Here is a 144,179-nt window from a genome sequence, read left to right on the forward strand (position 1 = left end):
TTTTATTGCTTTAAACGCGTTTTCAGCCCCTGATTGTACACTTATGGTGAAAATGTCAAAATCTTCAAAATGAGCATAAGGACAATGAAATTAATGCTGGAATCGTCTTCAGGATGCTAAAATACACTAAATAGAGCAAAAATTTTGAGTCTACAACGTTTAGTTTAGGTGTGAGAGCCAAAATGAACTTTTTATTGCTTTAAATGCGTTTTCAGCCTGATTGTGCACTTTAGGTGAAAATGTCAAAATCTTAAAAATGAGCATAAGCACAATGAAATTAATGCTGGAATCATCTTCAGGATGCTAGAATACACTAAATACAGCAAAAATTTTGAGTCTACAACGTTTAGTTTAGGTGTGAGAGCCAAAATGAACTTTTTACTGCTTTAAATGCGTTTTCAGCCTGATTGTGCACTTTAGGTGAAAATGTCAAAATCTTAAAAATGAGCATAAGCACAATGAAATTAATGCTGGAATCATCTTCAGGATGCTAGAATACACTAAATACAGCAAAAATTTTGAGTCTACAACGTTTAGTTTAGGTGTGAGAGGCAAAATGAACTTTTTATTTTTTTAAACGCGTTTTCAGCCCCTGATTGTACACTTAAGGTGAAAATGTCAAAATCTTCAAAATGAGCATAAGCACGATGAAATTAATGCTGGAATCATCTTCAGGATGCTAGAATACACTGAATACAGCAAAAATTTTGAGTCTACAACGTTTAGTTTAGGTGTGAGAGCCAAAATGAACTTTTTATTGCTTTAAACGCGTTTTCAGCCCCTGATTGTACACTTAAGGTGAAAATGTCAAAATCTTCAAAATGAGCATAAGCACAATGAAATTAATGCTGGAATCATCTTCAGGATTCTAGAATACACTAAATACAGCAAAAATTTTGAGTCTACAAAGTTTATTTTAGGTGTGTGAGCCAAAATGAACTTTTTATTGCTTTAAACGCGTTTTCAGCCCCTGATTGTACACTTATGGTGAAAATGTCAAAATCTTCAAAATGAGCATAAGGACAATGAAATTAATGCTGGAATCGTCTTCAGGATGCTAAAATACACTAAATACAGCAAAAATTTTGAGTCTACAACGTTTAGTTTAGGTGTGAGAGCCAAAATGAACTTTTTATTGCTTTAAATGCGTTTTCAGCCTGATTGTGCACTTTAGGTGAAAATGTCAAAATCTTAAAAATGAGCATAAGCACAATGAAATTAATGCTGGAATCATCTTCAGGATGCTAGAATACACTAAATACAGCAAAAATTTTGAGTCTACAACGTTTAGTTTAGGTGTGAGAGCCAAAATGAACTTTTTACTGCTTTAAATGCGTTTTCAGCCTGATTGTGCACTTTAGGTGAAAATGTCAAAATCTTAAAAATGAGCATAAGCACAATGAAATTAATGCTGGAATCATCTTCAGGATGCTAGAATACACTAAATACAGCAAAAATTTTAAGTCTACAACGTTTAGTTTAGGTGTGAGAGGCAAAATGAACTTTTTATTTTTTTAAACGCGTTTTCAGCCCCTGATTGTACACTTAAGGTGAAAATGTCAAAATCTTCAAAATGAGCATAAGCACAATGAAATTAATGCTGGAATCATCTTCAGGATGTTAAAATACACTAAATACAGCAAAAATTTTGAGTCTACAACGTTTAGTTTAGGTGTGAGAGCCAAAATGAACTTTTTATTGCTTTAAATGCGTTTTCAGCCTGATTGTGCACTTTAGGTGAAAATGTCAAAATCTTAAAAATGAGCATAAGCACAATGAAATTAATGCTGGAATCATCTTCAGGATGCTAGAATACACTGAATACAGCAAAAATTTTGAGTCTACAACGTTTAGTTTAGGTGTGAGAGCCAAAATTAACTTTTTATTGCTTTAAACGCGTTTTCAGCCCCTGATTGTACACTTAAGGTGAAAATGTCAAAATCTTCAAAATGAGCATAAGCACAATGAAATTAATGCTGGAATCATCTTCAGGATGCTAGAATACACTAAATACAGCAAAAATTTTGAGTCTACAACGTTTAGTTTAGGTGTGAGAGCCAAAATGAACTTTTTATTGCTTTAAATGCGTTTTCAGCCTGATTGTGCACTTTAGGTGAAAATGTCAAAATCTTAAAAATGAGCATAAGCACAATGAAATTAATGCTGGAATCATCTTCAGGATGCTAGAATACACTAAATACAGCAAAAATTTTGAGTCTACAACGTTTAGTTTAGGTGTGAGAGCCAAAATGAACTTTTTATTGCTTTAAACGCGTTTTCAGCCCCTGATTGTACACTTAAGGTGAAAATGTCAAAATCTTCAAAATGAGCATAAGCACAATGAAATTAATGCTGGAATCATCTTCAGGATGCTAAAATACACTAAATACAGCAAAAATTTTGAGTCTACAACGTTTAGTTTAGGTGTGAGAGCCAAAATGAACTTTTTATTGCTTTAAATGCGTTTTCAGCCTGATTGTGCACTTTAGGTGAAAATGTCAAAATCTTAAAAATGAGCATAAGCACAATGAAATTAATGCTGGAATCATCTTCAGGATGCTAGAATACACTAAATACAGCAAAAATTTTGAGTCTACAACGTTTAGTTTAGGTGTGAGAGCCAAAATGAACTTTTTATTGCTTTAAACGCATTTTCAGCCCCTGATTGTACACTTAAGGTGAAAATGTCAAAATCTTCAAAATGAGCATAAGCACAATGAAATTAATGCTGGAATCATCTTCAGGATGCTAGAATACACTGAATACAGCAAAAATTTTGAGTCTACAACGTTTAGTTTAGGTGTGAGAGCCAAAATAAACTTTTTATTGCTTTAAACGCGTTTTCAGCCCCTGATTGTACACTTAAGGTGAAAATGTCAAAATCTTCAAAATGAGCATAAGCACAATGAAATTAATGCTGGAATCATCTTCAGGATGCTAGAATACACTAAATACAGCAAAAATTTTGAGTCTACAACGTTTAGTTTAGGTGTGAGAGCCAAAATGAACTTTTTATTGCTTTAAATGCGTTTTCAGCCTGATTGTGCACTTTAGGTGAAAATGTCAAAATCTTAAAAATGAGCATAAGCACAATGAAATTAATGCTGGAATCATCTTCAGGATGCTAGAATACACTAAATACAGCAAAAATTTTGAGTCTACAACGTTTAGTTTAGGTGTGAGAGCCAAAATGAACTTTTTATTGCTTTAAACGCGTTTTCAGCCCCTGATTGTACACTTAAGGTGAAAATGTCAAAATCTTAAAAATGAGCATAAGCACAATGAAATTAATGCTGGAATCATCTTCAGGATGCTAGAATACACTGAATACAGCAAAAATTTTGAGTCTACAACGTTTAGTTTAGGTGTGAGAGCCAAAATGAACTTTTTATTGCTTTATACGCGTTTTCAGCCCCTGATTGTAAACTTAAGGTGAAAATGTCAAAATCTTAAAAATGAGCATAAGCACAATGAAATTAATGCTGGAATCATCTTCAGGATGCTAAAATACACTAAATACAGCAAAAATTTTGAGTCTACAACGTTTAGTTTAGGTGTGAGAGCCAAAATGAACTTTTTATTGCTTTAAATGCGTTTTCAGCCTGATTGTGCACTTTAGGTGAAAATGTCAAAATCTTAAAAATGAGCATAAGCACAATGAAATTAATGCTGGAATCATCTTCAGGATGCTAGAATACACTAAATACAGCAAAAATTTTGAGTCTACAACGTTTAGTTTAGGTGTGAGAGCCAAAATGAACTTTTTATTGCTTTAAACGCGTTTTCAGCCCCTGATTGTACACTTAAGGTGAAAATGTCAAAATCTTCAAAATGAGCATAAGCACAATGAAATTAATGCTGGAATCATCTTCAGGATGCTAGAATACACTGAATACAGCAAAAATTTTGAGTCTACAACGTTTATTTTAGGTGTGTGAGCCAAAATGAACTTTTTATTGCTTTAAATGCGTTTTCAGCCTGATAGTGCACTTAAGGTTAAAATGTCAAAATCTTCAAAATGAGCATAAGCACGATGAAATTAATGCTGGAATCATCTTCAGGATGCTAGAATACACTAAATACAGCAAAAATTTTGAGTCTACAACGTTTAGTTTAGGTGTGAGAGCCAAAATTAACTTTTTATTGCTTTAAACGCGTTTTCAGCCCCTGATTGTACACTTAAGGTGAAAATTTCAAAATCTTAAAAATGAGCATAAGCACAATGAAATTAATGCTGGAATCATCTTCAGGATGCTAGAATACACTGAATACAGCAAAAATTTTGAGTCTACAACGTTTAGTTTAGGTGTGAGAGCCAAAATGAACTTTTTATTGCTTTAAACGCGTTTTCAGCCCCTGATTGTACACTTAAGGTGAAAATGTCAAAATCTTAAAAATGAACATAAGCACAATGAAATTAATGCTGGAATCATCTTCAGGATGCTAAAATACACTAAATACAGCAAAATTTTTGAGTCTACAACATGTAGTTTAGGTGTGAGAGCCAAAATGAACTTTTTATTGCTTTAAATGCGTTTTCAGCCTGATTGTGCACTTTAGGTGAAAATGTCAAAATCTTAAAAATGAGCATAAGCACAATGAAATTAATGCTGGAATCATCTTCAGGATGCTAGAATACAATAAATACAGCAAAAATTTTGAGTCTACAACGTTTAGTTTAGGTGTGAGAGCCAAAATGAACTTTTATTGCTTTAAACGCGTTTTCAGCCCCTGACTGTACACTTAAGGTGAAAATGTCAAAATCTTCAAAATGAGCATAAGCACAATGAAATTAATGCTGGAATCATCTTCAGGATTCTAGAATACACTAAATACAGCAAAAATTTTGAGTCTACAAAGTTTATTTTAGGTGTGTGAGCCAAAATGAACTTTTTATTGCTTTAAATGCGTTTTCAGCCTGATTGTGCACTTTAGGTGAAAATGTCAAAATCTTAAAAATGAGCATAAGCACAATGAAATTAATGCTGGAATCATCTTCAGGATGCTAGAATACACTGAATACAGCAAAAATTTTGAGTCTACAACGTTTAGTTTAGGTGTGAGAGCCAAAATGAACTTTTTATTGCTTTAAACGCGTTTTCAGCCCCTGATTGTACACTTAAGGTGAAAATGTCAAAATCTTCAAAATGAGCATAAGCACAATGAAATTAATGCTGGAATCATCTTCAGGATGCTAGAATACACTAAATACAGCAAAAATTTTGAGTCTACAACGTTTATTTTAGGTGTGAGAGCCAAAAATGAACTTTTTATTGCTTTAAATGCGTTATCAGCCTGATTGTGCACTTTAGGTGAAAATATCAAAATCTTAAAAATGAGCATAAGCACAATGAAATTAATGCTGGAATCATCTTCAGGATGCTAGAATACACTAAATACAGCAAAAATTTTGAGTCTACAACGTTTAGTTTAGGTGTGAGAGTCAAAATGAACTTTTTATTGCTTTAAACGCGTTTTCAGCCCCTAATTGTACACTTAAGGTGAAAATGTCAAAATCTTAAAAATGAGCATAAGCACAATGAAATTAATGCTGGAATCATCTTCAGGATGCTAGAATACACTAAATACAGCAAAAATTTTGAGTCTACAAAGTTTAGTTTAGGTGTGTGAGCCAAAATGAACTTTTTATTGCTTTAAATGCGTTTTCAGCCTGATTGTGCACTTTAGGTGAAAATGTCAAAATCTTCAAAATGAGCATAAGCACGATGAAATTAATGCTGGAATCATCTTCAGGATGCTAGAATACACTGAATACAGCAAAAATTTTGAGTCTACAACGTTTAGTTTAGGTGTGAGAGCCAAAATGAACTTTTTATTGCTTTAAACGCGTTTTCAGCCCCTGATTGTACACTTAAGGTGAAAATGTCAAAATCTTCAAAATGAGCATAAGCACAATGAAATTAATGCTGGAATCATCTTCAGGATGCTAGAATACACTAAATACAGCAAAAATTTTGAGTCTACAACGTTTATTTTAGGTGTGTCAGCCAAAATAAACTTTTTATTGCTTTAAATGCGTTTTCAGCCTGATTGTGCACTTTAGGTGAAAATGTCAAAATCTTCAAAATGAGCATAAGCACGATGAAATTAATGCTTGAATCATCTTCAGGATGCTAGAATACACTGAATACAGCAAAAATTTTGAGTTTACAACGTTTAGTTTAGGTGTGAGAGCCAAAATGAACTTTTTATTGCTTTAAACGTGTTTTCAGCCCCTGATTGTACACTTAAGGTGAAAATGTCAAAATCTTAAAAATGAACATAAGCACAATGAAATTAATGCTGGAATCATCTTCAGGATGCTAAAATACACTAAATACAGCAAAAATTTTGAGTCTACAACGTGTAGTTTAGGTGTGAGAGCCAAAATGAACTTTTTATTGCTTTAAATGCGTTTTCAGCCTGATTGTGCACTTTAGGTGAAAATGTCAAAATCTTAAAAATGAGCATAAGCACAATGAAAATAATGCTGGAATCATCTTCAGGATGCTAGAATACAATAAATACAGCAAAAATTTTGAGTCTACAACGTTTAGTTTAGGTGTGAGAGCCAAAATGAACTTTTATTGCTTTAAACGCGTTTTCAGCCCCTGATTGTACACTTAAGGTGAAAATGTCAAAATCTTCAAAATGAGCATAAGCACAATGAAATTAATGCTGGAATCATCTTCAGGATTCTAGAATACACTAAATACAGCAAAAATTTTGAGTCTACAAAGTTTATTTTAGGTGTGTGAGCCAAAATGAACTTTTTATTGCTTTAAATGCGTTTTCAGCCTGATTGTGCACTTTAGGTGAAAATGTCAAAATCTTCAAAATGAGCATAAGCACGATGAAATTAATGCTGGAATCATCTTCAGGATGCTAGAATACACTGAATACAGCAAAAATTTTGAGTCTACAACGTTTAGTTTAGGTGTGAGAGCCAAAATGAACTTTTTATTGCTTTAAACGCGTTTTCAGCCCCTGATTGTACACTTATGGTGAAAATGTCAAAATCTTCAAAATGAGCATAAGGACAATGAAATTAATGCTGGAATCGTCTTCAGGATGCTAAAATACACTAAATAGAGCAAAAATTTTGAGTCTACAACGTTTAGTTTAGGTGTGAGAGCCAAAATGAACTTTTTATTGCTTTAAATGCGTTTTCAGCCTGATTGTGCACTTTAGGTGAAAATGTCAAAATCTTAAAAATGAGCATAAGCACAATGAAATTAATGCTGGAATCATCTTCAGGATGCTAGAATACACTAAATACAGCAAAAATTTTGAGTCTACAACGTTTAGTTTAGGTGTGAGAGCCAAAATGAACTTTTTACTGCTTTAAATGCGTTTTCAGCCTGATTGTGCACTTTAGGTGAAAATGTCAAAATCTTAAAAATGAGCATAAGCACAATGAAATTAATGCTGGAATCATCTTCAGGATGCTAGAATACACTAAATACAGCAAAAATTTTGAGTCTACAACGTTTAGTTTAGGTGTGAGAGGCAAAATGAACTTTTTATTTTTTTAAACGCGTTTTCAGCCCCTGATTGTACACTTAAGGTGAAAATGTCAAAATCTTCAAAATGAGCATAAGCACGATGAAATTAATGCTGGAATCATCTTCAGGATGCTAGAATACACTGAATACAGCAAAAATTTTGAGTCTACAACGTTTAGTTTAGGTGTGAGAGCCAAAATGAACTTTTTATTGCTTTAAACGCGTTTTCAGCCCCTGATTGTACACTTAAGGTGAAAATGTCAAAATCTTCAAAATGAGCATAAGCACAATGAAATTAATGCTGGAATCATCTTCAGGATTCTAGAATACACTAAATACAGCAAAAATTTTGAGTCTACAAAGTTTATTTTAGGTGTGTGAGCCAAAATGAACTTTTTATTGCTTTAAACGCGTTTTCAGCCCCTGATTGTACACTTATGGTGAAAATGTCAAAATCTTCAAAATGAGCATAAGGACAATGAAATTAATGCTGGAATCGTCTTCAGGATGCTAAAATACACTAAATACAGCAAAAATTTTGAGTCTACAACGTTTAGTTTAGGTGTGAGAGCCAAAATGAACTTTTTATTGCTTTAAATGCGTTTTCAGCCTGATTGTGCACTTTAGGTGAAAATGTCAAAATCTTAAAAATGAGCATAAGCACAATGAAATTAATGCTGGAATCATCTTCAGGATGCTAGAATACACTAAATACAGCAAAAATTTTGAGTCTACAACGTTTAGTTTAGGTGTGAGAGCCAAAATGAACTTTTTACTGCTTTAAATGCGTTTTCAGCCTGATTGTGCACTTTAGGTGAAAATGTCAAAATCTTAAAAATGAGCATAAGCACAATGAAATTAATGCTGGAATCATCTTCAGGATGCTAGAATACACTAAATACAGCAAAAATTTTAAGTCTACAACGTTTAGTTTAGGTGTGAGAGGCAAAATGAACTTTTTATTTTTTTAAACGCGTTTTCAGCCCCTGATTGTACACTTAAGGTGAAAATGTCAAAATCTTCAAAATGAGCATAAGCACAATGAAATTAATGCTGGAATCATCTTCAGGATGTTAAAATACACTAAATACAGCAAAAATTTTGAGTCTACAACGTTTAGTTTAGGTGTGAGAGCCAAAATGAACTTTTTATTGCTTTAAATGCGTTTTCAGCCTGATTGTGCACTTTAGGTGAAAATGTCAAAATCTTAAAAATGAGCATAAGCACAATGAAATTAATGCTGGAATCATCTTCAGGATGCTAGAATACACTGAATACAGCAAAAATTTTGAGTCTACAACGTTTAGTTTAGGTGTGAGAGCCAAAATTAACTTTTTATTGCTTTAAACGCGTTTTCAGCCCCTGATTGTACACTTAAGGTGAAAATGTCAAAATCTTCAAAATGAGCATAAGCACAATGAAATTAATGCTGGAATCATCTTCAGGATGCTAGAATACACTAAATACAGCAAAAATTTTGAGTCTACAACGTTTAGTTTAGGTGTGAGAGCCAAAATGAACTTTTTATTGCTTTAAATGCGTTTTCAGCCTGATTGTGCACTTTAGGTGAAAATGTCAAAATCTTAAAAATGAGCATAAGCACAATGAAATTAATGCTGGAATCATCTTCAGGATGCTAGAATACACTAAATACAGCAAAAATTTTGAGTCTACAACGTTTAGTTTAGGTGTGAGAGCCAAAATGAACTTTTTATTGCTTTAAACGCGTTTTCAGCCCCTGATTGTACACTTAAGGTGAAAATGTCAAAATCTTCAAAATGAGCATAAGCACAATGAAATTAATGCTGGAATCATCTTCAGGATGCTAAAATACACTAAATACAGCAAAAATTTTGAGTCTACAACGTTTAGTTTAGGTGTGAGAGCCAAAATGAACTTTTTATTGCTTTAAATGCGTTTTCAGCCTGATTGTGCACTTTAGGTGAAAATGTCAAAATCTTAAAAATGAGCATAAGCACAATGAAATTAATGCTGGAATCATCTTCAGGATGCTAGAATACACTAAATACAGCAAAAATTTTGAGTCTACAACGTTTAGTTTAGGTGTGAGAGCCAAAATGAACTTTTTATTGCTTTAAACGCATTTTCAGCCCCTGATTGTACACTTAAGGTGAAAATGTCAAAATCTTCAAAATGAGCATAAGCACAATGAAATTAATGCTGGAATCATCTTCAGGATGCTAGAATACACTGAATACAGCAAAAATTTTGAGTCTACAACGTTTAGTTTAGGTGTGAGAGCCAAAATAAACTTTTTATTGCTTTAAACGCGTTTTCAGCCCCTGATTGTACACTTAAGGTGAAAATGTCAAAATCTTCAAAATGAGCATAAGCACAATGAAATTAATGCTGGAATCATCTTCAGGATGCTAGAATACACTAAATACAGCAAAAATTTTGAGTCTACAACGTTTAGTTTAGGTGTGAGAGCCAAAATGAACTTTTTATTGCTTTAAATGCGTTTTCAGCCTGATTGTGCACTTTAGGTGAAAATGTCAAAATCTTAAAAATGAGCATAAGCACAATGAAATTAATGCTGGAATCATCTTCAGGATGCTAGAATACACTAAATACAGCAAAAATTTTGAGTCTACAACGTTTAGTTTAGGTGTGAGAGCCAAAATGAACTTTTTATTGCTTTAAACGCGTTTTCAGCCCCTGATTGTACACTTAAGGTGAAAATGTCAAAATCTTAAAAATGAGCATAAGCACAATGAAATTAATGCTGGAATCATCTTCAGGATGCTAGAATACACTGAATACAGCAAAAATTTTGAGTCTACAACGTTTAGTTTAGGTGTGAGAGCCAAAATGAACTTTTTATTGCTTTATACGCGTTTTCAGCCCCTGATTGTAAACTTAAGGTGAAAATGTCAAAATCTTAAAAATGAGCATAAGCACAATGAAATTAATGCTGGAATCATCTTCAGGATGCTAAAATACACTAAATACAGCAAAAATTTTGAGTCTACAACGTTTAGTTTAGATGTGAGAGCCAAAATGAACTTTTTATTGCTTTAAATGCGTTTTCAGCCTGATTGTGCACTTTAGGTGAAAATGTCAAAATCTTAAAAATGAGCATAAGCACAATGAAATTAATGCTGGAATCATCTTCAGGATGCTAGAATACACTAAATACAGCAAAAATTTTGAGTCTACAACGTTTAGTTTAGGTGTGAGAGCCAAAATGAACTTTTTATTGCTTTAAACGCGTTTTCAGCCCCTGATTGTACACTTAAGGTGAAAATGTCAAAATCTTCAAAATGAGCATAAGCACAATGAAATTAATGCTGGAATCATCTTCAGGATGCTAGAATACACTGAATACAGCAAAAATTTTGAGTCTACAACGTTTATTTTAGGTGTGTGAGCCAAAATGAACTTTTTATTGCTTTAAATGCGTTTTCAGCCTGATAGTGCACTTAAGGTTAAAATGTCAAAATCTTCAAAATGAGCATAAGCACGATGAAATTAATGCTGGAATCATCTTCAGGATGCTAGAATACACTAAATACAGCAAAAATTTTGAGTCTACAACGTTTAGTTTAGGTGTGAGAGCCAAAATTAACTTTTTATTGCTTTAAACGCGTTTTCAGCCCCTGATTGTACACTTAAGGTGAAAATTTCAAAATCTTAAAAATGAGCATAAGCACAATGAAATTAATGCTGGAATCATCTTCAGGATGCTAGAATACACTGAATACAGCAAAAATTTTGAGTCTACAACGTTTAGTTTAGGTGTGAGAGCCAAAATGAACTTTTTATTGCTTTAAACGCGTTTTCAGCCCCTGATTGTACACTTAAGGTGAAAATGTCAAAATCTTAAAAATGAACATAAGCACAATGAAATTAATGCTGGAATCATCTTCAGGATGCTAAAATACACTAAATACAGCAAAATTTTTGAGTCTACAACATGTAGTTTAGGTGTGAGAGCCAAAATGAACTTTTTATTGCTTTAAATGCGTTTTCAGCCTGATTGTGCACTTTAGGTGAAAATGTCAAAATCTTAAAAATGAGCATAAGCACAATGAAATTAATGCTGGAATCATCTTCAGGATGCTAGAATACAATAAATACAGCAAAAATTTTGAGTCTACAACGTTTAGTTTAGGTGTGAGAGCCAAAATGAACTTTTATTGCTTTAAACGCGTTTTCAGCCCCTGATTGTACACTTAAGGTGAAAATGTCAAAATCTTCAAAATGAGCATAAGCACAATGAAATTAATGCTGGAATCATCTTCAGGATTCTAGAATACACTAAATACAGAAAAAAATTTGAGTCTACAAAGTTTATTTTAGGTGTGTGAGCCAAAATGAACTTTTTATTGCTTTAAATGCGTTTTCAGCCTGATTGTGCACTTTAGGTGAAAATGTCAAAATCTTAAAAATGAGCATAAGCACAATGAAATTAATGCTGGAATCATCTTCAGGATGCTAGAATACACTGAATACAGCAAAAATTTTGAGTCTACAACGTTTAGTTTAGGTGTGAGAGCCAAAATGAACTTTTTATTGCTTTAAACGCGTTTTCAGCCCCTGATTGTACACTTAAGGTGAAAATGTCAAAATCTTCAAAATGAGCATAAGCACAATGAAATTAATGCTGGAATCATCTTCAGGATGCTAGAATACACTAAATACAGCAAAAATTTTGAGTCTACAACGTTTATTTTAGGTGTGAGAGCCAAAATGAACTTTTTATTGCTTTAAATGCGTTATCAGCCTGATTGTGCACTTTAGGTGAAAATGTCAAAATCTTAAAAATGAGCATAAGCACAATGAAATTAATGCTGGAATCATCTTCAGGATGCTAGAATACAATAAATACAGCAAAAATTTTGAGTCTACAACGTTTAGTTTAGGTGTGAGAGCCAAAATGAACTTTTATTGCTTTAAACGCGTTTTCAGCCCCTGACTGTACACTTAAGGTGAAAATGTCAAAATCTTCAAAATGAGCATAAGCACAATGAAATTAATGCTGGAATCATCTTCAGGATTCTAGAATACACTAAATACAGAAAAAATTTTGAGTCTACAAAGTTTATTTTAGGTGTGTGAGCCAAAATGAACTTTTTATTGCTTTAAATGCGTTTTCAGCCTGATTGTGCACTTTAGGTGAAAATGTCAAAATCTTAAAAATGAGCATAAGCACAATGAAATTAATGCTGGAATCATCTTCAGGATGCTAGAATACACTGAATACAGCAAAAATTTTGAGTCTACAACGTTTAGTTTAGGTGTGAGAGCCAAAATGAACTTTTTATTGCTTTAAACGCGTTTTCAGCCCCTGATTGTACACTTAAGGTGAAAATGTCAAAATCTTCAAAATGAGCATAAGCACAATGAAATTAATGCTGGAATCATCTTCAGGATGCTAGAATACACTAAATACAGCAAAAATTTTGAGTCTACAACGTTTATTTTAGGTGTGAGAGCCAAAATGAACTTTTTATTGCTTTAAATGCGTTATCAGCCTGATTGTGCACTTTAGGTGAAAATATCAAAATCTTAAAAATGAGCATAAGCACAATGAAATTAATGCTGGAATCATCTTCAGGATGCTAGAATACACTAAATACAGCAAAAATTTTGAGTCTACAACGTTTAGTTTAGGTGTGAGAGTCAAAATGAACTTTTTATTGCTTTAAACGCGTTTTCAGCCCCTGATTGTACACTTAAGGTGAAAATGTCAAAATCTTAAAAATGAGCATAAGCACAATGAAATTAATGCTGGAATCATCTTCAGGATGCTAGAATACACTAAATACAGCAAAAATTTTGAGTCTACAAAGTTTAGTTTAGGTGTGTGAGCCAAAATGAACTTTTTATTGCTTTAAATGCGTTTTCAGCCTGATTGTGCACTTTAGGTGAAAATGTCAAAATCTTCAAAATGAGCATAAGCACGATGAAATTAATGCTGGAATCATCTTCAGGATGCTAGAATACACTGAATACAGCAAAAATTTTGAGTCTACAACGTTTAGTTTAGGTGTGAGAGCCAAAATGAACTTTTTATTGCTTTAAACGCGTTTTCAGCCCCTGATTGTACACTTAAGGTGAAAATGTCAAAATCTTCAAAATGAGCATAAGCACAATGAAATTAATGCTGGAATCATCTTCAGGATGCTAGAATACACTAAATACAGCAAAAATTTTGAGTCTACAACGTTTATTTTAGGTGTGTCAGCCAAAATGAACTTTTTATTGCTTTAAATGCGTTTTCAGCCTGATTGTGCACTTTAGGTGAAAATGTCAAAATCTTCAAAATGAACATAAGCACGATGAAATTAATGCTTGAATCATCTTCAGGATGCTAGAATACACTGAATACAGCAAAAATTTTGAGTCTACAACGTTTAGTTTAGGTGTGAGAGCCAAAATGAACTTTTTATTGCTTTAAACGTGTTTTCAGCCCCTGATTGTACACTTAAGGTGAAAATGTCAAAATCTTAAAAATGAACATAAGCACAATGAAATGAATGCTGGAATCATCTTCAGGATGCTAAAATACACTAAATACAGCAAAAATTTTGAGTCTACAACGTGTAGTTTAGGTGTGAGAGCCAAAATGAACTTTTTATTGCTTTAAATGCGTTTTCAGCCTGATTGTGCACTTTAGGTGAAAATGTCAAAATCTTAAAAATGAGCATAAGCACAATGAAAATAATGCTGGAATCATCTTCAGGATGCTAGAATACAATAAATACAGCAAAAATTTTGAGTCTACAACGTTTAGTTTAGGTGTGAGAGCCAAAATGAACTTTTATTGCTTTAAACGCGTTTTCAGCCCCTGATTGTACACTTAAGGTGAAAATGTCAAAATCTTCAAAATGAGCATAAGCACAATGAAATTAATGCTGGAATCATCTTCAGGATGCTAGAATACACTAAATACAGCAAAAATTTTGAGTCTACAAAGTTTATTTTAGGTGTGTGAGCCAAAATGAACTTTTTATTGCTTTAAATGCGTTTTCAGCCTGATTGTGCACTTTAGGTGAAAATGTCAAAATCTTCAAAATGAGCATAAGCACGATGAAATTAATGCTGGAATCATCTTCAGGATGCTAGAATACACTGAATACAGCAAAAATTTTGAGTCTACAACGTTTAGTTTAGGTGTGAGAGCCAAAATGAACTTTTTATTGCTTTAAACGCGTTTTCAGCCCCTGATTGTACACTTATGGTGAAAATGTCAAAATCTTCAAAATGAGCATAAGGACAATGAAATTAATGCTGGAATCGTCTTCAGGATGCTAAAATACACTAAATACAGCAAAAATTTTGAGTCTACAACGTTTAGTTTAGGTGTGAGAGCCAAAATGAACTTTTTATTGCTTTAAATGCGTTTTCAGCCTGATTGTGCACTTTAGGTGAAAATGTCAAAATCTTAAAAATGAGCATAAGCACAATGAAATTAATGCTGGAATCATCTTCAGGATGCTAGAATACACTAAATACAGCAAAAATTTTGAGTCTACAACGTTTAGTTTAGGTGTGAGAGCCAAAATGAACTTTTTACTGCTTTAAATGCGTTTTCAGCCTGATTGTGCACTTTAGGTGAAAATGTCAAAATCTTAAAAATGAGCATAAGCACAATGAAATTAATGCTGGAATCATCTTCAGGATGCTAGAATACACTAAATACAGCAAAAATTTTGAGTCTACAACGTTTAGTTTAGGTGTGAGAGGCAAAATGAACTTTTTATTTTTTTAAACGCGTTTTCAGCCCCTGATTGTACACTTAAGGTGAAAATGTCAAAATCTTCAAAATGAGCATAAGCACGATGAAATTAATGCTGGAATCATCTTCAGGATGCTAGAATACACTGAATACAGCAAAAATTTTGAGTCTACAACGTTTAGTTTAGGTGTGAGAGCCAAAATGAACTTTTTATTGCTTTAAACGCGTTTTCAGCCCCTGATTGTACACTTAAGGTGAAAATGTCAAAATCTTAAAAATGAGCATAAGCACAATGAAATTAATGCTGGAATCATCTTCAGGATGTTAAAATACACTAAATACAGCAAAAATTTTGAGTCTACAACGTTTAGTTTAGGTGTGAGAGCCAAAATGAACTTTTTATTGCTTTAAATGCGTTTTCAGCCTGATTGTGCACTTTAGGTGAAAATGTCAAAATCTTAAAAATGAGCATAAGCACAATGAAATTAATGCTGGAATCATCTTCAGGATGCTAGAATACACTGAATACAGCAAAAATTTTGAGTCTACAACGTTTAGTTTAGGTGTGAGAGCCAAAATTAACTTTTTATTGCTTTAAACGCGTTTTCAGCCCCTGATTGTACACTTAAGGTGAAAATGTCAAAATCTTCAAAATGAGCATAAGCACAATGAAATTAATGCTGGAATCATCTTCAGGATGCTAGAATACACTAAATACAGCAAAAATTTTGAGTCTACAACGTTTAGTTTAGGTGTGAGAGCCAAAATGAACTTTTTATTGCTTTAAATGCGTTTTCAGCCTGATTGTGCACTTTAGGTGAAAATGTCAAAATCTTAAAAATGAGCATAAGCACAATGAAATTAATGCTGGAATCATCTTCAGGATGCTAGAATACACTAAATACAGCAAAAATTTTGAGTCTACAACGTTTAGTTTAGGTGTGAGAGCCAAAATGAACTTTTTATTGCTTTAAACGCGTTTTCAGCCCCTGATTGTACACTTAAGGTGAAAATGTCAAAATCTTCAAAATGAGCATAAGCACAATGAAATTAATGCTGGAATCATCTTCAGGATGCTAAAATACACTAAATACAGCAAAAATTTTGAGTCTACAACGTTTAGTTTAGGTGTGAGAGCCAAAATGAACTTTTTATTGCTTTAAATGCGTTTTCAGCCTGATTGTGCACTTTAGGTGAAAATGTCAAAATCTTAAAAATGAGCATAAGCACAATGAAATTAATGCTGGAATCATCTTCAGGATGCTAGAATACACTAAATACAGCAAAAATTTTGAGTCTACAACGTTTAGTTTAGGTGTGAGAGCCAAAATGAACTTTTTATTGCTTTAAACGCGTTTTCAGCCCCTGATTGTACACTTAAGGTGAAAATGTCAAAATCTTCAAAATGAGCATAAGCACAATGAAATTAATGCTGGAATCATCTTCAGGATGCTAGAATACACTGAATACAGCAAAAATTTTGAGTCTACAACGTTTATTTTAGGTGTGTGAGCCAAAATGAACTTTTTATTGCTTTAAACGCGTTTTCAGCCCCTGATTGTACACTTAAGGTGAAAATGTCAAAATCTTCAAAATGAGCATAAGCACAATGAAATTAATGCTGGAATCATCTTCAGGATGCTAGAATACACTAAATACAGCAAAAATTTTGAGTCTACAACGTTTATTTTAGGTGTGAGAGCCAAAATGAACTTTGTATTGCTTTAAATGCGTTTTCAGCCTGATTGTGCACTTTAGGTGAAAATGTCAAAATCTTAAAAATGAGCATAAGCACAATGAAATTAATGCTGGAATCATCTTCAGGATGCTAGAATACACTAAATACAGCAAAAATTTTGAGTCTACAACGTTTAGTTTAGGTGTGAGAGCCAAAATGAACTTTTTATTGCTTTAAACGCGTTTTCAGCCCCTGATTGTACACTTAAGGTGAAAATGTCAAAATCTTCAAAATGAGCATAAGCACGATGAAATTAATGCTGGAATCATCTTCAGGATGCTAGAATACACTAAATACAGCAAAAATTTTGAGTCTACAACGTTTAGTTTAGGTGTGAGAGCCAAAATGAACTTTTTATTGCTTTAAATGCGTTTTCAGCCTGATTGTGCACTTTAGGTGAAAATGTCAAAATCTTAAAAATGAGCATAAGCACAATGAAATTAATGCTGGAATCATCTTCAGGATGCTAGAATACACTAAATACAGCAAAATTTTTGAGTCTACAACGTTTAGTTTAGGTGTGAGAGCCAAAATGAACTTTTTATTGCTTTAAACGCGTTTTCAGCCCCTGATTGTACACTTAAGGTGAAAATGTCAAAATCTTAAAAATGAGCAAAAGCACAATGAAATTAATGCCGGAATCATCTTCAGGATGCTAGAATACACTGAATACAGCAAAAATTTTGAGTCTACAACGTTTAGTTTAGGTGTGAGAGCCAAAATGAACTTTTTATTGCTTTAAACGCGTTTTCAGCCCCTGATTGTACACTTAAGGTGAAAATGTCAAATTCTTCAAACTGAGCATAAGCACAATGAAATTAATGCTGGAATCATCTTCAGGATGCTAGAATACACTGAATACAGCAAAAATTTTGAGTCTACAACGTTTATTTTAGGTGTGTGAGCCAAAATGAACTTTTTATTGCTTTAAATGCGTTTTCAGCCTGATTGTGCACTTTAGGTGAAAATGTAAAAATCTTCAAAATGAGCATAAGCACGATGAAATTAATTCTGGAATCATCTTCAGGATGCTATAATACACTAAATACAGCAAAAAATTTGAGTCTACAACGTTTAGTTTAGGTGTGAGAGCCAAAATGAACTTTTTATTGCTTTAAACGCATTTTCAGCCCCTGATTGTACACTTAAGGTGAAAATGTCAAAATCTTCAAAATGAGCATAAGCACAATGAAATTAATGCTGGAATCATCTTCAGGATGCTAGAATACACTAAATACAGGAAAAATTTTGAGTCTACAACGTTTAGTTTAGGTGTGAGAGCCAAAATGAACTTTTTATTGCTTTAAACGCGTTTTCAGCCCCTGATTGTACACTTAGGGTGAAAATGTCAAAATCTTCAAAATGAGCATAAGCACAATGAAATTAAGGCTGGAATCATCTTCAGGATGCTAGAATACACTAAATACAGCAAAAATTTTGAGTCTAAAACGTATAGTTTAGGTGTGAGAGCCAAAATGAACTTTTTATTGCTTTAAATGCGTTTTCAGCCTGATTGTGCACTTTAGGTGAAAATGTCAAAATCTTAAAAATGAGCATAAGCACAATGAAATTAATGCTGGAATCATCTTCAGGATGCTAGAATACACTAAATACAGCAAAAATTTTGAGTCTACAACGTTTAGTTTAGGTGTGAGAGCCAAAATGAACTTTTTATTGCTTTAAACGCGTTTTCAGCCCCTGATTGTACACTTAAGGTGAAAATGTCAAAATCTTCAAAATGAGCATAAGCAAAATGAAATTAATGCTGGAATCATCTTCAGGATGCTAGAATACACTGAATACAGCAAAAATTTTGAGTCTACAACGTTTATTTTAGGTGTGTGAGCCAAAATGAACTTTTTATTGCTTTAAATGCATTTTCAGCCTGATTGTGCACTTTAGGTTAAAATGTCAAAATCTTCAAAATGAGCATAAGCACGATGAAATTAATGCTGGAATCATCTTCAGGATGCTAGAATACACTAAATACAGCAAAAATTTTGAGTCTACAACGTTTAGTTTAGGTGTGAGAGCCAAAATGAACTTTTTATTGCTTTAAACGCGTTTTCAGCCCCTGATTGTACACTTAAGGTGAAAATGTCAAAATCTTAAAAATGAGCATAAGCACAATGAAATTAATGCTGGAATCATCTTCAGGATGCTAAAATACACTAAATACAGCAAAAATTTTGAGTCTACAACGTTTAGTTTAGGTGTGAGAGCCAAAATGAACTTTTTATTGCTTTAAATGCGTTTTCAGCCTGATTGTGCACTTTAGGTGAAAATGTCAAAATCTTAAAAATGAGCATAAGCACAATGAAATTAATGCTGGAATCATCTTCAGGATGCTAGAATACACTAAATACAGCAAAAATTTTGAGTCTACAACGTTTAGTTTAGGTGTGAGAGCCAAAATGAACTTTTTATTGCTTTAAACGCGTTTTCAGCCCCTGATTGTACACTTAAGGTGAAAATGTCAAAATCTTCAAAATGAGCATAAGCACAATGAAATTAATGCTGGAATCATCTTCAGGATGCTTGAATACACTAAATACAGCAAAAATTTTGAGTCTACAACGTTTATTTTAGGTGTGAGAGCCAAAATGAACTTTTTATTGCTTTAAACGCGTTTTCAGCCCCTGATTGTACACTTAAGGTGAAAATGTCAAAATCTTCAAAATGAGCATAAGCACAATGAAATTAATGCTGGAATCATCTTCAGGATGCTAGAATACACTAAATACAGCAAAAATTTTGAGTCTACAACGTTTATTTTAGGTGTGAGAGCCAAAATGAACTTTTTATTGCTTTAAATGCGTTTTCAGCCTGATTGTGCACTTTAGGTGAAAATGTCAAAATCTTAAAAATGAGCATAAGCACAATGAAATTAATGCTGGAATCATCTTCAGGATGCTAGAATACACTAAATACAGCAAAAATTTTGAGTCTACAACGTTTAGTTTAGGTGTGAGAGCCAAAATGAACTTTTTATTGCTTTAAACGCGTTTTCAGCCCCTGATTGTACACTTAAGGTGAAAATGTCAAAATCTTCAAAATGAGCATAAGCACAATGAAATTAATTCTGGAATCATCTTCAGGATGCTAGAATACACTAAATACAGCAAAAATTTTGAGTCTACAACGTTTAGTTTAGGTGTGAGAGCCAAAATGAACTTTTTATTGCTTTAAACGCGTTTTCAGCCCCTGATTGTACACTTAAGGTGAAAATGTCAAAATCTTCAAAATGAGCATAAGCACAATGAAATTAATGCTGGAATCATCTTCAGGATGCTAGAATACACTGAATACAGCAAAAAATTTTGAGTCTACAACGTTTATTTTAGGTGTGTGAGCCAAAATGAACTTTTTATTGCTTTAAATGCGTTTTCAGCCTGATTGTGCACTTTAGGTTAAAATGTCAAAATCTTCAAAATGAGCATAAGCACGATGAAATTAATGCTGGAATCATCTTCAGGATGCTAGAATACACTAAATACAGCAAAAATTTTGAGTCTACAACGTTTAGTTTAGGTGTGAGAGCCAAAATGAACTTTTTATTGCTTTAAACGCGTTTTCAGCCCCTGATTGTACACTTAAGGTGAAAATGTCAAAATCTTAAAAATGAGCATAAGCACAATGAAATTAATGCTGGAATCATCTTCAGGATGCTAAAATACACTAAATACAGCAAAAATTTTGAGTCTACAACGTTTAGTTTAGGTGTGAGAGCCAAAATGAACTTTTTATTGCTTTAAATGCGTTTTCAGCCTGATTGTGCACTTTAGGTGAAAATGTCAAAATCTTAAAAATGAGCATAAGCACAATGAAATTAATGCTGGAATCATCTTCAGGATGCTAGAATACACTAAATACAGCAAAAATTTTGAGTCTACAACGTTTAGTTTAGGTGTGAGAGCCAAAATGAACTTTTTATTGCTTTAAACGCGTTTTCAGCCCCTGATTGTACACTTAAGGTGAAAATGTCAAAATCTTCAAAATGAGCATAAGCACAATGAAATTAATGCTGGAATCATCTTCAGGATGCTAGAATACACTAAATACAGCAAAAATTTTGAGTCTACAACGTTTATTTTAGGTGTGAGAGCCAAAATGAACTTTTTATTGCTTTAAACGCGTTTTCAGCCCCTGATTGTACACTTAAGGTGAAAATGTCAAAATCTTCAAAATGAGCATAAGCACAATGAAATTAATGCTGGAATCATCTTCAGGATGCTAGAATACACTAAATACAGCAAAAATTTTGAGTTTACAACGTTTATTTTAGGTGTGAGAGCCAAAATGAACTTTTTATTGCTTTAAATGCGTTTTCAGCCTGATTGTGCACTTTAGGTGAAAATGTCAAAATCTTAAAAATGAGCATAAGCACAATGAAATTAATGCTGGAATCATCTTCAGGATGCTAGAATACACTAAATACAGCAAAAATTTTGAGTCTACAACGTTTAGTTTAGGTGTGAGAGCCAAAATGAACTTTTTATTGCTTTAAACGCGTTTTCAGCCCCTGATTGTACACTTAAGGTGAAAATGTCAAAATCTTCAAAATGAGCATAAGCACAATGAAATTAATGCTGGAATCATCTTCAGGATGCTAGAATACACTAAATACAGCAAAAATTTTGAGTCTACAACGTTTATTTTAGGTGTGAGAGCCAAAATGAACTTTTTATTGCTTTAAATGCGTTATCAGCCTGATTGTGCACTTTAGGTGAAAATGTCAAAATCTTAAAAATGAGCATAAGCACAATGAAATTAATGCTGGAATCATCTTCAGGATGCTAGAATACAATAAATACAGCAAAAATTTTGAGTCTACAACGTTTAGTTTAGGTGTGAGAGCCAAAATGAACTTTTATTGCTTTAAACGCGTTTTCAGCCCCTGACTGTACACTTAAGGTGAAAATGTCAAAATCTTCAAAATGAGCATAAGCACAATGAAATTAATGCTGGAATCATCTTCAGGATTCTAGAATACACTAAATACAGAAAAAATTTTGAGTCTACAAAGTTTATTTTAGGTGTGTGAGCCAAAATGAACTTTTTATTGCTTTAAATGCGTTTTCAGCCTGATTGTGCACTTTAGGTGAAAATGTCAAAATCTTAAAAATGAGCATAAGCACAATGAAATTAATGCTGGAATCATCTTCAGGATGCTAGAATACACTGAATACAGCAAAAATTTTGAGTCTACAACGTTTAGTTTAGGTGTGAGAGCCAAAATGAACTTTTTATTGCTTTAAACGCGTTTTCAGCCCCTGATTGTACACTTAAGGTGAAAATGTCAAAATCTTCAAAATGAGCATAAGCACAATGAAATTAATGCTGGAATCATCTTCAGGATGCTAGAATACACTAAATACAGCAAAAATTTTGAGTCTACAACGTTTATTTTAGGTGTGAGAGCCAAAATGAACTTTTTATTGCTTTAAATGCGTTATCAGCCTGATTGTGCACTTTAGGTGAAAATATCAAAATCTTAAAAATGAGCATAAGCACAATGAAATTAATGCTGGAATCATCTTCAGGATGCTAGAATACACTAAATACAGCAAAAATTTTGAGTCTACAACGTTTAGTTTAGGTGTGAGAGTCAAAATGAACTTTTTATTGCTTTAAACGCGTTTTCAGCCCCTGATTGTACACTTAAGGTGAAAATGTCAAAATCTTAAAAATGAGCATAAGCACAATGAAATTAATGCTGGAATCATCTTCAGGATGCTAGAATACACTAAATACAGCAAAAATTTTGAGTCTACAAAGTTTAGTTTAGGTGTGTGAGCCAAAATGAACTTTTTATTGCTTTAAATGCGTTTTCAGCCTGATTGTGCACTTTAGGTGAAAATGTCAAAATCTTCAAAATGAGCATAAGCACGATGAAATTAATGCTGGAATCATCTTCAGGATGCTAGAATACACTGAATACAGCAAAAATTTTGAGTCTACAACGTTTAGTTTAGGTGTGAGAGCCAAAATGAACTTTTTATTGCTTTAAACGCGTTTTCAGCCCCTGATTGTACACTTAAGGTGAAAATGTCAAAATCTTCAAAATGAGCATAAGCACAATGAAATTAATGCTGGAATCATCTTCAGGATGCTAGAATACACTAAATACAGCAAAAATTTTGAGTCTACAACGTTTATTTTAGGTGTGTCAGCCAAAATGAACTTTTTATTGCTTTAAATGCGTTTTCAGCCTGATTGTGCACTTTAGGTGAAAATGTCAAAATCTTAAAAATGAGCATAAGCACAATGAAAATAATGCTGGAATCATCTTCAGGATGCTAGAATACAATAAATACAGCAAAAATTTTGAGTCTACAACGTTTATTTTAGGTGTGTGAGCCAAAATGAACTTTTTATTGCTTTAAATGCGTTTTCAGCCTGATTGTGCACTTTAGGTTAAAATGTCAAAATCTTCAAAATGAGCATAAGCACGATGAAATTAATGCTGGAATCATCTTCAGGATGCTAGAATACACTAAATACAGCAAAAATTTTGAGTCTACAACGTTTAGTTTAGGTGTGAGAGCCAAAATGAACTTTTTATTGCTTTAAACGCGTTTTCAGCCCCTGATTGTACACTTAAGGTGAAAATGTCAAAATCTTAAAAATGAGCATAAGCACAATGAAATTAATGCTGGAATCATCTTCAGGATGCTAAAATACACTAAATACAGCAAAAATTTTGAGTCTACAACGTTTAGTTTAGGTGTGAGAGCCAAAATGAACTTTTTATTGCTTTAAATGCGTTTTCAGCCTGATTGTGCACTTTAGGTGAAAATGTCAAAATCTTAAAAATGAGCATAAGCACAATGAAATTAATGCTGGAATCATCTTCAGGATGCTAGAATACACTAAATACAGCAAAAATTTTGAGTCTACAACGTTTAGTTTAGGTGTGAGAGCCAAAATGAACTTTTTATTGCTTTAAACGCGTTTTCAGCCCCTGATTGTACACTTAAGGTGAAAATGTCAAAATCTTCAAAATGAGCATAAGCACAATGAAATTAATGCTGGAATCATCTTCAGGATGCTAGAATACACTAAATACAGCAAAAATTTTGAGTCTACAACGTTTATTTTAGGTGTGAGAGCCAAAATGAACTTTTTATTGCTTTAAACGCGTTTTCAGCCCCTGATTGTACACTTAAGGTGAAAATGTCAAAATCTTCAAAATGAGCATAAGCACAATGAAATTAATGCTGGAATCATCTTCAGGATGCTAGAATACACTAAATACAGCAAAAATTTTGAGTTTACAACGTTTATTTTAGGTGTGAGAGCCAAAATGAACTTTTTATTGCTTTAAATGCGTTTTCAGCCTGATTGTGCACTTTAGGTGAAAATGTCAAAATCTTAAAAATGAGCATAAGCACAATGAAATTAATGCTGGAATCATCTTCAGGATGCTAGAATACACTAAATACAGCAAAAATTTTGAGTCTACAACGTTTAGTTTAGGTGTGAGAGCCAAAATGAACTTTTTATTGCTTTAAACGCGTTTTCAGCCCCTGATTGTACACTTAAGGTGAAAATGTCAAAATCTTCAAAATGAGCATAAGCACAATGAAATTAATGCTGGAATCATCTTCAGGATGCTAGAATACACTAAATACAGCAAAAATTTTGAGTCTACAACGTTTATTTTAGGTGTGAGAGCCAAAATGAACTTTTTATTGCTTTAAATGCGTTATCAGCCTGATTGTGCACTTTAGGTGAAAATGTCAAAATCTTAAAAATGAGCATAAGCACAATGAAATTAATGCTGGAATCATCTTCAGGATGCTAGAATACAATAAATACAGCAAAAATTTTGAGTCTACAACGTTTAGTTTAGGTGTGAGAGCCAAAATGAACTTTTATTGCTTTAAACGCGTTTTCAGCCCCTGACTGTACACTTAAGGTGAAAATGTCAAAATCTTCAAAATGAGCATAAGCACAATGAAATTAATGCTGGAATCATCTTCAGGATTCTAGAATACACTAAATACAGAAAAAATTTTGAGTCTACAAAGTTTATTTTAGGTGTGTGAGCCAAAATGAACTTTTTATTGCTTTAAATGCGTTTTCAGCCTGATTGTGCACTTTAGGTGAAAATGTCAAAATCTTAAAAATGAGCATAAGCACAATGAAATTAATGCTGGAATCATCTTCAGGATGCTAGAATACACTGAATACAGCAAAAATTTTGAGTCTACAACGTTTAGTTTAGGTGTGAGAGCCAAAATGAACTTTTTATTGCTTTAAACGCGTTTTCAGCCCCTGATTGTACACTTAAGGTGAAAATGTCAAAATCTTCAAAATGAGCATAAGCACAATGAAATTAATGCTGGAATCATCTTCAGGATGCTAGAATACACTAAATACAGCAAAAATTTTGAGTCTACAACGTTTATTTTAGGTGTGAGAGCCAAAATGAACTTTTTATTGCTTTAAATGCGTTATCAGCCTGATTGTGCACTTTAGGTGAAAATATCAAAATCTTAAAAATGAGCATAAGCACAATGAAATTAATGCTGGAATCATCTTCAGGATGCTAGAATACACTAAATACAGCAAAAATTTTGAGTCTACAACGTTTAGTTTAGGTGTGAGAGTCAAAATGAACTTTTTATTGCTTTAAACGCGTTTTCAGCCCCTGATTGTACACTTAAGGTGAAAATGTCAAAATCTTAAAAATGAGCATAAGCACAATGAAATTAATGCTGGAATCATCTTCAGGATGCTAGAATACACTAAATACAGCAAAAATTTTGAGTCTACAAAGTTTAGTTTAGGTGTGTGAGCCAAAATGAACTTTTTATTGCTTTAAATGCGTTTTCAGCCTGATTGTGCACTTTAGGTGAAAATGTCAAAATCTTCAAAATGAGCATAAGCACGATGAAATTAATGCTGGAATCATCTTCAGGATGCTAGAATACACTGAATACAGCAAAAATTTTGAGTCTACAACGTTTAGTTTAGGTGTGAGAGCCAAAATGAACTTTTTATTGCTTTAAACGCGTTTTCAGCCCCTGATTGTACACTTAAGGTGAAAATGTCAAAATCTTCAAAATGAGCATAAGCACAATGAAATTAATGCTGGAATCATCTTCAGGATGCTAGAATACACTAAATACAGCAAAAATTTTGAGTCTACAACGTTTATTTTAGGTGTGTCAGCCAAAATGAACTTTTTATTGCTTTAAATGCGTTTTCAGCCTGATTGTGCACTTTAGGTGAAAATGTCAAAATCTTCAAAATGAACATAAGCACGATGAAATTAATGCTTGAATCATCTTCAGGATGCTAGAATACACTGAATACAGCAAAAATTTTGAGTCTACAACGTTTAGTTTAGGTGTGAGAGCCAAAATGAACTTTTTATTGCTTTAAACGTGTTTTCAGCCCCTGATTGTACACTTAAGGTGAAAATGTCAAAATCTTAAAAATGAACATAAGCACAATGAAATGAATGCTGGAATCATCTTCAGGATGCTAAAATACACTAAATACAGCAAAAATTTTGAGTCTACAACGTGTAGTTTAGGTGTGAGAGCCAAAATGAACTTTTTATTGCTTTAAATGCGTTTTCAGCCTGATTGTGCACTTTAGGTGAAAATGTCAAAATCTTAAAAATGAGCATAAGCACAATGAAAATAATGCTGGAATCATCTTCAGGATGCTAGAATACAATAAATACAGCAAAAATTTTGAGTCTACAACGTTTAGTTTAGGTGTGAGAGCCAAAATGAACTTTTATTGCTTTAAACGCGTTTTCAGCCCCTGATTGTACACTTAAGGTGAAAATGTCAAAATCTTCAAAATGAGCATAAGCACAATGAAATTAATGCTGGAATCATCTTCAGGATTCTAGAATACACTAAATACAGCAAAAATTTTGAGTCTACAAAGTTTATTTTAGGTGTGTGAGCCAAAATGAACTTTTTATTGCTTTAAATGCGTTTTCAGCCTGATTGTGCACTTTAGGTGAAAATGTCAAAATCTTCAAAATGAGCATAAGCACGATGAAATTAATGCTGGAATCATCTTCAGGATGCTAGAATACACTGAATACAGCAAAAATTTTGAGTCTACAACGTTTAGTTTAGGTGTGAGAGCCAAAATGAACTTTTTATTGCTTTAAACGCGTTTTCAGCCCCTGATTGTACACTTATGGTGAAAATGTCAAAATCTTCAAAATGAGCATAAGGACAATGAAATTAATGCTGGAATCGTCTTCAGGATGCTAAAATACACTAAATACAGCAAAAATTTTGAGTCTACAACGTTTAGTTTAGGTGTGAGAGCCAAAATGAACTTTTTATTGCTTTAAATGCGTTTTCAGCCTGATTGTGCACTTTAGGTGAAAATGTCAAAATCTTAAAAATGAGCATAAGCACAATGAAATTAATGCTGGAATCATCTTCAGGATGCTAGAATACACTAAATACAGCAAAAATTTTGAGTCTACAACGTTTAGTTTAGGTGTGAGAGCCAAAATGAACTTTTTACTGCTTTAAATGCGTTTTCAGCCTGATTGTGCACTTTAGGTGAAAATGTCAAAATCTTAAAAATGAGCATAAGCACAATGAAATTAATGCTGGAATCATCTTCAGGATGCTAGAATACACTAAATACAGCAAAAATTTTGAGTCTACAACGTTTAGTTTAGGTGTGAGAGGCAAAATGAACTTTTTATTTTTTTAAACGCGTTTTCAGCCCCTGATTGTACACTTAAGGTGAAAATGTCAAAATCTTCAAAATGAGCATAAGCACGATGAAATTAATGCTGGAATCATCTTCAGGATGCTAGAATACACTGAATACAGCAAAAATTTTGAGTCTACAACGTTTAGTTTAGGTGTGAGAGCCAAAATGAACTTTTTATTGCTTTAAACGCGTTTTCAGCCCCTGATTGTACACTTAAGGTGAAAATGTCAAAATCTTAAAAATGAGCATAAGCACAATGAAATTAATGCTGGAATCATCTTCAGGATGTTAAAATACACTAAATACAGCAAAAATTTTGAGTCTACAACGTTTAGTTTAGGTGTGAGAGCCAAAATGAACTTTTTATTGCTTTAAATGCGTTTTCAGCCTGATTGTGCACTTTAGGTGAAAATGTCAAAATCTTAAAAATGAGCATAAGCACAATGAAATTAATGCTGGAATCATCTTCAGGATGCTAGAATACACTGAATACAGCAAAAATTTTGAGTCTACAACGTTTAGTTTAGGTGTGAGAGCCAAAATTAACTTTTTATTGCTTTAAACGCGTTTTCAGCCCCTGATTGTACACTTAAGGTGAAAATGTCAAAATCTTCAAAATGAGCATAAGCACAATGAAATTAATGCTGGAATCATCTTCAGGATGCTAGAATACACTAAATACAGCAAAAATTTTGAGTCTACAACGTTTAGTTTAGGTGTGAGAGCCAAAATGAACTTTTTATTGCTTTAAATGCGTTTTCAGCCTGATTGTGCACTTTAGGTGAAAATGTCAAAATCTTAAAAATGAGCATAAGCACAATGAAATTAATGCTGGAATCATCTTCAGGATGCTAGAATACACTAAATACAGCAAAAATTTTGAGTCTACAACGTTTAGTTTAGGTGTGAGAGCCAAAATGAACTTTTTATTGCTTTAAACGCGTTTTCAGCCCCTGATTGTACACTTAAGGTGAAAATGTCAAAATCTTCAAAATGAGCATAAGCACAATGAAATTAATGCTGGAATCATCTTCAGGATGCTAAAATACACTAAATACAGCAAAAATTTTGAGTCTACAACGTTTAGTTTAGGTGTGAGAGCCAAAATGAACTTTTTATTGCTTTAAATGCGTTTTCAGCCTGATTGTGCACTTTAGGTGAAAATGTCAAAATCTTAAAAATGAGCATAAGCACAATGAAATTAATGCTGGAATCATCTTCAGGATGCTAGAATACACTAAATACAGCAAAAATTTTGAGTCTACAACGTTTAGTTTAGGTGTGAGAGCCAAAATGAACTTTTTATTGCTTTAAACGCGTTTTCAGCCCCTGATTGTACACTTAAGGTGAAAATGTCAAAATCTTCAAAATGAGCATAAGCACAATGAAATTAATGCTGGAATCATCTTCAGGATGCTAGAATACACTGAATACAGCAAAAATTTTGAGTCTACAACGTTTATTTTAGGTGTGTGAGCCAAAATGAACTTTTTATTGCTTTAAACGCGTTTTCAGCCCCTGATTGTACACTTAAGGTGAAAATGTCAAAATCTTCAAAATGAGCATAAGCACAATGAAATTAATGCTGGAATCATCTTCAGGATGCTAGAATACACTAAATACAGCAAAAATTTTGAGTCTACAACGTTTATTTTAGGTGTGAGAGCCAAAATGAACTTTGTATTGCTTTAAATGCGTTTTCAGCCTGATTGTGCACTTTAGGTGAAAATGTCAAAATCTTAAAAATGAGCATAAGCACAATGAAATTAATGCTGGAATCATCTTCAGGATGCTAGAATACACTAAATACAGCAAAAATTTTGAGTCTACAACGTTTAGTTTAGGTGTGAGAGCCAAAATGAACTTTTTATTGCTTTAAACGCGTTTTCAGCCCCTGATTGTACACTTAAGGTGAAAATGTCAAAATCTTCAAAATGAGCATAAGCACGATGAAATTAATGCTGGAATCATCTTCAGGATGCTAGAATACACTAAATACAGCAAAAATTTTGAGTCTACAACGTTTAGTTTAGGTGTGAGAGCCAAAATGAACTTTTTATTGCTTTAAATGCGTTTTCAGCCTGATTGTGCACTTTAGGTGAAAATGTCAAAATCTTAAAAATGAGCATAAGCACAATGAAATTAATGCTGGAATCATCTTCAGGATGCTAGAATACACTAAATACAGCAAAATTTTTGAGTCTACAACGTTTAGTTTAGGTGTGAGAGCCAAAATGAACTTTTTATTGCTTTAAACGCGTTTTCAGCCCCTGATTGTACACTTAAGGTGAAAATGTCAAAATCTTAAAAATGAGCAAAAGCACAATGAAATTAATGCCGGAATCATCTTCAGGATGCTAGAATACACTGAATACAGCAAAAATTTTGAGTCTACAACGTTTAGTTTAGGTGTGAGAGCCAAAATGAACTTTTTATTGCTTTAAACGCGTTTTCAGCCCCTGATTGTACACTTAAGGTGAAAATGTCAAATTCTTCAAACTGAGCATAAGCACAATGAAATTAATGCTGGAATCATCTTCAGGATGCTAGAATACACTGAATACAGCAAAAATTTTGAGTCTACAACGTTTATTTTAGGTGTGTGAGCCAAAATGAACTTTTTATTGCTTTAAATGCGTTTTCAGCCTGATTGTGCACTTTAGGTGAAAATGTAAAAATCTTCAAAATGAGCATAAGCACGATGAAATTAATTCTGGAATCATCTTCAGGATGCTATAATACACTAAATACAGCAAAAAATTTGAGTCTACAACGTTTAGTTTAGGTGTGAGAGCCAAAATGAACTTTTTATTGCTTTAAACGCGTTTTCAGCCCCTGATTGTACACTTAAGGTGAAAATGTCAAAATCTTCAAAATGAGCATAAGCACAATGAAATTAATGCTGGAATCATCTTCAGGATGCTAGAATACACTAAATACAGGAAAAATTTTGAGTCTACAACGTTTAGTTTAGGTGTGAGAGCCAAAATGAACTTTTTATTGCTTTAAACGCGTTTTCAGCCCCTGATTGTACACTTAGGGTGAAAATGTCAAAATCTTCAAAATGAGCATAAGCACAATGAAATTAAGGCTGGAATCATCTTCAGGATGCTAGAATACACTAAATACAGCAAAAATTTTGAGTCTAAAACGTATAGTTTAGGTGTGAGAGCCAAAATGAACTTTTTATTGCTTTAAATGCGTTTTCAGCCTGATTGTGCACTTTAGGTGAAAATGTCAAAATCTTAAAAATGAGCATAAGCACAATGAAATTAATGCTGGAATCATCTTCAGGATGCTAGAATACACTAAATACAGCAAAAATTTTGAGTCTACAACGTTTAGTTTAGGTGTGAGAGCCAAAATGAACTTTTTATTGCTTTAAACGCGTTTTCAGCCCCTGATTGTACACTTAAGGTGAAAATGTCAAAATCTTCAAAATGAGCATAAGCAAAATGAAATTAATGCTGGAATCATCTTCAGGATGCTAGAATACACTGAATACAGCAAAAATTTTGAGTCTACAACGTTTATTTTAGGTGTGTGAGCCAAAATGAACTTTTTATTGCTTTAAATGCATTTTCAGCCTGATTGTGCACTTTAGGTTAAAATGTCAAAATCTTCAAAATGAGCATAAGCACGATGAAATTAATGCTGGAATCATCTTCAGGATGCTAGAATACACTAAATACAGCAAAAATTTTGAGTCTACAACGTTTAGTTTAGGTGTGAGAGCCAAAATGAACTTTTTATTGCTTTAAACGCGTTTTCAGCCCCTGATTGTACACTTAAGGTGAAAATGTCAAAATCTTAAAAATGAGCATAAGCACAATGAAATTAATGCTGGAATCATCTTCAGGATGCTAAAATACACTAAATACAGCAAAAATTTTGAGTCTACAACGTTTAGTTTAGGTGTGAGAGCCAAAATGAACTTTTTATTGCTTTAAATGCGTTTTCAGCCTGATTGTGCACTTTAGGTGAAAATGTCAAAATCTTAAAAATGAGCATAAGCACAATGAAATTAATGCTGGAATCATCTTCAGGATGCTAGAATACACTAAATACAGCAAAAATTTTGAGTCTACAACGTTTAGTTTAGGTGTGAGAGCCAAAATGAACTTTTTATTGCTTTAAACGCGTTTTCAGCCCCTGATTGTACACTTAAGGTGAAAATGTCAAAATCTTCAAAATGAGCATAAGCACAATGAAATTAATGCTGGAATCATCTTCAGGATGCTTGAATACACTAAATACAGCAAAAATTTTGAGTCTACAACGTTTATTTTAGGTGTGAGAGCCAAAATGAACTTTTTATTGCTTTAAACGCGTTTTCAGCCCCTGATTGTACACTTAAGGTGAAAATGTCAAAATCTTCAAAATGAGCATAAGCACAATGAAATTAATGCTGGAATCATCTTCAGGATGCTAGAATACACTAAATACAGCAAAAATTTTGAGTCTACAACGTTTATTTTAGGTGTGAGAGCCAAAATGAACTTTTTATTGCTTTAAATGCGTTTTCAGCCTGATTGTGCACTTTAGGTGAAAATGTCAAAATCTTAAAAATGAGCATAAGCACAATGAAATTAATGCTGGAATCATCTTCAGGATGCTAGAATACACTAAATACAGCAAAAATTTTGAGTCTACAACGTTTAGTTTAGGTGTGAGAGCCAAAATGAACTTTTTATTGCTTTAAACGCGTTTTCAGCCCCTGATTGTACACTTAAGGTGAAAATGTCAAAATCTTCAAAATGAGCATAAGCACAATGAAATTAATTCTGGAATCATCTTCAGGATGCTAGAATACACTAAATACAGCAAAAATTTTGAGTCTACAACGTTTAGTTTAGGTGTGAGAGCCAAAATGAACTTTTTATTGCTTTAAACGCGTTTTCAGCCCCTGATTGTACACTTAAGGTGAAAATGTCAAAATCTTCAAAATGAGCATAAGCACAATGAAATTAATGCTGGAATCATCTTCAGGATGCTAGAATACACTGAATACAGCAAAAAATTTTGAGTCTACAACGTTTATTTTAGGTGTGTGAGCCAAAATGAACTTTTTATTGCTTTAAATGCGTTTTCAGCCTGATTGTGCACTTTAGGTTAAAATGTCAAAATCTTCAAAATGAGCATAAGCACGATGAAATTAATGCTGGAATCATCTTCAGGATGCTAGAATACACTAAATACAGCAAAAATTTTGAGTCTACAACGTTTAGTTTAGGTGTGAGAGCCAAAATGAACTTTTTATTGCTTTAAACGCGTTTTCAGCCCCTGATTGTACACTTAAGGTGAAAATGTCAAAATCTTAAAAATGAGCATAAGCACAATGAAATTAATGCTGGAATCATCTTCAGGATGCTAAAATACACTAAATACAGCAAAAATTTTGAGTCTACAACGTTTAGTTTAGGTGTGAGAGCCAAAATGAACTTTTTATTGCTTTAAATGCGTTTTCAGCCTGATTGTGCACTTTAGGTGAAAATGTCAAAATCTTAAAAATGAGCATAAGCACAATGAAATTAATGCTGGAATCATCTTCAGGATGCTAGAATACACTAAATACAGCAAAAATTTTGAGTCTACAACGTTTAGTTTAGGTGTGAGAGCCAAAATGAACTTTTTATTGCTTTAAACGCGTTTTCAGCCCCTGATTGTACACTTAAGGTGAAAATGTCAAAATCTTCAAAATGAGCATAAGCACAATGAAATTAATGCTGGAATCATCTTCAGGATGCTAGAATACACTAAATACAGCAAAAATTTTGAGTCTACAACGTTTATTTTAGGTGTGAGAGCCAAAATGAACTTTTTATTGCTTTAAACGCGTTTTCAGCCCCTGATTGTACACTTAAGGTGAAAATGTCAAAATCTTCAAAATGAGCATAAGCACAATGAAATTAATGCTGGAATCATCTTCAGGATGCTAGAATACACTAAATACAGCAAAAATTTTGAGTTTACAACGTTTATTTTAGGTGTGAGAGCCAAAATGAACTTTTTATTGCTTTAAATGCGTTTTCAGCCTGATTGTGCACTTTAGGTGAAAATGTCAAAATCTTAAAAATGAGCATAAGCACAATGAAATTAATGCTGGAATCATCTTCAGGATGCTAGAATACACTAAATACAGCAAAAATTTTGAGTCTACAACGTTTAGTTTAGGTGTGAGAGCCAAAATGAACTTTTTATTGCTTTAAACGCGTTTTCAGCCCCTGATTGTACACTTAAGGTGAAAATGTCAAAATCTTCAAAATGAGCATAAGCACAATGAAATTAATTCTGGAATCATCTTCAGGATGCTAGAATACACTAAATACAGCAAAAATTTTGATTCTACAACGTATAGTTTAGGTGTGAGAGCCAAAATGAACTTTTTATTGCTTTAAATGCGTTTTCAGCCTGATTGTGCACTTTAGGTGAAAATGTCAAAATCTTAAAAATGAGCATAAGCACAATGAAATTAATGCTGGAATCATCTTCAGGATGCTAGAATACACTAAATACAGCAAAAATTTTGAGTCTACAACGTTTAGTTTAGGTGTGAGAGCCAAAATGAACTTTTTATTGCTTTAAACGCGTTTTCAGCCCCTGATTGTACACTTAAGGTGAAAATGTCAAAATCTTCAAAATGAGCATAAGCACAATGAAATTAATGCTGGAATCATCTTCAGGATGCTAGAATACACTGAATACAGCAAAAATTTTGAGTCTACAACGTTTATTTTAGGTGTGTGAGCCAAAATGAACTTTTTATTGCTTTAAATGCGTTTTCAGCCTGATTGTGCACTTTAGGTTAAAATGTCAAAATCTTCAAAATGAGCATAAGCACGATGAAATTAATGCTGGAATCATCTTCAGGATGCTAGAATACACTAAATACAGCAAAAATTTTGAGTCTACAACGTTTATTTTAGGTGTGTGAGCCAAAATGAACTTTTTATTGCTTTAAACGCGTTTTCAGCCCCTGATTGTACACTTAAGGTGAAAATGTCAAAATCTTCAAAATGAGCATAAGCACGATGAAATTAATGCTGGAATCATCTTCAGGATGCTAGAATACACTAAATACAGCAAAAATTTTGAATCTACAACGTTTAGTTTAGGTGTGAGAGCCAAAATGAACTTTTTATTGCTTTAAATGCGTTTTCAGCCTGATTGTGCACTTTAGGTGAAAATGTCAAAATCTTAAAAATGAGCATAAGCACAATGAAATTAATGCTGGAATCATCTTCAGGATGCTAGAATACACTAAATACAGCAAAAATGTTGAGTCTACAACGTTTAGTTTAGGTGTGAGAGCCAAAATGAACTTTTTATTGCTTTAAACGCGTTTTCAGCCCCTGATTGTACACTTAAGGTGAAAATGTCAAAATCTTCAAAATGAGCATAAGCACAATGAAATTAATGCTGGAATCATCTTCAGGATGCTAGAATACACTGAATACAGCAAAAATTTTGAGTCTACAACGTTTATTTTAGGTGTGTGAGCCAAAATGAACTTTTTATTGCTTTAAATGCGTTTTCAGCCTGATTGTGCACTTTAGGTTAAAATGTCAAAATCTTCAAAATGAGCATAAGCACGATGAAATTAATGCTGGAATCATCTTCAGGATGCTAGAATACACTAAATACAGCAAAAATTTTGAGTCTACAACGTTTAGTTTAGGTGTGAGAGCCAAAATGAACTTTTTATTGCTTTAAACGCGTTTTCAGCCCCTGATTGTACACTTAAGGTGAAAATGTCAAAATCTTAAAAATGAGCATAAGCACAATGAAATTAATGCTGGAATCATCTTCAGGATGCTAAAATACACTAAATACAGCAAAAATTTTGAGTCTACAACGTTTAGTTTAGGTGTGAGAGGCAAAATGAACTTTTTATTGCTTTAAATGCGTTTTCAGCCTGATTGTGCACTTTAGGTGAAAATGTCAAAATCTTAAAAATGAGCATAAGCACAATGAAATTAATGCTGGAATCATCTTCAGGATGCTAGAATACACTAAATACAGCAAAAATTTTGAGTCTACAACGTTTAGTTTAGGTGTGAGAGCCAAAATGAACTTTTTATTGCTTTAAACGCGTTTTCAGCCCCTGATTGTACACTTAAGGTGAAAATGTCAAAATCTTCAAAATGAGCATAAGCACAATGAAATTAATGCTGGAATCATCTTCAGGATGCTAGAATACACTAAATACAGCAAAAATTTTGAGTCTACAACGTTTATTTTAGGTGTGAGAGCCAAAATGAACTTTTTATTGCTTTAAACGCGTTTTCAGCCCCTGATTGTACACTTAAGGTGAAAATGTCAAAATCTTCAAAATGAGCATAAGCACAATGAAATTAATGCTGGAATCATCTTCAGGATGCTAGAATACACTAAATACAGCAAAAATTTTGAGTCTACAACGTTTATTTTAGGTGTGAGAGCCAAAATGAACTTTTTATTGCTTTAAATGCGTTTTCAGCCTGATTGTGCACTTTAGGTGAAAATGTCAAAATCTTAAAAATGAGCATAAGCACAATGAAATTAATGCTGGAATCATCTTCAGGATGCTAGAATACACTAAATACAGCAAAAATTTTGAGTCTACAACGTTTAGTTTAGGTGTGAGAGCCAAAATGAACTTTTTATTGCTTTAAACGCGTTTTCAGCCCCTGATTGTACACTTAAGGTGAAAATGTCAAAATCTTCAAAATGAGCATAAGCACAATGAAATTAATTCTGGAATCATCTTCAGGATGCTAGAATACACTAAATACAGCAAAAATTTTGAGTCTACAACGTTTAGTTTAGGTGTGAGAGCCAAAATGAACTTTTTATTGCTTTAAACGCGTTTTCAGCCCCTGATTGTACACTTAAGGTGAAAATGTCAAAATCTTCAAAATGAGCATAAGCACAATGAAATTAATGCTGGAATCATCTTCAGGATGCTAGAATACACTGAATACAGCAAAAATTTTGAGTCTACAACGTTTATTTTAGGTGTGTGAGCCAAAATGAACTTTTTATTGCTTTAAATGCGTTTTCAGCCTGATTGTGCACTTTAGGTTAAAATGTCAAAATCTTCAAAATGAGCATAAGCACGATGAAATTAATGCTGGAATCATCTTCAGGATGCTAGAATACACTAAATACAGCAAAAATTTTGAGTCTACAACGTTTAGTTTAGGTGTGAGAGCCAAAATGAACTTTTTATTGCTTTAAACGCGTTTTCAGCCCCTGATTGTACACTTAAGGTGAAAATGTCAAAATCTTAAAAATGAGCATAAGCACAATGAAATTAATGCTGGAATCATCTTCAGGATGCTAAAATACACTAAATACAGCAAAAATTTTGAGTCTACAACGTTTAGTTTAGGTGTGAGAGCCAAAATGAACTTTTTATTGCTTTAAATGCGTTTTCAGCCTGATTGTGCACTTTAGGTGAAAATGTCAAAATCTTAAAAATGAGCATAAGCACAATGAAATTAATGCTGGAATCATCTTCAGGATGCTAGAATACACTAAATACAGCAAAAATTTTGAGTCTACAACGTTTAGTTTAGGTGTGAGAGCCAAAATGAACTTTTTATTGCTTTAAACGCGTTTTCAGCCCCTGATTGTACACTTAAGGTGAAAATGTCAAAATCTTCAAAATGAGCATAAGCACAATGAAATTAATGCTGGAATCATCTTCAGGATGCTAGAATACACTAAATACAGCAAAAATTTTGAGTCTACAACGTTTATTTTAGGTGTGAGAGCCAAAATGAACTTTTTATTGCTTTAAACGCGTTTTCAGCCCCTGATTGTACACTTAAGGTGAAAATGTCAAAATCTTCAAAATGAGCATAAGCACAATGAAATTAATGCTGGAATCATCTTCAGGATGCTAGAATACACTAAATACAGCAAAAATTTTGAGTCTACAACGTTTATTTTAGGTGTGAGAGCCAAAATGAACTTTTTATTGCTTTAAATGCGTTTTCAGCCTGATTGTGCACTTTAGGTGAAAATGTCAAAATCTTAAAAATGAGCATAAGCACAATGAAATTAATGCTGGAATCATCTTCAGGATGCTAGAATACACTAAATACAGCAAAAATGTTGAGTCTACAACGTTTAGTTTAGGTGTGAGAGCCAAAATGAACTTTTTATTGCTTTAAACGCGTTTTCAGCCCCTGATTGTACACTTAAGGTGAAAATGTCAAAATCTTCAAAATGAGCATAAGCACAATGAAATTAATGCTGGAATCATCTTCAGGATGCTAGAATACACTGAATACAGCAAAAATTTTGAGTCTACAACGTTTATTTTAGGTGTGTGAGCCAAAATGAACTTTTTATTGCTTTAAATGCGTTTTCAGCCTGATTGTGCACTTTAGGTTAAAATGTCAAAATCTTCAAAATGAGCATAAGCACGATGAAATTAATGCTGGAATCATCTTCAGGATGCTAGAATACACTAAATACAGCAAAAATTTTGAGTCTACAACGTTTATTTTAGGTGTGTGAGCCAAAATGAACTTTTTATTGCTTTAAACGCGTTTTCAGCCCCTGATTGTACACTTAAGGTGAAAATGTCAAAATCTTCAAAATGAGCATAAGCACGATGAAATTAATGCTGGAATCATCTTCAGGATGCTAGAATACACTAAATACAGCAAAAATTTTGAATCTACAACGTTTAGTTTAGGTGTGAGAGCCAAAATGAACTTTTTATTGCTTTAAATGCGTTTTCAGCCTGATTGTGCACTTTAGGTGAAAATGTCAAAATCTTAAAAATGAGCATAAGCACAATGAAATTAATGCTGGAATCATCTTCAGGATGCTAGAATACACTAAATACAGCAAAAATTTTGAGTCTACAACGTTTAGTTTAGGTGTGAGAGCCAAAATGAACTTTTTATTGCTTTAAACGCGTTTTCAGCCCCTGATTGTACACTTAAGGTGAAAATGTCAAAATCTTCAAAATGAGCATAAGCACAATGAAATTAATGCTGGAATCATCTTCAGGATGCTAGAATACACTGAATACAGCAAAAATTTTGAGTCTACAACGTTTATTTTAGGTGTGTGAGCCAAAATGAACTTTTTATTGCTTTAAATGCGTTTTCAGCCTGATTGTGCACTTTAGGTTAAAATGTCAAAATCTTCAAAATGAGCATAAGCACGATGAAATTAATGCTGGAATCATCTTCAGGATGCTAGAATACACTAAATACAGCAAAAATTTTGAGTCTACAACGTTTAGTTTAGGTGTGAGAGCCAAAATGAACTTTTTATTGCTTTAAACGCGTTTTCAGCCCCTGATTGTACACTTAAGGTGAAAATGTCAAAATCTTAAAAATGAGCATAAGCACAATGAAATTAATGCTGGAATCATCTTCAGGATGCTAAAATACACTAAATACAGCAAAAATTTTGAGTTTACAACGTTTAGTTTAGGTGTGAGAGCCAAAATGAACTTTTTATTGCTTTAAATGCGTTTTCAGCCTGATTGTGCACTTTAGGTGAAAATGTCAAAATCTTAAAAATGAGCATAAGCACAATGAAATTAATGCTGGAATCATCTTCAGGATGCTAGAATACACTAAATACAGCAAAAATTTTGAGTCTACAACGTTTAGTTTAGGTGTGAGAGCCAAAATGAACTTTTTATTGCTTTAAACGCGTTTTCAGCCCCTGATTGTACACTTAAGGTGAAAATGTCAAAATCTTCAAAATGAGCATAAGCACAATGAAATTAATTCTGGAATCATCTTCAGGATGCTAGAATACACTAAATACAGCAAAAATTTTGATTCTACAACGTATAGTTTAGGTGTGAGAGCCAAAATGAACTTTTTATTGCTTTAAATGCGTTTTCAGCCTGATTGTGCACTTTAGGTGAAAATGTCAAAATCTTAAAAATGAGCATAAGCACAATGAAATTAATGCTGGAATCATCTTCAGGATGCTAGAATACACTAAATACAGCAAAAATTTTGAGTCTACAACGTTTAGTTTAGGTGTGAGAGCCAAAATGAACTTTTTATTGCTTTAAACGCGTTTTCAGCCCCTGATTGTACACTTAAGGTGAAAATGTCAAAATCTTCAAAATGAGCATAAGCACAATGAAATTAATGCTGGAATCATCTTCAGGATGCTAGAATACACTGAATACAGCAAAAATTTTGAGTCTACAACGTTTATTTTAGGTGTGTGAGCCAAAATGAACTTTTTATTGCTTTAAATGCGTTTTCAGCCTGATTGTGCACTTTAGGTTAAAATGTCAAAATCTTCAAAATGAGCATAAGCACGATGAAATTAATGCTGGAATCATCTTCAGGATGCTAGAATACACTAAATACAGCAAAAATTTTGAGTCTACAACGTTTATTTTAGGTGTGTGAGCCAAAATGAACTTTTTATTGCTTTAAACGCGTTTTCAGCCCCTGATTGTACACTTAAGGTGAAAATGTCAAAATCTTCAAAATGAGCATAAGCACGATGAAATTAATGCTGGAATCATCTTCAGGATGCTAGAATACACTAAATACAGCAAAAATTTTGAATCTACAACGTTTAGTTTAGGTGTGAGAGCCAAAATGAACTTTTTATTGCTTTAAATGCGTTTTCAGCCTGATTGTGCACTTTAGGTGAAAATGTCAAAATCTTAAAAATGAGCATAAGCACAATGAAATTAATGCTGGAATCATCTTCAGGATGCTAGAATACACTAAATACAGCAAAAATGTTGAGTCTACAACGTTTAGTTTAGGTGTGAGAGCCAAAATGAACTTTTTATTGCTTTAAACGCGTTTTCAGCCCCTGATTGTACACTTAAGGTGAAAATGTCAAAATCTTCAAAATGAGCATAAGCACAATGAAATTAATGCTGGAATCATCTTCAGGATGCTAGAATACACTGAATACAGCAAAAATTTTGAGTCTACAACGTTTATTTTAGGTGTGTGAGCCAAAATGAACTTTTTATTGCTTTAAATGCGTTTTCAGCCTGATTGTGCACTTTAGGTTAAAATGTCAAAATCTTCAAAATGAGCATAAGCACGATGAAATTAATGCTGGAATCATCTTCAGGATGCTAGAATACACTAAATACAGCAAAAATTTTGAGTCTACAACGTTTAGTTTAGGTGTGAGAGCCAAAATGAACTTTTTATTGCTTTAAACGCGTTTTCAGCCCCTGATTGTACACTTAAGGTGAAAATGTCAAAATCTTAAAAATGAGCATAAGCACAATGAAATTAATGCTGGAATCATCTTCAGGATGCTAAAATACACTAAATACAGCAAAAATTTTGAGTCTACAACGTTTAGTTTAGGTGTGAGAGGCAAAATGAACTTTTTATTGCTTTAAATGCGTTTTCAGCCTGATTGTGCACTTTAGGTGAAAATGTCAAAATCTTAAAAATGAGCATAAGCACAATGAAATTAATGCTGGAATCATCTTCAGGATGCTAGAATACACTAAATACAGCAAAAATTTTGAGTCTACAACGTTTAGTTTAGGTGTGAGAGCCAAAATGAACTTTTTATTGCTTTAAACGCGTTTTCAGCCCCTGATTGTACACTTAAGGTGAAAATGTCAAAATCTTCAAAATGAGCATAAGCACAATGAAATTAATGCTGGAATCATCTTCAGGATGCTAGAATACACTAAATACAGCAAAAATTTTGAGTCTACAACGTTTATTTTAGGTGTGAGAGCCAAAATGAACTTTTTATTGCTTTAAACGCGTTTTCAGCCCCTGATTGTACACTTAAGGTAAAAATGTCAAAATCTTCAAAATGAGCATAAGCACAATGAAATTAATGCTGGAATCATCTTCAGGATGCTAGAATACACTAAATACAGCAAAAATTTTGAGTCTACAACGTTTATTTTAGGTGTGAGAGCCAAAATGAACTTTTTATTGCTTTAAATGCGTTTTCAGCCTGATTGTGCACTTTAGGTGAAAATGTCAAAATCTTAAAAATGAGCATAAGCACAATGAAATTAATGCTGGAATCATCTTCAGGATGCTAGAATACACTAAATACAGCAAAAATTTTGAGTCTACAACGTTTAGTTTAGGTGTGAGAGCCAAAATGAACTTTTTATTGCTTTAAACGCGTTTTCAGCCCCTGATTGTACACTTAAGGTGAAAATGTCAAAATCTTCAAAATGAGCATAAGCACAATGAAATTAATTCTGGAATCATCTTCAGGATGCTAGAATACACTAAATACAGCAAAAATTTTGAGTCTACAACGTTTAGTTTAGGTGTGAGAGCCAAAATGAACTTTTTATTGCTTTAAACGCGTTTTCAGCCCCTGATTGTACACTTAAGGTGAAAATGTCAAAATCTTCAAAATGAGCATAAGCACAATGAAATTAATGCTGGAATCATCTTCAGGATGCTAGAATACACTGAATACAGCAAAAATTTTGAGTCTACAACGTTTATTTTAGGTGTGTGAGCCAAAATGAACTTTTTATTGCTTTAAATGCGTTTTCAGCCTGATTGTGCACTTTAGGTTAAAATGTCAAAATCTTCAAAATGAGCATAAGCACGATGAAATTAATGCTGGAATCATCTTCAGGATGCTAGAATACACTAAATACAGCAAAAATTTTGAGTCTACAACGTTTAGTTTAGGTGTGAGAGCCAAAATGAACTTTTTATTGCTTTAAACGCGTTTTCAGCCCCTGATTGTACACTTAAGGTGAAAATGTCAAAATCTTAAAAATGAGCATAAGCACAATGAAATTAATGCTGGAATCATCTTCAGGATGCTAAAATACACTAAATACAGCAAAAATTTTGAGTCTACAACGTTTAGTTTAGGTGTGAGAGCCAAAATGAACTTTTTATTGCTTTAAATGCGTTTTCAGCCTGATTGTGCACTTTAGGTGAAAATGTCAAAATCTTAAAAATGAGCATAAGCACAATGAAATTAATGCTGGAATCATCTTCAGGATGCTAGAATACACTAAATACAGCAAAAATTTTGAGTCTACAACGTTTAGTTTAGGTGTGAGAGCCAAAATGAACTTTTTATTGCTTTAAACGCGTTTTCAGCCCCTGATTGTACACTTAAGGTGAAAATGTCAAAATCTTCAAAATGAGCATAAGCACAATGAAATTAATGCTGGAATCATCTTCAGGATGCTAGAATACACTAAATACAGCAAAAATTTTGAGTCTACAACGTTTATTTTAGGTGTGAGAGCCAAAATGAACTTTTTATTGCTTTAAACGCGTTTTCAGCCCCTGATTGTACACTTAAGGTGAAAATGTCAAAATCTTCAAAATGAGCATAAGCACAATGAAATTAATGCTGGAATCATCTTCAGGATGCTAGAATACACTAAATACAGCAAAAATTTTGAGTCTACAACGTTTATTTTAGGTGTGAGAGCCAAAATGAACTTTTTATTGCTTTAAATGCGTTTTCAGCCTGATTGTGCACTTTAGGTGAAAATGTCAAAATCTTAAAAATGAGCATAAGCACAATGAAATTAATGCTGGAATCATCTTCAGGATGCTAGAATACACTAAATACAGCAAAAATTTTGAGTCTACAACGTTTAGTTTAGGTGTGAGAGCCAAAATGAACTTTTTATTGCTTTAAACGCGTTTTCAGCCCCTGATTGTACACTTAAGGTGAAAATGTCAAAATCTTCAAAATGAGCATAAGCACAATGAAATTAATTCTGGAATCATCTTCAGGATGCTAGAATACACTAAATACAGCAAAAATTTTGAGTCTACAACGTATAGTTTAGGTGTGAGAGCCAAAATGAACTTTTTATTGCTTTAAATGCGTTTTCAGCCTGATTGTGCACTTTAGGTGAAAATGTCAAAATCTTAAAAATGAGCATAAGCACAATGAAATTAATGCTGGAATCATCTTCAGGATGCTAGAATACACTAAATACAGCAAAAATTTTGAGTCTACAACGTTTAGTTTAGGTGTGAGAGCCAAAATGAACTTTTTATTGCTTTAAACGCGTTTTCAGCCCCTGATTGTACACTTAAGGTGAAAATGTCAAAATCTTCAAAATGAGCATAAGCACAATGAAATTAATGCTGGAATCATCTTCAGGATGCTAGAATACACTGAATACAGCAAAAATTTTGAGTCTACAACGTTTATTTTAGGTGTGTGAGCCAAAATGAACTTTTTATTGCTTTAAATGCGTTTTCAGCCTGATTGTGCACTTTAGGTTAAAATGTCAAAATCTTCAAAATGAGCATAAGCACGATGAAATTAATGCTGGAATCATCTTCAGGATGCTAGAATACACTAAATACAGCAAAAATTTTGAGTCTACAACGTTTATTTTAGGTGTGTGAGCCAAAATGAACTTTTTATTGCTTTAAACGCGTTTTCAGCCCCTGATTGTACACTTAAGGTGAAAATGTCAAAATCTTCAAAATGAGCATAAGCACGATGAAATTAATGCTGGAATCATCTTCAGGATGCTAGAATACACTAAATACAGCAAAAATTTTGAATCTACAACGTTTAGTTTAGGTGTGAGAGCCAAAATGAACTTTTTATTGCTTTAAATGCGTTTTCAGCCTGATTGTGCACTTTAGGTGAAAATGTCAAAATCTTAAAAATGAGCATAAGCACAATGAAATTAATGCTGGAATCATCTTCAGGATGCTAGAATACACTAAATACAGCAAAAATTTTGAGTCTACAACGTTTAGTTTAGGTGTGAGAGCCAAAATGAACTTTTTATTGCTTTAAACGCGTTTTCAGCCCCTGATTGTACACTTAAGGTGAAAATGTCAAAATCTTCAAAATGAGCATAAGCACAATGAAATTAATGCTGGAATCATCTTCAGGATGCTAGAATACACTGAATACAGCAAAAATTTTGAGTCTACAACGTTTATTTTAGGTGTGTGAGCCAAAATGAACTTTTTATTGCTTTAAATGCGTTTTCAGCCTGATTGTGCACTTTAGGTTAAAATGTCAAAATCTTCAAAATGAGCATAAGCACGATGAAATTAATGCTGGAATCATCTTCAGGATGCTAGAATACACTAAATACAGCAAAAATTTTGAGTCTACAACGTTTAGTTTAGGTGTGAGAGCCAAAATGAACTTTTTATTGCTTTAAACGCGTTTTCAGCCCCTGATTGTACACTTAAGGTGAAAATGTCAAAATCTTAAAAATGAGCATAAGCACAATGAAATTAATGCTGGAATCATCTTCAGGATGCTAAAATACACTAAATACAGCAAAAATTTTGAGTCTACAACGTTTAGTTTAGGTGTGAGAGCCAAAATGAACTTTTTATTGCTTTAAATGCGTTTTCAGCCTGATTGTGCACTTTAGGTGAAAATGTCAAAATCTTAAAAATGAGCATAAGCACAATGAAATTAATGCTGGAATCATCTTCAGGATGCTAGAATACACTAAATACAGCAAAAATTTTGAGTCTACAACGTTTAGTTTAGGTGTGAGAGCCAAAATGAACTTTTTATTGCTTTAAACGCGTTTTCAGCCCCTGATTGTACACTTAAGGTGAAAATGTCAAAATCTTCAAAATGAGCATAAGCACAATGAAATTAATGCTGGAATCATCTTCAGGATGCTAGAATACACTAAATACAGCAAAAATTTTGAGTCTACAACGTTTATTTTAGGTGTGAGAGCCAAAATGAACTTTTTATTGCTTTAAATGCGTTTTCAGCCTGATTGTGCACTTTAGGTGAAAATGTCAAAATCTTAAAAATGAGCATAAGCACAATGAAATTAATGCTGGAATCATCTTCAGGATGCTAGAATACACTAAATACAGCAAAAATTTTGAGTCTACAACGTTTAGTTTAGGTGTGAGAGCCAAAATGAACTTTTTATTGCTTTAAACGCGTTTTCAGCCCCTGATTGTACACTTAAGGTGAAAATGTCAAAATCTTCAAAATGAGCATAAGCACAATGAAATTAATTCTGGAATCATCTTCAGGATGCTAGAATACACTAAATACAGCAAAAATTTTGATTCTACAACGTATAGTTTAGGTGTGAGAGCCAAAATGAACTTTTTATTGCTTTAAATGCGTTTTCAGCCTGATTGTGCACTTTAGGTGAAAATGTCAAAATCTTAAAAATGAGCATAAGCACAATGAAATTAATGCTGGAATCATCTTCAGGATGCTAGAATACACTAAATACAGCAAAAATTTTGAGTCTACAACGTTTAGTTTAGGTGTGAGAGCCAAAATGAACTTTTTATTGCTTTAAACGCGTTTTCAGCCCCTGATTGTACACTTAAGGTGAAAATGTCAAAATCTTCAAAATGAGCATAAGCACAATGAAATTAATGCTGGAATCATCTTCAGGATGCTAGAATACACTGAATACAGCAAAAATTTTGAGTCTACAACGTTTATTTTAGGTGTGTGAGCCAAAATGAACTTTTTATTGCTTTAAATGCGTTTTCAGCCTGATTGTGCACTTTAGGTTAAAATGTCAAAATCTTCAAAATGAGCATAAGCACGATGAAATTAATGCTGGAATCATCTTCAGGATGCTAGAATACACTAAATACAGCAAAAATTTTGAGTCTACAACGTTTATTTTAGGTGTGTGAGCCAAAATGAACTTTTTATTGCTTTAAACGCGTTTTCAGCCCCTGATTGTACACTTAAGGTGAAAATGTCAAAATCTTCAAAATGAGCATAAGCACGATGAAATTAATGCTGGAATCATCTTCAGGATGCTAGAATACACTAAATACAGCAAAAATTTTGAATCTACAACGTTTAGTTTAGGTGTGAGAGCCAAAATGAACTTTTTATTGCTTTAAATGCGTTTTCAGCCTGATTGTGCACTTTAGGTGAAAATGTCAAAATCTTAAAAATGAGCATAAGCACAATGAAATTAATGCTGGAATCATCTTCAGGATGCTAGAATACACTAAATACAGCAAAAATGTTGAGTCTACAACGTTTAGTTTAGGTGTGAGAGCCAAAATGAACTTTTTATTGCTTTAAACGCGTTTTCAGCCCCTGATTGTACACTTAAGGTGAAAATGTCAAAATCTTCAAAATGAGCATAAGCACAATGAAATTAATGCTGGAATCATCTTCAGGATGCTAGAATACACTGAATACAGCAAAAATTTTGAGTCTACAACGTTTATTTTAGGTGTGTGAGCCAAAATGAACTTTTTATTGCTTTAAATGCGTTTTCAGCCTGATTGTGCACTTTAGGTTAAAATGTCAAAATCTTCAAAATGAGCATAAGCACGATGAAATTAATGCTGGAATCATCTTCAGGATGCTAGAATACACTAAATACAGCAAAAATTTTGAGTCTACAACGTTTAGTTTAGGTGTGAGAGCCAAAATGAACTTTTTATTGCTTTAAACGCGTTTTCAGCCCCTGATTGTACACTTAAGGTGAAAATGTCAAAATCTTAAAAATGAGCATAAGCACAATGAAATTAATGCTGGAATCATCTTCAGGATGCTAAAATACACTAAATACAGCAAAAATTTTGAGTCTACAACGTTTAGTTTAGGTGTGAGAGGCAAAATGAACTTTTTATTGCTTTAAATGCGTTTTCAGCCTGATTGTGCACTTTAGGTGAAAATGTCAAAATCTTAAAAATGAGCATAAGCACAATGAAATTAATGCTGGAATCATCTTCAGGATGCTAGAATACACTAAATACAGCAAAAATTTTGAGTCTACAACGTTTAGTTTAGGTGTGAGAGCCAAAATGAACTTTTTATTGCTTTAAACGCGTTTTCAGCCCCTGATTGTACACTTAAGGTGAAAATGTCAAAATCTTCAAAATGAGCATAAGCACAATGAAATTAATGCTGGAATCATCTTCAGGATGCTAAAATACACTAAATACAGCAAAAATTTTGAGTCTACAACGTTTAGTTTAGGTTTGAGAGGCAAAATGAACTTTTTATTGCTTTAAATGCGTTTTCAGCCTGATTGTGCACTTTAGGTGAAAATGTCAAAATCTTAAAAATGAGCATAAGCACAATGAAATTAATGCTGGAATCATCTTCAGGATGCTAGAATACACTAAATACAGCAAAAATTTTGAGTCTACAACGTTTAGTTTAGGTGTGAGAGCCAAAATGAACTTTTTATTGCTTTAAACGCGTTTTCAGCCCCTGATTGTACACTTAAGGTGAAAATGTCAAAATCTTCAAAATGAGCATAAGCACAATGAAATTAATGCTGGAATCATCTTCAGGATGCTAGAATACACTAAATACAGCAAAAATTTTGAGTCTACAACGTTTATTTTAGGTGTGAGAGCCAAAATGAACTTTTTATTGCTTTAAACGCGTTTTCAGCCCCTGATTGTACACTTAAGGTGAAAATGTCAAAATCTTCAAAATGAGCATAAGCACAATGAAATTAATGCTGGAATCATCTTCAGGATGCTAAAATACACTAAATACAGCAAAAATTTTGAGTCTACAACGTTTAGTTTAGGTGTGAGAGGCAAAATGAACTTTTTATTGCTTTAAATGCGTTTTCAGCCTGATTGTGCACTTTAGGTGAAAATGTCAAAATCTTAAAAATGAGCATAAGCACAATGAAATTAATGCTGGAATCATCTTCAGGATGCTAGAATACACTAAATACAGCAAAAATTTTGAGTCTACAACGTTTAGTTTAGGTGTGAGAGCCAAAATGAACTTTTTATTGCTTTAAACGCGTTTTCAGCCCCTGATTGTACACTTAAGGTGAAAATGTCAAAATCTTCAAAATGAGCATAAGCACAATGAAATTAATGCTGGAATCATCTTCAGGATGCTAGAATACACTAAATACAGCAAAAATTTTGAGTCTACAACGTTTATTTTAGGTGTGAGAGCCAAAATGAACTTTTTATTGCTTTAAACGCGTTTTCAGCCCCTGATTGTACACTTAAGGTGAAAATGTCAAAATCTTCAAAATGAGCATAAGCACAATGAAATTAATGCTGGAATCATCTTCAGGATGCTAGAATACACTAAATACAGCAAAAATTTTGAGTCTACAACGTTTATTTTAGGTGTGAGAGCCAAAATGAACTTTTTATTGCTTTAAATGCGTTTTCAGCCTGATTGTGCACTTTAGGTGAAAATGTCAAAATCTTAAAAATGAGCATAAGCACAATGAAATTAATGCTGGAATCATCTTCAGGATGCTAGAATACACTAAATACAGCAAAAATTTTGAGTCTACAACGTTTAGTTTAGGTGTGAGAGCCAAAATGAACTTTTTATTGCTTTAAACGCGTTTTCAGCCCCTGATTGTACACTTAAGGTGAAAATGTCAAAATCTTCAAAATGAGCATAAGCACAATGAAATTAATTCTGGAATCATCTTCAGGATGCTAGAATACACTAAATACAGCAAAAATTTTGAGTCTACAACGTATAGTTTAGGTGTGAGAGCCAAAATGAACTTTTTATTGCTTTAAATGCGTTTTCAGCCTGATTGTGCACTTTAGGTGAAAATGTCAAAATCTTAAAAATGAGCATAAGCACAATGAAATTAATGCTGGAATCATCTTCAGGATGCTAGAATACACTAAATACAGCAAAAATTTTGAGTCTACAACGTTTAGTTTAGGTGTGAGAGCCAAAATGAACTTTTTATTGCTTTAAACGCGTTTTCAGCCCCTGATTGTACACTTAAGGTGAAAATGTCAAAATCTTCAAAATGAGCATAAGCACAATGAAATTAATGCTGGAATCATCTTCAGGATGCTAGAATACACTGAATACAGCAAAAATTTTGAGTCTACAATGTTTATTTTAGGTGTGTGAGCCAAAATGAACTTTTTATTGCTTTAAATGCGTTTTCAGCCTGATTGTGCACTTAAGGTTAAAATGTCAAAATCTTCAAAATGAGCATAAGCACGATGAAATTAATGCTGGAATCATCTTCAGGATGCTAGAATACACTAAATACAGCAAAAATTTTGAGTCTACAACGTTTATTTTAGGTGTGTGAGCCAAAATGAACTTTTTATTGCTTTAAACGCGTTTTCAGCCCCTGATTGTACACTTAAGGTGAAAATGTCAAAATCTTCAAAATGAGCATAAGCACGATGAAATTAATGCTGGAATCATCTTCAGGATGCTAGAATACACTAAATACAGCAAAAATTTTGAGTCTACAACGTTTAGTTTAGGTGTGAGAGCCAAAATGAACTTTTAATTGCTTTAAATGCGTTTTCAGCCTGATTGTGCACTTTAGGTGAAAATGTCAAAATCTTAAAAATGAGCATAAGCACAATGAAATTAATGCTGGAATCATCTTCAGGATGCTAGAATACACTAAATACAGCAAAAATTTTGAGTCTACAACGTTTTGTTTAGGTGTGAGAGCCAAAATGAACTTTTTATGGCTTTAAATGCGTTTTCAGCCTGATTGTGCACTTTAGGTGAAAATGTCAAAATCTTCAAAATGAGCATAAGCACAATGAAATTAATGCTGGAATCATCTTCAGGATGCTAGAATACACTGAATACAGCAAAAATTTTGAGTCTACAACGTTTATTTTAGGTGTGTGAGCCAAAATGAACTTTTTATTGCTTTAAATGCGTTTTCAGCCTGATTGTGCACTTTAGGTTAAAATGTCAAAATCTTCAAAATGAGCATAAGCACGATGAAATTAATGCTGGAATCATCTTCAGGATGCTAGAATACACTAAATACAGCAAAAATTTTGAGTCTACAACGTTTAGTTTAGGTGTGAGAGCCAAAATGAACTTTTTATTGCTTTAAACGCGTTTTCAGCCCCTGATTGTACACTTAAGGTGAAAATGTCAAAATCTTAAAAATGAGCATAAGCACAATGAAATTAATGCTGGAATCATCTTCAGGATGCTAAAATACACTAAATACAGCAAAAATTTTGAGTCTACAACGTTTAGTTTAGGTGTGAGAGGCAAAATGAACTTTTTATTGCTTTAAATGCGTTTTCAGCCTGATTGTGCACTTTAGGTGAAAATGTCAAAATCTTAAAAATGAGCATAAGCACAATGAAATTAATGCTGGAATCATCTTCAGGATGCTAGAATACACTAAATACAGCAAAAATTTTGAGTCTACAACGTTTAGTTTAGGTGTGAGAGCCAAAATGAACTTTTTATTGCTTTAAACGCGTTTTCAGCCCCTGATTGTACACTTAAGGTGAAAATGTCAAAATCTTCAAAATGAGCATAAGCACAATGAAATTAATGCTGGAATCATCTTCAGGATGCTAGAATACACTAAATACAGCAAAAATTTTGAGTCTACAACGTTTATTTTAGGTGTGAGAGCCAAAATGAACTTTTTATTGCTTTAAACGCGTTTTCAGCCCCTGATTGTACACTTAAGGTGAAAATGTCAAAATCTTCAAAATGAGCATAAGCACAATGAAATTAATGCTGGAATCATCTTCAGGATGCTAGAATACACTAAATACAGCAAAAATTTTGAGTCTACAACGTTTATTTTAGGTGTGAGAGCCAAAATGAACTTTTTATTGCTTTAAATGCGTTTTCAGCCTGATTGTGCACTTTAGGTGAAAATGTCAAAATCTTAAAAATGAGCATAAGCACAATGAAATTAATGCTGGAATCATCTTCAGGATGCTAGAATACACTAAATACAGCAAAAATTTTGAGTCTACAACGTTTAGTTTAGGTGTGAGAGCCAAAATGAACTTTTTATTGCTTTAAACGCGTTTTCAGCCCCTGATTGTACACTTAAGGTGAAAATGTCAAAATCTTCAAAATGAGCATAAGCACAATGAAATTAATTCTGGAATCATCTTCAGGATGCTAGAATACACTAAATACAGCAAAAATTTTGAGTCTACAACGTATAGTTTAGGTGTGAGAGCCAAAATGAACTTTTTATTGCTTTAAATGCGTTTTCAGCCTGATTGTGCACTTTAGGTGAAAATGTCAAAATCTTAAAAATGAGCATAAGCACAATGAAATTAATGCTGGAATCATCTTCAGGATGCTAGAATACACTAAATACAGCAAAAATTTTGAGTCTACAACGTTTAGTTTAGGTGTGAGAGCCAAAATGAACTTTTTATTGCTTTAAACGCGTTTTCAGCCCCTGATTGTACACTTAAGGTGAAAATGTCAAAATCTTCAAAATGAGCATAAGCACAATGAAATTAATGCTGGAATCATCTTCAGGATGCTAGAATACACTGAATACAGCAAAAATTTTGAGTCTACAACGTTTATTTTAGGTGTGTGAGCCAAAATGAACTTTTTATTGCTTTAAATGCGTTTTCAGCCTGATTGTGCACTTAAGGTTAAAATGTCAAAATCTTCAAAATGAGCATAAGCACGATGAAATTAATGCTGGAATCATCTTCAGGATGCTAGAATACACTAAATACAGCAAAAATTTTGAGTCTACAACGTTTATTTTAGGTGTGTGAGCCAAAATGAACTTTTTATTGCTTTAAACGCGTTTTCAGCCCCTGATTGTACACTTAAGGTGAAAATGTCAAAATCTTCAAAATGAGCATAAGCACGATGAAATTAATGCTGGAATCATCTTCAGGATGCTAGAATACACTAAATACAGCAAAAATTTTGAGTCTACAACGTTTAGTTTAGGTGTGAGAGCCAAAATGAACTTTTAATTGCTTTAAATGCGTTTTCAGCCTGATTGTGCACTTTAGGTGAAAATGTCAAAATCTTAAAAATGAGCATAAGCACAATGAAATTAATGCTGGAATCATCTTCAGGATGCTAGAATACACTAAATACAGCAAAAATTTTGAGTCTACAACGTTTAGTTTAGGTGTGAGAGCCAAAATGAACTTTTTATTGCTTTAAACGCGTTTTCAGCCCCTGATTGTACACTTAAGGTGAAAATGTCAAAATCTTCAAAATGAGCATAAGCACAATGAAATTAATGCTGGAATCATCTTCAGGATGCTAGAATACACTGAATACAGCAAAAATTTTGAGTCTACAACGTTTATTTTAGGTGTGTGAGCCAAAATGAACTTTTTATTGCTTTAAATGCGTTTTCAGCCTGATTGTGCACTTTAGGTTAAAATGTCAAAATCTTCAAAATGAGCATAAGCACGATGAAATTAATGCTGGAATCATCTTCAGGATGCTAGAATACACTAAATACAGCAAAAATTTTGAGTCTACAACGTTTAGTTTAGGTGTGAGAGCCAAAATGAACTTTTTATTGCTTTAAACGCGTTTTCAGCCCCTGATTGTACACTTAAGGTGAAAATGTCAAAATCTTAAAAATGAGCATAAGCACAATGAAATTAATGCTGGAATCATCTTCAGGATGCTAAAATACACTAAATACAGCAAAAATTTTGAGTCTACAACGTTTAGTTTAGGTGTGAGAGCCAAAATGAACTTTTTATTGCTTTAAATGCGTTTTCAGCCTGATTGTGCACTTTAGGTGAAAATGTCAAAATCTTAAAAATGAGCATAAGCACAATGAAATTAATGCTGGAATCATCTTCAGGATGCTAGAATACACTAAATACAGCAAAAATTTTGAGTCTACAACGTTTAGTTTAGGTGTGAGAGCCAAAATGAACTTTTTATTGCTTTAAACGCGTTTTCAGCCCCTGATTGTACACTTAAGGTGAAAATGTCAAAATCTTAAAAATGAGCATAAGCACAATGAAATTAATGCTGGAATCATCTTCAGGATGCTAAAATACACTAAATACAGCAAAAATTTTGAGTCTACAACGTTTATTTTAGGTGTGTGAGCCAAAATGAACTTTTTATTGCTTTAAATGCGTTTTCAGCCTGATTGTGCACTTTAGGTTAAAATGTCAAAATCTTCAAAATGAGCATAAGCACGATGAAATTAATGCTGGAATCATCTTCAGGATGCTAGAATACACTAAATACAGCAAAAATTTTGAGTCTACAACGTTTAGTTTAGGTGTGAGAGCCAAAATGAACTTTTTATTGCTTTAAACGCGTTTTCAGCCCCTGATTGTACACTTAAGGTGAAAATGTCAAAATCTTAAAAATGAGCATAAGCACAATGAAATTAATGCTGGAATCATCTTCAGGATGCTAAAATACACTAAATACAGCAAAAAATTTGAGTCTACAACGTTTAGTTTAGGTGTGAGAGCCAAAATGAACTTTTTATTGCTTTAAATGCGTTTTCAGCCTGATTGTGCACTTTAGGTGAAAATGTCAAAATCTTAAAAATGAGCATAAGCACAATGAAATTAATGCTGGAATCATCTTCAGGATGCTAGAATACACTAAATACAGCAAAAATTTTGAGTCTACAACGTTTAGTTTAGGTGTGAGAGCCAAAATGAACTTTTTATTGCTTTAAACGCGTTTTCAGCCCCTGATTGTACACTTAAGGTGAAAATGTCAAAATCTTCAAAATGAGCATAAGCACAATGAAATTAATGCTGGAATCATCTTCAGGATGCTAGAATACACTAAATACAGCAAAAATTTTGAGTCTACAACGTTTATTTTAGGTGTGAGAGCCAAAATGAACTTTTTATTGCTTTAAACGCGTTTTCAGCCCCTGATTGTACACTTAAGGTGAAAATGTCAAAATCTTCAAAATGAGCATAAGCACAATGAAATTAATGCTGGAATCATCTTCAGGATGCTAGAATACACTAAATACAGCAAAAATTTTGAGTCTACAACGTTTATTTTAGGTGTGAGAGCCAAAATGAACTTTTTATTGCTTTAAATGCGTTTTCAGCCTGATTGTGCACTTTAGGTGAAAATGTCAAAATCTTAAAAATGAGCATAAGCACAATGAAATTAATGCTGGAATCATCTTCAGGATGCTAGAATACACTAAATACAGCAAAAATTTTGAGTCTACAACGTTTAGTTTAGGTGTGAGAGCCAAAATGAACTTTTTATTGCTTTAAACGCGTTTTCAGCCCCTGATTGTACACTTAAGGTGAAAATGTCAAAATCTTCAAAATGAGCATAAGCACAATGAAATTAATGCTGGAATCATCTTCAGGATGCTAGAATACACTGAATACAGCAAAAATTTTGAGTCTACAACGTTTATTTTAGGTGTGTGAGCCAAAATGAACTTTTTATTGCTTTAAATGCGTTTTCAGCCTGATTGTGCACTTAAGGTTAAAATGTCAAAATCTTCAAAATGAGCATAAGCACGATGAAATTAATGCTGGAATCATCTTCAGGATGCTAGAATACACTAAATACAGCAAAAATTTTGAGTCTACAACGTTTATTTTAGGTGTGTGAGCCAAAATGAACTTTTTATTGCTTTAAACGCGTTTTCAGCCCCTGATTGTACACTTAAGGTGAAAATGTCAAAATCTTCAAAATGAGCATAAGCACGATGAAATTAATGCTGGAATCATCTTCAGGATGCTAGAATACACTAAGTACAGCAAAAATTTTGAGTCTACAACGTTTAGTTTAGTTGTGAGAGACAAAATGAACTTTTAATTGCTTTAAATGCGTTTTCAGCCTGATTGTGCACTTTAGGTGAAAATGTCAAAATCTTAAAAATGAGCATAAGCACAATGAAATTAATGCTGGAATCATCTTCAGGATGCTAGAATACACTAAATACAGCAAAAATTTTGAGTCTACAACGTTTTGTTTAGGTGTGAGAGCCAAAATGAACTTTTTATGGCTTTAAATGCGTTTTCAGCCTGATTGTGCACTTTAGGTGAAAATGTCAAAATCTTCAAAATGAGCATAAGCACAATGAAATTAATGCTGGAATCATCTTCAGGATGCTAGAATACACTGAATACAGCAAAAATTTTGAGTCTACAACGTTTATTTTAGGTGTGTGAGCCAAAATGAACTTTTTATTGCTTTAAATGCGTTTTCAGCCTGATTGTGCACTTTAGGTTAAAATGTCAAAATCTTCAAAATGAGCATAAGCACGATGAAATTAATGCTGGAATCATCTTCAGGATGCTAGAATACACTAAATACAGCAAAAATTTTGAGTCTACAACGTTTAGTTTAGGTGTGAGAGCCAAAATGAACTTTTTATTGCTTTAAACGCGTTTTCAGCCCCTGATTGTACACTTAAGGTGAAAATGTCAAAATCTTAAAAATGAGCATAAGCACAATGAAATTAATGCTGGAATCATCTTCAGGATGCTAAAATACACTAAATACAGCAAAAATTTTGAGTCTACAACGTTTAGTTTAGGTGTGAGAGGCAAAATGAACTTTTTATTGCTTTAAATGCGTTTTCAGCCTGATTGTGCACTTTAGGTGAAAATGTCAAAATCTTAAAAATGAGCATAAGCACAATGAAATTAATGCTGGAATCATCTTCAGGATGCTAGAATACACTAAATACAGCAAAAATTTTGAGTCTACAACGTTTAGTTTAGGTGTGAGAGCCAAAATGAACTTTTTATTGCTTTAAACGCGTTTTCAGCCCCTGATTGTACACTTAAGGTGAAAATGTCAAAATCTTCAAAATGAGCATAAGCACAATGAAATTAATGCTGGAATCATCTTCAGGATGCTAGAATACACTAAATACAGCAAAAATTTTGAGTCTACAACGTTTATTTTAGGTGTGAGAGCCAAAATGAACTTTTTATTGCTTTAAACGCGTTTTCAGCCCCTGATTGTACACTTAAGGTGAAAATGTCAAAATCTTCAAAATGAGCATAAGCACAATGAAATTAATGCTGGAATCATCTTCAGGATGCTAGAATACACTAAATACAGCAAAAATTTTGAGTCTACAACGTTTATTTTAGGTGTGAGAGCCAAAATGAACTTTTTATTGCTTTAAATGCGTTTTCAGCCTGATTGTGCACTTTAGGTGAAAATGTCAAAATCTTAAAAATGAGCATAAGCACAATGAAATTAATGCTGGAATCATCTTCAGGATGCTAGAATACACTAAATACAGCAAAAATTTTGAGTCTACAACGTTTAGTTTAGGTGTGAGAGCCAAAATGAACTTTTTATTGCTTTAAACGCGTTTTCAGCCCCTGATTGTACACTTAAGGTGAAAATGTCAAAATCTTCAAAATGAGCATAAGCACAATGAAATTAATTCTGGAATCATCTTCAGGATGCTAGAATACACTAAATACAGCAAAAATTTTGAGTCTACAACGTATAGTTTAGGTGTGAGAGCCAAAATGAACTTTTTATTGCTTTAAATGCGTTTTCAGCCTGATTGTGCACTTTAGGTGAAAATGTCAAAATCTTAAAAATGAGCATAAGCACAATGAAATTAATGCTGGAATCATCTTCAGGATGCTAGAATACACTAAATACAGCAAAAATTTTGAGTCTACAACGTTTAGTTTAGGTGTGAGAGCCAAAATGAACTTTTTATTGCTTTAAACGCGTTTTCAGCCCCTGATTGTACACTTAAGGTGAAAATGTCAAAATCTTCAAAATGAGCATAAGCACAATGAAATTAATGCTGGAATCATCTTCAGGATGCTAGAATACACTGAATACAGCAAAAATTTTGAGTCTACAACGTTTATTTTAGGTGTGTGAGCCAAAATGAACTTTTTATTGCTTTAAATGCGTTTTCAGCCTGATTGTGCACTTAAGGTTAAAATGTCAAAATCTTCAAAATGAGCATAAGCACGATGAAATTAATGCTGGAATCATCTTCAGGATGCTAGAATACACTAAATACAGCAAAAATTTTGAGTCTACAACGTTTATTTTAGGTGTGTGAGCCAAAATGAACTTTTTATTGCTTTAAACGCGTTTTCAGCCCCTGATTGTACACTTAAGGTGAAAATGTCAAAATCTTCAAAATGAGCATAAGCACGATGAAATTAATGCTGGAATCATCTTCAGGATGCTAGAATACACTAAATACAGCAAAAATTTTGAGTCTACAACGTTTAGTTTAGGTGTGAGAGCCAAAATGAACTTTTAATTGCTTTAAATGCGTTTTCAGCCTGATTGTGCACTTTAGGTGAAAATGTCAAAATCTTAAAAATGAGCATAAGCACAATGAAATTAATGCTGGAATCATCTTCAGGATGCTAGAATACACTAAATACAGCAAAAATTTTGAGTCTACAACGTTTAGTTTAGGTGTGAGAGCCAAAATGAACTTTTTATTGCTTTAAACGCGTTTTCAGCCCCTGATTGTACACTTAAGGTGAAAATGTCAAAATCTTCAAAATGAGCATAAGCACAATGAAATTAATGCTGGAATCATCTTCAGGATGCTAGAATACACTGAATACAGCAAAAATTTTGAGTCTACAACGTTTATTTTAGGTGTGTGAGCCAAAATGAACTTTTTATTGCTTTAAATGCGTTTTCAGCCTGATTGTGCACTTTAGGTTAAAATGTCAAAATCTTCAAAATGAGCATAAGCACGATGAAATTAATGCTGGAATCATCTTCAGGATGCTAGAATACACTAAATACAGCAAAAATTTTGAGTCTACAACGTTTAGTTTAGGTGTGAGAGCCAAAATGAACTTTTTATTGCTTTAAACGCGTTTTCAGCCCCTGATTGTACACTTAAGGTGAAAATGTCAAAATCTTAAAAATGAGCATAAGCACAATGAAATTAATGCTGGAATCATCTTCAGGATGCTAAAATACACTAAATACAGCAAAAATTTTGAGTCTACAACGTTTAGTTTAGGTGTGAGAGCCAAAATGAACTTTTTATTGCTTTAAATGCGTTTTCAGCCTGATTGTGCACTTTAGGTGAAAATGTCAAAATCTTAAAAATGAGCATAAGCACAATGAAATTAATGCTGGAATCATCTTCAGGATGCTAGAATACACTAAATACAGCAAAAATTTTGAGTCTACAACGTTTAGTTTAGGTGTGAGAGCCAAAATGAACTTTTTATTGCTTTAAACGCGTTTTCAGCCCCTGATTGTACACTTAAGGTGAAAATGTCAAAATCTTAAAAATGAGCATAAGCACAATGAAATTAATGCTGGAATCATCTTCAGGATGCTAAAATACACTAAATACAGCAAAAATTTTGAGTCTACAACGTTTATTTTAGGTGTGTGAGCCAAAATGAACTTTTTATTGCTTTAAATGCGTTTTCAGCCTGATTGTGCACTTTAGGTTAAAATGTCAAAATCTTCAAAATGAGCATAAGCACGATGAAATTAATGCTGGAATCATCTTCAGGATGCTAGAATACACTAAATACAGCAAAAATTTTGAGTCTACAACGTTTAGTTTAGGTGTGAGAGCCAAAATGAACTTTTTATTGCTTTAAACGCGTTTTCAGCCCCTGATTGTACACTTAAGGTGAAAATGTCAAAATCTTCAAAATGAGCATAAGCACAATGAAATTAATGCTGGAATCATCTTCAGGATGCTAGAATACACTAAATACAGCAAAAATTTTGAGTCTACAACGTTTATTTTAGGTGTGAGAGCCAAAATGAACTTTTTATTGCTTTAAACGCGTTTTCAGCCCCTGATTGTACACTTAAGGTGAAAATGTCAAAATCTTCAAAATGAGCATAAGCACAATGAAATTAATGCTGGAATCATCTTCAGGATGCTAGAATACACTAAATACAGCAAAAATTTTGAGTCTACAACGTTTATTTTAGGTGTGAGAGCCAAAATGAACTTTTTATTGCTTTAAATGCGTTTTCAGCCTGATTGTGCACTTTAGGTGAAAATGTCAAAATCTTAAAAATGAGCATAAGCACAATGAAATTAATGCTGGAATCATCTTCAGGATGCTAGAATACACTAAATACAGCAAAAATTTTGAGTCTACAACGTTTAGTTTAGGTGTGAGAGCCAAAATGAACTTTTTATTGCTTTAAACGCGTTTTCAGCCCCTGATTGTACACTTAAGGTGAAAATGTCAAAATCTTCAAAATGAGCATAAGCACAATGAAATTAATGCTGGAATCATCTTCAGGATGCTAGAATACACTGAATACAGCAAAAATTTTGAGTCTACAACGTTTATTTTAGGTGTGTGAGCCAAAATGAACTTTTTATTGCTTTAAATGCGTTTTCAGCCTGATTGTGCACTTAAGGTTAAAATGTCAAAATCTTCAAAATGAGCATAAGCACGATGAAATTAATGCTGGAATCATCTTCAGGATGCTAGAATACACTAAATACAGCAAAAATTTTGAGTCTACAACGTTTATTTTAGGTGTGTGAGCCAAAATGAACTTTTTATTGCTTTAAACGCGTTTTCAGCCCCTGATTGTACACTTAAGGTGAAAATGTCAAAATCTTCAAAATGAGCATAAGCACGATGAAATTAATGCTGGAATCATCTTCAGGATGCTAGAATACACTAAATACAGCAAAAATTTTGAGTCTACAACGTTTAGTTTAGTTGTGAGAGACAAAATGAACTTTTAATTGCTTTAAATGCGTTTTCAGCCTGATTGTGCACTTTAGGTGAAAATGTCAAAATCTTAAAAATGAGCATAAGCACAATGAAATTAATGCTGGAATCATCTTCAGGATGCTAGAATACACTAAATACAGCAAAAATTTTGAGTCTACAACGTTTTGTTTAGGTGTGAGAGCCAAAATGAACTTTTTATGGCTTTAAATGCGTTTTCAGCCTGATTGTGCACTTTAGGTGAAAATGTCAAAATCTTCAAAATGAGCATAAGCACAATGAAATTAATGCTGGAATCATCTTCAGGATGCTAGAATACACTGAATACAGCAAAAATTTTGAGTCTACAACGTTTATTTTAGGTGTGTGAGCCAAAATGAACTTTTTATTGCTTTAAATGCGTTTTCAGCCTGATTGTGCACTTTAGGTTAAAATGTCAAAATCTTCAAAATGAGCATAAGCACGATGAAATTAATGCTGGAATCATCTTCAGGATGCTAGAATACACTAAATACAGCAAAAATTTTGAGTCTACAACGTTTAGTTTAGGTGTGAGAGCCAAAATGAACTTTTTATTGCTTTAAACGCGTTTTCAGCCCCTGATTGTACACTTAAGGTGAAAATGTCAAAATCTTAAAAATGAGCATAAGCACAATGAAATTAATGCTGGAATCATCTTCAGGATGCTAAAATACACTAAATACAGCAAAAATTTTGAGTCTACAACGTTTAGTTTAGGTGTGAGAGGCAAAATGAACTTTTTATTGCTTTAAATGCGTTTTCAGCCTGATTGTGCACTTTAGGTGAAAATGTCAAAATCTTAAAAATGAGCATAAGCACAATGAAATTAATGCTGGAATCATCTTCAGGATGCTAGAATACACTAAATACAGCAAAAATTTTGAGTCTACAACGTTTAGTTTAGGTGTGAGAGCCAAAATGAACTTTTTATTGCTTTAAACGCGTTTTCAGCCCCTGATTGTACACTTAAGGTGAAAATGTCAAAATCTTCAAAATGAGCATAAGCACAATGAAATTAATGCTGGAATCATCTTCAGGATGCTAGAATACACTAAATACAGCAAAAATTTTGAGTCTACAACGTTTAGTTTAGGTGTGAGAGCCAAAATGAACTTTTTATTGCTTTAAACGCGTTTTCAGCCCCTGATTGTACACTTAAGGTGAAAATGTCAAAATCTTCAAAATGAGCATAAGCACAATGAAATTAATGCTGGAATCATCTTCAGGATGCTAGAATACACTAAATACAGCAAAAATTTTGAGTCTACAACGTTTATTTTAGGTGTGAGAGCCAAAATGAACTTTTTATTGCTTTAAACGCGTTTTCAGCCCCTGATTGTACACTTAAGGTGAAAATGTCAAAATCTTCAAAATGAGCATAAGCACAATGAAATTAATGCTGGAATCATCTTCAGGATGCTAGAATACACTAAATACAGCAAAAATTTTGAGTCTACAACGTTTATTTTAGGTGTGAGAGCCAAAATGAACTTTTTATTGCTTTAAATGCGTTTTCAGCCTGATTGTGCACTTTAGGTGAAAATGTCAAAATCTTAAAAATGAGCATAAGCACAATGAAATTAATGCTGGAATCATCTTCAGGATGCTAGAATACACTAAATACAGCAAAAATTTTGAGTCTACAACGTTTAGTTTAGGTGTGAGAGCCAAAATGAACTTTTTATTGCTTTAAACGCGTTTTCAGCCCCTGATTGTACACTTAAGGTGAAAATGTCAAAATCTTCAAAATGAGCATAAGCACAATGAAATTAATTCTGGAATCATCTTCAGGATGCTAGAATACACTAAATACAGCAAAAATTTTGAGTCTACAACGTATAGTTTAGGTGTGAGAGCCAAAATGAACTTTTTATTGCTTTAAATGCGTTTTCAGCCTGATTGTGCACTTTAGGTGAAAATGTCAAAATCTTAAAAATGAGCATAAGCACAATGAAATTAATGCTGGAATCATCTTCAGGATGCTAGAATACACTAAATACAGCAAAAATTTTGAGTCTACAACGTTTAGTTTAGGTGTGAGAGCCAAAATGAACTTTTTATTGCTTTAAACGCGTTTTCAGCCCCTGATTGTACACTTAAGGTGAAAATGTCAAAATCTTCAAAATGAGCATAAGCACAATGAAATTAATGCTGGAATCATCTTCAGGATGCTAGAATACACTGAATACAGCAAAAATTTTGAGTCTACAACGTTTATTTTAGGTGTGTGAGCCAAAATGAACTTTTTATTGCTTTAAATGCGTTTTCAGCCTGATTGTGCACTTAAGGTTAAAATGTCAAAATCTTCAAAATGAGCATAAGCACGATGAAATTAATGCTGGAATCATCTTCAGGATGCTAGAATACACTAAATACAGCAAAAATTTTGAGTCTACAACGTTTATTTTAGGTGTGTGAGCCAAAATGAACTTTTTATTGCTTTAAACGCGTTTTCAGCCCCTGATTGTACACTTAAGGTGAAAATGTCAAAATCTTCAAAATGAGCATAAGCACGATGAAATTAATGCTGGAATCATCTTCAGGATGCTAGAATACACTAAATACAGCAAAAATTTTGAGTCTACAACGTTTAGTTTAGGTGTGAGAGCCAAAATGAACTTTTAATTGCTTTAAATGCGTTTTCAGCCTGATTGTGCACTTTAGGTGAAAATGTCAAAATCTTAAAAATGAGCATAAGCACAATGAAATTAATGCTGGAATCATCTTCAGGATGCTAGAATACACTAAATACAGCAAAAATTTTGAGTCTACAACGTTTAGTTTAGGTGTGAGAGCCAAAATGAACTTTTTATTGCTTTAAACGCGTTTTCAGCCCCTGATTGTACACTTAAGGTGAAAATGTCAAAATCTTCAAAATGAGCATAAGCACAATGAAATTAATGCTGGAATCATCTTCAGGATGCTAGAATACACTGAATACAGCAAAAATTTTTAGTCTACAACGTTTATTTTAGGTGTGTGAGCCAAAATGAACTTTTTATTGCTTTAAATGCGTTTTCAGCCTGATTGTGCACTTTAGGTTAAAATGTCAAAATCTTCAAAATGAGCATAAGCACGATGAAATTAATGCTGGAATCATCTTCAGGATGCTAGAATACACTAAATACAGCAAAAATTTTGAGTCTACAACGTTTAGTTTAGGTGTGAGAGCCAAAATGAACTTTTTATTGCTTTAAACGCGTTTTCAGCCCCTGATTGTACACTTAAGGTGAAAATGTCAAAATCTTAAAAATGAGCATAAGCACAATGAAATTAATGCTGGAATCATCTTCAGGATGCTAAAATACACTAAATACAGCAAAAATTTTGAGTCTACAACGTTTAGTTTAGGTGTGAGAGCCAAAATGAACTTTTTATTGCTTTAAATGCGTTTTCAGCCTGATTGTGCACTTTAGGTGAAAATGTCAAAATCTTAAAAATGAGCATAAGCACAATGAAATTAATGCTGGAATCATCTTCAGGATGCTAGAATACACTAAATACAGCAAAAATTTTGAGTCTACAACGTTTAGTTTAGGTGTGAGAGCCAAAATGAACTTTTTATTGCTTTAAACGCGTTTTCAGCCCCTGATTGTACACTTAAGGTGAAAATGTCAAAATCTTAAAAATGAGCATAAGCACAATGAAATTAATGCTGGAATCATCTTCAGGATGCTAAAATACACTAAATACAGCAAAAATTTTGAGTCTACAACGTTTATTTTAGGTGTGTGAGCCAAAATGAACTTTTTATTGCTTTAAATGCGTTTTCAGCCTGATTGTGCACTTTAGGTTAAAATGTCAAAATCTTCAAAATGAGCATAAGCACGATGAAATTAATGCTGGAATCATCTTCAGGATGCTAGAATACACTAAATACAGCAAAAATTTTGAGTCTACAACGTTTAGTTTAGGTGTGAGAGCCAAAATGAACTTTTTATTGCTTTAAACGCGTTTTCAGCCCCTGATTGTACACTTAAGGTGAAAATGTCAAAATCTTCAAAATGAGCATAAGCACAATGAAATTAATGCTGGAATCATCTTCAGGATGCTAGAATACACTAAATACAGCAAAAATTTTGAGTCTACAACGTTTATTTTAGGTGTGAGAGCCAAAATGAACTTTTTATTGCTTTAAACGCGTTTTCAGCCCCTGATTGTACACTTAAGGTGAAAATGTCAAAATCTTCAAAATGAGCATAAGCACAATGAAATTAATGCTGGAATCATCTTCAGGATGCTAGAATACACTAAATACAGCAAAAATTTTGAGTCTACAACGTTTATTTTAGGTGTGAGAGCCAAAATGAACTTTTTATTGCTTTAAATGCGTTTTCAGCCTGATTGTGCACTTTAGGTGAAAATGTCAAAATCTTAAAAATGAGCATAAGCACAATGAAATTAATGCTGGAATCATCTTCAGGATGCTAGAATACACTAAATACAGCAAAAATTTTGAGTCTACAACGTTTAGTTTAGGTGTGAGAGCCAAAATGAACTTTTTATTGCTTTAAACGCGTTTTCAGCCCCTGATTGTACACTTAAGGTGAAAATGTCAAAATCTTCAAAATGAGCATAAGCACAATGAAATTAATGCTGGAATCATCTTCAGGATGCTAGAATACACTGAATACAGCAAAAATTTTGAGTCTACAACGTTTATTTTAGGTGTGTGAGCCAAAATGAACTTTTTATTGCTTTAAATGCGTTTTCAGCCTGATTGTGCACTTAAGGTTAAAATGTCAAAATCTTCAAAATGAGCATAAGCACGATGAAATTAATGCTGGAATCATCTTCAGGATGCTAGAATACACTAAATACAGCAAAAATTTTGAGTCTACAACGTTTATTTTAGGTGTGTGAGCCAAAATGAACTTTTTATTGCTTTAAACGCGTTTTCAGCCCCTGATTGTACACTTAAGGTGAAAATGTCAAAATCTTCAAAATGAGCATAAGCACGATGAAATTAATGCTGGAATCATCTTCAGGATGCTAGAATACACTAAATACAGCAAAAATTTTGAGTCTACAACGTTTAGTTTAGTTGTGAGAGACAAAATGAACTTTTAATTGCTTTAAATGCGTTTTCAGCCTGATTGTGCACTTTAGGTGAAAATGTCAAAATCTTAAAAATGAGCATAAGCACAATGAAATTAATGCTGGAATCATCTTCAGGATGCTAGAATACACTAAATACAGCAAAAATTTTGAGTCTACAACGTTTTGTTTAGGTGTGAGAGCCAAAATGAACTTTTTATGGCTTTAAATGCGTTTTCAGCCTGATTGTGCACTTTAGGTGAAAATGTCAAAATCTTCAAAATGAGCATAAGCACAATGAAATTAATGCTGGAATCATCTTCAGGATGCTAGAATACACTGAATACAGCAAAAATTTTGAGTCTACAACGTTTATTTTAGGTGTGTGAGCCAAAATGAACTTTTTATTGCTTTAAATGCGTTTTCAGCCTGATTGTGCACTTTAGGTTAAAATGTCAAAATCTTCAAAATGAGCATAAGCACGATGAAATTAATGCTGGAATCATCTTCAGGATGCTAGAATACACTAAATACAGCAAAAATTTTGAGTCTACAACGTTTAGTTTAGGTGTGAGAGCCAAAATGAACTTTTTATTGCTTTAAACGCGTTTTCAGCCCCTGATTGTACACTTAAGGTGAAAATGTCAAAATCTTAAAAATGAGCATAAGCACAATGAAATTAATGCTGGAATCATCTTCAGGATGCTAAAATACACTAAATACAGCAAAAATTTTGAGTCTACAACGTTTAGTTTAGGTGTGAGAGGCAAAATGAACTTTTTATTGCTTTAAATGCGTTTTCAGCCTGATTGTGCACTTTAGGTGAAAATGTCAAAATCTTAAAAATGAGCATAAGCACAATGAAATTAATGCTGGAATCATCTTCAGGATGCTAGAATACACTAAATACAGCAAAAATTTTGAGTCTACAACGTTTAGTTTAGGTGTGAGAGCCAAAATGAACTTTTTATTGCTTTAAACGCGTTTTCAGCCCCTGATTGTACACTTAAGGTGAAAATGTCAAAATCTTCAAAATGAGCATAAGCACAATGAAATTAATGCTGGAATCATCTTCAGGATGCTAGAATACACTAAATACAGCAAAAATTTTGAGTCTACAACGTTTATTTTAGGTGTGAGAGCCAAAATGAACTTTTTATTGCTTTAAACGCGTTTTCAGCCCCTGATTGTACACTTAAGGTGAAAATGTCAAAATCTTCAAAATGAGCATAAGCACAATGAAATTAATGCTGGAATCATCTTCAGGATGCTAGAATACACTAAATACAGCAAAAATTTTGAGTCTACAACGTTTATTTTAGGTGTGAGAGCCAAAATGAACTTTTTATTGCTTTAAATGCGTTTTCAGCCTGATTGTGCACTTTAGGTGAAAATGTCAAAATCTTAAAAATGAGCATAAGCACAATGAAATTAATGCTGGAATCATCTTCAGGATGCTAGAATACACTAAATACAGCAAAAATTTTGAGTCTACAACGTTTAGTTTAGGTGTGAGAGCCAAAATGAACTTTTTATTGCTTTAAACGCGTTTTCAGCCCCTGATTGTACACTTAAGGTGAAAATGTCAAAATCTTCAAAATGAGCATAAGCACAATGAAATTAATTCTGGAATCATCTTCAGGATGCTAGAATACACTAAATACAGCAAAAATTTTGAGTCTACAACGTATAGTTTAGGTGTGAGAGCCAAAATGAACTTTTTATTGCTTTAAATGCGTTTTCAGCCTGATTGTGCACTTTAGGTGAAAATGTCAAAATCTTAAAAATGAGCATAAGCACAATGAAATTAATGCTGGAATCATCTTCAGGATGCTAGAATACACTAAATACAGCAAAAATTTTGAGTCTACAACGTTTAGTTTAGGTGTGAGAGCCAAAATGAACTTTTTATTGCTTTAAACGCGTTTTCAGCCCCTGATTGTACACTTAAGGTGAAAATGTCAAAATCTTCAAAATGAGCATAAGCACAATGAAATTAATGCTGGAATCATCTTCAGGATGCTAGAATACACTGAATACAGCAAAAATTTTGAGTCTACAACGTTTATTTTAGGTGTGTGAGCCAAAATGAACTTTTTATTGCTTTAAATGCGTTTTCAGCCTGATTGTGCACTTAAGGTTAAAATGTCAAAATCTTCAAAATGAGCATAAGCACGATGAAATTAATGCTGGAATCATCTTCAGGATGCTAGAATACACTAAATACAGCAAAAATTTTGAGTCTACAACGTTTATTTTAGGTGTGTGAGCCAAAATGAACTTTTTATTGCTTTAAACGCGTTTTCAGCCCCTGATTGTACACTTAAGGTGAAAATGTCAAAATCTTCAAAATGAGCATAAGCACGATGAAATTAATGCTGGAATCATCTTCAGGATGCTAGAATACACTAAATACAGCAAAAATTTTGAGTCTACAACGTTTAGTTTAGGTGTGAGAGCCAAAATGAACTTTTAATTGCTTTAAATGCGTTTTCAGCCTGATTGTGCACTTTAGGTGAAAATGTCAAAATCTTAAAAATGAGCATAAGCACAATGAAATTAATGCTGGAATCATCTTCAGGATGCTAGAATACACTAAATACAGCAAAAATTTTGAGTCTACAACGTTTAGTTTAGGTGTGAGAGCCAAAATGAACTTTTTATTGCTTTAAACGCGTTTTCAGCCCCTGATTGTACACTTAAGGTGAAAATGTCAAAATCTTCAAAATGAGCATAAGCACAATGAAATTAATGCTGGAATCATCTTCAGGATGCTAGAATACACTGAATACAGCAAAAATTTTGAGTCTACAACGTTTATTTTAGGTGTGTGAGCCAAAATGAACTTTTTATTGCTTTAAATGCGTTTTCAGCCTGATTGTGCACTTTAGGTTAAAATGTCAAAATCTTCAAAATGAGCATAAGCACGATGAAATTAATGCTGGAATCATCTTCAGGATGCTAGAATACACTAAATACAGCAAAAATTTTGAGTCTACAACGTTTAGTTTAGGTGTGAGAGCCAAAATGAACTTTTTATTGCTTTAAACGCGTTTTCAGCCCCTGATTGTACACTTAAGGTGAAAATGTCAAAATCTTAAAAATGAGCATAAGCACAATGAAATTAATGCTGGAATCATCTTCAGGATGCTAAAATACACTAAATACAGCAAAAATTTTGAGTCTACAACGTTTAGTTTAGGTGTGAGAGCCAAAATGAACTTTTTATTGCTTTAAATGCGTTTTCAGCCTGATTGTGCACTTTAGGTGAAAATGTCAAAATCTTAAAAATGAGCATAAGCACAATGAAATTAATGCTGGAATCATCTTCAGGATGCTAGAATACACTAAATACAGCAAAAATTTTGAGTCTACAACGTTTAGTTTAGGTGTGAGAGCCAAAATGAACTTTTTATTGCTTTAAACGCGTTTTCAGCCCCTGATTGTACACTTAAGGTGAAAATGTCAAAATCTTAAAAATGAGCATAAGCACAATGAAATTAATGCTGGAATCATCTTCAGGATGCTAAAATACACTAAATACAGCAAAAATTTTGAGTCTACAACGTTTATTTTAGGTGTGTGAGCCAAAATGAACTTTTTATTGCTTTAAATGCGTTTTCAGCCTGATTGTGCACTTTAGGTTAAAATGTCAAAATCTTCAAAATGAGCATAAGCACGATGAAATTAATGCTGGAATCATCTTCAGGATGCTAGAATACACTAAATACAGCAAAAATTTTGAGTCTACAACGTTTAGTTTAGGTGTGAGAGCCAAAATGAACTTTTTATTGCTTTAAACGCGTTTTCAGCCCCTGATTGTACACTTAAGGTGAAAATGTCAAAATCTTAAAAATGAGCATAAGCACAATGAAATTAATGCTGGAATCATCTTCAGGATGCTAAAATACACTAAATACAGCAAAAAATTTGAGTCTACAACGTTTAGTTTAGGTGTGAGAGCCAAAATGAACTTTTTATTGCTTTAAATGCGTTTTCAGCCTGATTGTGCACTTTAGGGGAAAATGTCAAAATCTTAAAAATGAGCATAAGCACAATGAAATTAATGCTGGAATCATCTTCAGGATGCTAGAATACACTAAATACAGCAAAAATTTTGAGTCTACAACGTTTAGTTTAGGTGTGAGAGCCAAAATGAACTTTTTATTGCTTTAAACGCGTTTTCAGCCCCTGATTGTACACTTAAGGTGAAAATGTCAAAATCTTCAAAATGAGCATAAGCACAATGAAATTAATGCTGGAATCATCTTCAGGATGCTAGAATACACTAAATACAGCAAAAATTTTGAGTCTACAACGTTTATTTTAGGTGTGAGAGCCAAAATGAACTTTTTATTGCTTTAAACGCGTTTTCAGCCCCTGATTGTACACTTAAGGTGAAAATGTCAAAATCTTCAAAATGAGCATAAGCACAATGAAATTAATGCTGGAATCATCTTCAGGATGCTAGAATACACTAAATACAGCAAAAATTTTGAGTCTACAACGTTTATTTTAGGTGTGAGAGCCAAAATGAACTTTTTATTGCTTTAAATGCGTTTTCAGCCTGATTGTGCACTTTAGGTGAAAATGTCAAAATCTTAAAAATGAGCATAAGCACAATGAAATTAATGCTGGAATCATCTTCAGGATGCTAGAATACACTAAATACAGCAAAAATTTTGAGTCTACAACGTTTAGTTTAGGTGTGAGAGCCAAAATGAACTTTTTATTGCTTTAAACGCGTTTTCAGCCCCTGATTGTACACTTAAGGTGAAAATGTCAAAATCTTCAAAATGAGCATAAGCACAATGAAATTAATTCTGGAATCATCTTCAGGATGCTAGAATACACTAAATACAGCAAAAATTTTGAGTCTACAACGTATAGTTTAGGTGTGAGAGCCAAAATGAACTTTTTATTGCTTTAAATGCGTTTTCAGCCTGATTGTGCACTTTAGGTGAAAATGTCAAAATCTTAAAAATGAGCATAAGCACAATGAAATTAATGCTGGAATCATCTTCAGGATGCTAGAATACACTAAATACAGCAAAAATTTTGAGTCTACAACGTTTAGTTTAGGTGTGAGAGCCAAAATGAACTTTTTATTGCTTTAAACGCGTTTTCAGCCCCTGATTGTACACTTAAGGTGAAAATGTCAAAATCTTCAAAATGAGCATAAGCACAATGAAATTAATGCTGGAATCATCTTCAGGATGCTAGAATACACTGAATACAGCAAAAATTTTGAGTCTACAACGTTTATTTTAGGTGTGTGAGCCAAAATGAACTTTTTATTGCTTTAAATGCGTTTTCAGCCTGATTGTGCACTTAAGGTTAAAATGTCAAAATCTTCAAAATGAGCATAAGCACGATGAAATTAATGCTGGAATCATCTTCAGGATGCTAGAATACACTAAATACAGCAAAAATTTTGAGTCTACAACGTTTATTTTAGGTGTGTGAGCCAAAATGAACTTTTTATTGCTTTAAACGCGTTTTCAGCCCCTGATTGTACACTTAAGGTGAAAATGTCAAAATCTTCAAAATGAGCATAAGCACGATGAAATTAATGCTGGAATCATCTTCAGGATGCTAGAATACACTAAATACAGCAAAAATTTTGAGTCTACAACGTTTAGTTTAGGTGTGAGAGCCAAAATGAACTTTTAATTGCTTTAAATGCGTTTTCAGCCTGATTGTGCACTTTAGGTGAAAATGTCAAAATCTTAAAAATGAGCATAAGCACAATGAAATTAATGCTGGAATCATCTTCAGGATGCTAGAATACACTAAATACAGCAAAAATTTTGAGTCTACAACGTTTTGTTTAGGTGTGAGAGCCAAAATGAACTTTTTATGGCTTTAAATGCGTTTTCAGCCTGATTGTGCACTTTAGGTGAAAATGTCAAAATCTTCAAAATGAGCATAAGCACAATGAAATTAATGCTGGAATCATCTTCAGGATGCTAGAATACACTGAATACAGCAAAAATTTTGAGTCTACAACGTTTATTTTAGGTGTGTGAGCCAAAATGAACTTTTTATTGCTTTAAATGCGTTTTCAGCCTGATTGTGCACTTTAGGTTAAAATGTCAAAATCTTCAAAATGAGCATAAGCACGATGAAATTAATGCTGGAATCATCTTCAGGATGCTAGAATACACTAAATACAGCAAAAATTTTGAGTCTACAACGTTTAGTTTAGGTGTGAGAGCCAAAATGAACTTTTTATTGCTTTAAACGCGTTTTCAGCCCCTGATTGTACACTTAAGGTGAAAATGTCAAAATCTTAAAAATGAGCATAAGCACAATGAAATTAATGCTGGAATCATCTTCAGGATGCTAAAATACACTAAATACAGCAAAAATTTTGAGTCTACAACGTTTAGTTTAGGTGTGAGAGGCAAAATGAACTTTTTATTGCTTTAAATGCGTTTTCAGCCTGATTGTGCACTTTAGGTGAAAATGTCAAAATCTTAAAAATGAGCATAAGCACAATGAAATTAATGCTGGAATCATCTTCAGGATGCTAGAATACACTAAATACAGCAAAAATTTTGAGTCTACAACGTTTAGTTTAGGTGTGAGAGCCAAAATGAACTTTTTATTGCTTTAAACGCGTTTTCAGCCCCTGATTGTACACTTAAGGTGAAAATGTCAAAATCTTCAAAATGAGCATAAGCACAATGAAATTAATGCTGGAATCATCTTCAGGATGCTAGAATACACTAAATACAGCAAAAATTTTGAGTCTACAACGTTTATTTTAGGTGTGAGAGCCAAAATGAACTTTTTATTGCTTTAAACGCGTTTTCAGCCCCTGATTGTACACTTAAGGTGAAAATGTCAAAATCTTCAAAATGAGCATAAGCACAATGAAATTAATGCTGGAATCATCTTCAGGATGCTAGAATACACTAAATACAGCAAAAATTTTGAGTCTACAACGTTTATTTTAGGTGTGAGAGCCAAAATGAACTTTTTATTGCTTTAAATGCGTTTTCAGCCTGATTGTGCACTTTAGGTGAAAATGTCAAAATCTTAAAAATGAGCATAAGCACAATGAAATTAATGCTGGAATCATCTTCAGGATGCTAGAATACACTAAATACAGCAAAAATTTTGAGTCTACAACGTTTAGTTTAGGTGTGAGAGCCAAAATGAACTTTTTATTGCTTTAAACGCGTTTTCAGCCCCTGATTGTACACTTAAGGTGAAAATGTCAAAATCTTCAAAATGAGCATAAGCACAATGAAATTAATTCTGGAATCATCTTCAGGATGCTAGAATACACTAAATACAGCAAAAATTTTGAGTCTACAACGTATAGTTTAGGTGTGAGAGCCAAAATGAACTTTTTATTGCTTTAAATGCGTTTTCAGCCTGATTGTGCACTTTAGGTGAAAATGTCAAAATCTTAAAAATGAGCATAAGCACAATGAAATTAATGCTGGAATCATCTTCAGGATGCTAGAATACACTAAATACAGCAAAAATTTTGAGTCTACAACGTTTAGTTTAGGTGTGAGAGCCAAAATGAACTTTTTATTGCTTTAAACGCGTTTTCAGCCCCTGATTGTACACTTAAGGTGAAAATGTCAAAATCTTCAAAATGAGCATAAGCACAATGAAATTAATGCTGGAATCATCTTCAGGATGCTAGAATACACTGAATACAGCAAAAATTTTGAGTCTACAACGTTTATTTTAGGTGTGTGAGCCAAAATGAACTTTTTATTGCTTTAAATGCGTTTTCAGCCTGATTGTGCACTTAAGGTTAAAATGTCAAAATCTTCAAAATGAGCATAAGCACGATGAAATTAATGCTGGAATCATCTTCAGGATGCTAGAATACACTAAATACAGCAAAAATTTTGAGTCTACAACGTTTATTTTAGGTGTGTGAGCCAAAATGAACTTTTTATTGCTTTAAACGCGTTTTCAGCCCCTGATTGTACACTTAAGGTGAAAATGTCAAAATCTTCAAAATGAGCATAAGCACGATGAAATTAATGCTGGAATCATCTTCAGGATGCTAGAATACACTAAATACAGCAAAAATTTTGAGTCTACAACGTTTAGTTTAGGTGTGAGAGCCAAAATGAACTTTTAATTGCTTTAAATGCGTTTTCAGCCTGATTGTGCACTTTAGGTGAAAATGTCAAAATCTTAAAAATGAGCATAAGCACAATGAAATTAATGCTGGAATCATCTTCAGGATGCTAGAATACACTAAATACAGCAAAAATTTTGAGTCTACAACGTTTAGTTTAGGTGTGAGAGCCAAAATGAACTTTTTATTGCTTTAAACGCGTTTTCAGCCCCTGATTGTACACTTAAGGTGAAAATGTCAAAATCTTCAAAATGAGCATAAGCACAATGAAATTAATGCTGGAATCATCTTCAGGATGCTAGAATACACTGAATACAGCAAAAATTTTGAGTCTACAACGTTTATTTTAGGTGTGTGAGCCAAAATGAACTTTTTATTGCTTTAAATGCGTTTTCAGCCTGATTGTGCACTTTAGGTTAAAATGTCAAAATCTTCAAAATGAGCATAAGCACGATGAAATTAATGCTGGAATCATCTTCAGGATGCTAGAATACACTAAATACAGCAAAAATTTTGAGTCTACAACGTTTAGTTTAGGTGTGAGAGCCAAAATGAACTTTTTATTGCTTTAAACGCGTTTTCAGCCCCTGATTGTACACTTAAGGTGAAAATGTCAAAATCTTAAAAATGAGCATAAGCACAATGAAATTAATGCTGGAATCATCTTCAGGATGCTAAAATACACTAAATACAGCAAAAATTTTGAGTCTACAACGTTTAGTTTAGGTGTGAGAGCCAAAATGAACTTTTTATTGCTTTAAATGCGTTTTCAGCCTGATTGTGCACTTTAGGTGAAAATGTCAAAATCTTAAAAATGAGCATAAGCACAATGAAATTAATGCTGGAATCATCTTCAGGATGCTAGAATACACTAAATACAGCAAAAATTTTGAGTCTACAACGTTTAGTTTAGGTGTGAGAGCCAAAATGAACTTTTTATTGCTTTAAACGCGTTTTCAGCCCCTGATTGTACACTTAAGGTGAAAATGTCAAAATCTTAAAAATGAGCATAAGCACAATGAAATTAATGCTGGAATCATCTTCAGGATGCTAAAATACACTAAATACAGCAAAAATTTTGAGTCTACAACGTTTATTTTAGGTGTGTGAGCCAAAATGAACTTTTTATTGCTTTAAATGCGTTTTCAGCCTGATTGTGCACTTTAGGTTAAAATGTCAAAATCTTCAAAATGAGCATAAGCACGATGAAATTAATGCTGGAATCATCTTCAGGATGCTAGAATACACTAAATACAGCAAAAATTTTGAGTCTACAACGTTTAGTTTAGGTGTGAGAGCCAAAATGAACTTTTTATTGCTTTAAACGCGTTTTCAGCCCCTGATTGTACACTTAAGGTGAAAATGTCAAAATCTTAAAAATGAGCATAAGCACAATGAAATTAATGCTGGAATCATCTTCAGGATGCTAAAATACACTAAATACAGCAAAAAATTTGAGTCTACAACGTTTAGTTTAGGTGTGAGAGCCAAAATGAACTTTTTATTGCTTTAAATGCGTTTTCAGCCTGATTGTGCACTTTAGGTGAAAATGTCAAAATCTTAAAAATGAGCATAAGCACAATGAAATTAATGCTGGAATCATCTTCAGGATGCTAGAATACACTAAATACAGCAAAAATTTTGAGTCTACAACGTTTAGTTTAGGTGTGAGAGCCAAAATGAACTTTTTATTGCTTTAAACGCGTTTTCAGCCCCTGATTGTACACTTAAGGTGAAAATGTCAAAATCTTCAAAATGAGCATAAGCACAATGAAATTAATGCTGGAATCATCTTCAGGATGCTAGAATACACTAAATACAGCAAAAATTTTGAGTCTACAACGTTTATTTTAGGTGTGAGAGCCAAAATGAACTTTTTATTGCTTTAAACGCGTTTTCAGCCCCTGATTGTACACTTAAGGTGAAAATGTCAAAATCTTCAAAATGAGCATAAGCACAATGAAATTAATGCTGGAATCATCTTCAGGATGCTAGAATACACTAAATACAGCAAAAATTTTGAGTCTACAACGTTTATTTTAGGTGTGAGAGCCAAAATGAACTTTTTATTGCTTTAAATGCGTTTTCAGCCTGATTGTGCACTTTAGGTGAAAATGTCAAAATCTTAAAAATGAGCATAAGCACAATGAAATTAATGCTGGAATCATCTTCAGGATGCTAGAATACACTAAATACAGCAAAAATTTTGAGTCTACAACGTTTAGTTTAGGTGTGAGAGCCAAAATGAACTTTTTATTGCTTTAAACGCGTTTTCAGCCCCTGATTGTACACTTAAGGTGAAAATGTCAAAATCTTCAAAATGAGCATAAGCACAATGAAATTAATTCTGGAATCATCTTCAGGATGCTAGAATACACTAAATACAGCAAAAATTTTGATTCTACAACGTATAGTTTAGGTGTGAGAGCCAAAATGAACTTTTTATTGCTTTAAATGCGTTTTCAGCCTGATTGTGCACTTTAGGTGAAAATGTCAAAATCTTAAAAATGAGCATAAGCACAATGAAATTAATGCTGGAATCATCTTCAGGATGCTAGAATACACCAAATACAGCAAAAATTTTGAGTCTACAACGTTTAGTTTAGGTGTGAGAGCCAAAATGAACTTTTTATTGCTTTAAACGCGTTTTCAGCCCCTGATTGTACACTTAAGGTGAAAATGTCAAAATCTTCAAAATGAGCATAAGCACAATGAAATTAATGCTGGAATCATCTTCAGGATGCTAGAATACACTGAATACAGCAAAAATTTTGAGTCTACAACGTTTATTTTAGGTGTGTGAGCCAAAATGAACTTTTTATTGCTTTAAATGCGTTTTCAGCCTGATTGTGCACTTAAGGTTAAAATGTCAAAATCTTCAAAATGAGCATAAGCACGATGAAATTAATGCTGGAATCATCTTCAGGATGCTAGAATACACTAAATACAGCAAAAATTTTGAGTCTACAACGTTTATTTTAGGTGTGTGAGCCAAAATGAACTTTTTATTGCTTTAAACGCGTTTTCAGCCCCTGATTGTACACTTAAGGTGAAAATGTCAAAATCTTCAAAATGAGCATAAGCACGATGAAATTAATGCTGGAATCATCTTCAGGATGCTAGAATACACTAAATACAGCAAAAATTTTGAGTCTACAACGTTTAGTTTAGGTGTGAGAGCCAAAATGAACTTTTAATTGCTTTAAATGCGTTTTCAGCCTGATTGTGCACTTTAGGTGAAAATGTCAAAATCTTAAAAATGAGCATAAGCACAATGAAATTAATGCTGGAATCATCTTCAGGATGCTAGAATACACTAAATACAGCAAAAATTTTGAGTCTACAACGTTTAGTTTAGGTGTGAGAGCCAAAATGAACTTTTTATTGCTTTAAACGCGTTTTCAGCCCCTGATTGTACACTTAAGGTGAAAATGTCAAAATCTTCAAAATGAGCATAAGCACAATGAAATTAATGCTGGAATCATCTTCAGGATGCTAGAATACACTGAATACAGCAAAAATTTTGAGTCTACAACGTTTATTTTAGGTGTGTGAGCCAAAATGAACTTTTTATTGCTTTAAACGCGTTTTCAGCCTGATTGTGCACTTTAGGTTAAAATGTCAAAATCTTCAAAATGAGCATAAGCACGATGAAATTAATGCTGGAATCATCTTCAGGATGCTAGAATACACTAAATACAGCAAAAATTTTGAGTCTACAACGTTTAGTTTAGGTGTGAGAGCCAAAATGAACTTTTTATTGCTTTAAACGCGTTTTCAGCCCCTGATTGTACACTTAAGGTGAAAATGTCAAAATCTTAAAAATGAGCATAAGCACAATGAAATTAATGCTGGAATCATCTTCAGGATGCTAAAATACACTAAATACAGCAAAAATTTTGAGTCTACAACGTTTAGTTTAGGTGTGAGAGCCAAAATGAACTTTTTATTGCTTTAAATGCGTTTTCAGCCTGATTGTGCACTTTAGGTGAAAATGTCAAAATCTTAAAAATGAGCATAAGCACAATGAAATTAATGCTGGAATCATCTTCAGGATGCTAGAATACACTAAATACAGCAAAAATTTTGAGTCTACAACGTTTAGTTTAGGTGTGAGAGCCAAAATGAACTTTTTATTGCTTTAAACGCGTTTTCAGCCCCTGATTGTACACTTAAGGTGAAAATGTCAAAATCTTCAAAATGAGCATAAGCACAATGAAATTAATGCTGGAATCATCTTCAGGATGCTAGAATACACTAAATACAGCAAAAATTTTGAGTCTACAACGTTTATTTTAGGTGTGAGAGCCAAAATGAACTTTTTATTGCTTTAAACGCGTTTTCAGCCCCTGATTGTACACTTAAGGTGAAAATGTCAAAATCTTCAAAATGAGCATAAGCACAATGAAATTAATGCTGGAATCATCTTCAGGATGCTAGAATACACTAAATACAGCAAAAATTTTGAGTCTACAACGTTTAGTTTAGGTGTGAGAGCCAAAATGAACTTTTTATTGCTTTAAATGCGTTTTCAGCCTGATTGTGCACTTTAGGTGAAAATGTCAAAATCTTAAAAATGAGCATAAGCACAATGAAATTAATGCTGGAATCATCTTCAGGATGCTAGAATACACTAAATACAGCAAAAATTTTGAGTCTACAACGTTTAGTTTAGGTGTGAGAGCCAAAATGAACTTTTTATTGCTTTAAATGCGTTTTCAGCCTGATTGTGCACTTTAGGTGAAAATGTCAAAATCTTAAAAATGAGCATAAGCACAATGAAATTAATGCTGGAATCATCTTCAGGATGCTAGAATACACTAAATACAGCAAAATTTTTGAGTCTACAACGTTTAGTTTAGGTGTGAGAGCCAAAATGAACTTTTTATTGCTTTAAACGCGTTTTCAGCCCCTGATTGTACACTTAAGGTGAAAATGTCAAAATCTTAAAAATGAGCAAAAGCACAATGAAATTAATGCCGGAATCATCTTCAGGATGCTAGAATACACTGAATACAGCAAAAATTTTGAGTCTACAACGTTTAGTTTAGGTGTGAGAGCCAAAATGAACTTTTTATTGCTTTAAACGCGTTTTCAGCCCCTGATTGTACACTTAAGGTGAAAATGTCAAATTCTTCAAACTGAGCATAAGCACAATGAAATTAATGCTGGAATCATCTTCAGGATGCTAGAATACACTGAATACAGCAAAAATTTTGAGTCTACAACGTTTATTTTAGGTGTGTGAGCCAAAATGAACTTTTTATTGCTTTAAATGCGTTTTCAGCCTGATTGTGCACTTTAGGTGAAAATGTAAAAATCTTCAAAATGAGCATAAGCACGATGAAATTAATGCTGGAATCATCTTCAGGATGCTAGAATACACTAAATACAGCAAAAAATTTGAGTCTACAACGTTTAGTTTAGGTGTGAGAGCCAAAATGAACTTTTTATTGCTTTAAACGCGTTTTCAGCCCCTGATTGTACACTTAAGGTGAAAATGTCAAAATCTTCAAAATGAGCATAAGCACAATGAAATTAATGCTGGAATCATCTTCAGGATGCTAGAATACACTAAATACAGGAAAAATTTTGAGTCTACAACGTTTAGTTTAGGTGTGAGAGCCAAAATGAACTTTTTATTGCTTTAAACGCGTTTTCAGCCCCTGATTGTACACTTAAGGTGAAAATGTCAAAATCTTCAAAATGAGCATAAGCACAATGAAATTAATGCTGGAATCATCTTCAGGATGCTAGAATACACTAAATACAGCAAAAATTTTGAGTCTACAACGTATAGTTTAGGTGTGAGAGCCAAAATGAACTTTTTATTGCTTTAAATGCGTTTTCAGCCTGATTGTGCACTTTAGGTGAAAATGTCAAAATCTTAAAAATGAGCATAAGCACAATGAAATTAATGCTGGAATCATCTTCAGGATGCTAGAATACACTAAATACAGCAAAAATTTTGAGTCTACAACGTTTAGTTTAGGTGTGAGAGCCAAAATGAACTTTTTATTGCTTTAAACGCGTTTTCAGCCCCTGATTGTACACTTAAGGTGAAAATGTCAAAATCTTCTAAATGAGCATAAGCACAATGAAATTAATGCTGGAATCATCTTCAGGATGCTAGAATACACTGAATACAGCAAAAATTTTGAGTCTACAACGTTTATTTTAGGTGTGTGAGCCAAAATGAACTTTTTATTGCTTTAAATTCGTTTTCAGCCTGATTGTGCACTTTAGGTTAAAATGTCAAAATCTTCAAAATGAGCATAAGCACGATGAAATTAATGCTGGAATCATCTTCAGGATGCTAGAATACACTAAATACAGCAAAAATTTTGAGTCTACAACGTTTAGTTTAGGTGTGAGAGCCAAAATGAACTTTTTATTGCTTTAAACGCGTTTTCAGCCCCTGATTGTACACTTAAGGTGAAAATGTCAAAATCTTAAAAATGAGCATAAGCACAATGAAATTAATGCTGGAATCATCTTCAGGATGCTAAAATACACTAAATACAGCAAAAATTTTGAGTCTACAACGTTTAGTTTAGGTGTGAGAGCCAAAATGAACTTTTTATTGCTTTAAATGCGTTTTCAGCCTGATTGTGCACTTAAGGTGAAAATGTCAAAATCTTAAAAATGAGCAAAAGCACAATGAAATTAATGCCGGAATCATCTTCAGGATGCTAGAATACACTGAATACAGCAAAAATTTTGAGTCTACAACGTTTAGTTTAGGTGTGAGAGCCAAAATGAACTTTTTATTGCTTTAAACGCGTTTTCAGCCCCTGATTGTACACTTAAGGTGAAAATGTCAAATTCTTCAAACTGAGCATAAGCACAATGAAATTAATGCTGGAATCATCTTCAGGATGCTAGAATACACTGAATACAGCAAAAATTTTGAGTCTACAACGTTTATTTTAGGTGTGTGAGCCAAAATGAACTTTTTATTGCTTTAAATGCGTTTTCAGCCTGATTGTGCACTTTAGGTGAAAATGTAAAAATCTTCAAAATGAGCATAAGCACGATGAAATTAATGCTGGAATCATCTTCAGGATGCTAGAATACACTAAATACAGCAAAAAATTTGAGTCTACAACGTTTAGTTTAGGTGTGAGAGCCAAAATGAACTTTTTATTGCTTTAAACGCGTTTTCAGCCCCTGATTGTACACTTAAGGTGAAAATGTCAAAATCTTCAAAATGAGCATAAGCACAATGAAATTAATGCTGGAATCATCTTCAGGATGCTAGAATACACTAAATACAGGAAAAATGTTGAGTCTACAACGTTTAGTTTAGGTGTGAGAGCCAAAATGAACTTTTTATTGCTTTAAACGCGTTTTCAGCCCCTGATTGTACACTTAAGGTGAAAATGTCAAAATCTTCAAAATGAGCATAAGCACAATGAAATTAATGCTGGAATCATCTTCAGGATGCTAGAATACACTAAATACAGCAAAAATTTTGAGTCTACAACGTATAGTTTAGGTGTGAGAGCCAAAATGAACTTTTTATTGCTTTAAATGCGTTTTCAGCCTGATTGTGCACTTTAGGTGAAAATGTCAAAATCTTAAAAATGAGCATAAGCACAATGAAATTAATGCTGGAATCATCTTCAGGATGCTAGAATACACTAAATACAGCAAAAATTTTGAGTCTACAACGTTTAGTTTAGGTGTGAGAGCCAAAATGAACTTTTTATTGCTTTAAACGCGTTTTCAGCCCCTGATTGTACACTTAAGGTGAAAATGTCAAAATCTTCTAAATGAGCATAAGCACAATGAAATTAATGCTGGAATCATCTTCAGGATGCTAGAATACACTGAATACAGCAAAAATTTTGAGTCTACAACGTTTATTTTAGGTGTGTGAGCCAAAATGAACTTTTTATTGCTTTAAATTCGTTTTCAGCCTGATTGTGCACTTTAGGTTAAAATGTCAAAATCTTCAAAATGAGCATAAGCACGATGAAATTAATGCTGGAATCATCTTCAGGATGCTAGAATACACTAAATACAGCAAAAATTTTGAGTCTACAACGTTTAGTTTAGGTGTGAGAGCCAAAATGAACTTTTTATTGCTTTAAACGCGTTTTCAGCCCCTGATTGTACACTTAAGGTGAAAATGTCAAAATCTTAAAAATGAGCATAAGCACAATGAAATTAATGCTGGAATCATCTTCAGGATGCTAAAATACACTAAATACAGCAAAAATTTTGAGTCTACAACGTTTAGTTTAGGTGTGAGAGCCAAAATGAACTTTTTATTGCTTTAAATGCGTTTTCAGCCTGATTGTGCACTTTAGGTGAAAATGTCAAAATCTTAAAAATGAGCATAAGCACAATGAAATTAATGCTGGAATCATCTTCAGGATGCTAGAATACACTAAATACAGCAAAAATTTTGAGTGTACAACGTTTAGTTTAGGTGTGAGAGCCAAAATGAACTTTTTATTGCTTTAAACGCGTTTTCAGCCCCTGATTGTACACTTAAGGTGAAAATGTCAAAATCTTCAAAATGAGCATAAGCACAATGAAATTAATGCTGGAATCATCTTCAGGATGCTAGAATACACTAAATACAGCAAAAATTTTGAGTCTACAACGTTTATTTTAGGTGTGAGAGCCAAAATGAACTTTTTATTGCTTTAAACGCGTTTTCAGCCCCTGATTGTACACTTAAGGTGAAAATGTCAAAATCTTCAAAATGAGCATAAGCACAATGAAATTAATGCTGGAATCATCTTCAGGATGCTAGAATACACTAAATACAGCAAAAATTTTGAGTCTACAACGTTTATTTTAGGTGTGAGAGCCAAAATGAACTTTTTATTGCTTTAAATGCGTTTTCAGCCTGATTGTGCACTTTAGGTGAAAATGTCAAAATCTTAAAAATGAGCATAAGCACAATGAAATTAATGCTGGAATTATCTTCAGGATGCTAGAATACACTAAATACAGCAAAAATTTTGAGTCTACAACGTTTAGTTTAGGTGTGAGAGACAAAATGAACTTTTTATTTCTTTAAATGCGTTTTCAGCTTGATTGTGCACTTTAGGTGAAAATGTCAAAATCTTAAAAATGAGCATAAGCACAATGAAATTAATGCTGGAATCATCTTCAGGATGCTAGAATACACTAAATACAGCAAAATTTTTGAGTCTACAACGTTTAGTTTAGGTGTGAGAGCCAAAATGAACTTTTTATTGCTTTAAACGCGTTTTCAGCCCCTGATTGTACACTTAAGGTGAAAATGTCAAAATCTTAAAAATGAGCAAAAGCACAATGAAATTAATGCTGGAATCATCTTCAGGATGCTAGAATACACTAAATACAGCAAAAATTTTGAGTCTACAACGTTTAGTTTAGGTGTGAGAGCCAAAATGAACTTTTTATTGCTTTAAACGCGTTTTCAGCCCCTGATTGTACACTTAAGGTGAAAATGTCAAAATCTTCAAAATGAGCATAAGCACAATGAAATTAATGCTGGAATCATCTTCAGGATGCTAGAATACACTAAATACAGCAAAAATTTTGAGTCTACAACGTTTATTTTAGGTGTGAGAGCCAAAATGAACTTTTTATTGCTTTAAATGCGTTTTCAGCCTGATTGTGCACTTTAGGTGAAAATGTCAAAATCTTAAAAATGAGCATAAGCACAATGAAATTAATGCTGGAATCATCTTCAGGATGCTAGAATACACTAAATACAGCAAAAATTTTGAGTCTACAACGTTTAGTTTAGGTGTGAGAGCCAAAATGAACTTTTTATTGCTTTAAACGCGTTTTCAGCCCCTGATTGTACACTTAAGGTGAAAATGTCAAAATCTTCAAAATGAGCATAAGCACAATGAAATTAATTCTGGAATCATCTTCAGGATGCTAGAATACACTAAATACAGCAAAAATTTTGATTCTACAACGTATAGTTTAGGTGTGAGAGCCAAAATGAACTTTTTATTGCTTTAAATGCGTTTTCAGCCTGATTGTGCACTTTAGGTGAAAATGTCAAAATCTTAAAAATGAGCATAAGCACAATGAAATTAATGCTGGAATCATCTTCAGGATGCTAGAATACACTAAATACAGCAAAAATTTTGAGTCTACAACGTTTAGTTTAGGTGTGAGAGCCAAAATGAACTTTTTATTGCTTTAAACGCGTTTTCAGCCCCTGATTGTACACTTAAGGTGAAAATGTCAAAATCTTCAAAATGAGCATAAGCACAATGAAATTAATGCTGGAATCATCTTCAGGATGCTAGAATACACTGAATACAGCAAAAATTTTGAGTCTACAACGTTTATTTTAGGTGTGTGAGCCAAAATGAACTTTTTATTGCTTTAAATGCGTTTTCAGCCTGATTGTGCACTTTAGGTTAAAATGTCAAAATCTTCAAAATGAGCATAAGCACGATGAAATTAATGCTGGAATCATCTTCAGGATGCTAGAATACACTAAATACAGCAAAAATTTTGAGTCTACAACGTTTATTTTAGGTGTGTGAGCCAAAATGAACTTTTTATTGCTTTAAACGCGTTTTCAGCCCCTGATTGTACACTTAAGGTGAAAATGTCAAAATCTTCAAAATGAGCATAAGCACGATGAAATTAATGCTGGAATCATCTTCAGGATGCTAGAATACACTAAATACAGCAAAAATTTTGAATCTACAACGTTTAGTTTAGGTGTGAGAGCCAAAATGAACTTTTTATTGCTTTAAATGCGTTTTCAGCCTGATTGTGCACTTTAGGTGAAAATGTCAAAATCTTAAAAATGAGCATAAGCACAATGAAATTAATGCTGGAATCATCTTCAGGATGCTAGAATACACTAAATACAGCAAAAATGTTGAGTCTACAACGTTTAGTTTAGGTGTGAGAGCCAAAATGAACTTTTTATTGCTTTAAACGCGTTTTCAGCCCCTGATTGTACACTTAAGGTGAAAATGTCAAAATCTTCAAAATGAGCATAAGCACAATGAAATTAATGCTGGAATCATCTTCAGGATGCTAGAATACACTGAATACAGCAAAAATTTTGAGTCTACAACGTTTATTTTAGGTGTGTGAGCCAAAATGAACTTTTTATTGCTTTAAATGCGTTTTCAGCCTGATTGTGCACTTTAGGTTAAAATGTCAAAATCTTCAAAATGAGCATAAGCACGATGAAATTAATGCTGGAATCATCTTCAGGATGCTAGAATACACTAAATACAGCAAAAATTTTGAGTCTACAACGTTTAGTTTAGGTGTGAGAGCCAAAATGAACTTTTTATTGCTTTAAACGCGTTTTCAGCCCCTGATTGTACACTTAAGGTGAAAATGTCAAAATCTTAAAAATGAGCATAAGCACAATGAAATTAATGCTGGAATCATCTTCAGGATGCTAAAATACACTAAATACAGCAAAAATTTTGAGTCTACAACGTTTAGTTTAGGTGTGAGAGGCAAAATGAACTTTTTATTGCTTTAAATGCGTTTTCAGCCTGATTGTGCACTTTAGGTGAAAATGTCAAAATCTTAAAAATGAGCATAAGCACAATGAAATTAATGCTGGAATCATCTTCAGGATGCTAGAATACACTAAATACAGCAAAAATTTTGAGTCTACAACGTTTAGTTTAGGTGTGAGAGCCAAAATGAACTTTTTATTGCTTTAAACGCGTTTTCAGCCCCTGATTGTACACTTAAGGTGAAAATGTCAAAATCTTCAAAATGAGCATAAGCACAATGAAATTAATGCTGGAATCATCTTCAGGATGCTAGAATACACTAAATACAGCAAAAATTTTGAGTCTACAACGTTTATTTTAGGTGTGAGAGCCAAAATGAACTTTTTATTGCTTTAAACGCGTTTTCAGCCCCTGATTGTACACTTAAGGTGAAAATGTCAAAATCTTCAAAATGAGCATAAGCACAATGAAATTAATGCTGGAATCATCTTCAGGATGCTAGAATACACTAAATACAGCAAAAATTTTGAGTCTACAACGTTTATTTTAGGTGTGAGAGCCAAAATGAACTTTTTATTGCTTTAAATGCGTTTTCAGCCTGATTGTGCACTTTAGGTGAAAATGTCAAAATCTTAAAAATGAGCATAAGCACAATGAAATTAATGCTGGAATCATCTTCAGGATGCTAGAATACACTAAATACAGCAAAAATTTTGAGTCTACAACGTTTAGTTTAGGTGTGAGAGCCAAAATGAACTTTTTATTGCTTTAAACGCGTTTTCAGCCCCTGATTGTACACTTAAGGTGAAAATGTCAAAATCTTCAAAATGAGCATAAGCACAATGAAATTAATTCTGGAATCATCTTCAGGATGCTAGAATACACTAAATACAGCAAAAATTTTGAGTCTACAACGTATAGTTTAGGTGTGAGAGCCAAAATGAACTTTTTATTGCTTTAAATGCGTTTTCAGCCTGATTGTGCACTTTAGGTGAAAATGTCAAAATCTTAAAAATGAGCATAAGCACAATGAAATTAATGCTGGAATCATCTTCAGGATGCTAGAATACACTAAATACAGCAAAAATTTTGAGTCTACAACGTTTAGTTTAGGTGTGAGAGCCAAAATGAACTTTTTATTGCTTTAAACGCGTTTTCAGCCCCTGATTGTACACTTAAGGTGAAAATGTCAAAATCTTCAAAATGAGCATAAGCACAATGAAATTAATGCTGGAATCATCTTCAGGATGCTAGAATACACTGAATACAGCAAAAATTTTGAGTCTACAACGTTTATTTTAGGTGTGTGAGCCAAAATGAACTTTTTATTGCTTTAAATGCGTTTTCAGCCTGATTGTGCACTTAAGGTTAAAATGTCAAAATCTTCAAAATGAGCATAAGCACGATGAAATTAATGCTGGAATCATCTTCAGGATGCTAGAATACACTAAATACAGCAAAAATTTTGAGTCTACAACGTTTATTTTAGGTGTGTGAGCCAAAATGAACTTTTTATTGCTTTAAACGCGTTTTCAGCCCCTGATTGTACACTTAAGGTGAAAATGTCAAAATCTTCAAAATGAGCATAAGCACGATGAAATTAATGCTGGAATCATCTTCAGGATGCTAGAATACACTAAATACAGCAAAAATTTTGAGTCTACAACGTTTAGTTTAGGTGTGAGAGCCAAAATGAACTTTTAATTGCTTTAAATGCGTTTTCAGCCTGATTGTGCACTTTAGGTGAAAATGTCAAAATCTTAAAAATGAGCATAAGCACAATGAAATTAATGCTGGAATCATCTTCAGGATGCTAGAATACACTAAATACAGCAAAAATTTTGAGTCTACAACGTTTAGTTTAGGTGTGAGAGCCAAAATGAACTTTTTATTGCTTTAAACGCGTTTTCAGCCCCTGATTGTACACTTAAGGTGAAAATGTCAAAATCTTCAAAATGAGCATAAGCACAATGAAATTAATGCTGGAATCATCTTCAGGATGCTAGAATACACTGAATACAGCAAAAATTTTGAGTCTACAACGTTTATTTTAGGTGTGTGAGCCAAAATGAACTTTTTATTGCTTTAAATGCGTTTTCAGCCTGATTGTGCACTTTAGGTTAAAATGTCAAAATCTTCAAAATGAGCATAAGCACGATGAAATTAATGCTGGAATCATCTTCAGGATGCTAGAATACACTAAATACAGCAAAAATTTTGAGTCTACAACGTTTAGTTTAGGTGTGAGAGCCAAAATGAACTTTTTATTGCTTTAAACGCGTTTTCAGCCCCTGATTGTACACTTAAGGTGAAAATGTCAAAATCTTAAAAATGAGCATAAGCACAATGAAATTAATACTGGAATCATCTTCAGGATGCTAAAATACACTAAATACAGCAAAAATTTTGAGTCTACAACGTTTAGTTTAGGTGTGAGAGCCAAAATGAACTTTTTATTGCTTTAAATGCGTTTTCAGCCTGATTGTGCACTTTAGGTGAAAATGTCAAAATCTTAAAAATGAGCATAAGCACAATGAAATTAATGCTGGAATCATCTTCAGGATGCTAGAATACACTAAATACAGCAAAAATTTTGAGTCTACAACGTTTAGTTTAGGTGTGAGAGCCAAAATGAACTTTTTATTGCTTTAAACGCGTTTTCAGCCCCTGATTGTACACTTAAGGTGAAAATGTCAAAATCTTAAAAATGAGCATAAGCACAATGAAATTAATGCTGGAATCATCTTCAGGATGCTAAAATACACTAAATACAGCAAAAATTTTGAGTCTACAACGTTTATTTTAGGTGTGTGAGCCAAAATGAACTTTTTATTGCTTTAAATGCGTTTTCAGCCTGATTGTGCACTTTAGGTTAAAATGTCAAAATCTTCAAAATGAGCATAAGCACGATGAAATTAATGCTGGAATCATCTTCAGGATGCTAGAATACACTAAATACAGCAAAAATTTTGAGTCTACAACGTTTAGTTTAGGTGTGAGAGCCAAAATGAACTTTTTATTGCTTTAAACGCGTTTTCAGCCCCTGATTGTACACTTAAGGTGAAAATGTCAAAATCTTAAAAATGAGCATAAGCACAATGAAATTAATGCTGGAATCATCTTCAGGATGCTAAAATACACTAAATACAGCAAAAAATTTGAGTCTACAACGTTTAGTTTAGGTGTGAGAGCCAAAATGAACTTTTTATTGCTTTAAATGCGTTTTCAGCCTGATTGTGCACTTTAGGTGAAAATGTCAAAATCTTAAAAATGAGCATAAGCACAATGAAATTAATGCTGGAATCATCTTCAGGATGCTAGAATACACTAAATACAGCAAAAATTTTGAGTCTACAACGTTTAGTTTAGGTGTGAGAGCCAAAATGAACTTTTTATTGCTTTAAACGCGTTTTCAGCCCCTGATTGTACACTTAAGGTGAAAATGTCAAAATCTTCAAAATGAGCATAAGCACAATGAAATTAATGCTGGAATCATCTTCAGGATGCTAGAATACACTAAATACAGCAAAAATTTTGAGTCTACAACGTTTATTTTAGGTGTGAGAGCCAAAATGAACTTTTTATTGCTTTAAACGCGTTTTCAGCCCCTGATTGTACACTTAAGGTGAAAATGTCAAAATCTTCAAAATGAGCATAAGCACAATGAAATTAATGCTGGAATCATCTTCAGGATGCTAGAATACACTAAATACAGCAAAAATTTTGAGTCTACAACGTTTATTTTAGGTGTGAGAGCCAAAATGAACTTTTTATTGCTTTAAATGCGTTTTCAGCCTGATTGTGCACTTTAGGTGAAAATGTCAAAATCTTAAAAATGAGCATAAGCACAATGAAATTAATGCTGGAATCATCTTCAGGATGCTAGAATACACTAAATACAGCAAAAATTTTGAGTCTACAACGTTTAGTTTAGGTGTGAGAGCCAAAATGAACTTTTTATTGCTTTAAACGCGTTTTCAGCCCCTGATTGTACACTTAAGGTGAAAATGTCAAAATCTTCAAAATGAGCATAAGCACAATGAAATTAATGCTGGAATCATCTTCAGGATGCTAGAATACACTGAATACAGCAAAAATTTTGAGTCTACAACGTTTATTTTAGGTGTGTGAGCCAAAATGAACTTTTTATTGCTTTAAATGCGTTTTCAGCCTGATTGTGCACTTTAGGTTAAAATGTCAAAATCTTCAAAATGAGCATAAGCACGATGAAATTAATGCTGGAATCATCTTCAGGATGCTAGAATACACTAAATACAGCAAAAATTTTGAGTCTACAACGTTTATTTTAGGTGTGTGAGCCAAAATGAACTTTTTATTGCTTTAAACGCGTTTTCAGCCCCTGATTGTACACTTAAGGTGAAAATGTCAAAATCTTCAAAATGAGCATAAGCACGATGAAATTAATGCTGGAATCATCTTCAGGATGCTAGAATACACTAAATACAGCAAAATTTTTGAATCTACAACGTTTAGTTTAGGTGTGAGAGCCAAAATGAACTTTTTATTGCTTTAAATGCGTTTTCAGCCTGATTGTGCACTTTAGGTGAAAATGTCAAAATCTTAAAAATGAGCATAAGCACAATGAAATTAACGCTGGAATCATCTTCAGGATGCTAGAATACACTAAATACAGCAAAAATGTTGAGTCTACAACGTTTAGTTTAGGTGTGAGAGCCAAAATGAACTTTTTATTGCTTTAAACGCGTTTTCAGCCCCTGATTGTACACTTAAGGTGAAAATGTCAAAATCTTCAAAATGAGCATAAGCACAATGAAATTAATGCTGGAATCATCTTCAGGATGCTAGAATACACTGAATACAGCAAAAATTTTGAGTCTACAACGTTTATTTTAGGTGTGTGAGCCAAAATGAACTTTTTATTGCTTTAAATGCGTTTTCAGCCTGATTGTGCACTTTAGGTTAAAATGTCAAAATCTTCAAAATGAGCATAAGCACGATGAAATTAATGCTGGAATCATCTTCAGGATGCTAGAATACACTAAATACAGCAAAAATTTTGAGTCTACAACGTTTAGTTTAGGTGTGAGAGCCAAAATGAACTTTTTATTGCTTTAAACGCGTTTTCAGCCCCTGATTGTACACTTAAGGTGAAAATGTCAAAATCTTAAAAATGAGCATAAGCACAATGAAATTAATGCTGGAATCATCTTCAGGATGCTAAAATACACTAAATACAGCAAAAATTTTGAGTCTACAACGTTTAGTTTAGGTGTGAGAGGCAAAATGAACTTTTTATTGCTTTAAATGCGTTTTCAGCCTGATTGTGCACTTTAGGTGAAAATGTCAAAATCTTAAAAATGAGCATAAGCACAATGAAATTAATGCTGGAATCATCTTCAGGATGCTAGAATACACTAAATACAGCAAAAATTTTGAGTCTACAACGTTTAGTTTAGGTGTGAGAGCCAAAATGAACTTTTTATTGCTTTAAACGCGTTTTCAGCCCCTGATTGTACACTTAAGGTGAAAATGTCAAAATCTTCAAAATGAGCATAAGCACAATGAAATTAATGCTGGAATCATCTTCAGGATGCTAGAATACACTAAATACAGCAAAAATTTTGAGTCTACAACGTTTATTTTAGGTGTGAGAGCCAAAATGAACTTTTTATTGCTTTAAACGCGTTTTCAGCCCCTGATTGTACACTTAAGGTGAAAATGTCAAAATCTTCAAAATGAGCATAAGCACAATGAAATTAATGCTGGAATCATCTTCAGGATGCTAGAATACACTAAATACAGCAAAAATTTTGAGTCTACAACGTTTATTTTAGGTGTGAGAGCCAAAATGAACTTTTTATTGCTTTAAATGCGTTTTCAGCCTGATTGTGCACTTTAGGTGAAAATGTCAAAATCTTAAAAATGAGCATAAGCACAATGAAATTAATGCTGGAATCATCTTCAGGATGCTAGAATACACTAAATACAGCAAAAATTTTGAGTCTACAACGTTTAGTTTAGGTGTGAGAGCCAAAATGAACTTTTTATTGCTTTAAACGCGTTTTCAGCCCCTGATTGTACACTTAAGGTGAAAATGTCAAAATCTTCAAAATGAGCATAAGCACAATGAAATTAATTCTGGAATCATCTTCAGGATGCTAGAATACACTAAATACAGCAAAAATTTTGAGTCTACAACGTATAGTTTAGGTGTGAGAGCCAAAATGAACTTTTTATTGCTTTAAATGCGTTTTCAGCCTGATTGTGCACTTTAGGTGAAAATGTCAAAATCTTCAAAATGAGCATAAGCACGATGAAATTAATGCTGGAATCATCTTCAGGATGCTAGAATACACTAAATACAGCAAAATTTTTGAATCTACAACGTTTAGTTTAGGTGTGAGAGCCAAAATGAACTTTTTATTGCTTTAAATGCGTTTTCAGCCTGATTGTGCACTTTAGGTGAAAATGTCAAAATCTTAAAAATGAGCATAAGCACAATGAAATTAACGCTGGAATCATCTTCAGGATGCTAGAATACACTAAATACAGCAAAAATGTTGAGTCTACAACGTTTAGTTTAGGTGTGAGAGCCAAAATGAACTTTTTATTGCTTTAAACGCGTTTTCAGCCCCTGATTGTACACTTAAGGTGAAAATGTCAAAATCTTCAAAATGAGCATAAGCACAATGAAATTAATGCTGGAATCATCTTCAGGATGCTAGAATACACTGAATACAGCAAAAATTTTGAGTCTACAACGTTTATTTTAGGTTGTGAGCCAAAATGAACTTTTTATTGCTTTAAATGCGTTTTCAGCCTGATTGTGCACTTTAGGTTAAAATGTCAAAATCTTCAAAATGAGCATAAGCACGATGAAATTAATGCTGGAATCATCTTCAGGATGCTAGAATACACTAAATACAGCAAAAATTTTGAGTCTACAACGTTTATTTTAGGTGTGTGAGCCAAAATGAACTTTTTATTGCTTTAAACGCGTTTTCAGCCCCTGATTGTACACTTAAGGTGAAAATGTCAAAATCTTCAAAATGAGCATAAGCACGATGAAATTAATGCTGGAATCATCTTCAGGATGCTAGAATACACTAAATACAGCAAAATTTTTGAATCTACAACGTTTAGTTTAGGTGTGAGAGCCAAAATGAACTTTTTATTGCTTTAAATGCGTTTTCAGCCTGATTGTGCACTTTAGGTGAAAATGTCAAAATCTTAAAAATGAGCATAAGCACAATGAAATTAACGCTGGAATCATCTTCAGGATGCTAGAATACACTAAATACAGCAAAAATGTTGAGTCTACAACGTTTAGTTTAGGTGTGAGAGCCAAAATGAACTTTTTATTGCTTTAAACGCGTTTTCAGCCCCTGATTGTACACTTAAGGTGAAAATGTCAAAATCTTCAAAATGAGCATAAGCACAATGAAATTAATGCTGGAATCATCTTCAGGATGCTAGAATACACTGAATACAGCAAAAATTTTGAGTCTACAACGTTTATTTTAGGTGTGTGAGCCAAAATGAACTTTTTATTGCTTTAAATGCGTTTTCAGCCTGATTGTGCACTTTAGGTTAAAATGTCAAAATCTTCAAAATGAGCATAAGCACGATGAAATTAATGCTGGAATCATCTTCAGGATGCTAGAATACACTAAATACAGCAAAAATTTTGAGTCTACAACGTTTAGTTTAGGTGTGAGAGCCAAAATGAACTTTTTATTGCTTTAAACGCGTTTTCAGCCCCTGATTGTACACTTAAGGTGAAAATGTCAAAATCTTAAAAATGAGCATAAGCACAATGAAATTAATGCTGGAATCATCTTCAGGATGCTAAAATACACTAAATACAGCAAAAATTTTGAGTCTACAACGTTTAGTTTAGGTGTGAGAGGCAAAATGAACTTTTTATTGCTTTAAATGCGTTTTCAGCCTGATTGTGCACTTTAGGTGAAAATGTCAAAATCTTAAAAATGAGCATAAGCACAATGAAATTAATGCTGGAATCATCTTCAGGATGCTAGAATACACTAAATACAGCAAAAATTTTGAGTCTACAACGTTTAGTTTAGGTGTGAGAGCCAAAATGAACTTTTTATTGCTTTAAACGCGTTTTCAGCCCCTGATTGTACACTTAAGGTGAAAATGTCAAAATCTTCAAAATGAGCATAAGCACAATGAAATTAATGCTGGAATCATCTTCAGGATGCTAGAATACACTAAATACAGCAAAAATTTTGAGTCTACAACGTTTATTTTAGGTGTGAGAGCCAAAATGAACTTTTTATTGCTTTAAACGCGTTTTCAGCCCCTGATTGTACACTTAAGGTGAAAATGTCAAAATCTTCAAAATGAGCATAAGCACAATGAAATTAATGCTGGAATCATCTTCAGGATGCTAGAATACACTAAATACAGCAAAAATTTTGAGTCTACAACGTTTATTTTAGGTGTGAGAGCCAAAATGAACTTTTTATTGCTTTAAATGCGTTTTCAGCCTGATTGTGCACTTTAGGTGAAAATGTCAAAATCTTAAAAATGAGCATAAGCACAATGAAATTAATGCTGGAATCATCTTCAGGATGCTAGAATACACTAAATACAGCAAAAATTTTGAGTCTACAACGTTTAGTTTAGGTGTGAGAGCCAAAATGAACTTTTTATTGCTTTAAACGCGTTTTCAGCCCCTGATTGTACACTTAAGGTGAAAATGTCAAAATCTTCAAAATGAGCATAAGCACAATGAAATTAATTCTGGAATCATCTTCAGGATGCTAGAATACACTAAATACAGCAAAAATTTTGAGTCTACAACGTATAGTTTAGGTGTGAGAGCCAAAATGAACTTTTTATTGCTTTAAATGCGTTTTCAGCCTGATTGTGCACTTTAGGTGAAAATGTCAAAATCTTCAAAATGAGCATAAGCACGATGAAATTAATGCTGGAATCATCTTCAGGATGCTAGAATACACTAAATACAGCAAAATTTTTGAATCTACAACGTTTAGTTTAGGTGTGAGAGCCAAAATGAACTTTTTATTGCTTTAAATGCGTTTTCAGCCTGATTGTGCACTTTAGGTGAAAATGTCAAAATCTTAAAAATGAGCATAAGCACAATGAAATTAACGCTGGAATCATCTTCAGGATGCTAGAATACACTAAATACAGCAAAAATGTTGAGTCTACAACGTTTAGTTTAGGTGTGAGAGCCAAAATGAACTTTTTATTGCTTTAAACGCGTTTTCAGCCCCTGATTGTACACTTAAGGTGAAAATGTCAAAATCTTCAAAATGAGCATAAGCACAATGAAATTAATGCTGGAATCATCTTCAGGATGCTAGAATACACTGAATACAGCAAAAATTTTGAGTCTACAACGTTTATTTTAGGTGTGTGAGCCAAAATGAACTTTTTATTGCTTTAAATGCGTTTTCAGCCTGATTGTGCACTTTAGGTTAAAATGTCAAAATCTTCAAAATGAGCATAAGCACGATGAAATTAATGCTGGAATCATCTTCAGGATGCTAGAATACACTAAATACAGCAAAAATTTTGAGTCTACAACGTTTAGTTTAGGTGTGAGAGCCAAAATGAACTTTTTATTGCTTTAAACGCGTTTTCAGCCCCTGATTGTACACTTAAGGTGAAAATGTCAAAATCTTAAAAATGAGCATAAGCACAATGAAATTAATGCTGGAATCATCTTCAGGATGCTAAAATACACTAAATACAGCAAAAATTTTGAGTCTACAACGTTTAGTTTAGGTGTGAGAGGCAAAATGAACTTTTTATTGCTTTAAATGCGTTTTCAGCCTGATTGTGCACTTTAGGTGAAAATGTCAAAATCTTAAAAATGAGCATAAGCACAATGAAATTAATGCTGGAATCATCTTCAGGATGCTAGAATACACTAAATACAGCAAAAATTTTGAGTCTACAACGTTTAGTTTAGGTGTGAGAGCCAAAATGAACTTTTTATTGCTTTAAACGCGTTTTCAGCCCCTGATTGTACACTTAAGGTGAAAATGTCAAAATCTTCAAAATGAGCATAAGCACAATGAAATTAATGCTGGAATCATCTTCAGGATGCTAGAATACACTAAATACAGCAAAAATTTTGAGTCTACAACGTTTATTTTAGGTGTGAGAGCCAAAATGAACTTTTTATTGCTTTAAATGCGTTTTCAGCCTGATTGTGCACTTTAGGTGAAAATGTCAAAATCTTAAAAATGAGCATAAGCACAATGAAATTAATGCTGGAATCATCTTCAGGATGCTAGAATACACTAAATACAGCAAAAATTTTGAGTCTACAACGTTTAGTTTAGGTGTGAGAGCCAAAATGAACTTTTTATTGCTTTAAACGCGTTTTCAGCCCCTGATTGTACACTTAAGGTGAAAATGTCAAAATCTTCAAAATGAGCATAAGCACAATGAAATTAATTCTGGAATCATCTTCAGGATGCTAGAATACACTAAATACAGCAAAAATTTTGAGTCTACAACGTATAGTTTAGGTGTGAGAGCCAAAATGAACTTTTTATTGCTTTAAATGCGTTTTCAGCCTGATTGTGCACTTTAGGTGAAAATGTCAAAATCTTAAAAATGAGCATAAGCACAATGAAATTAATGCTGGAATCATCTTCAGGATGCTAGAATACACTAAATACAGCAAAAATTTTGAGTCTACAACGTTTAGTTTAGGTGTGAGAGCCAAAATGAACTTTTTATTGCTTTAAACGCGTTTTCAGCCCCTGATTGTACACTTAAGGTGAAAATGTCAAAATCTTCAAAATGAGCATAAGCACAATGAAATTAATGCTGGAATCATCTTCAGGATGCTAGAATACACTGAATACAGCAAAAATTTTGAGTCTACAACGTTTATTTTAGGTGTGTGAGCCAAAATGAACTTTTTATTGCTTTAAATGCGTTTTCAGCCTGATTGTGCACTTAAGGTTAAAATGTCAAAATCTTCAAAATGAGCATAAGCACGATGAAATTAATGCTGGAATCATCTTCAGGATGCTAGAATACACTAAATACAGCAAAAATTTTGAGTCTACAACGTTTATTTTAGGTGTGTGAGCCAAAATGAACTTTTTATTGCTTTAAACGCGTTTTCAGCCCCTGATTGTACACTTAAGGTGAAAATGTCAAAATCTTCAAAATGAGCATAAGCACGATGAAATTAATGCTGGAATCATCTTCAGGATGCTAGAATACACTAAATACAGCAAAAATTTTGAGTCTACAACGTTTAGTTTAGGTGTGAGAGCCAAAATGAACTTTTAATTGCTTTAAATGCGTTTTCAGCCTGATTGTGCACTTTAGGTGAAAATGTCAAAATCTTAAAAATGAGCATAAGCACAATGAAATTAATGCTGGAATCATCTTCAGGATGCTAGAATACACTAAATACAGCAAAAATTTTGAGTCTACAACGTTTAGTTTAGGTGTGAGAGCCAAAATGAACTTTTTATTGCTTTAAACGCGTTTTCAGCCCCTGATTGTACACTTAAGGTGAAAATGTCAAAATCTTCAAAATGAGCATAAGCACAATGAAATTAATGCTGGAATCATCTTCAGGATGCTAGAATACACTGAATACAGCAAAAATTTTGAGTCTACAACGTTTATTTTAGGTGTGTGAGCCAAAATGAACTTTTTATTGCTTTAAACGCGTTTTCAGCCTGATTGTGCACTTTAGGTTAAAATGTCAAAATCTTCAAAATGAGCATAAGCACGATGAAATTAATGCTGGAATCATCTTCAGGATGCTAGAATACACTAAATACAGCAAAAATTTTGAGTCTACAACGTTTAGTTTAGGTGTGAGAGCCAAAATGAACTTTTTATTGCTTTAAACGCGTTTTCAGCCCCTGATTGTACACTTAAGGTGAAAATGTCAAAATCTTAAAAATGAGCATAAGCACAATGAAATTAATGCTGGAATCATCTTCAGGATGCTAAAATACACTAAATACAGCAAAAATTTTGAGTCTACAACGTTTAGTTTAGGTGTGAGAGCCAAAATGAACTTTTTATTGCTTTAAATGCGTTTTCAGCCTGATTGTGCACTTTAGGTGAAAATGTCAAAATCTTAAAAATGAGCATAAGCACAATGAAATTAATGCTGGAATCATCTTCAGGATGCTAGAATACACTAAATACAGCAAAAATTTTGAGTCTACAACGTTTAGTTTAGGTGTGAGAGCCAAAATGAACTTTTTATTGTTTTAAACGCGTTTTCAGCCCCTGATTGTACACTTAAGGTGAAAATGTCAAAATCTTCTAAATGAGCATAAGCACAATGAAATTAATGCTGGAATCATCTTCAGGATGCTAGAATACACTGAATACAGCAAAAATTTTGAGTCTACAACGTTTATTTTAGGTGTGTGAGCCAAAATGAACTTTTTATTGCTTTAAATTAGTTTTCAGCCTGATTGTGCACTTTAGGTTAAAATGTCAAAATCTTCAAAATGAGCATAAGCACGATGAAATTAATGCTGGAATCATCTTCAGGATGCTAGAATACACTAAATACAGCAAAAATTTTGAGTCTACAACGTTTAGTTTAGGTGTGAGAGCCAAAATGAACTTTTTATTGCTTTAAACGCGTTTTCAGCCCCTGATTGTACACTTAAGGTGAAAATGTCAAAATCTTAAAAATGAGCATAAGCACAATGAAATTAATGCTGGAATCATCTTCAGGATGCTAAAATACACTAAATACAGCAAAAATTTTGAGTCTACAACGTTTAGTTTAGGTGTGAGAGCCAAAATGAACTTTTTATTGCTTTAAATGCGTTTTCAGCCTGATTGTGCACTTAAGGTGAAAATGTCAAAATCTTAAAAATGAGCAAAAGCACAATGAAATTAATGCCGGAATCATCTTCAGGATGCTAGAATACACTGAATACAGCAAAAATTTTGAGTCTACAACGTTTAGTTTAGGTGTGAGAGCCAAAATGAACTTTTTATTGCTTTAAACGCGTTTTCAGCCCCTGATTGTACACTTAAGGTGAAAATGTCAAATTCTTCAAACTGAGCATAAGCACAATGAAATTAATGCTGGAATCATCTTCAGGATGCTAGAATACACTGAATACAGCAAAAATTTTGAGTCTACAACGTTTATTTTAGGTGTGTGAGCCAAAATGAACTTTTTATTGCTTTAAATGCGTTTTCAGCCTGATTGTGCACTTTAGGTGAAAATGTAAAAATCTTCAAAATGAGCATAAGCACGATGAAATTAATGCTGGAATCATCTTCAGGATGCTAGAATACACTAAATACAGCAAAAAATTTGAGTCTACAACGTTTAGTTTAGGTGTGAGAGCCAAAATGAACTTTTTATTGCTTTAAACGCGTTTTCAGCCCCTGATTGTACACTTAAGGTGAAAATGTCAAAATCTTCAAAATGAGCATAAGCACAATGAAATTAATGCTGGAATCATCTTCAGGATGCTAGAATACACTAAATACAGGAAAAATGTTGAGTCTACAACGTTTAGTTTAGGTGTGAGAGCCAAAATGAACTTTTTATTGCTTTAAACGCGTTTTCAGCCCCTGATTGTACACTTAAGGTGAAAATGTCAAAATCTTCAAAATGAGCATAAGCACAATGAAATTAATGCTGGAATCATCTTCAGGATGCTAGAATACACTAAATACAGCAAAAATTTTGAGTCTACAACGTATAGTTTAGGTGTGAGAGCCAAAATGAACTTTTTATTGCTTTAAATGCGTTTTCAGCCTGATTGTGCACTTTAGGTGAAAATGTCAAAATCTTAAAAATGAGCATAAGCACAATGAAATTAATGCTGGAATCATCTTCAGGATGCTAGAATACACTAAATACAGCAAAAATTTTGAGTCTACAACGTTTAGTTTAGGTGTGAGAGCCAAAATGAACTTTTTATTGCTTTAAACGCGTTTTCAGCCCCTGATTGTACACTTAAGGTGAAAATGTCAAAATCTTCTAAATGAGCATAAGCACAATGAAATTAATGCTGGAATCATCTTCAGGATGCTAGAATACACTGAATACAGCAAAAATTTTGAGTCTACAACGTTTATTTTAGGTGTGTGAGCCAAAATGAACTTTTTATTGCTTTAAATGCGTTTTCAGCCTGATTGTGCACTTAAGGTGAAAATGTCAAAATCTTAAAAATGAGCAAAAGCACAATGAAATTAATGCCGGAATCATCTTCAGGATGCTAGAATACACTGAATACAGCAAAAATTTTGAGTCTACAACGTTTAGTTTAGGTGTGAGAGCCAAAATGAACTTTTTATTGCTTTAAACGCGTTTTCAGCCCCTGATTGTACACTTAAGGTGAAAATGTCAAATTCTTCAAACTGAGCATAAGCACAATGAAATTAATGCTGGAATCATCTTCAGGATGCTAGAATACACTGAATACAGCAAAAATTTTGAGTCTACAACGTTTATTTTAGGTGTGTGAGCCAAAATGAACTTTTTATTGCTTTAAATGCGTTTTCAGCCTGATTGTGCACTTTAGGTTAAAATGTCAAAATCTTCAAAATGAGCATAAGCGCGATGAAATTAATGCTGGAATCATCTTCAGGATGCTAGAATACACTAAATACAGCAAAAAATTTGAGTCTACAACGTTTAGTTTAGGTGTGAGAGCCAAAATGAACTTTTTATTGCTTTAAACGCGTTTTCAGCCCCTGATTGTACACTTAAGGTGAAAATGTCAAAATCTTCAAAATGAGCATAAGCACAATGAAATTAATGCTGGAATCATCTTCAGGATGCTAGAATACACTAAATACAGCAAAAATTTTGAGTCTACAACGTTTAGTTTAGGTGTGAGAGCCAAAATGAACTTTTTATTGCTTTAAACGCGTTTTCAGCCCCTGATTGTACACTTAAGGTGAAAATGTCAAAATCTTCAAAATGAGCATAAGCACAATGAAATTAATGCTGGAATCATCTTCAGGATGCTAGAATACACTAAATACAGCAAAAATTTTGAGTCTACAACGTATAGTTTAGGTGTGAGAGCCAAAATGAACTTTTTATTGCTTTAAATGCGTTTTCAGCCTGATTGTGCACTTTAGGTGAAAATGTCAAAATCTTAAAAATGAGCATAAGCACAATGAAATTAATGCTGGAATCATCTTCAGGATGCTAGAATACACTAAATACAGCAAAAATTTTGAGTCTACAACGTTTAGTTTAGGTGTGAGAGCCAAAATGAACTTTTTATTGCTTTAAACGCGTTTTCAGCCCCTGATTGTACACTTAAGGTGAAAATGTCAAAATCTTCTAAATGAGCATAAGCACAATGAAATTAATGCTGGAATCATCTTCAGGATGCTAGAATACACTGAATACAGCAAAAATTTTGAGTCTACAACGTTTATTTTAGGTGTGTGAGCCAAAATGAACTTTTTATTGCTTTAAATGCGTTTTCAGCCTGATTGTGCACTTTAGGTTAAAATGTCAAAATCTTCAAAATGAGCATAAGCACGATGAAATTAATGCTGGAATCATCTTCAGGATGCTAGAATACACTAAATACAGCAAAAATTTTCAGTCTATCACGTTTCGTTTAGGTGTGAGAGCCAAAATGAACTTTTTATTGCTTTAAACGCGTTTTCAGCCCCCGATTGTACACTTAAGGTGAAAATGTCAAAATCTTAAAAATGAGCATAAGCACAATGAAATTAATGCTGGAATCATCTTCAGGATGCTAAAATACACTAAATACAGCAAAATTTTTGAGTCTACAACGTTTAGTTTAGGTGTGAGAGCCAAAATGAACTTTTTATTGCTTTAAATGCGTTTTCAGCCTGATTGTGCACTTTAGGTGAAAATGTCAAAATCTTAAAAATGAGCATAAGCACAATGAAATTAATGCTGGAATCATCTTCAGGATGCTAGAATACACTAAATACAGCAAAAATTTTGAGTCTACAACGTTTAGTTTAGGTGTGAGAGCCAAAATGAACTTTTTATTGCTTTAAACGCGTTTTCAGCCCCTGATTGTACACTTAAGGTGAAAATGTCAAAATCTTCAAAATGAGCATAAGCACAATGAAATTAATGCTGGAATCATCTTCAGGATGCTAGAATACACTAAATACAGCAAAAATTTTGAGTCTACAACGTTTAGTTTAGGTGTGAGAGCCAAAATGAACTTTTTATTGCTTTAAACGCGTTTTCAGCCCCTGATTGTACACTTAAGGTGAAAATGTCAAAATCTTCAAAATGAGCATAAGCACAATGAAATTAATGCTGGAATCATCTTCAGGATGCTAGAATACACTGAATACAGCAAAAATTTTGAGTCTACAACGTTTATTTTAGGTGTGTGAGCCAAAATGAACTTTTTATTGCTTTAAATGCGTTTTCAGCCTGATTGTGCACTTTAGGTTAAAATGTCAAAATCTTCAAAATGAGCATAAGCACGATGAAATTAATGCTGGAATCATCTTCAGGATGCTAGAATACACTAAATACAGCAAAAATTTTGAGTCTACAACGTTTAGTTTAGGTGTGAGAGCCAAAATGAACTTTTTATTGCTTTAAACGCGTTTTCAGCCCCTGATTGTACACTTAAGGTGAAAATGTCAAAATCTTCAAAATGAGCATAAGCACAATGAAATTAATGCTGGAATCATCTTCAGGATGCTAGAATACACTAAATACAGGAAAAATGTTGAGTCTACAACGTTTAGTTTAGGTGTGAGAGCCAAAATGAACTTTTTATTGCTTTAAACGCGTTTTCAGCCCCTGATTGTACACTTAAGGTGAAAATGTCAAAATCTTCAAAATGAGCATAAGCACAATGAAATTAATGCTGGAATCATCTTCAGGATGCTAGAATACACTAAATACAGCAAAAATTTTGAGTCTACAACGTATAGTTTAGGTGTGAGAGCCAAAATGAACTTTTTATTGCTTTAAATGCGTTTTCAGCCTGATTGTGCACTTTAGGTGAAAATGTCAAAATCTTAAAAATGAGCATAAGCACAATGAAATTAATGCTGGAATCATCTTCAGGATGCTAGAATACACTAAATACAGCAAAAATTTTGAGTCTACAACGTTTAGTTTAGGTGTGAGAGCCAAAATGAACTTTTTATTGCTTTAAACGCGTTTTCAGCCCCTGATTGTACACTTAAGGTGAAAATGTCAAAATCTTCTAAATGAGCATAAGCACAATGAAATTAATGCTGGAATCATCTTCAGGATGCTAGAATACACTGAATACAGCAAAAATTTTGAGTCTACAACGTTTATTTTAGGTGTGTGAGCCAAAATGAACTTTTTATTGCTTTAAATGCGTTTTCAGCCTGATTGTGCACTTAAGGTGAAAATGTCAAAATCTTAAAAATGAGCAAAAGCACAATGAAATTAATGCCGGAATCATCTTCAGGATGCTAGAATACACTGAATACAGCAAAAATTTTGAGTCTACAACGTTTAGTTTAGGTGTGAGAGCCAAAATGAACTTTTTATTGCTTTAAACGCGTTTTCAGCCCCTGATTGTACACTTAAGGTGAAAATGTCAAATTCTTCAAACTGAGCATAAGCACAATGAAATTAATGCTGGAATCATCTTCAGGATGCTAGAATACACTGAATACAGCAAAAATTTTGAGTCTACAACGTTTATTTTAGGTGTGTGAGCCAAAATGAACTTTTTATTGCTTTAAATGCGTTTTCAGCCTGATTGTGCACTTTAGGTTAAAATGTCAAAATCTTCAAAATGAGCATAAGCGCGATGAAATTAATGCTGGAATCATCTTCAGGATGCTAGAATACACTAAATACAGCAAAAATTTTGAGTCTACAACGTTTAGTTTAGGTGTGAGAGCCAAAATGAACTTTTTATTGCTTTAAACGCGTTTTCAGCCCCTGATTGTACACTTAAGGTGAAAATGTCAAAATCTTCAAAATGAGCATAAGCACAATGAAATTAATGCTGGAATCATCTTCAGGATGCTAGAATACACTAAATACAGCAAAAATTTTGAGTCTACAACGTTTAGTTTAGGTGTGAGAGCCAAAATGAACTTTTTATTGCTTTAAACGCGTTTTCAGCCCCTGATTGTACACTTAAGGTGAAAATGTCAAAATCTTCAAAATGAGCATAAGCACAATGAAATTAATGCTGGAATCATCTTCAGGATGCTAGAATACACTAAATACAGCAAAAATTTTGAGTCTACAACGTATAGTTTAGGTGTGAGAGCCAAAATGAACTTTTTATTGCTTTAAATGCGTTTTCAGCCTGATTGTGCACTTTAGGTGAAAATGTCAAAATCTTAAAAATGAGCATAAGCACAATGAAATTAATGCTGGAATCATCTTCAGGATGCTAGAATACACTAAATACAGCAAAAATTTTGAGTCTACAACGTTTAGTTTAGGTGTGAGAGCCAAAATGAACTTTTTATTGCTTTAAACGCGTTTTCAGCCCCTGATTGTACACTTAAGGTGAAAATGTCAAAATCTTCTAAATGAGCATAAGCACAATGAAATTAATGCTGGAATCATCTTCAGGATGCTAGAATACACTGAATACAGCAAAAATTTTGAGTCTACAACGTTTATTTTAGGTGTGTGAGCCAAAATGAACTTTTTATTGCTTTAAATGCGTTTTCAGCCTGATTGTGCACTTTAGGTTAAAATGTCAAAATCTTCAAAATGAGCATAAGCACGATGAAATTAATGCTGGAATCATCTTCAGGATGCTAGAATACACTAAATACAGCAAAAATTTTCAGTCTATCACGTTTCGTTTAGGTGTGAGAGCCAAAATGAACTTTTTATTGCTTTAAACGCGTTTTCAGCCCCCGATTGTACACTTAAGGTGAAAATGTCAAAATCTTAAAAATGAGCATAAGCACAATGAAATTAATGCTGGAATCATCTTCAGGATGCTAAAATACACTAAATACAGCAAAATTTTTGAGTCTACAACGTTTAGTTTAGGTGTGAGAGCCAAAATGAACTTTTTATTGCTTTAAATGCGTTTTCAGCCTGATTGTGCACTTTAGGTGAAAATGTCAAAATCTTAAAAATGAGCATAAGCACAATGAAATTAATGCTGGAATCATCTTCAGGATGCTAGAATACACTAAATACAGCAAAAATTTTGAGTCTACAACGTTTAGTTTAGGTGTGAGAGCCAAAATGAACTTTTTATTGCTTTAAACGCGTTTTCAGCCCCTGATTGTACACTTAAGGTGAAAATGTCAAAATCTTCAAAATGAGCATAAGCACAATGAAATTAATGCTGGAATCATCTTCAGGATGCTAGAATACACTAAATACAGCAAAAATTTTGAGTCTACAACGTTTAGTTTAGGTGTGAGAGCCAAAATGAACTTTTTATTGCTTTAAACGCGTTTTCAGCCCCTGATTGTACACTTAAGGTGAAAATGTCAAAATCTTCAAAATGAGCATAAGCACAATGAAATTAATGCTGGAATCATCTTCAGGATGCTAGAATACACTGAATACAGCAAAAATTTTGAGTCTACAACGTTTATTTTAGGTGTGTGAGCCAAAATGAACTTTGTATTGCTTTAAATGCGTTTTCAGCCTGATTGTGCACTTTAGGTTAAAATGTCAAAATCTTCAAAATGAGCATAAGCGCGATGAAATTAATGCTGGAATCATCTTCAGGATGCTAGAATACACTAAATACAGCAAAAATTTTGAGTCTACAACGTTTAGTTTAGGTGTGAGAGCCAAAATGAACTTTTTATTGCTTTAAACGCGTTTTCAGCCCCTGATTGTACACTTAAGGTGAAAATGTCAAAATCTTAAAAATGAGCATAAGCACAATGAAATTAATGCTGGAATCATCTTCAGGATGCTAGAATACACTAAATACAGCAAAAATTTTGAGTCTACAACGTTTAGTTTAGGTGTGAGAGCCAAAATGAACTTTTTATTGCTTTAAACGCGTTTTCAGCCCCTGATTGTACACTTAAGGTGAAAATGTCAAAATCTTCAAAATGAGCATAAGCACAATGAAATTAATGCTGGAATCATCTTCAGGATGCTAGAATACACTAAATACAGCAAAAATTTTGAGTCTACAACGTTTAGTTTAGGTGTGAGAGCCAAAATGAACTTTTTATTGCTTTAAATGCGTTTTCAGCCTGATTGTGCACTTTAGGTGAAAATGTCAAAATCTTAAAAATGAGCATAAGCACAATGAAATTAATGCTGGAATCATCTTCAGGATGCTAGAATACACTAAATACAGCAAAAATTTTGAGTCTACAACGTTTAGTTTAGGTGTGAGAGCCAAAATGAACTTTTTATTGCTTTAAACGCGTTTTCAGCCCCTGATTGTACAATTAAGGTGAAAATGTCAAAATCTTCAAAATGAGCATAAGCACAATGAAATTAATGCTGGAATCATCTTCAGGATGCTAGAATACACTGAATACAGCAAAAATTTTGAGTCTACAACGTTTATTTTAGGTGTGTGAGCCAAAATGAACTTTTTATTGCTTTAAACGCGTTTTCAGCCCCTGATTGTACACTTAAGGTGAAAATGTCAAAATCTTCAAAATGAGCATAAGCACAATGAAATTAATGCTGGAATCATCTTCAGGATGCTAGAATACACTAAATACAGCAAAAATTTTGAGTCTACAACGTTTATTTTAGGTGTGAGAGCCAAAATGAACTTTTTATTGCTTTAAATGCGTTTTCAGCCTGATTGTGCACTTTAGGTGAAAATGTCAAAATCCTAAAAATGAGCATAAGCACAATGAAATTAATGCTGGAATCATCTTCAGGATGCTAGAATACACTAAATACAGCAAAAATTTTGAGTCTACAACGTTTAGTTTAGGTGTGAGAGCCAAAATGAACTTTTTATTGCTTTAAACGCGTTTTCAGCCCCTGATTGTACACTTAAGGTGAAAATGTCAAAATCTTCAAAATGAGCATAAGCACAATGAAATTAATTCTGGAATCATCTTCAGGATGCTAGAATACACTAAATACAGCAAAAATTTTGAGTCTACAACGTATAGTTTAGGTGTGAGAGCCAAAATGAACTTTGTATTGCTTTAAATGCGTTTTCAGCCTGATTGTGCACTTTAGGTGAAAATGTCAAAATCTTCAAAATGAGCATAAGCACAATGAAATTAATGCTGGAATCATCTTCAGGATGCTAGAATACACTGAATACAGCAAAAATTTTGAGTCTACAACGTTTATTTTAGGTGTGTGAGCCAAAATGAACTTTTTATTGCTTTAAATGCATTTTCAGCCTGATTGTGCACTTTAGGTTAAAATGTCAAAATCTTCAAAATGAGCATAAGCACGATGAAATTAATGCTGGAATCATCTTCAGGATGCTAGAATACACTAAATACAGCAAAAATTTTGAGTCTACAACGTTTAGTTTAGGTGTGAGAGCCAAAATGAACTTTTTATTGCTTTAAATGCGTTTTCAGCCTGATTGTGCACTTTAGGTGAAAATGTCAAAATCTTAAAAATGAGCATAAGCACAATGAAATTAATGCTGGAATCATCTTCAGGATGATAGAATACACTAAATACAGCAAAATTTTTGAGTCTACAACGTTTAGTTTAGGTGTGAGAGCCAAAATGAACTTTTTATTGCTTTAAACGCGTTTTCAGCCCCTGATTGTACACTTAAGGTGAAAATGTCAAAATCTTAAAAATGAGCAAAAGCACAATGAAATTAATGCCGGAATCATCTTCAGGATGCTAGAATACACTGAATACAGCAAAAATTTTGAGTCTACAACGTTTAGTTTAGGTGTGAGAGCCAAAATGAACTTTTTATTGCTTTAAACGCGTTTTCAGCCCCTGATTGTACACTTAAGGTGAAAATGTCAAATTCTTCAAACTGAGCATAAGCACAATGAAATTAATGCTGGAATCATCTTCAGGATGCTAGAATACACTGAATACAGCAAAAATTTTGAGTCTACAACGTTTATTTTAGGTGTGTGAGCCAAAATGAACTTTTTATTGCTTTAAATGCGTTTTCAGCCTGATTGTGCACTTTAGGTGAAAATGTAAAAATCTTCAAAATGAGCATAAGCACGATGAAATTAATGCTGGAATCATCTTCAGGATGCTAGAATACACTAAATACAGCAAAAAATTTGAGTCTACAACGTTTAGTTTAGGTGTGAGAGCCAAAATGAACTTTTTATTGCTTTAAACGCGTTTTCAGCCCCTGATTGTACACTTAAGGTGAAAATGTCAAAATCTTCAAAATGAGCATAAGCACAATGAAATTAATGCTGGAATCATCTTCAGGATGATAGAATACACTAAATACAGCAAAAATTTTGAGTCTACAACGTATAGTTTAGGTGTGAGAGCCAAAATGAACTTTTTATTGCTTTAAATGCGTTTTCAGCCTGATTGTGCACTTTAGGTGAAAATGTCAAAATCTTAAAAATGAGCATAAGCACAATGAAATTAATGCTGGAATCATCTTCAGGATGCTAGAATACACTAAATACAGCAAAAATTTTGAGTCTACAACGTTTAGTTTAGGTGTGAGAGCCAAAATGAACTTTTTATTGCTTTAAACGCGTTTTCAGCCCCTGATTGTACACTTAAGGTGAAAATGTCAAAATCTTCAAAATGAGCATAAGCACAATGAAATTAATGCTGGAATCATCTTCAGGATGCTAGAATACACTGAATACAGCAAAAATTTTGAGTCTACAACGTTTATTTTAGGTGTGTGAGCCAAAATGAACTTTTTATTGCTTTAAATGCGTTTTCAGCCTGATTGTGCACTTTAGGTTAAAATGTCAAAATCTTCAAAATGAGCATAAGCACGATGAAATTAATGCTGGAATCATCTTCAGGATGCTAGAATACACTAAATACAGCAAAAATTTTGAGTCTACAACGTTTAGTTTAGGTGTGAGAGCCAAAATGAACTTTTTATTGCTTTAAACGCGTTTTCAGCCCCTGATTGTACACTTAAGGTGAAAATGTCAAAATCTTAAAAATGAGCATAAGCACAATGAAATTAATGCTGGAATCATCTTCAGGATGCTAAAATACACTAAATACAGCAAAAATTTTGAGTCTACAACGTTTAGTTTAGGTGTGAGAGCCAAAATGAACTTTTTATTGCTTTAAATGCGTTTTCAGCCTGATTGTGCACTTTAGGTGAAAATGTCAAAATCTTAAAAATGAGCATAAGCACAATGAAATTAATGCTGGAATCATCTTCAGGATGCTAGAATACACTAAATACAGCAAAAATTTTGAGTCTACAACGTTTATTTTAGGTGTGAGAGCCAAAATGAACTTTTTATTGCTTTAAATGCGTTTTCAGCCTGATTGTGCACTTTAGGTGAAAATGTCAAAATCTTAAAAATGAGCATAAGCACAATGAAATTAATGCTGGAATCATCTTCAGGATGCTAGAATACACTAAATACAGCAAAAATTTTGAGTCTACAACGTTTAGTTTAGGTGTTAGAGCCAAAATGAACTTTTTATTGCTTTAAACGCGTTTTCAGCCCCTGATTGTACACTTAAGGTGAAAATGTCAAAATCTTCAAAATGAGCATAAGCACAATGAAATTAATTCTGGAATCATCTTCAGGATGCTAGAATACACTAAATACAGCAAAAATTTTGAGTCTACAACGTTTAGTTTAGGTGTGAGAGCCAAAATGAACTTTTTATTGCTTTAAACGCGTTTTCAGCCCCTGATTGTACACTTAAGGTGAAAATGTCAAAATCTTCAAAATGAGCATAAGCACAATGAAATTAATGCTGGAATCATCTTCAGGATGCTAGAATACACTGAATACAGCAAAAATTTTGAGTCTACAACGTTTATTTTAGGTGTGTGAGCCAAAATGAACTTTTTATTGCTTTAAATGCGTTTTCAGCCTGATTGTGCACTTTAGGTTAAAATGTCAAAATCTTCAAAATGAGCATAAGCACGATGAAATTAATGCTGGAATCATCTTCAGGATGCTAGAATACACTAAATACAGCAAAAATTTTGAGTCTACAACGTTTAGTTTAGGTGTGAGAGCCAAAATGAACTTTTTATTGCTTTAAACGCGTTTTCAGCCCCTGATTGTACACTTAAGGTGAAAATGTCAAAATCTTAAAAATGAGCATAAGCACAATGAAATTAATGCTGGAATCATCTTCAGGATGCTAAAATACACTAAATACAGCAAAAATTTTGAGTCTACAACGTTTAGTTTAGGTGTGAGAGCCAAAATGAACTTTTTATTGCTTTAAATGCGTTTTCAGCCTGATTGTGCACTTTAGGTGAAAATGTCAAAATCTTAAAAATGAGCATAAGCACAATGAAATTAATGCTGGAATCATCTTCAGGATGCTAGAATACACTAAATACAGCAAAAATTTTGAGTCTACAACGTTTAGTTTAGGTGTGAGAGCCAAAATGAACTTTTTATTGCTTTAAACGCGTTTTCAGCCCCTGATTGTACACTTAAGGTGAAAATGTCAAAATCTTCAAAATGAGCATAAGCACAATGAAATTAATGCTGGAATCATCTTCAGGATGCTAGAATACACTAAATACAGCAAAAATTTTGAGTCTACAACGTTTATTTTAGGTGTGAGAGCCAAAATGAACTTTTTATTGCTTTAAACGCGTTTTCAGCCCCTGATTGTACACTTAAGGTGAAAATGTCAAAATCTTCAAAATGAGCATAAGCACAATGAAATTAATGCTGGAATCATCTTCAGGATGCTAGAATACACTAAATACAGCAAAAATTTTGAGTCTACAACGTTTAGTTTAGGTGTTAGATCCAAAATGAACTTTTTATTGCTTTAAACGCGTTTTCAGCCCCTGATTGTACACTTAAGGTGAAAATGTCAAAATCTTCAAAATGAGCATAAGCACAATGAAATTAATTCTGGAATCATCTTCAGGATGCTAGAATACACTAAATACAGCAAAAATTTTGAGTCTACAACGTTTAGTTTAGGTGTGAGAGCCAAAATGAACTTTTTATTGCTTTAAACGCGTTTTCAGCCCCTGATTGTACACTTAAGGTGAAAATGTCAAAATCTTCAAAATGAGCATAAGCACAATGAAATTAATGCTGGAATCATCTTCAGGATGCTAGAATACACTGAATACAGCAAAAATTTTGAGTCTACAACGTTTATTTTAGGTGTGTGAGCCAAAATGAACTTTTTATTGCTTTAAATGCGTTTTCAGCCTGATTGTGCACTTTAGGTTAAAATGTCAAAATCTTCAAAATGAGCATAAGCACGATGAAATTAATGCTGGAATCATCTTCAGGATGCTAGAATACACTAAATACAGCAAAAATTTTGAGTCTACAACGTTTAGTTTAGGTGTGAGAGCCAAAATGAACTTTTTATTGCTTTAAACGCGTTTTCAGCCCCTGATTGTACACTTAAGGTGAAAATGTCAAAATCTTAAAAATGAGCATAAGCACAATGAAATTAATGCTGGAATCATCTTCAGGATGCTAAAATACACTAAATACAGCAAAAATTTTGAGTCTACAACGTTTAGTTTAGGTGTGAGAGCCAAAATGAACTTTTTATTGCTTTAAATGCGTTTTCAGCCTGATTGTGCACTTTAGGTGAAAATGTCAAAATCTTAAAAATGAGCATAAGCACAATGAAATTAATGCTGGAATCATCTTCAGGATGCTAGAATACACTAAATACAGCAAAAATTTTGAGTCTACAACGTTTAGTTTAGGTGTGAGAGCCAAAATGAACTTTTTATTGCTTTAAACGCGTTTTCAGCCCCTGATTGTACACTTAAGGTGAAAATGTCAAAATCTTCAAAATGAGCATAAGCACAATGAAATTAATGCTGGAATCATCTTCAGGATGCTAGAATACACTAAATACAGCAAAAATTTTGAGTCTACAACGTTTATTTTAGGTGTGAGAGCCAAAATGAACTTTTTATTGCTTTAAACGCGTTTTCAGCCCCTGATTGTACACTTAAGGTGAAAATGTCAAAATCTTCAAAATGAGCATAAGCACAATGAAATTAATGCTGGAATCATCTTCAGGATGCTAGAATACACTAAATACAGCAAAAATTTTGAGTCTACAACGTTTATTTTAGGTGTGAGAGCCAAAATGAACTTTTTATTGCTTTAAATGCGTTTTCAGCCTGATTGTGCACTTTAGGTGAAAATGTCAAAATCTTAAAAATGAGCATAAGCACAATGAAATTAATGCTGGAATCATCTTCAGGATGCTAGAATACACTAAATACAGCAAAAATTTTGAGTCTACAACGTTTAGTTTAGGTGTTAGAGCCAAAATGAACTTTTTATTGCTTTAAATGCGTTTTCAGCCCCTGATTGTACACTTAAGGTGAAAATGTCAAAATCTTCAAAATGAGCATAAGCACAATGAAATTAATTCTGGAATCATCTTCAGGATGCTAGAATACACTAAATACAGCAAAAAATTTGAGTCTACAACGTTTAGTTTAGGTGTGAGAGCCAAAATGAACTTTTTATTGCTTTAAACGCGTTTTCAGCCCCTGATTGTACACTTAAGGTGAAAATGTCAAAATCTTCAAAATGAGCATAAGCACAATGAAATTAATGCTGGAATCATCTTCAGGATGCTAGAATACACTGAATACAGCAAAAATTTTGAGTCTACAACGTTTATTTTAGGTGTGTGAGCCAAAATGAACTTTTTATTGCTTTAAATGCGTTTTCAGCCTGATTGTGCACTTTAGGTGAAAATGTCAAAATCTTAAAAATGAGCATAAGCACAATGAAATTAATGCTGGAATCATCTTCAGGATGCTAGAATACACTAAATACAGCAAAAATTTTGAGTCTACAACGTTTATTTTAGGTGTGAGAGCCAAAATGAACTTTTTATTGCTTTAAACGCGTTTTCAGCCCCTGATTGTACACTTAAGGTGAAAATGTCAAAATCTTCAAAATGAGCATAAGCACAATGAAATTAATTCTGGAATCATCTTCAGGATGCTAGAATACACTAAATACAGCAAAAATTTTGAGTCTACAACGTATAGTTTAGGTGTGAGAGCCAAAATGAACTTTTTATTGCTTTAAATGCGTTTTCAGCCTGATTGTGCACTTTAGGTGAAAATGTCAAAATCTTAAAAATGAGCATAAGCACAATGAAATTAATGCTGGAATCATCTTCAGGATGCTAGAATACACTAAATACAGCAAAAATTTTGAGTCTACAACGTTTATTTTAGGTGTGTGAGCCAAAATGAACTTTTTATTGCTTTAAATGCGTTTTCAGCCTGATTGTGCACTTTAGGTTAAAATGTAAAAATCTTCAAAATGAGCATAAGCACGATGAAATTAATGCTGGAATCATCTTCAGGATGCTAGAATACACTAAATACAGCAAAAAATTTGAGTCTACAACGTTTAGTTTAGGTGTGAGAGCCAAAAGGAACTTTTTATTGCTTTAAACGCGTTTTCAGCCCCTGATTGTACACTTAAGGTGAAAATGTCAAAATCTTCAAAATGAGCATAAGCACAATGAAATTAATGCTGGAATCATCTTCAGGATGCTAGAATACACTGAATACAGCAAAAATTTTGAGTCTACAACGTTTATTTTAGGTGTGTGAGCCAAAATGAACTTTTTATTGCTTTAAATGCGTTTTCAGCCTGATTGTGCACTTTAGGTGAAAATGTCAAAATCTTAAAAATGAGCATAAGCACAATGAAATTAATGCTGGAATCATCTTCAGGATGCTAGAATACACTAAATACAGCAACATTTTTGAGTCTACAACGTTTAGTTTAGGTGTGAGAGCCAAAATGAACTTTTTATTGCTTTAAACGCGTTTTCAGCCCCTGATTGTACACTTAAGGTGAAAATGTCAAAATCTTAAAAATGAGCAAAAGCACAATGAAATTAATGCCGGAATCATCTTCAGGATGCTAGAATACACTGAATACAGCAAAAATTTTGAGTCTACAACGTTTAGTTTAGGTGTGAGAGCCAAAATGAACTTTTTATTGCTTTAAACGCGTTTTCAGCCCCTGATTGTACACTTAAGGTGAAAATGTCAAAATCTTAAAACTGAGCATAAGCACAATGAAATTAATGCTGGAATCATCTTCAGGATGCTAGAATACACTGAATACAGCAAAAATTTTGAGTCTACAACGTTTATTTTAGGTGTGTGAGCCAAAATGAACTTTTTATTGCTTTAAATGCGTTTTCAGCCTGATTGTGCACTTTAGGTGAAAATGTCAAAATCTTAAAAATGAGCATAAGCACAATGAAATTAATGCTGGAATCATCTTCAGGATGCTAGAATACACTAAATACAGCAAAAATTTTGAGTCTACAACGTTTAGTTTAGGTGTTAGAGCCAAAATGAACTTTTTATTGCTTTAAACGCGTTTTCAGCCCCTGATTGTACACTTAAGGTGAAAATGTCAAAATCTTCAAAATGAGCATAAGCACAATGAAATTAATTCTGGAATCATCTTCAGGATGCTAGAATACACTAAATACAGCAAAAATTTTGAGTCTACAACGTTTAGTTTAGGTGTGAGAGCCAAAATGAACTTTTTATTGCTTTAAACGCGTTTTCAGCCCCTGATTGTACACTTAAGGTGAAAATGTCAAAATCTTCAAAATGAGCATAAGCACAATGAAATTAATGCTGGAATCATCTTCAGGATGCTAGAATACACTGAATACAGCAAAAATTTTGAGTCTACAACGTTTATTTTAGGTGTGTGAGCCAAAATGAACTTTTTATTGCTTTAAATGCGTTTTCAGCCTGATTGTGCACTTTAGGTTAAAATGTCAAAATCTTCAAAATGAGCATAAGCACGATGAAATTAATGCTGGAATCATCTTCAGGATGCTAGAATACACTAAATACAGCAAAAATTTTGAGTCTACAACGTTTAGTTTAGGTGTGAGAGCCAAAATGAACTTTTTATTGCTTTAAACGCGTTTTCAGCCCCTGATTGTACACTTAAGGTGAAAATGTCAAAATCTTAAAAATGAGCATAAGCACAATGAAATTAATGCTGGAATCATCTTCAGGATGCTAAAATACACTAAATACAGCAAAAATTTTGAGTCTACAACGTTTAGTTTAGGTGTGAGAGCCAAAATGAACTTTTTATTGCTTTAAATGCGTTTTCAGCCTGATTGTGCACTTTAGGTGAAAATGTCAAAATCTTAAAAATGAGCATAAGCACAATGAAATTAATGCTGGAATCATCTTCAGGATGCTAGAATACACTAAATACAGCAAAAATTTTGAGTCTACAACGTTTAGTTTAGGTGTGAGAGCCAAAATGAACTTTTTATTGCTTTAAACGCGTTTTCAGCCCCTGATTGTACACTTAAGGTGAAAATGTCAAAATCTTCAAAATGAGCATAAGCACAATGAAATTAATGCTGGAATCATCTTCAGGATGCTAGAATACACTAAATACAGCAAAAATTTTGAGTCTACAACGTTTATTTTAGGTGTGAGAGCCAAAATGAACTTTTTATTGCTTTAAACGCGTTTTCAGCCCCTGATTGTACACTTAAGGTGAAAATGTCAAAATCTTCAAAATGAGCATAAGCACAATGAAATTAATGCTGGAATCATCTTCAGGATGCTAGAATACACTAAATACAGCAAAAATTTTGAGTCTACAACGTTTATTTTAGGTGTGAGAGCCAAAATGAACTTTTTATTGCTTTAAATGCGTTTTCAGCCTGATTGTGCACTTTAGGTGAAAATGTCAAAATCTTAAAAATGAGCATAAGCACAATGAAATTAATGCTGGAATCATCTTCAGGATGCTAGAATACACTAAATACAGCAAAAATTTTGAGTCTACAACGTTTAGTTTAGGTGTTAGATCCAAAATGAACTTTTTATTGCTTTAAACGCGTTTTCAGCCCCTGATTGTACACTTAAGGTGAAAATGTCAAAATCTTCAAAATGAGCATAAGCACAATGAAATTAATTCTGGAATCATCTTCAGGATGCTAGAATACACTAAATACAGCAAAAATTTTGAGTCTACAACGTTTAGTTTAGGTGTGAGAGCCAAAATGAACTTTTTATTGCTTTAAACGCGTTTTCAGCCCCTGATTGTACACTTAAGGTGAAAATGTCAAAATCTTCAAAATGAGCATAAGCACAATGAAATTAATGCTGGAATCATCTTCAGGATGCTAGAATACACTGAATACAGCAAAAATTTTGAGTCTACAACGTTTATTTTAGGTGTGTGAGCCAAAATGAACTTTTTATTGCTTTAAATGCGTTTTCAGCCTGATTGTGCACTTTAGGTTAAAATGTCAAAATCTTCAAAATGAGCATAAGCACGATGAAATTAATGCTGGAATCATCTTCAGGATGCTAGAATACACTAAATACAGCAAAAATTTTGAGTCTACAACGTTTAGTTTAGGTGTGAGAGCCAAAATGAACTTTTTATTGCTTTAAACGCGTTTTCAGCCCCTGATTGTACACTTAAGGTGAAAATGTCAAAATCTTAAAAATGAGCATAAGCACAATGAAATTAATGCTGGAATCATCTTCAGGATGCTAAAATACACTAAATACAGCAAAAATTTTGAGTCTACAACGTTTAGTTTAGGTGTGAGAGCCAAAATGAACTTTTTATTGCTTTAAATGCGTTTTCAGCCTGATTGTGCACTTAAGGTGAAAATGTCAAAATCTTAAAAATGAGCATAAGCACAATGAAATTAATGCTGGAATCATCTTCAGGATGCTAGAATACACTAAATACAGCAAAAATTTTGAGTCTACAACGTTTAGTTTAGGTGTGAGAGCCAAAATGAACTTTTTATTGCTTTAAACGCGTTTTCAGCCCCTGATTGTACACTTAAGGTGAAAATGTCAAAATCTTCAAAATGAGCATAAGCACAATGAAATTAATGCTGGAATCATCTTCAGGATGCTAGAATACACTAAATACAGCAAAAATTTTGAGTCTACAACGTTTATTTTAGGTGTGAGAGCCAAAATGAACTTTTTATTGCTTTAAACGCGTTTTCAGCCCCTGATTGTACACTTAAGGTGAAAATGTCAAAATCTTCAAAATGAGCATAAGCACAATGAAATTAATGCTGGAATCATCTTCAGGATGCTAGAATACACTAAATACAGCAAAAATTTTGAGTCTACAACGTTTATTTTAGGTGTGAGAGCCAAAATGAACTTTTTATTGCTTTAAATGCGTTTTCAGCCTGATTGTGCACTTTAGGTGAAAATGTCAAAATCTTAAAAATGAGCATAAGCACAATGAAATTAATGCTGGAATCATCTTCAGGATGCTAGAATACACTAAATACAGCAAAAATTTTGAGTCTACAACGTTTAGTTTAGGTGTTAGAGCCAAAATGAACTTTTTATTGCTTTAAACGCGTTTTCAGCCCCTGATTGTACACTTAAGGTGAAAATGTCAAAATCTTCAAAATGAGCATAAGCACAATGAAATTAATTCTGGAATCATCTTCAGGATGCTAGAATACACTAAATACAGCAAAAAATTTGAGTCTACAACGTTTAGTTTAGGTGTGAGAGCCAAAATGAACTTTTTATTGCTTTAAACGCGTTTTCAGCCCCTGATTGTACACTTAAGGTGAAAATGTCAAAATCTTCAAAATGAGCATAAGCACAATGAAATTAATGCTGGAATCATCTTCAGGATGCTAGAATACACTGAATACAGCAAAAATTTTGAGTCTACAACGTTTATTTTAGGTGTGTGAGCCAAAATGAACTTTTTATTGCTTTAAATGCGTTTTCAGCCTGATTGTGCACTTTAGGTGAAAATGTCAAAATCTTAAAAATGAGCATAAGCACAATGAAATTAATGCTGGAATCATCTTCAGGATGCTAGAATACACTAAATACAGCAAAAATTTTGAGTCTACAACGTTTATTTTAGGTGTGAGAGCCAAAATGAACTTTTTATTGCTTTAAACGCGTTTTCAGCCCCTGATTGTACACTTAAGGTGAAAATGTCAAAATCTTCAAAATGAGCATAAGCACAATGAAATTAATTCTGGAATCATCTTCAGGATGCTAGAATACACTAAATACAGCAAAAATTTTGAGTCTACAACGTATAGTTTAGGTGTGAGAGCCAAAATGAACTTTTTATTGCTTTAAATGCGTTTTCAGCCTGATTGTGCACTTTAGGTGAAAATGTCAAAATCTTAAAAATGAGCATAAGCACAATGAAATTAATGCTGGAATCATCTTCAGGATGCTAGAATACACTAAATACAGCAAAAATTTTGAGTCTACAACGTTTATTTTAGGTGTGTGAGCCAAAATGAACTTTTTATTGCTTTAAATGCGTTTTCAGCCTGATTGTGCACTTTAGGTTAAAATGTAAAAATCTTCAAAATGAGCATAAGCACGATGAAATTAATGCTGGAATCATCTTCAGGATGCTAGAATACACTAAATACAGCAAAAAATTTGAGTCTACAACGTTTAGTTTAGGTGTGAGAGCCAAAAGGAACTTTTTATTGCTTTAAACGCGTTTTCAGCCCCTGATTGTACACTTAAGGTGAAAATGTCAAAATCTTCAAAATGAGCATAAGCACAATGAAATTAATGCTGGAATCATCTTCAGGATGCTAGAATACACTGAATACAGCAAAAATTTTGAGTCTACAACGTTTATTTTAGGTGTGTGAGCCAAAATGAACTTTTTATTGCTTTAAATGCGTTTTCAGCCTGATTGTGCACTTTAGGTGAAAATGTCAAAATCTTAAAAATGAGCATAAGCACAATGAAATTAATGCTGGAATCATCTTCAGGATGCTAGAATACACTAAATACAGCAAAATTTTTGAGTCTACAACGTTTAGTTTAGGTGTGAGAGCCAAAATGAACTTTTTATTGCTTTAAACGCGTTTTCAGCCCCTGATTGTACACTTAAGGTGAAAATGTCAAAATCTTAAAAATGAGCAAAAGCACAATGAAATTAATGCCGGAATCATCTTCAGGATGCTAGAATACACTGAATACAGCAAAAATTTTGAGTCTACAACGTTTAGTTTAGGTGTGAGAGCCAAAATGAACTTTTTATTGCTTTAAACGCGTTTTCAGCCCCTGATTGTACACTTAAGGTGAAAATGTCAAAATCTTAAAACTGAGCATAAGCACAATGAAATTAATGCTGGAATCATCTTCAGGATGCTAGAATACACTGAATACAGCAAAAATTTTGAGTCTACAACGTTTATTTTAGGTGTGTGAGCCAAAATGAACTTTTTATTGCTTTAAATGCGTTTTCAGCCTGATTGTGCACTTTAGGTGAAAATGTAAAAATCTTCAAAATGAGCATAAGCACGATGAAATTAATGCTGGAATCATCTTCAGGATGCTAGAATACACTAAATACAGCAAAAAATTTGAGTCTACAACGTTTAGTTTAGGTGTGAGAGCCAAAAGGAACTTTTTATTGCTTTAAACGCGTTTTCAGCCCCTGATTGTACACTTAAGGTGAAAATGTCAAAATCTTCAAAATGAGCATAAGCACAATGAAATTAATGCTGGAATCATCTTCAGGATGCTAGAATACACTAAATACAGGAAAAATTTTGATTCTACAACGTTTAGTTTAGGTGTGAGAGCCAAAATGAACTTTTTATTGCTTTAAACGCGTTTTCAGCCCCTGATTGTACACTTAAGGTGAAAATGTCAAAATCTTCAAAATGAGCATAAGCACAATGAAATTAATGCTGGAATCATCTTCAGGATGCTAGAATACACTAAATACAGCAAAAATTTTGAGTCTACAACGTATAGTTTAGGTGTGAGAGCCAAAATGAACTTTTTATTGCTTTAAACGCGTTTTCAGCCCCTGATTGTACACTTAAGGTGAAAATGTCAAATTCTTCAAACTGAGCATAAGCACAATGAAATTAATGCTGGAATCACCTTCAGGATGCTAGAATACACTGAATACAGCAAAAATTTTGAGTCTACAACGTTTATTTTAGGTGTGTGAGCCAAAATGAACTTTTTATTGCTTTAAATGCGTTTTCAGCCTGATTGTGCACTTTAGGTGAAAATGTAAAAATCTTCAAAATGAGCATAAGCACGATGAAATTAATGCTGGAATCATCTTCAGGATGCTAGAATACACTAAATACAGCAAAAAATTTGAGTCTACAACGTTTAGTTTAGGTGTGAGAGCCAAAATGAACTTTTTATTGCTTTAAACGCGTTTTCAGCCCCTGATTGTACACTTAAGGTGAAAATGTCAAAATCTTCAAAATGAGCATAAGCACAATGAAATTAATGCTGGAATCATCTTCAGGATGCTAGAATACACTAAATACAGGAAAAATTTTGATTCTACAACGTTTAGTTTAGGTGTGAGAGCCAAAATGAACTTTTTATTGCTTTAAACGCGTTTTCAGCCCCTGATTGTACACTTAAGGTGAAAATGTCAAAATCTTCAAAATGAGCATAAGCACAATGAAATTAATGCTGGAATCATCTTCAGGATGCTAGAATACACTAAATACAGAAAAAATTTTGAGTCTACAACGTATAGTTTAGGTGTGAGAGCCAAAATGAACTTTTTATTGCTTTAAATGCGTTTTCAGCCTGATTGTGCACTTTAGGTGAAAATGTCAAAAACTTAAAAATGAGCATAAGCACAATGAAATTAATGCTGGAATCATCTTCAGGATGCTAGAATACACTAAATACAGCAAAAATTTTGAGTCTACAACGTTTAGTTTAGGTGTGAGAGCCAAAATGAACTTTTTATTGCTTTAAACGCGTTTTCAGCCCCTGATTGTACACTTAAGGTGAAAATGTCAAAATCTTCAAAATGAGCATAAGCACAATGAAATTAATGCTGGAATCATCTTCAGGATGCTAGAATACACTGAATACAGCAAAAATTTTGAGTCTACTACGTTTATTTTAGGTGTGTGAGCCAAAATGAACTTTTTATTGCTTTAAATGCGTTTTCAGCCTGATTGTGCACTTTAGGTTAAAATGTCAAAATCTTCAAAATGAGCATAAGCACGATGAAATTAATGCTGGAATCATCTTCAGGATGCTAGAATACACTAAATACAGCAAAAATTTTGAACCTACAACGTTTAGTTTAGGTGTGAGAGCCAAAATGAACTTTTTATTGCTTTAAATGCGTTTTCAGCCTGATTGTGCACTTTAGGTGAAAATGTCAAAATCTTAAAAATGAGCATAAGCACAATGAAATTAATGCTGGAATCATCTTCAGGATGCTAGAATACACTAAATACAGCAAAAATTTTGAGTCTACAACGTTTAGTTTAGGTGTGAGAGCCAAAATGAACTTTTTATTGCTTTAAACGCGTTTTCAGCCCCTGATTGTACACTTAAGGTGAAAATGTCAAAATCTTCAAAATGAGCATAAGCACAATGAAATTAATGCTGGAATCATCTTCAGGATGCTAGAATACACTAAATACAGCAAAAATTTTGAGTCTACAACGTTTATTTTAGGTGTGAGAGCCAAAATGAACTTTTTATTGCTTTAAACGCGTTTTCAGCCCCTGATTGTACACTTAAGGTGAAAATGTCAAAATCTTCAAAATGAGCATAAGCACAATGAAATTAATGCTGGAATCATCTTCAGGATGCTAGAATACACTAAATACAGCAAAAATTTTGAGTCTACAACGTTTATTTTAGGTGTGAGAGCCAAAATGAACTTTTTATTGCTTTAAATGCGTTTTCAGCCTGATTGTGCACTTTAGGTGAAAATGTCAAAATCTTAAAAATGAGCATAAGCACAATGAAATTAATGCTGGAATCATCTTCAGGATGCTAGAATACACTAAATACAGCAAAAATTTTGAGTCTACAACGTTTAGTTTAGGTGTGAGAGCCAAAATGATCTTTTTATTGCTTTAAACGCGTTTTCAGCCCCTGATTGTACACTTAAGGTGAAAATGTCAAAATCTTCAAAATGAGCATAAGCACAATGAAATTAATTCTGGAATCATCTTCAGGATGCTAGAATACACTAAATACAGCAAAAATTTTGAGTCTACAACGTATAGTTTAGGTGTGAGAGCCAAAATGAACTTTTTATTGCTTTAAATGCGTTTTCAGCCTGATTGTGCACTTTAGGTGAAAATGTCAAAATCTTAAAAATGAGCATAAGCACAATGAAATTAATGCTGGAATCATCTTCAGGTTGCTAGAATACACTAAATACAGCAAAAATTTTGAGTCTACAACGTTTAGTTTAGGTGTGAGAGCCAAAATGAACTTTTTATTGCTTTAAACGCGTTTTCAGCCCCTGATTGTACACTTAAGGTGAAAATGTCAAAATCTTCAAAATGAGCATAAGCACAATGAAATTAATGCTGGAATCATCTTCAGGATGCTAGAATACACTGAATACAGCAAAAATTTTGAGTCTACAACGTTTATTTTAGGTGTGTGAGCCAAAATGAACTTTTTATTGCTTTAAATGCGTTTTCAGCCTGATTGTGCACTTTAGGTTAAAATGTCAAAATCTTCAAAATGAGCATAAGCACGATGAAATTAATGCTGGAATCATCTTCAGGATGCTAGAATACACTAAATACAGCAAAAATTTTGAGTCTACAACGTTTAGTTTAGGTGTGAGAGCCAAAATGAACTTTTTATTGCTTTAAACGCGTTTTCAGCCCCTGATTGTACACTTAAGGTGAAAATGTCAAAATCTTAAAAATGAGCATAAGCACAATGAAATTAATGCTGGAATCATCTTCAGGATGCTAAAATACACTAAATACAGCAAAAATTTTGAGTCTACAACGTTTAGTTTAGGTGTGAGAGCCAAAATGAACTTTTTATTGCTTTAAACGCGTTTTCAGCCCCTGATTGTACACTTAAGGTGAAAATGTCAAAATCTTCAAAATGAGCATAAGCACAATGAAATTAATGCTGGAATCATCTTCAGGATGCTAGAATACACTGAATACAGCAAAAATTTTGAGTCTACAACGTTTATTTTAGGTGTGTGAGCCAAAATGAACTTTTTATTGCTTTAAATGCGTTTTCAGCCTGATTGTGCACTTTAGGTTAAAATGTCAAAATCTTCAAAATGAGCATAAGCACGATGAAATTAATGCTGGAATCATCTTCAGGATGCTAGAATACACTAAATACAGCAAAAATTTTGAGTCTACAACGTTTAGTTTAGGTGTGAGAGCCAAAATGAACTTTTTATTGCTTTAAACGCGTTTTCAGCCCCTGATTGTACACTTAAGGTGAAAATGTCAAAATCTTAAAAATGAGCATAAGCACAATGAAATTAATGCTGGAATCATCTTCAGGATGCTAAAATACACTAAATACAGCAAAAATTTTGAGTCTACAACGTTTAGTTTAGGTGTGAGAGCCAAAATGAACTTTTTATTGCTTTAAATGCGTTTTCAGCCTGATTGTGCACTTTAGGTGAAAATGTCAAAATCTTAAAAATGAGCATAAGCACAATGAAATTAATGCTGGAATCATCTTCAGGATGCTAGAATACACTAAATACAGGAAAAATTTTGATTCTACAACGTTTAGTTTAGGTGTGAGAGCCAAAATGAACTTTTTATTGCTTTAAACGCGTTTTCAGCCCCTGATTGTACACTTAAGGTGAAAATGTCAAAATCTTCAAAATGAGCATAAGCACAATGAAATTAATGCTGGAATCATCTTCAGGATGCTAGAATACACTAAATACAGCAAAAATTTTGAGTCTACAACGTATAGTTTAGGTGTGAGAGCCAAAATGAACTTTTTATTGCTTTAAACGCGTTTTCAGCCCCTGATTGTACACTTAAGGTGAAAATGTCAAATTCTTCAAACTGAGCATAAGCACAATGAAATTAATGCTGGAATCACCTTCAGGATGCTAGAATACACTGAATACAGCAAAAATTTTGAGTCTACAACGTTTATTTTAGGTGTGTGAGCCAAAATGAACTTTTTATTGCTTTAAATGCGTTTTCAGCCTGATTGTGCACTTTAGGTGAAAATGTCAAAATCTTCAAAATGAGCATAAGCACAATGAAATTAATGCTGGAATCATCTTCAGGATGCTAGAATACACTAAATACAGGAAAAATTTTGATTCTACAACGTTTAGTTTAGGTGTGAGAGCCAAAATGAACTTTTTATTGCTTTAAACGCGTTTTCAGCCCCTGATTGTACACTTAAGGTGAAAATGTCAAAATCTTCAAAATGAGCATAAGGACAATGAAATTAATGCTGGAATCATCTTCAGGATGCTAGAATACACTAAATACAGCAAAAATTTTGAGTCTACAACGTATAGTTTAGGTGTGAGAGCCAAAATGAACTTTTTATTGCTTTAAATGCGTTTTCAGCCTGATTGTGCACTTTAGGTGAAAATGTCAAAATCTTAAAAATGAGCATAAGCACAATGAAATTAATGCTGGAATCATCTTCAGGATGCTAGAATACACTAAATACAGCAAAAATTTTGAGTCTACAACGTTTAGTTTAGGTGTGAGAGCCAAAATGAACTTTTTATTGCTTTAAACGCGTTTTCAGCCCCTGATTGTACACTTAAGGTGAAAATGTCAAAATCTTCAAAATGAGCATAAGCACAATGAAATTAATGCTGGAATCATCTTCAGGATGCTAGAATACACTAAATACAGCAAAAATTTTGAGTCTACAACGTTTATTTTAGGTGTGTGAGCCAAAATGAACTTTTTATTGCTTTAAATGCGTTTTCAGCCTGATTGTGCACTTTAGGTTAAAATGTCAAAATCTTCAAAATGAGCATAAGCACGATGAAATTAATGCTGGAATCATCTTCAGGATGCTAGAATACACTAAATACAGCAAAAAATTTGAGTCTACAACGTTTAGTTTAGGTGTGAGAGCCAAAAGGAACTTTTTATTGCTTTAAACGCGTTTTCAGCCCCTGATTGTACACTTAAGGTGAAAATGTCAAAATCTTCAAAATGAGCATAAGCACAATGAAATTAATGCTGGAATCATCTTCAGGATGCTAGAATACACTGAATACAGCAAAAATTTTGAGTCTACAACGTTTATTTTAGGTGTGTGAGCCAAAATGAACTTTTTATTGCTTTAAATGCGTTTTCAGCCTGATTGTGCACTTTAGGTGAAAATGTCAAAATCTTAAAAATGAGCATAAGCACAATGAAATTAATGCTGGAATCATCTTCAGGATGCTAGAATACACTAAATACAGCAAAATTTTTGAGTCTACAACGTTTAGTTTAGGTGTGAGAGCCAAAATGAACTTTTTATTGCTTTAAACGCGTTTTCAGCCCCTGATTGTACACTTAAGGTGAAAATGTCAAAATCTTAAAAATGAGCAAAAGCACAATGAAATTAATGCCGGAATCATCTTCAGGATGCTAGAATACACTGAATACAGCAAAAATTTTGAGTCTACAACGTTTAGTTTAGGTGTGAGAGCCAAAATGAACTTTTTATTGCTTTAAACGCGTTTTCAGCCCCTGATTGTACACTTAAGGTGAAAATGTCAAAATCTTAAAACTGAGCATAAGCACAATGAAATTAATGCTGGAATCATCTTCAGGATGCTAGAATACACTGAATACAGCAAAAATTTTGAGTCTACAACGTTTATTTTAGGTGTGTGAGCCAAAATGAACTTTTTATTGCTTTAAATGCGTTTTCAGCCTGATTGTGCACTTTAGGTGAAAATGTAAAAATCTTCAAAATGAGCATAAGCACGATGAAATTAATGCTGGAATCATCTTCAGGATGCTAGAATACACTAAATACAGCAAAAAATTTGAGTCTACAACGTTTAGTTTAGGTGTGAGAGCCAAAAGGAACTTTTTATTGCTTTAAACGCGTTTTCAGCCCCTGATTGTACACTTAAGGTGAAAATGTCAAAATCTTCAAAATGAGCATAAGCACAATGAAATTAATGCTGGAATCATCTTCAGGATGCTAGAATACACTAAATACAGGAAAAATTTTGATTCTACAACGTTTAGTTTAGGTGTGAGAGCCAAAATGAACTTTTTATTGCTTTAAACGCGTTTTCAGCCCCTGATTGTACACTTAAGGTGAAAATGTCAAAATCTTCAAAATGAGCATAAGCACAATGAAATTAATGCTGGAATCATCTTCAGGATGCTAGAATACACTAAATACAGCAAAAATTTTGAGTCTACAACGTATAGTTTAGGTGTGAGAGCCAAAATGAACTTTTTATTGCTTTAAACGCGTTTTCAGCCCCTGATTGTACACTTAAGGTGAAAATGTCAAATTCTTCAAACTGAGCATAAGCACAATGAAATTAATGCTGGAATCACCTTCAGGATGCTAGAATACACTGAATACAGCAAAAATTTTGAGTCTACAACGTTTATTTTAGGTGTGTGAGCCAAAATGAACTTTTTATTGCTTTAAATGCGTTTTCAGCCTGATTGTGCACTTTAGGTGAAAATGTAAAAATCTTCAAAATGAGCATAAGCACGATGAAATTAATGCTGGAATCATCTTCAGGATGCTAGAATACACTAAATACAGCAAAAAATTTGAGTCTACAACGTTTAGTTTAGGTGTGAGAGCCAAAATGAACTTTTTATTGCTTTAAACGCGTTTTCAGCCCCTGATTGTACACTTAAGGTGAAAATGTCAAAATCTTCAAAATGAGCATAAGCACAATGAAATTAATGCTGGAATCATCTTCAGGATGCTAGAATACACTAAATACAGGAAAAATTTTGATTCTACAACGTTTAGTTTAGGTGTGAGAGCCAAAATGAACTTTTTATTGCTTTAAACGCGTTTTCAGCCCCTGATTGTACACTTAAGGTGAAAATGTCAAAATCTTCAAAATGAGCATAAGCACAATGAAATTAATGCTGGAATCATCTTCAGGATGCTAGAATACACTAAATACAGAAAAAATTTTGAGTCTACAACGTATAGTTTAGGTGTGAGAGCCAAAATGAACTTTTTATTGCTTTAAATGCGTTTTCAGCCTGATTGTGCACTTTAGGTGAAAATGTCAAAAACTTAAAAATGAGCATAAGCACAATGAAATTAATGCTGGAATCATCTTCAGGATGCTAGAATACACTAAATACAGCAAAAATTTTGAGTCTACAACGTTTAGTTTAGGTGTGAGAGCCAAAATGAACTTTTTATTGCTTTAAACGCGTTTTCAGCCCCTGATTGTACACTTAAGGTGAAAATGTCAAAATCTTCAAAATGAGCATAAGCACAATGAAATTAATGCTGGAATCATCTTCAGGATGCTAGAATACACTGAATACAGCAAAAATTTTGAGTCTACTACGTTTATTTTAGGTGTGTGAGCCAAAATGAACTTTTTATTGCTTTAAATGCGTTTTCAGCCTGATTGTGCACTTTAGGTTAAAATGTCAAAATCTTCAAAATGAGCATAAGCACGATGAAATTAATGCTGGAATCATCTTCAGGATGCTAGAATACACTAAATACAGCAAAAATTTTGAGTCTACAACGTTTAGTTTAGGTGTGAGAGCCAAAATGAACTTTTTATTGCTTTAAATGCGTTTTCAGCCTGATTGTGCACTTTAGGTGAAAATGTCAAAATCTTAAAAATGAGCATAAGCACAATGAAATTAATGCTGGAATCATCTTCAGGATGCTAGAATACACTAAATACAGCAAAAATTTTGAGTCTACAACGTTTAGTTTAGGTGTGAGAGCCAAAATGAACTTTTTATTGCTTTAAACGCGTTTTCAGCCCCTGATTGTACACTTAAGGTGAAAATGTCAAAATCTTCAAAATGAGCATAAGCACAATGAAATTAATGCTGGAATCATCTTCAGGATGCTAGAATACACTAAATACAGCAAAAATTTTGAGTCTACAACGTTTATTTTAGGTGTGAGAGCCAAAATGAACTTTTTATTGCTTTAAACGCGTTTTCAGCCCCTGATTGTACACTTAAGGTGAAAATGTCAAAATCTTCAAAATGAGCATAAGCACAATGAAATTAATGCTGGAATCATCTTCAGGATGCTAGAATACACTAAATACAGCAAAAATTTTGAGTCTACAACGTTTATTTTAGGTGTGAGAGCCAAAATGAACTTTTTATTGCTTTAAATGCGTTTTCAGCCTGATTGTGCACTTTAGGTGAAAATGTCAAAATCTTAAAAATGAGCATAAGCACAATGAAATTAATGCTGGAATCATCTTCAGGATGCTAGAATACACTAAATACAGCAAAAATTTTGAGTCTACAACGTTTAGTTTAGGTGTGAGAGCCAAAATGATCTTTTTATTGCTTTAAACGCGTTTTCAGCCCCTGATTGTACACTTAAGGTGAAAATGTCAAAATCTTCAAAATGAGCATAAGCACAATGAAATTAATTCTGGAATCATCTTCAGGATGCTAGAATACACTAAATACAGCAAAAATTTTGAGTCTACAACGTATAGTTTAGGTGTGAGAGCCAAAATGAACTTTTTATTGCTTTAAATGCGTTTTCAGCCTGATTGTGCACTTTAGGTGAAAATGTCAAAATCTTAAAAATGAGCATAAGCACAATGAAATTAATGCTGGAATCATCTTCAGGTTGCTAGAATACACTAAATACAGCAAAAATTTTGAGTCTACAACGTTTAGTTTAGGTGTGAGAGCCAAAATGAACTTTTTATTGCTTTAAACGCGTTTTCAGCCCCTGATTGTACACTTAAGGTGAAAATGTCAAAATCTTCAAAATGAGCATAAGCACAATGAAATTAATGCTGGAATCATCTTCAGGATGCTAGAATACACTGAATACAGCAAAAAATTTGAGTCTACAACGTTTATTTTAGGTGTGTGAGCCAAAATGAACTTTTTATTGCTTTAAATGCGTTTTCAGCCTGATTGTGCACTTTAGGTTAAAATGTCAAAATCTTCAAAATGAGCATAAGCACGATGAAATTAATGCTGGAATCATCTTCAGGATGCTAGAATACACTAAATACAGCAAAAATTTTGAGTCTACAACGTTTAGTTTAGGTGTGAGAGCCAAAATGAACTTTTTATTGCTTTAAACGCGTTTTCAGCCCCTGATTGTACACTTAAGGTGAAAATGTCAAAATCTTAAAAATGAGCATAAGCACAATGAAATTAATGCTGGAATCATCTTCAGGATGCTAAAATACACTAAATACAGCAAAAATTTTGAGTCTACAACGTTTAGTTTAGGTGTGAGAGCCAAAATGAACTTTTTATTGCTTTAAACGCGTTTTCAGCCCCTGATTGTACACTTAAGGTGAAAATGTCAAAATCTTCAAAATGAGCATAAGCACAATGAAATTAATGCTGGAATCATCTTCAGGATGCTAGAATACACTGAATACAGCAAAAATTTTGAGTCTACAACGTTTATTTTAGGTGTGTGAGCCAAAATGAACTTTTTATTGCTTTAAATGCGTTTTCAGCCTGATTGTGCACTTTAGGTTAAAATGTCAAAATCTTCAAAATGAGCATAAGCACGATGAAATTAATGCTGGAATCATCTTCAGGATGCTAGAATACACTAAATACAGCAAAAATTTTGAGTCTACAACGTTTAGTTTAGGTGTGAGAGCCAAAATGAACTTTTTATTGCTTTAAACGCGTTTTCAGCCCCTGATTGTACACTTAAGGTGAAAATGTCAAAATCTTAAAAATGAGCATAAGCACAATGAAATTAATGCTGGAATCATCTTCAGGATGCTAAAATACACTAAATACAGCAAAAATTTTGAGTCTACAACGTTTAGTTTAGGTGTGAGAGCCAAAATGAACTTTTTATTGCTTTAAATGCGTTTTCAGCCTGATTGTGCACTTTAGGTGAAAATGTCAAAATCTTAAAAATGAGCATAAGCACAATGAAATTAATGCTGGAATCATCTTCAGGATGCTAGAATACACTAAATACAGGAAAAATTTTGATTCTACAACGTTTAGTTTAGGTGTGAGAGCCAAAATGAACTTTTTATTGCTTTAAACGCGTTTTCAGCCCCTGATTGTACACTTAAGGTGAAAATGTCAAAATCTTCAAAATGAGCATAAGCACAATGAAATTAATGCTGGAATCATCTTCAGGATGCTAGAATACACTAAATACAGCAAAAATTTTGAGTCTACAACGTATAGTTTAGGTGTGAGAGCCAAAATGAACTTTTTATTGCTTTAAACGCGTTTTCAGCCCCTGATTGTACACTTAAGGTGAAAATGTCAAATTCTTCAAACTGAGCATAAGCACAATGAAATTAATGCTGGAATCATCTTCAGGATGCTAGAATACACTGAATACAGCAAAAATTTTGAGTCTACAACGTTTATTTTAGGTGTGTGAGCCAAAATGAACTTTTTATTGCTTTAAATGCGTTTTCAGCCTGATTGTGCACTTTAGGTGAAAATGTAAAAATCTTCAAAATGAGCATAAGCACGATGAAATTAATGCTGGAATCATCTTCAGGATGCTAGAATACACTAAATACAGCAAAAAATTTGAGTCTACAACGTTTAGTTTAGGTGTGAGAGCCAAAATGAACTTTTTATTGCTTTAAACGCGTTTTCAGCCCCTGATTGTACACTTAAGGTGAAAATGTCAAAATCTTCAAAATGAGCATAAGCACAATGAAATTAATGCTGGAATCATCTTCAGGATGCTAGAATACACTAAATACAGGAAAAATTTTGATTCTACAACGTTTAGTTTAGGTGTGAGAGCCAAAATGAACTTTTTATTGCTTTAAACGCGTTTTCAGCCCCTGATTGTACACTTAAGGTGAAAATGTCAAAATCTTCAAAATGAGCATAAGGACAATGAAATTAATGCTGGAATCATCTTCAGGATGCTAGAATACACTAAATACAGCAAAAATTTTGAGTCTACAACGTATAGTTTAGGTGTGAGAGCCAAAATGAACTTTTTATTGCTTTAAATGCGTTTTCAGCCTGATTGTGCACTTTAGGTGAAAATGTCAAAATCTTAAAAATGAGCATAAGCACAATGAAATTAATGCTGGAATCATCTTCAGGATGCTAGAATACACTAAATACAGCAAAAATTTTGAGTCTACAACGTTTAGTTTAGGTGTGAGAGCCAAAATGAACTTTTTATTGCTTTAAACGCGTTTTCAGCCCCTGATTGTACACTTAAGGTGAAAATGTCAAAATCTTCAAAATGAGCATAAGCACAATGAAATTAATGCTGGAATCATCTTCAGGATGCTAGAATACACTGAATACAGCAAAAATTTTGAGTCTACTACGTTTATTTTAGGTGTGTGAGCCAAAATGAACTTTTTATTGCTTTAAATGCGTTTTCAGCCTGATTGTGCACTTTAGGTTAAAATGTCAAAATCTTCAAAATGAGCATAAGCACGATGAAATTAATGCTGGAATCATCTTCAGGATGCTAGAATACACTAAATACAGCAAAAATTTTGAGTCTACAACGTTTAGTTTAGGTGTGAGAGCCAAAATGAACTTTTTATTGCTTTAAATGCGTTTTCAGCCTGATTGTGCACTTAAGTGAAAATGTCAAAATCTTAAAAATGAGCATAAGCACAATGAAATTAATGCTGGAATCATCTTCAGGATGCTAGAATACACTAAATACAGCAAAAATTTTGAGTCTACAACGTTTAGTTTAGGTGTGAGAGCCAAAATGAACTTTTTATTGCTTTAAACGCGTTTTCAGCCCCTGATTGTACACTTAAGGTGAAAATGTCAAAATCTTCAAAATGAGCATAAGCACAATGAAATTAATGCTGGAATCATCTTCAGGATGCTAGAATACACTAAATACAGCAAAAATTTTGAGTCTACAACGTTTATTTTAGGTGTGAGAGCCAAAATGAACTTTTTATTGCTTTAAACGCGTTTTCAGCCCCTGATTGTACACTTAAGGTGAAAATGTCAAAATCTTCAAAATGAGCATAAGCACAATGAAATTAATGCTGGAATCATCTTCAGGATGCTAGAATACACTAAATACAGCAAAAATTTTGAGTCTACAACGTTTATTTTAGGTGTGAGAGCCAAAATGAACTTTTTATTGTTTTAAATGCGTTTTCAGCCTGATTGTGCACTTTAGGTGAAAATGTCAAAATCTTAAAAATGAGCATAAGCACAATGAAATTAATGCTGGAATCATCTTCAGGATGCTAGAATACACTAAATACAGCAAAAATTTTGAGTCTACAACGTTTAGTTTAGGTGTGAGAGCCAAAATGATCTTTTTATTGCTTTAAACGCGTTTTCAGCCCCTGATTGTACACTTAAGGTGAAAATGTCAAAATCTTCAAAATGAGCATAAGCACAATGAAATTAATTCTGGAATCATCTTCAGGATGCTAGAATACACTAAATACAGCAAAAATTTTGAGTCTACGACGTATAGTTTAGGTGTGAGAGCCAAAATGAACTTTTTATTGCTTTAAATGCGTTTTCAGCCTGATTGTGCACTTTAGGTGAAAATGTCAAAATCTTAAAAATGAGCATAAGCACAATGAAATTAATGCTGGAATCATCTTCAGGATGCTAGAATACACTAAATACAGCAAAAATTTTGAGTCTACAACGTTTAGTTTAGGTGTGAGAGCCAAAATGAACTTTTTATTGCTTTAAACGCGTTTTCAGCCCCTGATTGTACACTTAAGGTGAAAATGTCAAAATCTTCAAAATGAGCATAAGCACAATGAAATTAATGCTGGAATCATCTTCGGGATGCTAGAATACACTGAATACAGCAAAAATTTTGAGTCTACAACGTTTATTTTAGGTGTGTGAGCCAAAATGAACTTTTTATTGCTTTAAATGCGTTTTCAGCCTGATTGTGCACTTTAGGTTAAAATGTCAAAATCTTCAAAATGAGCATAAGCACGATGAAATTAATGCTGGAATCATCTTCAGGATGCTAGAATACACTAAATACAGCAAAAATTTTGAGTCTACAACGTTTAGTTTAGGTGTGAGAGCCAAAATGAACTTTTTATTGCTTTAAACGCGTTTTCAGCCCCTGATTGTACACTTAAGGTGAAAATGTCAAAATCTTAAAAATGAGCATAAGCACAATGAAATTAATGCTGGAATCATCTTCAGGATGCTAGAATACACTAAATACAGCAAAAATTTTGAGTCTACAACGTTTATTTTAGGTGTGAGAGCCAAAATGAACTTTTTATTGCTTTAAACGCGTTTTCAGCCCCTGATTGTACACTTAAGGTGAAAATGTCAAAATCTTCAAAATGAGCATAAGCACAATGAAATTAATGCTTGAATCATCTTCAGGATGCTAGAATACACTAAATACAGCAAAAATTTTGAGTCTACAACGTTTATTTTAGGTGTGAGAGCCAAAATGAACTTTTTATTGCTTTAAATGCGTTTTCAGCCTGATTGTGCACTTTAGGTGAAAATGTCAAAATCTTAAAAATGAGCATAAGCACAATGAAATTAATGCTGGAATCATCTTCAGGATGCTAGAATACACTAAATACAGCAAAAATTTTGAGTCTACAACGTTTAGTTTAGGTGTGAGAGCCAAAATGAACTTTTTATTGCTTTAAACGCGTTTTCAGCCCCTGATTGTACACTTAAGGTGAAAATGTCAAAATCTTCAAAATGAGCATAAGCACAATGAAATTAATTCTGGAATCATCTTCAGGATGCTAGAATACACTAAATACAGCAAAAATTTTGAGTCTACAACGTATAGTTTAGGTGTGAGAGCCAAAATGAACTTTTTATTGCTTTAAATGCGTTTTCAGCCTGATTGTGCACTTTAGGTGAAAATGTCAAAATCTTAAAAATGAGCATAAGCACAATGAAATTAATGCTGGAATCATCTTCAGGATGCTAGAATACACTAAATACAGCAAAAATTTTGAGTCTACAACGTTTAGTTTAGGTGTGAGAGCCAAAATGAACTTTTTATTGCTTTAAACGCGTTTTCAGCCCCTGATTGTACACTTAAGGTGAAAATGTCAAAATCTTCAAAATGAGCATAAGCACAATGAAATTAATGCTGGAATCATCTTCAGGATGCTAGAATACACTGAATACAGCAAAAATTTTGAGTCTACAACGTTTATTTTAGGTGTGTGAGCCAAAATGAACTTTTTATTGCTTTAAATGCGTTTTCAGCCTGATTGTGCACTTTAGGTTAAAATGTCAAAATCTTCAAAATGAGCATAAGCACGATGAATTTAATGCTGGAATCATCTTCAGGATGCTAGAATACACTAAATACAGCAAAAATTTTGAGTCTACAACGTTTATTTTAGGTGTGTGAGCCAAAATGAACTTTTTATTGCTTTAAACGCGTTTTCAGCCCCTGATTGTACACTTAAGGTGAAAATGTCAAAATCTTCAAAATGAGCATAAGCACGATGAAATTAATGCTGGAATCATCTTCAGGATGCTAGAATACACTAAATACAGCAAAAATTTTGAGTCTACAACGTTTAGTTTAGGTGTGAGAGCCAAAATAAACTTTTAATTGCTTTAAATGCGTTTTCAGCCTGATTGTGCACTTTAGGTGAAAATGTCAAAATCTTAAAAATGAGCATAAGCACAATGAAATTAATGCTGGAATCATCTTCAGGATGCTAGAATACACTAAATACAGCAAAAATTTTGAGTCTACAACGTTTATTTTAGGTGTGAGAGCCAAAATGAACTTTTTATTGCTTTAAACGCGTTTTCAGCCCCTGATTGTACACTTAAGGTGAAAATGTCAAAATCTTCAAAATGAGCATAAGCACAATGAAATTAATGCTGGAATCATCTTCAGGATGCTAGAATACACTAAATACAGCAAAAATTTTGAGTCTACAACGTTTATTTTAGGTGTGAGAGCCAAAATGAACTTTTTATTGCTTTAAACGCGTTTTCAGCCCCTGATTGTACACTTAAGGTGAAAATGTCAAAATCTTCAAAATGAGCATAAGCACAATGAAATTAATGCTGGAATCATCTTCAGGATGCTAGAATACACTAAATACAGCAAAAATTTTGAGTCTACAACGTTTATTTTAGGTGTGAGAGCCAAAATGAACTTTTTATTGCTTTAAATGCGTTTTCAGCCTGATTGTGCACTTTAGGTGAAAATGTCAAAATCTTAAAAATGAGCATAAGCACAATGAAATTAATGCTGGAATCATCTTCAGGATGCTAGAATACACTAAATACAGCAAAAATTTTGAGTCTACAACGTTTAGTTTAGGTGTGAGAGCCAAAATGAACTTTTTATTGCTTTAAACGCGTTTTCAGCCCCTGATTGTACACTTAAGGTGAAAATGTCAAAATCTTCAAAATGAGCATAAGCACAATGAAATTAATTCTGGAATCATCTTCAGGATGCTAGAATACACTAAATACAGCAAAAATTTTGAGTCTACAACGTATAGTTTAGGTGTGAGAGCCAAAATGAACTTTTTATTGCTTTAAATGCGTTTTCAGCCTGATTGTGCACTTTAGGTGAAAATGTCAAAATCTTAAAAATGAGCATAAGCACAATGAAATTAATGCTGGAATCATCTTCAGGATGCTAGAATACACTAAATACAGCAAAAATTTTGAGTCTACAACGTTTAGTTTAGGTGTGAGAGCCAAAATGAACTTTTTATTGCTTTAAACGCGTTTTCAGCCCCTGATTGTACACTTAAGGTGAAAATGTCAAAATCTTCAAAATGAGCATAAGCACAATGAAATTAATGCTGGAATCATCTTCAGGATGCTAGAATACACTGAATACAGCAAAAATTTTGAGTCTACAACGTTTATTTTAGGTGTGTGAGCCAAAATGAACTTTTTATTGCTTTAAATGCGTTTTCAGCCTGATTGTGCACTTTAGGTTAAAATGTCAAAATCTTCAAAATGAGCATAAGCACGATGAATTTAATGCTGGAATCATCTTCAGGATGCTAGAATACACTAAATACAGCAAAATTTTGAGTCTACAACGTTTATTTTAGGTGTGTGAGCCAAAATGAACTTTTTATTGCTTTAAACGCGTTTTCAGCCCCTGATTGTACACTTAAGGTGAAAATGTCAAAATCTTCAAAATGAGCATAAGCACGATGAAATTAATGCTGGAATCATCTTCAGGATGCTAGAATACACTAAATACAGCAAAAATTTTGAGTCTACAACGTTTAGTTTAGGTGTGAGAGCCAAAATGAACTTTTAATTGCTTTAAATGCGTTTTCAGCCTGATTGTGCACTTTAGGTGAAAATGTCAAAATCTTAAAAATGAGCATAAGCACAATGAAATTAATGCTGGAATCATCTTCAGGATGCTAGAATACACTAAATACAGCAAAATTTTTGAGTCTACAACGTTTAGTTTAGGTGTGAGAGCCAAAATGAACTTTTTATTGCTTTAAACGCGTTTTCAGCCCCTGATTGTACACTTAAGGTGAAAATGTCAAAATCTTAAAAATGAGCAAAAGCACAATGAAATTAATGCTGGAATCATCTTCAGGATGCTAGAATACACTGAATACAGCAAAAATTTTGAGTCTACAACGTTTAGTTTAGGTGTGAGAGCCAAAATGAACTTTTTATTGCTTTAAACGCGTTTTCAGCCCCTGATTGTACACTTAAGGTGAAAATGTCAAATTCTTCAAACTGAGCATAAGCACAATGAAATTAATGCTGGAATCATCTTCAGGATGCTAGAATACACTGAATACAGCAAAAATTTTGAGTCTACAACGTTTATTTTAGGTGTGTGAGCCAAAATGAACTTTTTATTGCTTTAAATGCGTTTTCAGCCTGATTGTGCACTTTAGGTGAAAATGTCAAAATCTTCAAAATGAGCATAAGCACGATGAAATTAATGCTGGAATCATCTTCAGGATGCTAGAATACACTAAATACAGCAAAAAATTTGAGTCTACAACGTTTAGTTTAGGTGTGAGAGCCAAAATGAACTTTTTATTGCTTTAAACGCGTTTTCAGCCCCTGATTGTACACTTAAGGTGAAAATGTCAAAATCTTCAAAATGAGCATAAGCACAATGAAATTAATGCTGGAATCATCTTCAGGATGCTAGAATACACTAAATACAGGAAAAATTTTGAGTCTACAACGTTTAGTTTAGGTGTGAGAGCCAAAATGAACTTTTTATTGCTTTAAATGCGTTTTCAGCCTGATTGTGCACTTTAGGTGAAAATGTCAAAATCTTAAAAATGAGCATAAGCACAATGAAATTAATGCTGGAATCATCTTCAGGATGCTAGAATACACTAAATACAGCAAAAATTTTGAGTCTACAACGTTTAGTTTAGGTGTGAGAGCCAAAATGAACTTTTTATTGCTTTAAACGCGTTTTCAGCCCCTGATTGTACACTTAAGGTGAAAATGTCAAAATCTTAAAAATGAGCATAAGCACAATGAAATTAATGCTGGAATCATCTTCAGGATGCTAGAATACACTGAATACAGCAAAAATTTTGAGTCTACAACGTTTAGTTTAGGTGTGAGAGCCAAAATGAACTTTTTATTGCTTTAAATGCGTTTTCAGCCTGATTGTGCACTTTAGGTGAAAATGTCAAAATCTTAAAAATGAGCATAAGCACAATGAAATTAATGCTGGAATCATCTTCAGGATGCTAGAATACACTAAATACAGCAAAAATTTTGAGTCTACAACGTTTAGTTTAGGTGTGAGAGCCAAAATGAACTTTTTATTGCTTTAAACGCGTTTTCAGCCCCTGATTGTACACTTAAGGTGAAAATGTCAAAATCTTCAAAATGAGCATAAGCACAATGAAATTAATGCTGGAATCATCTTCAGGATGCTAGAATACACTGAATACAGCAAAAATTTTGAGTCTACAACGTTTATTTTAGGTGTGTGAGCCAAAATGAACTTTTTATTGCTTTAAACGCGTTTTCAGCCCCTGATTGTACACTTAAGGTGAAAATGTCAAAATCTTCAAAATGAGCATAAGCACAATGAAATTAATGCTGGAATCATCTTCAGGATGCTAAAATACACTAAATACAGCAAAAATTTTGAGTCTACAACGTTTAGTTTAGGTGTGAGAGCCAAAATGAACTTTTTATTGCTTTAAATGCGTTTTCAGCCTGATTGTGCACTTTAGGTGAAAATGTCAAAATCTTAAAAATGAGCATAAGCACAATGAAATTAATGCTGGAATCATCTTCAGGATGCTAGAATACACTAAATACAGCAAAATTTTTGAGTCTACAACGTTTAGTTTAGGTGTGAGAGCCAAAATGAACTTTTTATTGCTTTAAACGCGTTTTCAGCCCCTGATTGTACACTTAAGGTGAAAATGTCAAAATCTTCAAAATGAGCATAAGCACAATGAAATTAATGCTGGAATCATCTTCAGGATGCTAGAATACACTGAATACAGCAAAAATTTTGAGTCTACAACGTTTATTTTAGGTGTGTGAGCCAAAATGAACTTTTTATTGCTTTAAATGCGTTTTCAGCCTGATTGTGCACTTTAGGTTAAAATGTCAAAATCTTCAAAATGAGCATAAGCACGATGAAATTAATGCTGGAATCATCTTCAGGATGCTAGAATACACTAAATACAGCAAAAATTTTGAGTCTACAACGTTTATTTTAGGTGTGTGAGCCAAAATGAACTTTTTATTGCTTTAAACGCGTTTTCAGCCCCTGATTGTACACTTAAGGTGAAAATGTCAAAATCTTCAAAATGAGCATAAGCACGATGAAATTAATGCTGGAATCATCTTCAGGATGCTAGAATACACTAAATACAGCAAAAATTTTGAGTCTACAACGTTTAGTTTAGGTGTGAGAGCCAAAATGAACTTTTAATTGCTTTAAATGCGTTTTCAGCCTGATTGTGCACTTTAGGTGAAAATGTCAAAATCTTAAAAATGAGCATAAGCACAATGAAATTAATGCTGGAATCATCTTCAGGATGCTAGAATACACTAAATACAGCAAAAAATTTGAGTCTACAACGTTTAGTTTAGGTGTGAGAGCCAAAATGAACTTTTTATTGCTTTAAATGCGTTTTCAGCCTGATTGTGCACTTTAGGTGAAAATGTCAAAATCTTAAAAATGAGCATAAGCACAATGAAATTAATGCTGGAATCATCTTCAGGATGCTAGAATACACGAAATACAGCAAAATTTTTGAGTCTACAACGTTTAGTTTAGGTGTGAGAGCCAAAATGAACTTTTTATTGCTTTAAACGCGTTTTCAGCCCCTGATTGTACACTTAAGGTGAAAATGTCAAAATCTTAAAAATGAGCAAAAGCACAATGAAATTAATGCCGGAATCATCTTCAGGATGCTAGAATACACTGAATACAGCAAAAATTTTGAGTCTACAACGTTTAGTTTAGGTGTGAGAGCCAAAATGAACTTTTTATTGCTTTAAACGCGTTTTCAGCCCCTGATTGTACACTTAAGGTGAAAATGTCAAATTCTTCAAACTGAGCATAAGCACAATGAAATTAATGCTGGAATCATCTTCAGGATGCTAGAATACACTGAATACAGCAAAAATTTTGAGTCTACAACGTTTATTTTAGGTGTGTGAGCCAAAATGAACTTTTTATTGCTTTAAATGCGTTTTCAGCCTGATTGTGCACTTTAGGTGAAAATGTAAAAATCTTCAAAATGAGCATAAGCACGATGAAATTAATGCTGGAATCATCTTCAGGATGCTAGAATACACTAAATACAGCAAAAAATTTGAGTCTACAACGTTTAGTTTAGGTGTGAGAGCCAAAATGAACTTTTTATTGCTTTAAACGCGTTTTCAGCCCCTGATTGTACACTTAAGGTGAAAATGTCAAAATCTTCAAAATGAGCATAAGCACAATGAAATTAATGCTGGAATCATCTTCAGGATGCTAGAATACACTAAATACAGGAAAAATTTTGATTCTACAACGTTTAGTTTAGGTGTGAGAGCCAAAATGAACTTTTTATTGCTTTAAACGCGTTTTCAGCCCCTGATTGTACACTTAAGGTGAAAATGTCAAAATCTTCAAAATGAGCATAAGCACAATGAAATTAATGCTGGAATCATCTTCAGGATGCTAGAATACACTAAATACAGCAAAAATTTTGAGTCTACAACGTATAGTTTAGGTGTGAGAGCCAAAATGAACTTTTTATTGCTTTAAACGCGTTTTCAGCCCCTGATTGTACACTTAAGGTGAAAATGTCAAATTCTTCAAACTGAGCATAAGCACAATGAAATTAATGCTGGAATCACCTTCAGGATGCTAGAATACACTGAATACAGCAAAAATTTTGAGTCTACAACGTTTATTTTAGGTGTGTGAGCCAAAATGAACTTTTTATTGCTTTAAATGCGTTTTCAGCCTGATTGTGCACTTTAGGTGAAAATGTAAAAATCTTCAAAATGAGCATAAGCACGATGAAATTAATGCTGGAATCATCTTCAGGATGCTAGAATACACTAAATACAGCAAAAAATTTGAGTCTACAACGTTTAGTTTAGGTGTGAGAGCCAAAATGAACTTTTTATTGCTTTAAACGCGTTTTCAGCCCCTGATTGTACACTTAAGGTGAAAATGTCAAAATCTTCAAAATGTGCATAAGCACAATGAAATTAATGCTGGAATCATCTTCAGGATGCTAGAATACACTAAATACAGGAAAAATTTTGATTCTACAACGTTTAGTTTAGGTGTGAGAGCCAAAATGAACTTTTTATTGCTTTAAACGCGTTTTCAGCCCCTGATTGTACACTTAAGGTGAAAATGTCAAAATCTTCAAAATGAGCATAAGCACAATGAAATTAATGCTGGAATCATCTTCAGGATGCTAGAATACACTAAATACAGCAAAAATTTTGAGTCTACAACGTATAGTTTAGGTGTGAGAGCCAAAATGAACTTTTTATTGCTTTAAATGCGTTTTCAGCCTGATTGTGCACTTTAGGTGAAAATGTCAAAATCTTAAAAATGAGCATAAGCACAATGAAATTAATGCTGGAATCATCTTCAGGATGCTAGAATACACTAAATACAGCAAAAATTTTGAGTCTACAACGTTTAGTTTAGGTGTGAGAGCCAAAATGAACTTTTTATTGCTTTAAACGCGTTTTCAGCCCCTGATTGTACACTTAAGGTGAAAATGTCAAAATCTTCAAAATGAGCATAAGCACAATGAAATTAATGCTGGAATCATCTTCAGGAGTCTAGAATACACTGAATACAGCAAAAATTTTGAGTCTACTACGTTTATTTTAGGTGTGTGAGCCAAAATGAACTTTTTATTGCTTTAAATGCGTTTTCAGCCTGATTGTGCACTTTAGGTTAAAATGTCAAAATCTTCAAAATGAGCATAAGCACGATTAAATTAATGCTGGAATCATCTTCAGGATGCTAGAATACACTAAATACAGCAAAAATTTTGAGTCTACAACGTATAGTTTAGGTGTGAGAGCCAAAATGAACTTTTTATTGCTTTAAATGCGTTTTCAGCCTGATTGTGCACTTTAGGTGAAAATGTCAAAATCTTAAAAATGAGCATAAGCACAATGAAATTAATGCTGGAATCATCTTCAGGATGCTAGAATACACTAAATACAGCAAAAATTTTGAGTCTACAACGTTTAGTTTAGGTGTGAGAGCCAAAATGAACTTTTTATTGCTTTAAACGCGTTTTCAGCCCCTGATTGTACACTTAAGGTGAAAATGTCAAAATCTTCAAAATGAGCATAAGCACAATGAAATTAATGCTGGAATCATCTTCAGGATGCTAGAATACACTGAATACAGCAAAAATTTTGAGTCTACAACGTTTATTTTAGGTGTGTGAGCCAAAATGAACTTTTTATTGCTTTAAATGCGTTTTCAGCCTGATTGTGCACTTTAGGTTAAAATGTCAAAATCTTCAAAATGAGCATAAGCACGATGAATTTAATGCTGGAATCATCTTCAGGATGCTAGAATACACTAAATACAGCAAAAATTTTGAGTCTACAACGTTTATTTTAGGTGTGTGAGCCAAAATGAACTTTTTATTGCTTTAAACGCGTTTTCAGCCCCTGATTGTACACTTAAGGTGAAAATGTCAAAATCTTCAAAATGAGCATAAGCACGATGAAATTAATGCTGGAATCATCTTCAGGATGCTAGAATACACTAAATACAGCAAAAATTTTGAGTCTACAACGTTTAGTTTAGGTGTGAGAGCCAAAATGAACTTTTAATTGCTTTAAATGCGTTTTCAGCCTGATTGTGCACTTTAGGTGAAAATGTCAAAATCTTAAAAATGAGCATAAGCACAATGAAATTAATGCTGGAATCATCTTCAGGATGCTAGAATACACTAAATACAGCAAAATTTTTGAGTCTACAACGTTTAGTTTAGGTGTGAGAGCCAAAATGAACTTTTTATTGCTTTAAACGCGTTTTCAGCCCCTGATTGTACACTTAAGGTGAAAATGTCAAAATCTTAAAAATGAGCAAAAGCACAATGAAATTAATGCTGGAATCATCTTCAGGATGCTAGAATACACTGAATACAGCAAAAATTTTGAGTCTACAACGTTTAGTTTAGGTGTGAGAGCCAAAATGAACTTTTTATTGCTTTAAACGCGTTTTCAGCCCCTGATTGTACACTTAAGGTGAAAATGTCAAATTCTTCAAACTGAGCATAAGCACAATGAAATTAATGCTGGAATCATCTTCAGGATGCTAGAATACACTGAATACAGCAAAAATTTTGAGTCTACAACGTTTATTTTAGGTGTGTGAGCCAAAATGAACTTTTTATTGCTTTAAATGCGTTTTCAGCCTGATTGTGCACTTTAGGTGAAAATGTCAAAATCTTCAAAATGAGCATAAGCACGATGAAATTAATGCTGGAATCATCTTCAGGATGCTAGAATACACTAAATACAGCAAAAAATTTGAGTCTACAACGTTTAGTTTAGGTGTGAGAGCCAAAATGAACTTTTTATTGCTTTAAACGCGTTTTCAGCCCCTGATTGTACACTTAAGGTGAAAATGTCAAAATCTTCAAAATGAGCATAAGCACAATGAAATTAATGCTGGAATCATCTTCAGGATGCTAGAATACACTAAATACAGGAAAAATTTTGAGTCTACAACGTTTAGTTTAGGTGTGAGAGCCAAAATGAACTTTTTATTGCTTTAAATGCGTTTTCAGCCTGATTGTGCACTTTAGGTGAAAATGTCAAAATCTTAAAAATGAGCATAAGCACAATGAAATTAATGCTGGAATCATCTTCAGGATGCTAGAATACACTAAATACAGCAAAAATTTTGAGTCTACAACGTTTAGTTTAGGTGTGAGAGCCAAAATGAACTTTTTATTGCTTTAAACGCGTTTTCAGCCCCTGATTGTACACTTAAGGTGAAAATGTCAAAATCTTAAAAATGAGCATAAGCACAATGAAATTAATGCTGGAATCATCTTCAGGATGCTAGAATACACTGAATACAGCAAAAATTTTGAGTCTACAACGTTTAGTTTAGGTGTGAGAGCCAAAATGAACTTTTTATTGCTTTAAATGCGTTTTCAGCCTGATTGTGCACTTTAGGTGAAAATGTCAAAATCTTAAAAATGAGCATAAGCACAATGAAATTAATGCTGGAATCATCTTCAGGATGCTAGAATACACTAAATACAGCAAAAATTTTGAGTCTACAACGTTTAGTTTAGGTGTGAGAGCCAAAATGAACTTTTTATTGCTTTAAACGCGTTTTCAGCCCCTGATTGTACACTTAAGGTGAAAATGTCAAAATCTTCAAAATGAGCATAAGCACAATGAAATTAATGCTGGAATCATCTTCAGGATGCTAGAATACACTGAATACAGCAAAAATTTTGAGTCTACAACGTTTATTTTAGGTGTGTGAGCCAAAATGAACTTTTTATTGCTTTAAACGCGTTTTCAGCCCCTGATTGTACACTTAAGGTGAAAATGTCAAAATCTTCAAAATGAGCATAAGCACAATGAAATTAATGCTGGAATCATCTTCAGGATGCTAAAATACACTAAATACAGCAAAAATTTTGAGTCTACAACGTTTAGTTTAGGTGTGAGAGCCAAAATGAACTTTTTATTGCTTTAAATGCGTTTTCAGCCTGATTGTGCACTTTAGGTGAAAATGTCAAAATCTTAAAAATGAGCATAAGCACAATGAAATTAATGCTGGAATCATCTTCAGGATGCTAGAATACACTAAATACAGCAAAATTTTTGAGTCTACAACGTTTAGTTTAGGTGTGAGAGCCAAAATGAACTTTTTATTGCTTTAAACGCGTTTTCAGCCCCTGATTGTACACTTAAGGTGAAAATGTCAAAATCTTCAAAATGAGCATAAGCACAATGAAATTAATGCTGGAATCATCTTCAGGATGCTAGAATACACTGAATACAGCAAAAATTTTGAGTCTACAACGTTTATTTTAGGTGTGTGAGCCAAAATGAACTTTTTATTGCTTTAAATGCGTTTTCAGCCTGATTGTGCACTTTAGGTGAAAATGTCAAAATCTTAAAAATGAGCATAAGCACAATGAAATTAATGCTGGAATCATCTTCAGGATGCTAGAATACACTAAATACAGCAAAAATTTTGAGTCTACAACGTTTAGTTTAGGTGTGAGAGCCAAAATGAACTTTTTATTGCTTTAAACGCGTTTTCAGCCCCTGATTGTACACTTAAGGTGAAAATGTCAAAATCTTCAAAATGAGCATAAGCACAATGAAATTAATGCTGGAATCATCTTCAGGATGCTAGAATACACTAAATACAGCAAAAATTTTGAGTCTACAACGTTTATTTTAGGTGTGAGAGCCAAAATGAACTTTTTATTGCTTTAAACGCGTTTTCAGCCCCTGATTGTACACTTAAGGTGAAAATGTCAAAATCTTCAAAATGAGCATAAGCACAATGAAATTAATGCTGGAATCATCTTCAGGATGCTAGAATACACTGAATACAGCAAAAATTTTGAGTCTACAACGTTTATTTTAGGTGTGTGAGCCAAAATGAACTTTTTATTGCTTTAAATGCGTTTTCAGCCTGATTGTGCACTTTAGGTTAAAATGTCAAAATCTTCAAAATGAGCATAAGCACGATGAAATTAATGCTGGAATCATCTTCAGGATGCTAGAATACACTAAATACAGCAAAAATTTTGAGTCTACAACGTTTATTTTAGGTGTGTGAGCCAAAATGAACTTTTTATTGCTTTAAACGCGTTTTCAGCCCCTGATTGTACACTTAAGGTGAAAATGTCAAAATCTTCAAAATGAGCATAAGCACGATGAAATTAATGCTGGAATCATCTTCAGGATGCTAGAATACACTAAATACAGCAAAAATTTTGAGTCTACAACGTTTAGTTTAGGTGTGAGAGCCAAAATGAACTTTTAATTGCTTTAAATGCGTTTTCAGCCTGATTGTGCACTTTAGGTGAAAATGTCAAAATCTTAAAAATGAGCATAAGCACAATGAAATTAATGCTGGAATCATCTT

Source organism: Vanacampus margaritifer, chromosome 12 (genome assembly GCF_051991255.1).
Source record: "Vanacampus margaritifer isolate UIUO_Vmar chromosome 12, RoL_Vmar_1.0, whole genome shotgun sequence".
Taxonomy (NCBI): Eukaryota; Metazoa; Chordata; class Actinopteri; order Syngnathiformes; family Syngnathidae; genus Vanacampus; species Vanacampus margaritifer.